Genomic DNA, 141,445 nt, shown 5'->3' with positions numbered 1-141,445 from the left:
ATAATACGTAGGACAGATATGTCAGTTGAAACCATAGTTTTAATCTATTATTCAAGTTTTTGTTATCTTCTCATCGAAAACTTTGTTCTACGGTGTGTTTATGTGATTATAGTTATTTTGATGATCAATTATCTTTAATAATATTCTGAAAACTTTTGTCCTGAAATTGTTATTGTACTGTATTGATCTTTAATTTTATTTTAAAAAATAAAGTCTCAGTATTCATACTGTTGGTCAGTGAATTATTCCGCTACAGCTAAACTGTGCTGAATATAAACATGATTCATAATATTATAATAATTATGTATTGAAAGAAGAATGATTCCTATAATATATAGTTTCTCTAGTATTAAAATTTATTGTTTTATTATTACAAGTCTCTGATATAGAATATTCTACACATAAAATGAGAATATTATGAAGAGCTATGCAAATGAATGCTCTTTCACAGTACCAGTACCATTCAAGTTCTGGCTCTTAGTTTTCAACTGTAGAGAAACTGAACACATAAATAATGTCATTCTTATCTCAATTCCGTTCAACTTGCTGGCAGGTTGTTATCACTTTTGGCAGGTTGTTATTCTTTTTGAATCAATGATGCCTTGAATCTTATCTCTGAATAACTTCTGAATCTTATTGATTATGATGATCCTTTGAATTATTATTCCTAATTTTGTTTTAGTGTTGTTCGTTTATTTTTTTTTTCTAGCAAATCGATCTCATTCTAATGAGAAATTAGCCTATAAGTTTTCCTATATTTTCTATGAGTCTACTCTATGAGTCTTTCAGTCTTATACGGTCGGGCAAGAATTATATATATTTTTTATCTTTAATTCTTATTTTTCTTCTCAGTACTTTTTCTTTTATTTTTCCCCCTTCTCCCTTTCTCTTATTGCAAATAATTATATGGATAGTGATTTTGAATGTATATATTTATCCTCAATTGAGGACTTTAATTCTCACTTTAAAAATAATGAGAGTATAACTTTTTTTCACATGAATATTAAAAGCATCAATAGAAATTTTGATGAATTTCTTTTATATCTGAATAATTTGGATACTAAACCGGATTTTATCATATTGTCTGAAGCATGGATCCAACCAGATGTGAATATTAATTTATATAGTATTGAAGGCTACACTACTTTATTCTCATGTAATGATAACAGATGTGGTGGTGTTGTCCTTTATCACAAGGAGGATTTTTTATGCTGCACAGTGACTAGTGAAATTAATGGAGCCGATTCCATTGTCATTGATTGCGTGTGTGGTGGTTCTTGTTTCACATTGGTAGGGATATATAGGTGGCATGGAGTTCCTGTCGATTGTTTCCTTACTGATTTCTGTGGTTTGTTGGAAGGCTTGCAGAGCTCTATTGTAGTATGTTTAGGTGATTTCAATATTAATGTCAATAAATCTGATCGAATTAGTGACCAATACTTTGAGATAATATCTTCATGTGGTTTTGAAAATGTAATTGATATTGACACACGTGTGACTGACACCACTTCAACATGTATTGATCACATACTGGTTAGAGGTCTAGCTCCATCTCTTGCACGCTCTGCTGTTGTCGAGGTCTCTATAACTGATCACAGAGCTGTATGTATATCTATGCATGCTGATAGGTCTCGATCTGAGGTGGTTTCGCAGGAATTTCAGGAAATTAATTATGAAGAACTTACTCGTTTACTCAGTGAAGAGGATTGGTCTACTGTGTACAGAGCTGGAAACGCTGATCAGGCTTACAATTGTTTTTGTAATATTTTGAATTTGTCCATTCAGTCAACTACATCCACTAAGCTTAGGCAAAATAACCATAGACAGAGATTGTTAAAACCTTGGATGAGCAGTGGACTTTGTGAAGCGATTGTATCAAGAGACAAGTTATACAAAAGATCTATGAATGAGCCTGACAATCGTAGGTTGAAGCTCGAATTTGTAACTTTGAGAAACAAAATAAAAAAGTGGATCAAGAAATCAAAAGAAAGATACTACTATGGTCGATTCCAGATGGTTAGAGGAAATTCCAAAAAACAGTGGAAATTGATTAATGAATTGATTGGAAGAGGTACAAAGAAAAACAAATTCAATTTGATTACTGAAAATGGGATTGTTAGTGAGGATTCAAAAGTGGCTGATATGTTTAATGAATATTTTGTTTCCGCACCCAAGTCAGCTGTTCCTCCTCCTTTCCCTTCAATAGCTTTACATGACTATCACAATTCTTTCAGAGAGCCACGTTGTGAGAGATCCTTTTTCCTGCATCCAATTTCTCCTTTTGAGATAGAGAAAGTGATTTCATCCTTGAAAAAATCCAAGGCCCCAGGAATTGATGGATATTCCTCTGTCCTAGTTAAATGGATTAGCTCTTTCATTAGTCCAGTGTTAGCTTTTATTTTCAACTTGAGCATTTCTGAGGGCGCTTTTCCTAGCAAACTCAAAATTGCAAAAGTGATTCCAATTCCCAAAAAAGGTAACCGAAAATTGGTGGAGAACTATAGATCAATTTCACTTCTTTCTGTGTTTTCAATTATTTTTGAGAAGCTGATTAAAATTCGTCTATTGAACTTTCTAAATTCATCCAATTTTTTCTCTAGTAGTCAATATGGCTTTAGGGAGGGCTTGGGAACTGAGTTGGCTCTGAGGAAATTTGTCTCAGAAATATGTTCAAATATCAATAATAAAGAGATTAGAAGAGTATCAGGTTTGTTTCTGGACATTCGAAAAGCCTTTGATACTGTGGACCATTCTACACTTGTCAGAAAGTTGGAGGCATCTGGAGTTCGTGGTCTGCCACTAGCTTGGTTCCGTTCATATCTTACTGGGCGTTCCCAGGCTGTAAGCATTGGCTTGAGTTCCAGCCCGCTTCTGATGATCGACTGTGGAGTTCCACAAGGCTCTGTGTTGGGACCAATTTTATTCTTGGTTTACATCAACGACCTGTATCTGGGCCCCTTCAGAGGAAGTTTTACAGTGTTTGCTGATGACACGGCACTTTCTTATGGTGCATGTTCTGATGAGGATTTGTACGATCAGATGTCAAATGACCTGCACTTGATTTCCATGTGGTTCGGGTTCAATAAATTAAGCCTGAATCTTGATAAAACCATTTATTTGAATTTTGGAATAGCCTCTTCTTTCTTGCTAACCCAACCTTTGAAGTTCCATCATGTGGGATGTACCAGTCGTGACTGTGACTGTGGTATCATCAATCAGTCAAAAAGTGTAAAGTATCTTGGCATTACTGTTGATGACAATTTGATGTGGAAAGGACAGATAGACGGTATGAAGAAGTACCTGCGTTGCTTACTGCATAGAATTTTCAGTTTGAAAAATATGTGTCCAACATTTGTTTTGAGAGATCTTTACTTTGCTCTTGCTCAATCTCGCCTTTCTTATGGGCTGGTCTGTTGGGGAAGTACTTATATAACTCACTTAAGGCCAGTAATGTCTCTGCAGAAGTCTCTAGTTAGAGCAATTGCTAATCAAGAGAATTTTGATTTTCTGTCGTCATGCCAGGTTATGAATATCATGCCTCTGAGGCACCTGTACGTCTTCAAGGTCCTGTCTGAATTCTATTGGTCTAGTGGAAATCAAGGGGCAACTTTGGGACATGAAACTGGAATAATGAGAACAAGGTTCACTGATAGGTTCCCAATCCCTAGACCCAATAGCACTTTCTTTCAAAAATCTTTTTGTTTTTTGCAAGGCAGGTTTTTCAATCATGTGCCACAGGATATAGTTTATGCTAATTATCCTCTTCCTGTTTTCAAGAGAAAAATAAAAAAGGTAATTTTTGCTCTCAATATCGATGTCATTGAAAGCTGGTATCATATTCAGAGATAAGATTATTCATTTATGTGAAAAACCCTTGATAAAATGTTTTAAAATTAGCATGTAAGTCGTATTGAGTTATCATGCCTTTTAGTATGTATTCAGTGAGGTTCCCTGCTAATGTTCTACTGTTGTAGAAATTCAATAGGTCTAATCATTTTGAATATCCTCAAATTTTTCAATTTTTAATTGCGTAGCTCCATCTCATTTTATACTTTTTTGTAGCCTATACAGTATATTTACAAAATGTTTCATCTTAGCCTAGTATAATTAGTTATGCTCTCGTTTCATATATTATTTGCTTCTATATTCTTTTTATTTTTGTCAATATTCTAATATTCATTATATTGTTGTTGATATGATACTCCTGTGCGCGGACGGAAAATTTATTTTCTTTGCGCTCAGTAAATTTGCCATAATTATTATGATTTAGTTTTAAACTTTTATTGTATTATTGTTTTATTTACAATCAATATTGTGTTTCCAAAAGTATGTCTGTATTTGTTTTTATGGCAAATAAAGTCTATTCTATTCTATTCTATTCTATTCACCAAGAAAGGAGAAAATCACTCACACAAGGGTCTTTCTTGTCAGCTCAAGCTTCCATTACAAGGCGGAGGTTTGAGGCTGGTTAAGGCTGTTCGGTAGCCTACCCTTTTTTTATTTAAATTGGATAATATCTTTCAATAGAATTGCTGAGATCATTATACGAATGAGAAAAAGTCGCACCTGAAATTTTTAAGTGGTCTAATAAACGAGTTATGGGTTGTTGAAGTGCTAACTCCGTTTTCTTTCCAGATCATAAACTGTTTCGAATTTTCCATTAGAGTTTTTTTTTTAATACATTCAGTATTACATTACATTACATATACATTCAGCCAAACATCATTGGCTTTGTTCTAATATGCGTTATTTTTGCGATTAATTCCAAAATAAACAAGTTATCGAATTTACAAAAAATGTTACTTTTTTATTTATGATCTATATGGGGAATAAAATGTTTTAGTTTGGAAATATACATTTTTTGAATTTTTAAGAGAAGTTCTGTTAATATAGTCGAAACCGTTTATGATCTGGAAAGAAAACGGAGTTAGCACTTCAACAACCCATAACTCGCTTATCAGACCACTTAAAAGTTTCAGTTGTTACTTTTTCTCACTCTTATAATGATCTTAACAATTATATTGAAAAAGATTATCCAATTTAAATAATGAAAAAAGTGTACCGAACAGCACAGCCTTAAGGATGATGACTAGAGAGGATTGTTAAAGAAGGCTTTTCAATATATCCGATATTTTGCGTCTCAATTAGAATAATATAGCCTATTTATTACTAGCTTACCTGGTGAACTTCGTACCGCCAAAAACTCAATGGGCCATATGAATAAAACCAAAGCATATGCTCATGAGCATGGAGCATAAGGTTTTGCTCATGAGCATTAGGTAGAAGCATAGGCATTTGCTCATTCTCATATGAATAAGCTTTACCTTATGCTCCTGAACTCCTGAGCAAATGCTCACGTATTTTTCATCAGCTGGTTCGTCTTTGTGGCCTTACTTTGTTTTTATAGCCTCAAATAAGCGCTAAATATGTAAGTAGGAGACACCGCTTGTGTTTGCGTCGTCTGCTCTGTTTTTTATTTATGAAATATGAATTGAGTTTTAGGTTAGTTGAGTTTAGAATTTTGAAATAATAGCGAGAAAAAAATTTCATCTCTATAATAATCTTCAGTTTGTTTTTATAGCCTCACATAAGCGCTAAATATGCAAGTAGGAGACACCGCTTGTGTTTGCGTCGTCTGCTCTGTTTTCTATTTATGAAATATGAATTGAGTTTTAGGTTAGTTGAGTTTAGAATTTTGAAATAATAGCGTGAAAAAAATATCATCTCTATAATAATCTTCAGCATAATTTTATAATATCAATAGCCTTCTTATAATCGTCTACACTGTCATCTTCTTAAATGCCTATTTCCTATTTTGTGATGGCTATCTTTATATCAGATAGCTATCTTTTGTATTTATTCTTTTGTAGGAATGATGGTGATTTATAATAGTTGAATCTAAAAAGAGTTTTATAGTTCTCAACTATTGGCTGTGATCGTATCTGATATAGTTTCCTCTTCCTCATACGAATTAGTTGAGCCATTTTACTATGAGCAAAAGGTGATAAACTGCTCTAGTCTAGACTTACCTTTTTTGAAGCATTTGCTTCAAAAGTTGAGCAAATGCTCTAGTTTATTCATACACTTTTGAGTATAAGCTTTTACTTTTGAGCAAATGCTCAAACTATTTTTTTGATGAGCATGAGCAAAAGGTTTTGCTCACGTTTATTCATAGAAAATGAAACAAATGCTCCATATTTTATAAGTATAAGCAAATGCTCAACTTTATTCATATGACCCATTGTATCTCATGTCACCCTTGACTTTATTTGGTGAATCATGTAATTTATCTGACAATCAATATTTTCATTTACATCTCAATACGGACTTCCTATGTGCTTAGTCATGCAGCATTTATTATTCCTAAAACATATTCTTCTCAATCGATTGGCAGTAATATCTATCAGTAAAGTGTTGAATTAAAAAAATAGATATGTTGAATCAGTGTTTCATAGTTGTTGATTGTCAATAGATGGTCTAGGAAATATGCGATGAACGATGAATTACACAGAATTTCATTTTAGGATGAATACAATCTAAGCTAAATTAAAAAAAAAAGTAAATTAGTCTGTCATTCTTCAGTAATTAATGAATGCAATATGAACAACTCTTTCTCATGAGGTGAATCATTTTTTTCCAACATTTTCCAGTTTCTCAATGATAGAAGAGTGATAATTATTTGTAATTTTGTATAGGTCTTCTAAGGAACTATTATGTACAGCTGGTACCAATCAACTACACTAACTTCAACTCCAAACTACCGTTTTAATACCAGTACACACTTTATCATAGGGTGACGTGTTTATTATACAGCTGGTAACTTTAGATGCTACACAAAGTAGGAGATTCTCTTCTCTGTGGATGCTAAATCATATTATCACAATCTGATGTTGAATCATGATCATCTTCCCGTTCTTCGGTAGCCGCTCGGTCGAAAATTTCAAAAACATAGGTCTGTAAAATGGATTAATAAATTATTATTATTAGCCCCCCTATTAAAATTTCTGGTCAGAAACCATCCCCAATATTCACACAACATATTCCCAAAGTTTCATGCCATTCTGTCAAGTAATTTTTGAGTCTATAGGGAACAAACATACAAACAAACACACAGATATTCATTTTTATATATGTATATAGATATAAATTGAAATGTAAATATGGTCCAATTAAAATATGGCCCTTTTATTCTGCATCAACCCGTGAATATTTCAAATTGTGATAGTTTAAAATAATCGCTGACCCTCAGAGTTGAGTAGAATAAGCATGAGGTTCTATCAACCTCTGATGAATTATTGCAGCTGGAAGAGTCGTGGGTTCGCATCTCACCAATGTTGTTTGCTCAATACTTCCTCTAATAAAAATGAAAATTCATTGTCATTTTTCTCAGAACGAAACAAATAATATTATTTACAAGCTTGCAGGCTCGCTTTGCTCTCATTATCCGTCTAGCACCCAAGGTGCTAGAGTGGTAGAACCCCACCGAAAATCTGGGTTCCTTTATATCCATAATCCTCCATATTCTACATCCTTACCCCTCACTAAGCCTTAATATCCTCTCACTTGTACCTTTCATTTTTTCCACTTCCCTGTGAATTCTGCCCATCCAATTAATTAGCCTACATTAGTTTCATCATTAGTATGAATTTCCACTAATATTTTTCACTATTAATAAAACAATATTGAAACTTGATTAGTTATTAACCGATTAATTTATTTCAACTTGAAAAAATGACCTATGGTTGTTACTAGTCATTGTAATATTTTAAATAATAAAGGGTACTTCACGTTTCAATATTGTTTTATTAATTTATAAAAGTAGCCCATTCAAGTAAAGTGTTTTTATTTTTCACTATATCTTGAATTTGAATTTAAAAGTGTTATTTTTAATTTTATAAGTGTTTTTCATAGGTCTTGTCAGACCTGGCAATGTAAGACTAATTAAATAAATATCTAGCTAGAGGTCTGCGCCCCCTGGACCCCCGGCTGTATCATCCAGAATTGAGAACAGCAGTCTAACTTCGCTCTCCAGCATTCTTCGTTTGAGCTTCCTCCTATCAAATAGTCAAATACAGTCTTTCCAGGCGTTTTTGAGTTGACTGAGACAATGCTGGAAATTGCCAATCGTTTGCTGGCGAACTTTGTTGTTATTGTAGCAACTTTGGGAACCCTGTTATTGCTCTCCTCCTCCTTCTCAAGGCCCAGGAAGCAAGCCACCCTACAGGATTCGGTCCAGAGGCTAGCAGCTGTCAAAAGGGTCGGCTTCGAGGGGCAGCTGAAAAGATACTCTGTGCTGCGGGGTCCACCGCCACAGTCGGGACATGAATCACGCACACAATCAGTGATTCTGATGGACATGTAACTCTTTAGAATCATAGAGTAGCCCGATCTCAGTTGAGCAAGGATGGTGCGGGTTCTTCTGGGCAGGCTTTTCTTGTCAGCATTCATTTGTTCGATGATGAACAATATATTCTTTATTGATGGATGGTCTTGGTTCTAGCCATCCAATCTCGCAGATCAGATAATTTTACTGATCTTCTTATATGTCTTGGGGGCGGTTCCTTACATAGTGGCAAGGATGATCCTGTCGTTGGCAGGCTAACAGGTACTGCTGGGATATCATGCTGTTATGGTACTTGATTTTTAGTATTTCAGTCTTGCGATGCAGATGGTCTTCATCTGACATGAGGACGCAGCCAGTTGATGTTCGTAGGGCTGCATTTTGGCATGATTGTACATTACGCCAATGTGTATCCGAGAGGGTACACGCCACCTTAGTCCTCCAACACACCCAGAACCTGACAGGAGTGAACAGTGACTATCTCATCCAGCGACAGGGAAAGACTTTAGAAAGAGTCTCAAATTGGCATGTGCATTATGCGCCAAACCCAGACACTTTAACATTCGTATGGAAACGACAAAGTCAGTCACATTGAATCTGACACTTCCAAAACAAGATGGTTAAGTTACACTTCTTGGACGGACTGTACTACGCAGAGCTGACTTTTTTTCAAACAATGGTCATTGTTTGATGAATCCCCATGTGTAGGCTATTCTTAACAAGACCATTGACAATTTATTTCTGAAACCTATCATTCTTTTCTATCTCTCTTCGTAGTAATATCAGGTGATGACTTATCTTGTAACTGTATAATTTGTTATATATCATTTCTATTTTGTGCAGTTGTCTCTCTTTTCTGCAGCTATTTGGAGCATAAATAATAGAGCTATTAGTAAATTTCTTGACACAAAACAAAAATAACTCCACTTAATAGTTCAGTTGTCAAGATTAGTGAGTACATTGAAACCTCTTGATAACTCTATAATTCGTAGTTTTGCCATTAAAAACACGATGTAATTAGTATTCTAATTGTGCTAGGATGGATGTGTCTGGCTTTAACGATTGTGTATACTGACATCGTCCCATTCCCTATTCCAGTCCAGTTCTTTAAAGCAAGTAATACTGTACAGTAGGCCTACTACTTTTATACAAAATTTTCATATTCACCCTTTCAATCTAGTGTAACTGAATACTGGTGGGGTGGACAGCAGAGAAACACCGAAAATTGAGTCAAATCTATTATAATCTATGCCCTTCCTGCAGGGCAATACTTCCTTAAATCTAAAACTTACTAACTAAACCACAAAGTAATGAATCACTTAAAATTAGATCAAGTAAACAAACCAATTGAAGATAAATAAAAATTTTAAAGTTTTCCAACAAAAAAAAAATGTTTTTATGTTGGTTCAATATAAGGTCAAAGAACTGCCAAGGTACAAGGAGACCTCTTTCCCTTTAGATGGGGACAGAATGAGCAGAATTACACTACCAGCTGGGTCCATCCCAGGACCCACAAAATTGAACTACTAATGAGTATTATCAAAGTTTCAGCAACAACAAAACAGAATAATACAAAAAAAATAATTTAGATTATTTCAGATTTAAATTGGCATAGGACAATAAATACAAAATAGGATGGAAACCAATAAGGTCCAGAACTGACACTATTATTCTACTGTGACCTTCAATAAATTTCCCAAGACTTTTGCTGGATATATTTGAATTTAGTATATTTTCCAAGAAGGAATAGCTGAATTGTTCCTCTTTTACACTGTGGAACTAATTAACTGCTTCCACAATAAATCAACTTCGGGAGTTCAAATTTAACTTCTCAACTTTAACAAAATAGTTAAAATAGTTACGATACTAAAACAGTTGAAATACATCTAATCATGAAATAGCACAGCAATTAAAACTGATACATTTGATCTAAAACGGTATAACATAAATTAGCATTTCAATAAAACTTTAGCAAAATAGTTAAAATAATTACAACACTATAACAGTTGAAATGCATCTAATCATGAAATAGCATGGCAATTTATAACCTATACTATTGATCTAAAACGGTATAACATACTTTAGCATTTCAATAAAACTTTAGCAAAATAGTTAAAATAATTACAATACGATAACAGTTGAAATGCATCTAATCATGAAATAGCACAACAATTATAACTGATACTATTGATCTAAAATGGTATAACATACATTAGCATTTCAATAAAACTTTAACAGCAAAACTTTCAGAAAATTACAAGAAAACCAAAAACTTAATTGTGTGAAATAAATATCTTGTCTCCTACTACTAGAGCAGAATTAGTGAGATTGCTCAATCAAATCAATCATTTGTTCTACAAATCATATTAGCAAATGTTGCCTTATTTCACCCTAACTTAATTCCTTATTTAACTATAATCTGACCTTAAATTTAGTTCTCAAATATAATTGAATACATTCTTTTGCTCAAATAACCTAACCAATTTACACAGGAGAAGAACGTGCCGGCTGTAACTCTGAGTGTCACAGGTTACAAAGTTTAAGTTAAAAATTTAAAATAAAAAATAGGTTGCTCAAATTTTGAATAATGTTCCTCCGAAGAAAACAGAAGTGAAAAATAGTTTTAAATTTCAGTCACTCACCCCACACAAACACAATCGCGACATCCATCTCCACTAAGGAACCTGTCCTTCTATCTCGAGAGCTGCCCACTGACTGACTAAGAGCTGACCGAAATTTTCCACAGGTTGTGGAAAACTCTTGGCAACCTGGTCTGTATGCTGGCGCTCTTAAACGATTCATCAGGGAATTATCAGTCGAAAATAAAATGAATAAGAACATTAATTTTCTTCCCGAGTGACAATTACACAGTGGAAATGTCGTGGACTGCAACCAGGAAGACAACATTGGCCACTGAGGCAGCAGTTCTGCTGCCTACATCGACTGATGCCGTTCAAAGTACAGCCAGCTATTGTTCTTCTTTACAATAATTAATACCTCTAATCTTATAACCAACTTGAAACTAAATTGTCTTCCACACTCTCACATAGCTCCCTCCTCCAGAGAAGAGCTGGTCCTCCAGCTCTGGTAAGTCGGTACCTGATGTGGTCACTCAGACGTGGTCATCCTGTAGCTGGGATTCCCTCAGCTGCCTCACAATTGCCTCCACTGAGGTGTTGGGTGCACCACAAGGCGGCGTGGCCGCAGCGATGTCGTCCTTGGCAGATCCCTCACTCCCAGTCTGGTTTTGACCTCCAAGGCATCGGTGTAGATGTCGTCTCACAAGGATGGCGGCCAGGAAGGTTGCCACCAGTACGCCTCCTCCAAGGATCAGCCCCCATGCTGTTCTGGAACCGTTGTTCTGTTCCTGGTCCCACCTCTCCAGTTGTTGTTGAAATTCCTCAAATGGCACCTCAGGCAGTCCGGCTGGCCCTTGCCAGTATGAACCTCTGTGCATCACTTGTTGCAGCAGGTGTTGCACCTCCTTGGTGCTTGGCTCGCCTTGAGTTGTCAGGATCAAAGCAGTAGGGGCAGTCTAGATGTTTATTCACTTGTCCAGGTGCACCTCGCCCACCTGCTGGGTAGCTGGCAGCAGTTTGTAATGATCGGTGGACATCATGCAACCAGCATATGCCTTTGCCTCCCTGAGCCCATGGATTATGGTGTGTGTGACTTCTGATTTGCCGCCATGGCAACAATGTGAGTTGAGCCGTCTCTCTCCTTGGATGCTGTAGACCCAGGTCTGTCGTGGGATGTCCCATACCCAGGTATCAGGTGGAGTGCCCAGGATAGCAGTTCTGGGGCAGAGTTGCAAGATGTCATCAGCCTCTCCTAGGTACAAGGCACTCAAACAGGATAGATGATGTCTCTTGAAGATGGTCAGTTCAGCTGGGCAGATGGTTGGTTCTCCTGAAGAACACCTGGCCAGGTATTCAGTGTCTGGTTCGGCATACTGCTGCTGGTCCTCACTCAGCAGTAACAACTCTCCATCCAGATGGAACCGGGTCGCCAAATTGGTCACAGGATCATGAACTGGTAGTGCATGTGTGCGAAACAAGGTAAAGCATCTACCCGCTGCTGTTAAAGGAAGATCTACAAACACTTCGATTGAACCTAAGATGGACATGGCTCGAGTCTGTGCAGCCTGGTAGTATGGGTAAGCCTCCTCTGCACCCGCAATCAGCCCCAGTTCCTGTGGTAAACTTGAGCGAACCCTTACAAGCAAAGCATTCATCTCTGATGGAGATATCAAGCCAACACTTAATTTACCCTGTGACACCTTTTCAAGAGCGGCTAACAAATTATTCAAGTCACTTAAACTTAACATAATGGCTAACTCTAAGTCCTGTAGTTTGGCTGTTACATTCACAAAAGTCTTAAGTATTACTTCACTATCACTAACCTTGTGATCTATATTATCAATCCATTTTGCAAAGATTTCTATACTCTCTTCCAGTTTCTCTGTCATTTGTTTGATGTTGGCAGAGTTCATCTCTGCTTGCCTTGTCAACTTCCTTGTCACTGTCAGCATTTCCTTCTGCAGGTGAATCACCTCCATTGTCCTCTGGTTGGTGTGTTCCAAGCTCAATCAAAGGTGGACAACATCATCCTCTTCAGCTGTCCCAAATATTACACGTAATAATTTCCCTCCAATGTTGAGGAGTCCCCTCCTTTCTCAGCCGGTTGGTAGAAGCTCCATCAAGGCCTGCCCGGCCTCCTCCAGCTGCTGCCCAGATTGAAGCAGCCTCCTCAGGAACCCTTCATGTACCCCAAAATCGGGAATACGTTCGGTTGCCTTCCACCAAGTCTGTTGAGTGTCTTCGATACGCAGGTGTAGATTTGTGATTCCCTGACAAATCTCCGTGATGTTGAGTGATACAATGATCCTCCAACGATCTCCCATCAGCAGGATCTCCCCCTGCTGCACAAAATGAATGCCTACCTCCTTAGACTCAGCTCCCATAATGTGCACCAAGCCTGTAATGGAGTGCTGCATTGTTAATCTTTTACATTCTCCTCAATATTCCTCCATTCCCAGATTCCATCACTATTCAATTTATTCCTCCATAACATTGCCACCCAGGCTAACCTTTTTACCTCTTTCTTACCTCCTTCAGCTGTTCTCTCTTGTTGATCTAACTTCTCCTACCTTACTTCCACTTCTCCAATCCTTTTCATTGCCTGCATTTATCCAACCTATCACCTCCCTTGTTACAAATTCTTAATTTCTTCCTTTTTCTTTGACTCTCACGGTCCTGTTTACTTCATCTGCAAGCACCCCCTACTCAGTTCAGAAGTAACTTACAGAATCTATAAACAGTTAGGTGAGGGTCTGGGCCCTATTCCTTAAGGGATAGGGTGAGCGGTGTGGCTCTTCAGCCTCTCTCATTCTTGGCTGGTAGGTTACATCTAGAGGGTCATCCACCTGTACGTTAGGGCTGGGCAAGTCAAAGACCTCATCTTCTTCTTCTGGACCTGCTACTTCCTCCACATCTTCTTGTAATCTTTCATCATCTTCCACCTTCTCTTCCTCCTCCGGTTTTCCCTCTTCTCCCTCTTCCTCACTGCTCTCTTCATCCCAGTCTGTATAGGGCCAATAGTCATCAATTTTGTCATCTGCATCTGTTGGTTGCTGTGATGACAGGGTTGTAGTTACCTCCTCCTGCCCCTCTGGTTCCTCTTCCTCTTCATTTTTGACAACTACTCAGGGTTTCAACCGGTTGATATGGACGATCACCTGCCATCCATCAGGTAAGAGCAACATGTAGTTCACATCTGATAATCTCTTCTTTACCTCAAATGGTCCTGTCCAAGGATGGTGAGATTTCTTGGCATTCCCGAGGGGTACCGCTGGGTTATGAAGATATACATGCTGCCCTTCCTTGAAGCTTTGTGGTGTGCCATTCTGGTTGGCAATCTGGATCCGCTTCTCTGCTGAGTTGATGGAATTTTGCAGGGCAACCTCATATGCTTTCTGGAGCCTTTCCTGTAGTTGTCGCAGATGACTTTCCAGGTCGTTCCCTTGCAGATCCTTTGGGATGCAAAAATCTCCAGGTAGAACCATAACCCGACCATGTTCAAGATAAAACGGAGAGTACCCCATTGCTGAGTGCACCACTGACCGATATGCCATCAGGGCATAGGGTATACACTGGTCCCAGTCAGACCTATCCCTTTGGACAAACTGGGAGATACTATCAGTCAAGGTGCGATGAACTCTCTCCAACCTTCCATTGGTTTGGGGGTGGTATGCTGTAGTACGAAGCTTACTGATGCCTAGGAGCCTGCACGTGTGGCTCATAAGTTCTGAGACGAAATTTCAGCCTTGGTCGGTCAGCAAGCATTCTGGGGGGGTCCCCATGGGGTATGCCTGGTGATGATTGACTGAACAAAAACCCTTGCAACAGTATCTGCTGTTTGATCAGTTATTGGAATCCCTTCCACATACCTAGTAAAATGATCTATGAAGCTTAGGAAGTACTTATTGCCATTGTTGCTAGTGGGTAAATGTCCAAACTTATCATCTCCATAGGTCGTGAGGGCTCATATGCCTTGGCTAGTGGCGCAGCTAGACAGTTGGGTGTTTTCCGTAGAGCGTAGGAATGGCACTCAGCCACATATTTCTTCACATCTCCAGTTAACCCCTTCCAGTGATAGCATTGGTTGATACAAGCAATGGTTCTTTCGGTTCCCGGGTGTCCAGCCCAGGGGGTATCATGACACAACTCCATGACCTGTCACTGTAGCTTCTCAGGAACAGCCAACTTCCAATTTGTTTATCCTGATTGCCCTGGGTATACCATACGATGTTGTCCTCCTTGCATCCTTGGCCGGTGGTAAGGAGCCCTTGACACCACTTGTCTTCCTCCTGTTCAGGTTGAATTACTTCCTCACTCAATTCTTCAACTGTTGTTACCTCCATAACTTGTCTACTGAGGGCATCGGCATTGGTATGGCATTTGCCTGGCTTGTGAATCACCGTATAGTCATATTCTGCAAGTCGCAAGGCCCACCTGGTCAGCTGGGATGATGGATCCTTCAGACTGAACACCCATCTCAAAGTGGCATGGTCAGTTATCAGGGTAAAAGTATGTCCCTTGGTAGCAACGGAATTGCTTGGTCACCCACACTACTCCCAGCAGTTCTTGTTCTGTAGTTGAGTAATTTTTTTCTGCTGCATTCAATTGTCGGCTGGCATAAGCCACAGGTTGCTCACCGGTCTCAGTCATCTGGGATAGAACGGCTCCAGGGGCAGTGCCTGATGCATCCGTCGCTAACAAGAAGGGTTGGCTGAAGTCAGGATAGATGAGCACTAGGCTGGAACACATGATGTCCTTTAGCTGGCAAAAAGCTTCCTCTTGTTCTCCCGCCCACTGGAACAGTTGATCCTTCTTGACTAAACTGGTTAGTGACTTTGCAAGGTCTGCAAAGTTGGCAATAAACCTTTGGTAATAGCCAGCCAATCCCAAAAATCCTCGTACTTCTCTCACACTCTTTGGTCTTGGATACTGTTTTACTGCTTCAATTTTTTCAGGGTCCGGCTTAACTTCATCTCCACTCACAATATGACCCAAGTATTTGACTTCCTTCTGGGCAAAGTGACACTTCTTCAAGTGTCACTTTTAAATTTGCCTGTTGCAATATTTGAAAGACATGGTCTAAGCGAATGGCATGTTCTTCAATATTTGCACTGAAGATGACCACATCATCTAAGTATACCAGACACTCTGTTCCCTTGATGCGGGCTAACAGCTGGTCCATCATCCTCTCGAAGGTGGCAGGTGCACCAGTCAGTCCAAAGGCCATCCTCTCATACTGGAAGTGTCCACCAATGGTGGTAAACCCAGTTTTCTCCCTATCCTCTTTGGCAATGGGAATTTGGTGGTAGCCACTATGAAGATCGATAGTAGTGAAGTAGCGGCTCCTACCAAGGTTTTCCAGAGTTTCGTGGATCAAAGGCAATGGATAGGCATCAGCTTTGGTGATTTCATTCAAAGCTCGGAAGTCTGTGCAGAATCACCATTTTGGAGTTCCATCTGTGGTCCTCTTCCTGACCAGTACTACTGGGGCAGACCATGGGCTGGTGGAAGGAGTGATTATCCCCTTGTTGAGCATGTCTGCTAGATGCTCCTCCACTACCGGATGCAGATGGAAAGGCACCCAGTACGGGCGCTTTGCAATGGGTGCAGAGTCAGACATGGGGATGTGATGCTCCACTTTGATGTTGCACCCCTCCTTACCTGGTTCCTCAAACAGTTCCCGGTACCTCATCAAAACCTCTTGGATCCTCAAGGAATCCTTAGAGGAAAGATGGCTCAAATGGTTGGTTATCTCCCTTTTTCTCTCTGCTGGAGTGATAGGGACTTCTACAAGGCCTACCTGTACCACTTCTTGCTCCACATCTTCCTTATTATCTACTAAACAGGCCATTCCCAGAAGCTGACATCTGTCCACTGTCACAGGAGTTGCTGTAAGATTTATTACTTTCACTGTTATCATCCCTCCATTGATGATGTTCAGGCTTCGTGCCACTTGCAGTCCAGCTCGTGGTTGGCTAGTTGGTTCCACCATAACTACTGACCCTTGTCTACCTTTAACAGAGGCCTTCAACACTGACTCACAATAGGGTGAGACAACCCTATTCTCTAATGCCACCACATCAGGGGTTGGATCATGCTTGTCCTCATCTCCTGGTTCTGTCCAAATAGTCAACGTTTGTCGGTTTTTCAGGTTGGCTGATGATTTGTTCGGGTTGACTGATTTCATAAGTGGAATTACCACCCCTCCACAGGTAACAGTTCCATTTTGACCATCCAGGACTAGTCCTAACTTCTGATAAAGGTCCCAGCCTATGAGTCCATCCCTCCCAGTATCAATTGTTGCAATAATGAAGGTATGCCTCACTTTCACATGTGCAATTTCCACATCTAGAGTCTGAGCACCTTGTACACCAAGCAGGGCTCCTGTTACTCCTTTTGCCACCACCTGGGCTGGCTGAAGGGGGACATGCAGAATAGGTTCCCGGAGAATGGGAATTTCAGCCCCAGAATCCACAAGCAGATACTTAGTGATGCCATCACCAAATTGGAACTGAATTGTTGGATTCCCACCACTCTGGTTCACACTAGGTATCCAAATCTCTTGTGGTCCCTCTCTCACTGGCTTGACGTTGGACCACTGGTCAAGCCTCTCCCATTTGGGGATGACTCCTTCTGTTGACAGGTTGTGGCTGGTTGACTTCCCATATTGACTTGATCAGATGGTGCCAATCTCCGCTGGGAGCAGTTGAAGGCTAGGTGGTTCCGATCTCCACACACAAAGCAAAATTGTCCTGAGCATTGGCCATCTCCACTGAGCTGCTGTTGACCACCTTGCTGCCTTGCATCTTGACTCCTGAATTGGCTGTTATTGGAGCTTCGGCATTCACGGGTGAAGTGACCAGGCTTCCCACATGCATAACAAGTTGGTCTTCTCTTAAACTGCTGGGCTGCTCCGACCTGCCCTACTGTCATCTCATATGAATCCACCCCTAGTCCATCATGATTGACTTGAAAGATCTTGGATAGGGGATTGCTAGATCCACTGATGTTCTCTATCCTTTCCACAATTTTAACAGCATCCTCCAAATCAGAGAGTGGGTACAGCTTCAGCATGGTGGCCACCTGGGCACGAAGTCCCCGGACAAATGAGGTGAGTACAGTCTGATCGATCTGTGAGCGGGACCACTCCATTTGTTCCCGACTGGCAGCTGTTGGTTGTGCCTTTTGTCCCAGTGTCCGGCATCAGTCTGCAAAGGCACATGCAGTCTCCCCAGGCTGTTGAGTGGTTCCCATGAGTTCCAGCATATAGTGCTGTGGGTCTTGGGATTGGCCAAACCACTGATGCAACACCTTCTCGAAGTCTCTGAATCTAGCTGCGGTCTCGAAGAGTTCAGGGTGTGAGTCCAAACAAGCTGCTGCCGGGCCAGTCACCTTCAGCTTGCAGATGAATTTCTGGGCAGCCTCATCCCAGTTGCCGGTTTCTGCCACTAGGTTGATGTTTTTCAGAAACTCCTCGACTGATGGGCCAGTGCCATCTCCGGTGAATGTTTTGATCAGCAACTGCAGCCCCAGATCCTTCTTCACCCTTGGTTGGCTGGTTGATTGACTCATACCCTGGGCCTGTTGTTCTCTGAGAGCAGCTAATTCTATGGCGGCTTGTTTCTGTTGTTCTGCTAATGTGACAGGATGATCCTGTCATTGGCAGGCTAACAGGTACTGCTGGGATATCATGCTGTTATGGCACTTGACTTTTAGTATTTCAGTCTCGTGATGCAGATGGTCCTCATCTGACATGAGGACGCAGCCAGTTGATGTTCGTAGGGCTGCATTTTGGCATGATTGTACATTACGCCAATGTGTATCCGAGAGGGTATGCGCCACCTTAGTTCTCCAACACACCCAGAACCTGACAGGAGTGAACAGTGACTATCTCATCCAGCGAAAGGGAAAGACTTTAGAAAGAGTCTCAAATTGGCATGTGTGTTATGCGCCAAACCTGGACACTTTGACATTCGTATAGAAATGACAAAGTCAGACACATCGAATCACTGACACTTTCAAAACAAGACGGTTAAGTTACACTTCTTGGATGGACTGTACTACGCAGATCTGACTTGTTTTCAAACAATGGTCATTGTTTGATGAATCCCCATGTGTAGGCTATTCTTAACAACACCATTGACAATTTATTCCTGAAACCTATCACTCTTCTCTATCTCTCTTCATAGTAATATCAGGCGATGACTTATCTTGTAACTGTATAATTCATTATAATTATATCATTTCTATTTTGTGCAGTTGTCTCTCTTTTCTGCAGCTATTTGGAGCATAAATAATAAAGCTATTAGTAAATTTCTTGACACAAAACAAAAATAACTTCACTTAATAGTTCAATTGTCAAGATTAGTGAGTACATTGAAACCTCTCGATAACTCTATAATTTGTAGTTTTGCCATTAAAAACACTACAAGCTTCTACGCCCTTCCTGTGGGGCAATACTTCCTTAAATCTAAAACTTACTAACTAAACCACAAAGTAATGAATCACTTAAAATTAGATCAAGTAAACAAACCAATTGAAGATAAATAAAAATTTTAAAGTTTTCCAACAAAAAAAAAATGTTTTTATGTTGGTTCAATATAAGGTCAAAGAACTGCCAAGGTACAAGGAGACCTCTTTCCCTTTAGATGGGGACAGAATGAGCAGAATTACACTACCAGCTGGGTCCATCCCAGGACCCACAAAATTGAACTACTAATGAGTATTATCAAAGTTTCAGCAACAACAAAACAGAATAATACAAAAAAAAATAATTTAGATTATTTCAGATTTAAATTGGCATAGGACAATAAATACAAAATAGGATGGAAACCAATAAGGTCCAGAACTGACACTATTATTCTACTGTGACCTTCAATAAATTTCCCAAGACTTTTGCTGGATATATTTGAATTTAGTATATTTTCCAAGAAGGAATAGCTGAATTGTTCCTCTTTTACACTGTGGAACTAATTAACTGCTTCCACAATAAATCAACTTCGGGAGTTCAAATTTAACTTCTCAACTTTAACAAAATAGTTAAAATAGTTACGATACTAAAACAGTTGAAATACATCTAATCATGAAATAGCACAGCAATTAAAACTGATACATTTGATCTAAAACGGTATAACATAAATTAGCATTTCAATAAAACTTTAGCCAAATAGTTAAAATAATTACAACACTATAACAGTTGAAATGCATCTGATCATGAAATAGCACGGCAATTTATAACCTATACTATTGATCTAAAACGGTATAACATACTTTAGCATTTCAATAAAACTTTAGCAAAATAGTTAAAATAATTACAATACGATAACAGTTGAAATGCATCTAATCATGAAATAGCACAACAATTATAACTGATACTATTGATCTAAAATGGTATAACATACATTAGCATTTCAATAAAACTTTAACAGCAAAACTTTCAGAAAATTACAAGAAAACCAAAAACTTAATTGTGTGAAATAAATATCTTGTCTCCTACTACTAGAGCAAAATTAGTGAGATTGCTCAATCAAATCAATCATTTGTTCTACAAATCATATTAGCAAATGTTGCCTTATTTCACCCTAACTTAATTCCTTATTTAACTATAATCTGACCTTAAATTTAGTTCTCAAATATAATTGAATACATTCTTTTGCTCAAATAACCTAACCAATTTACACAGGAGAAGAACGTGCCGGCTGTAACTCTGAGTGTCACAGGTTACAAAGTTTAAGTTAAAAATTTAAAATAAAAAATAGGTTGCTCAAATTTTGAATAATGTTCCTCCGAAGAAAACAGAAGTGAAAAATAGTTTTAAATTTCAGTCACTCACCCCACACAAACACAATCGCGACATCCATCTCCACTAAGGAACCTGTCCTTCTATCTCGAGAGCTGCCCACTGACTGACTAAGAGCTGACCGAAATTTTCCACAGGTTGTGGAAAACTCTTGGCAACCTGGTCTGTAAGCTGGCGCTCTCAAACGATTCATCAGGGAATTATCAGTCGAAAATAAAATGAATAAGAACATTAATTTTCTTCCCGAGTGACAATTACACAGTGGAAATGTCGTGGACTGCAACCAGGAAGACGACATTGGCCACTGAGGCAGCAGTTCTGCTGCCTACATCGACTGATGCCGTTCAAAGTACAGCCAGCTATTGTTCTTCTTTACAATAATTAATACCTCTAATCTTATAACTAACTTGAAACTAAATTGTCTTCCACACTCTCACACATTTCCCTTTCCCATAATAGTGTTCTTGGAAAATCTAGAAGAATGCATTGAAAACCTTTTGAAAAGGAACCCTCTAACCCACCGTCCTTAGCCAAACAAAACCTGTGTATCGAGTTTCGACTTTGAAGTTCAGTCGTTCCTGAAAACCCTTTGGCAGATTCTTGGAAGACCTCTCTACACAACCTCTCTAGACTCTAGCTGAACCTCTCTAAACGTTCTCTGTTGTTCTCTAAAAAGCTGGAAAATGCCATTTTTATTTTCAATTAGTTCTTGAAAAATCTTAGAAAACGCAAAAAAAACGTTAGGAAGACACTGTAAAACTGCCTACTTTGCGCGTAATTTTGAATTATTCTCAAAACAAATTCTAGACACTAGCTGAGAAACTTGAAAAAATGAACCCCTATAAAAAATGCTGGGGAACGCTTGGAAAACGCTGTAAAAGGAAAAGCGTAATTCTGAGTCCTCTTGAGAATAAATTTCTAGACCCTTGCTGAACTTTTTTACGAAATTTGAACATGATTTGTCAATTAGTTCTTGAGAAGAGCTAGAAAACGCAGGAGAAACCTCCGATCTCGGGCGGAACTTAGGCGTCTTAGCTTTAGGCGGAACTTAACTTCCAATACAACATTTTTGTACCTCAGCTGAACCTGTGTACCAAATTTGAACATTATTTGTCAATTAGTTCTTGAAAAATCTGAGGAAACGCAGAAAAACGCAGGTTTTGGGCGTATTTTGAAAAAAAATCAAATCCGTTCTTAATGCGCTTCTAGGTGGCCAACTGAACATACATGCCAAATTTGAACGTATTTGGTCATGTCGATTTTTAGTTCTCTTGATTATGAATGAGTAAGTGAATGAATGAGTCAGTGCTGCCATTTCGCATTTGTATAATATATAAACCACGTTTTAAATCTTTATTATAATATAAATGTAATGAGCCCTTCAAGAAAAGCATAGCTTGATTTGTGGGAGGGCATCTCATCTCATTACTCACGTATTATTTAAAGAAGCTTATTTGTGCAACATCCAGCAAAAAATGAATAAATAGAAAATAGAAGGAGTTTGATATCTTGACACTTGAACCCTTTGTTCTTCATTCCAATAATAAATTCTGCCTTTCATGAAAAAGGCTTTGTGCTTCATTCCATGAATAAATTCCGCCTTTCATGGAAAAGTCATTGAGTAAACAAACCTTGAGAGATGTGAATGTACCTGCTCTACCAAGTGGGGACTCGAATGTAAATTAAGCAAAAATAAATGAATGGTGATTTGCTTTCGCGATGAGAAACATTTCCCTATTATTATGTTCTTGGGACTTATTTGATAATGGACTTTGGTAATGTGCGTGTTTAGGGAAAACAAAACAAGAGCAGTAGTTGACGATTGATTGGCAAAGGGGTGTTTGTTGGGGTGGCAGCCGAACTGCCGGGAAAATAATGTTGGGTGAGTTGGCAACACGGTCCAACAGACCAATACTGCACTGCACCGAGTGCGCAGGTCTCTTATCACAGCGGTCTACCGAACAGGCATCAAGATTATTATTGACTTTTCCTACGAGTAGAATGTCTGCCGGGATAACCGTCAACGGCAACCGAACCATTGAACATTTCTGTCCTACTACGAGCGTGCTGAGTGCGTGGTGGTAAAATTTCGCAAATGTTCGCGTTTAAATATCTGCCGTCCATTGAGTCAGAATTTGTAGACTAGGTGTGTGCTTTCATCTTTCTGATGAAATGTGTGACGATGTTTCGGTGATGGGGTGCTGCTGGCTGGCGTTTGTCTTTTGATAATCGTGCGTCAGTTCTATCTCGCTAAAATGCAAAAGGAGAATAGCGGATCCAACGATCAACAGCAGTTTGTTGGTCCCTATCGACTGGAGAAAACTCTCGGCAAGGGACAGACAGGTAAGACTCACAAAAACATCATTCGCTACTTCGTCCTACTAACTCAATATGACTGATCGATCGATCCTGCTTTTCTTTGCTATCTATTTCAGTTTACTCTTATTCTTAGTCATTTTGCCTCCATTTCCACCCTTAATTCCTAGCTCTCTTCCAGGAACGAACCTAAATCTTTAAATTCAGGCTTCAACCTATTGTAACTTTGGTTTTCTCATTACTGGAATTCTCTCACTGGGTATCTTAATATTTAAACTCAGGTACATGTCCCAACCAATTGTAAAATGTATCCTGTCTTAAAATAGTTTGTTAAGAATAAAACTTAGATGTACACTATCCATTGTGTTCCATTCCACTACCACTTTTCATTGGTCGGGTATCACCTATAGTGCACAATACCACTTCAATATGAACGGTACCATACTCTACATCTATATGCACAATACAACATATTCTATACATTTTTTATTCACCTACAATCCATCTTCATCACTACTAAACAGAAAGTCTCGCACGTAACACTACAATATTATACATTAATAATAGGTGATTCTGTGTACGGTATATAGGACATATTATTTTATAAACAAATCACAAATATTCCTGTAAAAACATTATTCCCTGGCTTTATTCGAGGTTGAGCCTACATAGCCTATTTTAATTCATTTAATTCGTTGACAATAGCAAATCATATCATAAAATAATAGATTTGGGTAAGACAACAGGCATAGGCCAAAACTGTCTCTCCCAAATTTTTATGAATACCTAGGCCTAAAGTTCCAAAAAATGATGGTTTATGTTTTCACTTTCAAGTCCAATTTTCACTCCAAAACTAATGACTTAAATAGAAATTTTAAATTTCTATGTTTGTAAACTAATTAGAAAGCAAAAATATGTTATTCAAATCTCTACTAATTGGAAATTGTTGAGTAATTTTGCAGAATTTTGAGCCAGAAAATTCAGGTTTCAACCATTGTAACAAATGAGTAAACTACTCAAGTTTTTCCATTACGGGGTTTCTCCCCGGAAAAACCTAAATATTTCAACACCAGTACCACCATTTTTCAAGCTGTTCAAAAATGTATGAATGTCTTTAATCATTCCTGCTTCTTGTCATATGTAGAAAATAAATCCATGAATTCAGATAATATAGCTCTTCTTCTAGGTAGAAAACAAATTCCATAAATTCGTATTAACAAATTCTGGTGCGATCGAAGTAGGTGTCATAGAGACCATTTCCCAGTATTTTATTGATAAATTCAAGTTATTAAAACGTTTGAAGATGATCAATTGGAAATTTACAATTAAAAAAATTCATTTACTATTGTAAATGAATTATTTAATTGTTTGTGTAAAATAAGTATAAAAAATTATTACGCATTACGACGCCCCATGATTCTGAGAGAAGTGATATTCAAAAGAAAAACAAATTTCCGCGATGTTTCCAATTTTATCATAACAGTTAAATTTCCTTTTAATCCTTTAAACCTGGATCTTTTCTAGCACTACTAGGATATCTGGGATTTTCTACATCCAACACTGACGTTGAATTGGAAATTTGAGAAAGTCGCAATTTTACACGAATTGACAACCATGTAATTTCTTCGGATGGAGGGCCAAGTCTCAACTTATCTTACACAAACTATAGACTATTGTGATATAACTTATTAGGTCTACGAGATATCTCCCAATCAACTGATGTGACAGTTTTCATTCAATCTTTTGAATGGGATCACTATAAGCTTCTATAATGAAATCAAATAAAATATATACAATTTACAGATGGAATTAATTAGAGAATGCATTTATTCAAATGCTAATTAATATATAATTATTATTCAACGAAAATCCGAAATAAATGCTGTAAACCACCTCGAGGACTTCTGCTTCTGCAGACATTGACAACAGAGTTAACAGCTAGATGGAAATTCGATGAGAACTACTATCCAAAATAGATAATTCAATTGATTGAATGGAAAGTGATTGCGATAAATGTCGTCTTCAGTTGGATGAAAAATAAGATGAATGATTCTTTCTATCTTCCCATATCATAAGGGTCATTATCTTTTGGGCAGTATAGTAAGTCAGAGGGAAGTTGTAACTTTGACGTTTTTGTTATTCAATGATTGAATAATATCATTATCCGTCAGGGAAATTATAGATCAGGAAATTTGTATTCATCAGCTGATCTCTTCAATTGATCAAAGTTTTATTTCAAGTTGATCAAATTCTGTTACATTCTTTTAAAGAGCTTGAAAGAAGATTTCTTTAATTATAACATTCAATCCACAGATTACAGATTGATACTATATTATATTAATATTTTGAACTTGTAGAGTCGTTTAGCTCTTTTTTAAAGAAACACGATCACTCATTTTCAAATTAAAGACACAAGAATACAGATTTCTACCTCGTTGCATTCGAAAATATGATAATATGTAGTTCTCATTCCAGCTTCCTAACAGGTTCCTTCCTAAAAATATGACATGCATGGAAAAACCCAATTTCTTTCACTACTAATTCATTCAGAAATATTACAGTAAGGCTCAACTCACACTTACGCGACTCAAGTCGAGAAGAGACTTGCAACTCTAGTCTCTAAAGCCGCGTCCACACTATGTCGATCGACTCTGTCGACCCGGTCGATCGATAAAGTCGCTCGACACCTTCGACTGTGTCAACTCGACAAAATTGCATCAGTACATGTGGACGAGTCGACCGACAACCATCATAAATTTTCATACATAATCGAGTGTTTTATATTTAATCAAGTGCTTTATTTTAAATATAAATCGAGTTTTTATATAAAATGAGTGATGATGAAGATGCTGGAGCAGCGGCTTCTGCTGCAATTCTTATTGCCATCTTGGGAAGCCAAAAAGATCGTTGCCCGCGGAGATTTTGGGTACGGCCTAGCCTTGTTCGAGGCAGAAAAAAGTATAGTACGGAGGAATTTATGGGAGATTTATTGCTGGATGAGGTTGACGAATTAAATCTAGAATGTAGATGTGACGCGGGCTTTAAAAACTTTTTTAGAATGAAAAGTTCCGATTTTGAAAATTTTTTGAAAAATCTTTTGTTCTTATCTGCCAAGAACATCAAAGCTTTGTAGGCAAACCACTTGCTTGTATAGGCGTCATCAGCGCCAGTCTCGGTCTTCCTCGACTCGCTCTCTTTCTTTTTCTCCCTTGCAAATTGACTTTGCAAATTTCTAATTTTCTTTTCCACCTCCACTTTTTCAATGCCAAAATGACACCGCAATTTCCACCAAACCATCATGCCGTTTGTTTCTGTTTTTATAGTCAACATCACTTGAATCCCATAAGTAAGAACGATCACGGTACATTTCAATAAAATTCGACGTTTGGGTATCACTCCAATTCATTTTCAATAAAAATGTAAGCACTTGAACAACAGTATAGCACTATTCTATTTTTTAAAACGGCAGTGACAAGATCGACACGTCCACACTGGTGCCTTCGACTCGACTGTCTTTGATCCGGACCGACCTGATTCGGGTTGCGTTCGACTCGACTCGACAGCGCTCAACAATGTCTAGCGACACGTCCAGACTTGTTCGACATTGTCGATCGACTTTGTCTATCGGTGTCGATCGACATAGTGTGGACGTGGCTTTACCGACACGGCATGCGATTCCAAATGGTGACACTCAGACCAGTCGATTCTAGTCTCCGCGACGTCATCATTTGAAAACACATGCTGCGTCGAGAAGATACTAGAGTCGCAGTTTCTTCTCGACCTGAGTCGCGTAAGTGTGAGTTGAGCCTATCAATCTCTAGTCATGATTACTTTAAATTGTCAAGATTTTAGGCAAATCTATTTAAAATTGAATACTTGAATCAAGCTTCAAAAATGTATTATTTTAATCATTGTCAGTGGAAAATATTAAATAATCCAATAGTCTAAAATGCATCAATACGTGCGTGATTTAATATTTTATAATTGAAACATAATTATCTACAAGCAGAGAAGTTTGTAAATTGTTTATTTGTAATGAATGTATTCCTGTATATATGATAAATTACTTTACAACAGAATAGAATAAGTTTTATTCCGTTCAATGATACATTTTAGTAAGATTTTATTACAGATTGCACATGGATGAATAGCATTCACATAGTTTCTTATATTATATCGAGTTTCAATTCCTTTAATTTTATATCCTCATGAACTTTTCCCAGCCATTCATTTAGTATCATCAAACAAATATTTTAAAACATTATTAAACTCATATACCTTACAAAAATGACACTCCACCTTCCACCACACAAAGTTTAAAGTAAAAGTTTAAGGAATGCTTACAAGCAGTTTCACAGCAAACATAGGTCTTAGACAGGGAGACGTATGCTAATCGATGCTAAGACGAAGCTAATCATGTTAACATGTATATATATATATATATATATATATATATATATATATATATATATATATATATATATATATGTGTGTGTGTGTGTGTGTGTGTGTGTGTGTGTGTGTGTAATGTAGTATGATTCACTTAAAAATTACTTTAAATGTGAAACATATTGCGAAAATAATGAAATGTCAAAAAGGGCACTTTCAATTTTTATGTAAATACAAGTAGCCCTAAACAAGAAAGTGAATATGTAATGTAGCTATGCTAGAAGATTATGTTATAAAAAACTTAAAATGTAATTAATGATTCATCTATTCAACTACGGTAGTTAATCTATTTAACGGCATCAGTCAGATGGTGGTCTCTACAGGAACACGATTAGGATTTGTCACGCCATTATAATTTGCGAAACATCGACACAATTTTGTCAAAAGAAAGTTTCAGCTATCCTAACAGAGACAGACAATTTCAAATTCTGTTTTCATCCAATCCATGCATATTTATTCATAGCTTAGAATATTATTTATTGCATCAGTCACATACCAAGGCTTCATATTGATTATCTATTTTCATCTCTAACATTATTTTTTCTCCAAAATAGGCATTAATTAGGAAATATTCACATAAACAATACAATCCCATGCAAAATCACAAGTTGATGAAGTAATTATTAATTTAGAATTCAAAGTATTTCATCCCAAGTTTGAGATAAGATAAAATTGTTCAGTAAGAAGAATCATATCTTTTTCAGGATAGAAACTAGTTGAAATCATACGTTTCTCAAGTGAAATCATAATAAGCTGATGAAGTTCATTAATGCATTCATTTACTCAAATTCAATACAGTAGCACATACGCGCCCCTTTTCCTATGTTTAGGAATTCACATAAATTCAATGTAATTTGCATATTCCGCTGCAATGTTATATAAACAAAATTCAAATTTCTATTTCCAGATTAAGAAAAACACTTAACAGTGAAGATCCCTGTATGAATCAGTATGAATCATATAGTGTAGAGTAAAACTGCTTCAAGTTGTATAAAAAACTCCCATAAAAGTATCCATGCTGTATTTCTCACATTCCCTGTGATTTCTTGGAAATGATAATTCGTTCCTAATTTTTTGGGGGGAATTTTCATAATGCTCGAATAATATATTTAGACTGAGAGAATGATAGAAAAATAATCCATTCTCTAAAGAAAAATTTTGAAATCTTATAACAGTAAAGAAACCTATTATTCAATATCATCATGAAACAAATCTGAATCTAAATTGCTCAAGATTATGGAAACATCTCAATATTGTTGTTACAAGGATAATTTAACAATAGATTAGATTGGGGACTACTATTTGAATTGCAAAAAAAACTTTTCTTTCGTTGAACAGTATCTATGAGATTAGGTGGGAGAATTCCTTTCTCAACTTCGCAACGACGTATACGTATGTGTAGAGATTTTAAACGATTTCGTATTTTGAAGGTAATACACGAGGAGAATAAAAGTCTCTTACTATGATATAACTATTCACATTATTCATTTGCCTACGATAGGAAACATGAGATTACTCAGATTAGCTCATCAACTATATACTATACAGAGTTAATGAACATTATTATGGAAACAGCTCAATATTTCTGTTAACGGAGAATTTTACAGGGGATCCTATTTGAATTAAAAAAGAAAAAACTCTTCTTTGTGGCTTCAAGATTTTGGTTGGCCGTTTTGAATTCAACTCCATTTTTTAATGTGCTAATCTCATGTTTTCTATCGTAGGTAAATGATTAATGTTAATAGTTACATCACAGTAAGAGACATTAATTTAGTCTCCTCGTGTATTACCTTCAAAATACGAAACCGTGGAAAATCTCTTCACATATACGTCGTTGCGAAGCTGAGAAAGGAACTCTCCCACCTAATCTCATAGATATCGGTTGTCGCGTTCGGCCATAAATATGTGTTACAAGACAAAAGCAAATCTGGACGAGTTTAAACGCAAACCGTAAACCTCACACTTATTGCAATGGATAACCTCATTTAAACCTCACGTAAGCCTCACTTGCACCCTTATATAGAGGTAGATTGATGAAATAATTTTGTTTTCATGTTTTATAGAGAGATTCACTTTCAACTGTCAGCATTGTATGAATAGTTAAGAAAAAAGTGTTAATGTTAGTTATAAAGAATGCTGATCAAATGAAGTGAATTTCACTATATGTATGGTTTTTATGACCTCTGATAACTAAACTTAAATTTTCTATGTAGACTACTATAACCCTAAACCTTATTTTGTATTATAATCTATTGTATGAATTTTATTCATTTTTAATTTCATGTGGTCTGAATTAAATACAGTAGGATATGGGCTAGCGAATAAAATGGCCAATAAGAAACCTCCCCCACTGATTCGAATTTCCGTTTAGGTGTATCTTCTCTTCTTCATAAAGGAACGCGCGATGTCCAGGTGCATATGCCTGAACAGAATAAAACCGCCGGTAATAACTTCATTTCCATCAATTCAAACGCTGCCTGTCCGAAAAAACGAAGGCTATCAATCAATTTATGATGACAAATAATGAATCCGCTCGATGAATGCATTGATTGTGATCCATTTTAGCATCATTATGATTAATTTCATTTTTCCCTTCCCTTGAGGTTGCTGATGCGGTTAGGTTTAGGTATAGTTTTTCTTGTCATGAATGTATTATGGTTTAATTCGTAGACTACTTTCATTCAACCCGTAATAATTCATAGAAGATCTCGCCTGTAAATGTTTGTATGGCACAAGGTGGAGATCTTTGATTTTAATCGATCGAAAATTTAAATCCTGTATAACTACATTTAAATGGCATATGTTTATAAATTATTTGAAATGTTGTGAATTACATACTATCAAGAGGGCAGTGGCTCGATAAAATAATTTTTGATTATTTTTATCACTTATCATGTAAAATTATTATGAAAGAAATGTCTATATTCTATTGTAGACTTTAAACTATCTTATGCGACTGTAGTTTGAATGAAGGTTTCGTACTTCTTGGAAATTGATTTCCTGTAATTCTGCGATCCTAATCTACTTTCATTGGACATTACTCCTCAATATATCTGAAAATCCCTTAATAAGGCTACTTTTTCATGAGAGAATCAATTCAAGTTGTAGGTTAAGATATTCATATAAAATGAAACGACTTGAAATTGCTGAACGACTTTTATATTAAAAAATTGAGAAACTAGATTCAGTCAAAACACCAATGTTCAACTCCAATGAACTTAGAGATTAATAATGATAACGTTTTAGAGATTGATAATGGTGATTTTGATTGCTAATGGTAGTACTTTAAAAAATTGAACTTTTTTGTTGTATTTGCCGTTGATTTTATTTGTATTATAACTAGTGGTTCAGTATTTGCTGTTGTGTAAATTATTGTATTTCATGGCTGAAGTTCAAATTCTCCGTCCAATGTAGGAAATCATACAGCCAATCATACAGCTTCATTTTCAATTATTGATATTCTGTTGCTTGATTTAGAAGCCGTCTGTTTACTAGAGATTGATGAGTAATGGTATAGTAGCTTGAACAACTTTCTCAATTTCAAGAATATTATTCATTTATTTCGAAATAAATAAGTGATTATGACTAGTTCAAGTAGTTTTATTTAATTTGGGGCTAAGCCTGTTAAGTATAATTAGTTATTGTCGTAATAATTCGTGAATTTATCGGATGAATTGATTAATGGGAAATTATACAAGAATTGGTACTAAATATAGGAAAATTTAAGACATTCTTATTGAATATTGATTTTTATAAGTCAATAGCAATAATACTAGGAGCATAATCCGTATTTTCAATTAACTCGGTCTCTATGAAATTACAAAAAAAAAAACTATGAAATGGGGGATTTTGATTCTTTCGTAACTCAACACAATGTGACTTCCCCAATGTGAAATGCAATTTTCCATATACATATTCACAGTAGGGCTGTATTTATTCTGAAAGTGGACACTGTAGAGCTTCATACGCTATTGTATCAGAAATCCAAATCCGAGAAAAGTTTTGTTACGCTTGCCGTGTTACAGAGAACTAACTTCTCGAAACATCTATTGTCCGTTATTGTTTTCCATTCATGATCTTTGTCTATGTAAAGCGAAGCATTTTGATCACAGTTTCCACTCTCCTTTTCATTCATGATGGATAAAACCCCGGTTTCTGAAAGTGTAATTTGTTGAAAGTTAATATAGCGGTTTCGTGTTTCATTCTGAATCTGAATAAATGATTTCAAATCCCCTATTGAAATTATTTCAACTCAATGACTTCAAACACTCTAAGCTCCAAGATTCAATATTGTCTTCTACATTTGACAAAAAAAAAATCCTTCAACCAATAATGTTATTCGGATTGAACCAAACCATCCTATTAGTCAACAATCAGTAAACAACCTTTTAATATAGAATTGAAAGATGATTATATAGCGTATCGAAATGTATTAAATAATACAATTAAAAAGGCTAAATCAGATTATTTCAAGCTGAAACTGGAAAATAGTAAAAACAACTCTAGAAAGACATGGGATTGTATTAATGAAATGCTTGATATAGATAAAAAACACGTTCAGCCACATATAGATCCAGATATTTTGAATGATCATTTCACAAGAATTGGTGAAAAATATGCGAGTCAAATCCTGAATGATATCCATAATATTGAAATACCTGACTCATTATCCCCCAGTCCTAATAACAGCATTTTTTTCAACCCAACTAACAGCACTGAAATGCTTGATGTGATAAAATCTTTGAAAAACAATGCAGCAACAGGTGTTGATGGTATGTCAGGGGTGTTCTTGAAAAAAATTTCTCAGTTCATAGTTAAACCGTTGGAATATATAATAAATAAATGCTTTCTATCAGGCTATTTCCCAAAAAAGTTCAAAATTGCAAAAGTGATAGCTCTTCACAAAGCTGGTGATCAAACACAACCCGGAAATCATAGTCATATAAGTCTTTTAAGTAGATTTTCAAAAATATTTGAAAAATTGATCAAAATTAGATTAGTTTGTTTCCTAGATAAAATAAAATTCATTCATAGTAATCAATATGGGTTTCAATCTGGTAAGTCTAGCACTGATGCTGTACTTCACTTAACTAACATCATAAATAACAATTTCAAATCCAAGCATAAAACACTATCAGTTTTTTTAGACCTTGCAAAGGCGTTTGATTCCATACCACACAAAATACTATTGCAAAAATTACATAATTGTGGAGTTAGGGGCATAGCAAACGATCTGTTTGCGAGTTACCTAACAAATCGCTCTCAATATTTGACAATTAATGGTAAAATAAGTTTGAAAAATCTTTCTGTATTTGGTCTTCCTTAAGGCACAGTCCTTTCACCATTGCTGTTTTTGATTTATGTTAATGACCTTTTGAATCTGAAAATACCTAACTGCAGAGTAATTTCATTTGCTGATGACACAGCTCTTGTTTTTTCTGGTGTGTCATGGGGGGATGTATATCATCCTATATCATTATATGCATAATAATATTGTTTCCAAATGTAAACCTGTAAACTTATCTGCAATTGCATCTATCACAACTAAAAAATAATTTGAATGTTGCGTTTCGGAATTCTCACTAAACAATATCACATTTGTATTGGCATGCTTATATAGAACGCCTCAGCATTGTTATCTTGACCCGTTTCTAGAAAAGCTAGAGATCTTACTTGACATTTTATGTAAGAAATATGAATATGTTGTTTTAGCAGGAGACATAAATATTAATGTTTTAGAGAGAGATAATGTTTACAATAAGCTCATGAACGTTTTAAGAATTTTCAATATGAAATACAAGGTTGATTTTGCTACTAGAATTACTGCTACCTCCGAAACAGCGATTGATAACTTTATCACAAACATTAATGACGATAGTTTAACGATATCTGGTATAATTACCCATATATCAGATCACGACGCTCAACTTCTCGAAATCCTGAATGTGAATAGTTTTTTATATAAACCAATTAGGAAACTGCGTCGGAATCTTAGTGAATGTTATGTAGACATGTTCTACAAACAGCTGTTATTTTTGAACTGGATTGAAGTTTTTCAATCTCCAGGTACTGAAAAATTTAATACTTTCATGTCGCTTTTTTCTTATTACATTAAAACATCAACTTTCCAAAACTATTCAGAAATGAAAAAGAGTACAGTGGTAAAAAATTGTCTAGTACTGAGGCAGTTAATAAAATGAAGGAGCTGTTAGAGTTGGAGAACATATTTAGACAGTATAAATCAGAGGATGTGACATTTCAACTTAGATCCAAAAGGAAAGCTTTGAAACTCATTATGCAAAAAGATAAGCAAAAATATTTTGACAAAAAGTTTTTGATGCAAAGAATAAGAATCGAATAGCCTGGAAAATTATAAAAGCTTAGATAGGCAAACAACAAAATTGTAATCATTCAAATATAAGAATAATAAGTAATGAAACGCATACAACTGATCCTATTAGAGTAAGCAATATATTTAATCGAATGTATCAGGCATGTGCATATGAGGACAATGTAGCAATAATTGCAAGAAGGAAAGATGTCCTACAGGAAACGTATTTGTTGCTAGAAAGAGAGGCGAATAAGATTGGCTTGATAGTGAATGAAAGAAAAACGAGGTATATGAAAATATCAAGTAGTCAAGCAAGAAGAGTCCCACAAAACCTCCGAATTGGAAATAAAATTTTTCAAGGTGTAAGGAACTTCAGCTACTTGGGGGTTGAACTAAATAACGAGAACAAGATGGGTTACAGCATAAAGCAAAGAGTATTGGCTGGGAATAGAGCATACTTCAGTAACATGAAACTTTTGAAGAACAGGCTCATATGTAGAAACACGAAACTTAAAACATATTAGAGCCTAATTCGACCTGTTGTAAAAGTACGGCTGTGAATCTTGGACGTTAGAACGAAAGAAGACAAAAACCATTTAGGCGTTTTTGAAAGGAAAATCCTAAGAAAGATATATGGTCCAGTTGAAGAAGAAGAGGAGTGGAGGAGAAGAACTAATTCAGAGCTCGAGGCGTTGATAAAAGGCTGAAATATTGTAAAATTTATAAAGGCACAGCGGCTTAGATGGTTTGGACATATCTGTAGAATGAACGAAAACAGAATGCCTAAAATAATATTCAAGGATCCCTTTCTTTAATGACCAGTAAACAAATAATTTTTCGCAATAAAAATTGTAGAGAATTTAATTCTGAAAAGAATTATGTGAGCTGTGTGAACTAAATTTGAATAAAAGTTGAATAAAATGTATTCTTATGTAGTACATTACACCACAAAAATTTGCTGTTTTGTGAGGAGAGAACTAATAACTTATAAGTTGTAGCTGATTGCAAATAAAATATTCGGTTTTTTATGAAGTTTTTTTATATGAAAGTAGCATATCTAAATGACATTAAACTTATAACAAAAGACTAGTAGATTATGCCATTAAGCCTGGGAGGAAGCTCGAACAGAAGTAGATGATCTCCTATGATTCCTGCCAAAATGTTTGGCCATTTTGATGTTGAGGAAGATTAGGATTGATGGCATGAGGATTGTAAAGTGTGCCTCATTGGTAAATAAAACGGTTGTTAAAAAGTTTGGGTAAACAAGTTTTACTTAAATCCATTGGCAAATACCAGCACGGGGAATACAGTCTCGTGGCAATAGAGTATGAACTTTCTGGAGGTGGTATAGATGTAATTGTTGCTATTTTAGTATCCTCCAAATAATAGATTGATTGACATTAAACTGCACTGACAATTCTCTCGTGCTCTTCTCTGGATGTTCATAAATTTCATTAAGAACTTGTTCGTCCAACTCAACAGTCATAGTAGATCGGGGTCTGCCTGCATAAATGTGCTCTTGGGATATCAAAGAACATGTTTCAGACAGACGTAAATGAATAGTGGCAAAAAACCTTGAACTTGGACATACTCGGTTAGGAAAGTTCTCTTGATACAAACGTCTTGCTTCAGTACTATTACAGTGTCCCATTCCATACATTAAATGCATGTCAGCTAATTCGGAGTATGAATAATGTCTAAGATTACCTGCCATTTTTTAAAAAGTTAACACTTAACACAAAAGCAAAGTGGAATGGCTATAAATAACTGGTTAATAGATTAAACAAAAAACACAGCGCGGTTACAGTAAGCCTAACTTACAGTTTGTTTTTTTTCGTTCAACAGTGAGCTAAAATATTTCTGAAAATAATTTTCAGCTGATAATTTCTTTTAAATATTTCTTATTTAAAACATAATAAATCAGCTGTTTTGGAACAGCTGTTATTAAAATTCATGTTTTATTTGCAATCACCTATGAGCTATTAGTTCTCTCCTCACAAAACAGCAAATTTTTATGGTGTAATGTACTACATAAGAATACATTTTATTCAACTTTTATTTAAATTTAGTTCACACAGCTTACATAATTCTTTTCAGAATTAAATTCTCTACAATTTTTATTGCGAAAAATTATTTGTTTACTGGTCATTAAAGAAAGTTATTGGGCATCAAACGTAGAAGTCTGTGTTTTTCTACTTAGATTTTTTGCATATTTCAACTTTTTTCTCAAAAACTACTCACACTACAGCTTCCAGACTAGTTTTATTCAATTTTTCAGATATTTTTCCATATGAATCCAGCATAAGTTTTTCAAAAACTAGTCCCCAAACAATTCAGCATCGGTGTATTTCACCAGAGGAACTGAATTCCGGGCGAAATCTTTCACCCTGTATAGCTCGCTAATGAAGCGTTTATGGATATATGTTTATAAGAACTTTTTTTCTTATTTTTACCTCTACTATCACGTATTAAATTATTTTACCATAATTATGAATCACCCTGTATATGATGTCATAATGTTTTTTAGAAAGACTAATATAGAAATAAGAAACCAGACTCACAGCTACTTTACCCGTTACGCCAGAATTGTTGAAAGACATAGATTATACCTATTCGAGAGGAAAACCGTTTTTAGGGGAAGGTCATTTTTTCAAAATTGCCAAACGATTTGAAAATTTTAGAAGATATTAAAAGGTTTGGTATTGAGTTAAAGGAATATTTGGTAAGATTATCCCTGTACTCGTTACAGGAGTTTTTATAATATTTTATGTGTATGAAATTTGTTTGTAATTAGTATTTAGGCTATATTCCTTAGTATTCTGTGACACTTTTCATATGTATTTTTACATGTTTATGAATAAAGATTTTTTCAATCAAATTCAATCAATCAATATATAACAATGCAAATGAGGGCTTGAGAATTGTAAACTCATGGTTTGATAGACATGTACTCACCATGAAGAAGACTAAATTTATGACTTTTTCTCCTACTGAAATAGGTCAACCAGTACAAACCTTGTCTTTACAAATGCATTCTCACGCTTTGTTAAATGTTGGAATTTTTCTGGATCTAAGCAAAGCTTTCGATTGCGTTGACCATTCAATTTTGTTAAGGAAGCTGGAGTTGGTGGGTGTGAGAGATGTTGAACTGGAATGGTTCAGGTCCTATCTCCTGGATAGGTCTCAGTGTGTGGAAATAACAAGGGAAGAGAAAGGGAAGATAATTCATTACTTATCGGATAGAGTATCAGTGAAGGCTGGTGTACCACAGGGCTCTATACTTGGCCCTTTGTTGTTTTTTCTATATGTAAATGATGTGCCAAAAGTTATATCCCAGGGTATGCCGATGACACATCATACATTTGCAGCTCTCAGGATGCAAGTGTGTTAGAAATAGAATCTTTCTTGAACATTAATGCCATAGCCCAGTACCTCTCTCAACTCAAATTAGGAATTAATGAATCAAAATCCCATTTTTTACTATTTAAACATAGAAATAATTACAGGATAGATCAACTTATTAATGTACAGATAAATGAAAAAAATGTTAACCATCCTCATTTCGTGAAATTCCTAGGGGCTGCTCTGGATCAGCATCTCTCTTGGGATTTCTATACTGATCAGCTCTGTGGGAGGATTGCATCTGGAGTCTTTGCACTCCGACGAATAAGAAGATTGAATGATACCAAACTCACAATGGCAGTCTACCACTCACTCATAATGTCACACATCCGCTATGCCATTATTGTGTGGGGTGGGTCGTGCCAGAATTTGGAGAGGGTGTTCAAGCTCCAAAAAAAGCTGTTAGAGCGATCAAAGGTATTATGCCTTTAGAGTCCTGTAGGAACCACTTTAAAGAATTAGGCATACTAACCGTTCCCTCTATTTATATCTATGAGGTGATTATGCATGTTAGAAGACAGACAATGACTAGAAATGCTGATTCGCATGGATACAATACTAGAAATAGAGGAGACTATGCTTCACTGTATCACAGAACAGCTCTTTTTGAGAAAAAACCTACATATATGGGCCTTAAATTTATTAGAAAGCTTCCTACTCACTTGGAAAATTGTGAAGATGTCGATGTTTTTGAGAAGGAATTAAAAAGTTTTTTGATGATTGGAGTATTCTATACCACAGAAGAGTTTGTGTGTAGAGAGGGTTCCTTTGTGTGATTTTTTTCTTCTTTTTTTGTAATACTGTATGTATTATAAATTTTTGACAATTCCTATACTCTGATTAGAGTCTCTGGGAAGCTTTAAAAACAAACAAACAAACAAACGAATCATGTGTATTGTGATTGCCCTTGTATTGAAAAGGTGAAATCCTTGAAATATTTGTGTATAATGATGGATGATCATATAAAATGGGATACTCATATTGAATATATGTGCAGACGGCTTTAATATCTAATTTATAAGTTTCATAAACTAAATCAAATAGCTGATTTGGTAAAAATGAAAAAGATTTATTATGCTTATGCGCAATCACTTTTCCAATATGGAATTGAGATATGGGGGTCTGCTTATGATATCCATATGAAAAAAATAATTCACATTACAGAAACACCTTATCAGAGCAGCATTATGCAGACCAAGATTGTACCCTAGTAGACTTCTTTTTCAAGAATTCCAGGTGCTTACAGTGAGGCAAACATATGTTAAAAGAATCATATTATTCATTAATAAGAATAGTTATACATTCAACTTGAGGAATAATCCATATAATTTGCGTCCCTCCAATCCATTACAATTTGATATTGACTTTACCAGCTTAAGTGTATGTAGACGTCAGTTTGAATATCAGTGGTACTGTTTATAAATAAATTCCCTGAATTCATTATTAATAGAATTACAAAATCCATAATGAATCTCATACTGGATTGGATTAAGATAATGTTTATTTCAAATTATCTATATCCATTATGTAGTGTTTCATTCTTGTGTTATAAATTTAAAAAATATTATTTATCATTACTTCCTTGAATTGATCTTTTTGAGTTTGTCATTTGCTTGTGATTTTGTTACTTTGTCTTATCGTTTGTAAGTATTGAGATGTGACCTGGTTTCCATAATTTTATTTATTCTAGTGGTTTGAATAAGCTCTTTTTCTTTCTATTGACATGTTTGCTGTACCTAGTTGTTCGAACTCACTGCCGGCGCACAAGTTTTCTTTGCCGGCAGTGCCATTTTGTAAGTTAGAATATTTATTTTATCAATCTGTATTATTTATGGCAAATAAATGAATTTGAATTTGAGTCGAAGCTCTGATGGCTTCATATGAAATTTACTGAGCTAACTATTGTTTGATATTTCTAATTTCCAACCGGACAATTAAAAATGAATTCAGATGAACTCCATCACACACGCCAATTCAAATCAAACATTTATTAATTTGAATCAGCGTATTCCGTGAGATTCTTGAAAATTTCCAAAATTATTCTCTACGGTAGTTATAAGATTTCCTAAGATGTTGAGCATTTTCAATGTGTCCTACATTTTATGTGAGCAACTGGAAAAAATGTTATAATCCTGTTTGTAGGGAATAGGAAAGGTGTGCTAAAAAGTATCCAAAATTACCAAAAACCGAAAGTAGGAGAAAGTAGGAAATAAAAAATAACCTGATGTCCTGCGAACTGAGAAGTTGCACATCACCCATTAACTATAACTGAATCTATTGCCAGAATTTAAAAGTACGCTTCTATTAATTGTTGGCGAATTGGGGAAGAGTGGGCGGAGCTATAAAATGATGAATAATCAAGAGAAAGTAGTAAGCGTTCAAAGGAGTTTCGGCGCCAGTCTACGAACAGTCAGCGGTTCAACACCGGTGCGGTAACATGTAGTCTAGTATTTAATAGTATGTCAGCAACAGTAGAGTCGTTTACTATATTCAATTGAAAAATAGATTTGCTTTCGCTAGAAAAATAGAGCCGGCTGTGAGCAGTGAGTATATCATGTATACATTCTATACTTTCTACATTCATACTTATACTTAATAAATTCTTACATTCTATACTCACTGGCTGTGAGTGGAAGTAGTAAGCGTGTGCGCGCTCGCGTCCGTGCGTTCGCGTCGCCTGCCGCGGTCGGTCACCTCGCGAAAAACGAACCGGCAAAAAAGAACTGCCAAGCCGTCGTCATAATTATGATATAAACCAGAATGAATGAAAAGGAATGGAAACTAGATAAATCTTAGACTGTCTTGGTTTCAGAATTTGAAATGTTGAAGATAACTGCAATTCACTACCACCATCAATCCCCATGAATGGAGGAGATACATCTCCAGAAAAATTCATTCAACCAGACCAGTTTAAAAATCCGCAGAGCAAATACTGTATAATGCTTGAAAAGAAGCTGATAATAGGTTGCGAGTAGCAAAAAAAACAACATGTTTGAAAAGAAACTATAACTTCAAATGAAGCTGCCAGCTGTCAGTTGGAGAGCGCTTAATGTCAACTCGGTCCCTGCAGATTCCAACAATTTGAAAATTGTAGAGTGGTAATTCTGATCAACACCAATCAAGACCAATGGAGAAAATTCAACTAAAAAGTGATTCAGCTGAAAATACATCGCGTAGTACAGATTACTGCACAGATGAGGAGGAACTTGCCAAGGAGTAAGTGAGAGTGAAATTTGAGATCCAAGAAGAGGAAGCTGAATACGTGGCTTACGCCTCCATCAGAAGGAAAACAACCAGCTATAATAAGGGAGAGTCAGTACAGCAACACAAAGTCAAAAAGAGTTCCCCATCGCCATGATGCTCCATCTCGACGCTGAAATAAATACTCTAATGAGAATAGATCCCTCAATTGCTGAGTGGGGAACCCCAGGGGACATGACCCACCAGACCTTCTGAAGTATAAAAGCCTCAACAGCTTGTTCTGTACCCTTTCAATGACCCGAATGATCTAGTTTGAGTGAGGACTCCAAACCATGGATCCATACTTAGAAATGCTTCTTACCAGGGCATAGTAGACACTCAGTATTGCCTTGCTTACAACATTGCTGAAGTCAGCTGCATTTTTCATGATAAACCCCATAAATCTGTTAGCATTGGAAGACACAACGTCAATGTTAGAGGAGAATGTAAGTGAACTATCAAATATGATTCCCAGGTCCTTGCAAGTATCGACTCTGTCAAGAACAAAATCACCAATGCTGTAAGTGTAATCAGAAGGACGTCGTTTTCTAGAGTAGGTGATACATTTACATTTGGAAACATTAATTCTTAACTTTTAACGTTACACCATTCAACAAACGGCGATGGCAGTTTCCGCCACAGTGTGTAAGAGAGACCGCCCAGTGTGTAACCAGCGTTACTATATTGTATCTCCGCTGTGATGCGATCGCGCCATTCACACCACAGAGTCTCAGTAAACTCAAAAAAAAATGTTTAACAATATTTATTGACATTTAAACAAATATTTGACAAATATTTTGGACTCAAAATTGGACAAAAATCGTGAAATGTAGACATAAACTATTTTGGACAATTTTTATCTAAATTTGGGAAAGGAACAGTTTTGGGCTTCAAGCCTGTTGTTCCTTTCCCAATCATTCATAGTTGAGGATGATAGTGTATGTTTCAATGTATAAATAAATTAATAAATAAATAAATGTGGCAATATCCAACTGTAATTGACAGGTATCATCCTGTTGACCAATCTTTCGGAATATCTTCATGTGATCAGCAAAAATAAGACACTTAAACGATAACTGAAGTGGAAGTTCATTGATTAACAACAAGGAAAGGAGGGGTCCCGTCCCAAGTTACTTCCCTGAGGAACCACAGAGGTGCTGTAGTAGTGGATGAGACTCATCCCCTTGACTATATTTGGCCAGTAGAGTAAATATGATCTGAACAAATTGACCAAAGTATCACTGAACCCAACACTAGACAGGCGATACAGCAACACACTATGGCTTACTCGATCGAATGCCTCTGCAAGTCGGTCATAAACCTCACCACCTGAGTCCAACACATCAAATACATCAAAAGCCTCAAGCCGAGAGTAGCTCAGGGTCCTGATACTGATTCTGGAAAAATACCAGCTATCACTATTAAGTATTGCAGCGAGCTCTTGGTGGCCCCCCTCAAGAATCTGCTTGATCTGTCTCTTTGTAAGGGTGTTTTCCCCAGTAAGTAAAAGATCTCCAAGATTATCCCTATTTTCAAATCTGGGAGAGGATTATTGTCCGATCTGTTTACTTCCTGTCTTTTCTAAGATATTTGAAAAAATACTTTATAAGAAGATGTTTTGGCATGTGGTTCCTATGATTTCTGACTGTCAACATTGGTTTTTAAGGAGTAGGTCTGTGCTGACCAATCTCATCGAATTTACAATGTTCGTAGGGGGTGAAATTTTCATTGCTGCAACAAGTGTCAACTCAGCGGTTCCACACCTTCAACAGAGGGGATAAAGATGCGCATTTTTGCTATGTCCACCTACTAACTAGTCCAAATCAAGCTGCAAAGACAAAAATTATGTCACAGACACCCCATTCAAATGTCATTATCAAACGATCAATTGTTGCAGCAATGAAAATTTCACCCCCTACATTGAAGCTGCTATAACAATGAGAGGAAGACTTGGACTAGTGAAATAATACATTATTTTAAAGAGAATTCAATGCTTCACAAACCTACGATGAGTAATCATTTTTAAGATGCATTGTTGGAGAGTTATAAGCCCTGAAAGGGCAAAAAATTGCATAAAAACCTGTTATTTTAACAATTACACACCTTCAAGAGCGGATATCTCGGGAACTATTGGGAACATCACAAAGTTTCACTGAACAAAAAGTGTAGAGAATTTATAAAGCTTCATTTTTGAATTTTTGGTTATGTCGGTTGAACGCCTTGTTCTCAAGATATGAGCGTGGAAGCAAAACGCTGATAAATGAAACTTTTAAATCACCCTCATCCCCTTAGCACATGAGTTAGAAATGGGGACTTTTGATATGTTCTCCTCCTAACTAGTCTCAACAATGCTGCAAAGTCAAACATTTTGTTTAAAACATTCCCTCCAAGTTCCTTCATCAATTGGTCTATTGTTGCAATAATGGAGATTTCACACTCAACACTAAAGCTGCTGCAAAAGGTGTAGGGAAATTCGTAAAGTGTAAAATTATACATCAAATTGAAGAGAATTCAATACTCTAGAAGCTCATAATCAATATGGATATTTTCCATAGATTTTTAAAAAGTTATGAGAGCAAAAATAGAAAAAAATTGGTGGCAAACGTGTTTTTTCAAGAATGTCGCACCTTCAAGAGCAAATATCTCGAAAACTAGTGGAGATATAAAAAAAGTTGTAGAATGAATATTGTAGGAAATAATGTAAATAATTGACAGTCAAGTCCTTAAGATACATAGTTTTTGAGTTTTTTGCGAAAACCCCAAAAATGGTTCCTTTAAACCACCCCTACCCCCTTAGCACAGAGGTTAGAGGTGGGGACTTTTGATATGTTTACCTCCTCACTACCCTAAACAGAACTGCTGGGTCAAAAATTGTCTTCACAACTTTTCCCTCTATAACCTTTCCTTGACTGGACTAAAAGTGTTTACTCTCGAAGATATTCCTCATCTTCACTATTTAATGAAATTAGAGTACCCTGTGAAAATATACCTAATGGACTTACTCATTAATGCTTATAAACATTTTGTTTCAATTTCTACACCATCTCTACATTCTCATAACACAATATATGCAGCCACAGTTTGGATCAGAACTGACCCGCTGTCGAAATCCTTCTTGACAACAAATTGTTTTTTCTTCTTAGTCCATTTAAATTATCGTAATTACTAGAGATTATTTTCTCAAAATAGCATTCTCAGCTGTAATTCTTGCAATTTAAAAAAAAAAGAGTGAGGAGGAGGCTGTGGCTCTGGTGTTGGCGGGCGGCGGACTCACCTGACTGCAAATTAACTTCTACTGACCCTATGTCAATACAGACCGACCCTATACGATACGGACTGACGCTATACAATACAGAATGACTTTATAAGATAATAAAAATGACAATCATCTGAATGAAGTTATCCTCATAAATAGACTTCATTTTGGCTCTCTTTCTCCTTTCCCTTAATGAAAATGTACTATAGTCTGTACAAATTTACTTCAGACTTAATATGCAGTGCAGAGAAGTAGAGGGAGATCAGCCAATTACAGTGACTAATGGAGTCATAGGTAGAAGTACAGGTGCCAATTTGTCAGTCGTCTGACCACTTTCAGACAGGAAACTTCGCATGTGTAGCATGAGCACATGAACAGTCACTAGAAGTTGGAGAACGCTGGCCGCTTCAAAACGGCAACATCGCGCCTCTGTATCTCTCCCGCTGCATACTTTCTCTGCTGCAGATTTCCATCCCAAGTCTGAAGTAATTATGCACAGAGTATACCTTGAAATTCCCAACTCTAGTACACGCACTGGCCACATTTACGATTCAAGTAGTAATTTCAGTAAATTTAAATGAAATGAAGTACTTTATTATTTGTATTCTATGTTATATATAATTTATCATTGTATTTTTCGAATAAAGAATATTTTTATTTGATTTGAGTGGTTCCAATCGAAATCTCAAAGTATTGTTGTTTTTTGTTACTTCTACTTCCTGAAAGTGGATATGCTAAGATAAAAGAGGTCCCTGATGAGATTGGATGAATATGCATCAATAAAATGATACCGTTCATTGGATAATATGAGTAGATATAGTTATAAAATGTAATATAAAAATAAATAATGAGTATGATATAAAATATAAGTAATTGCATAATATGAGTTTGATTATATTTATATAACTAGCAGGTAACCCGAGCTCCGCAAGGGTCTATTTTCAAACTTGACAACTGAAAACTTTATGTAATGAAATCTTGAAGAATTGAAAATAGGCCTATAACAATCCTTGTTTAATTAATAATTTACATGCAAAATTTTCAGCAATAAAAAAAATCTCAAGTAAATCAGCCCAGTAGTTCAGACGTGATGATGCGTCGAACATAATTTTCCTATCCCGTACTTGTATAAACCAGTTCTTTCCTTTATTATAATATTTTGGTGTGTACCCTATACGTGCATAATAAAGAATGTGGAAAGAACATATTGAAATGATGCTTATAAAACCAGTTGTTAAAATTCATAATAAGAGTTTATTCATAATTATATTTGAAATATTCATAATATTTTCTTATTCCTCTATTAACAATTGTCTCATTTCTAGCTTTCCATGACCATTGAAGAATGAAAATAAATTTTCTCAATTCAGTTTTACTAAAATCGTATTGATTTCTAAATTCGGGACTTTCTCGTTAATAATCTCTTTGTGAGTACCTACTGTTCATGTTCTAAACTTCAATAACAAAACCTATAAATGCGCTAGAATTGAGCTGTGAATATTAGTAACTTACTGCAAGTGTAATATTGCTGATAACAAAATATCAGTTTATGAAAAGATAGTAGAAAAGTGGAATAATGACAATCTATGAGACAATACTAAAGATCTTTGGGAATATAAACTATTAATAATCATTTAACTTGGTTGCAAAATTTTACATTAAATAATTATTTGATGAAATCCAAGTTCAATCGTAATGAAAACAACTTCCTTCAAGAAATAATCTATTATAATACGTTTCAAGGAAAAAATTAAGAATGAAAAAATTGGAAGTATCCAGATTCGCTCCGAGTACTGTAGCCTAATATCCGCTCCAAAGCCGAGTGCTCTACCACTAACACTACTACGGCTCCGCTGAAAATTGAGTGTCTTGTAACAACGTTATAACCTACATCGATTATCCTTAATAGCTCTGATTTTGCTACTCTACGTATCTCTTTTCAGATAAGGATGAAAATAAAAATGGTATATTTCATTTCCAAAAAAATTCTGTCTAAGAAATATAAATAAATTGCAGAAAATGCAATTCAATTTAGGAATTTATATGCGAGACAGTATTGTATGTTGGCTAATGAGCTACGGTATGTTATTGTATTGATTTCATTTAAAATCAAAACTTTTAAATACTTTTATAACATAACTCACCGCTCGAGACAAGAATAGCTTTTCGAAATTTTGAAAGATTGAGAATCAATAGGTTGTTATTTAAAATTTAACACTTACAGTTATTATTATCACAATCACTATAATAGGCTGCCAGCATTTGTATCGAAACATGAGCTTCCTGTATCGAAATCCATATCGCTATAGCTACCAGCGTATCAATTTCTCTATGAGCTTCCTTTACACAAACACATTCTAGAACAATGTATGCCGTATGAATAATGAAATTTCATGTCCAATGAATGAAATTTGAACATTAATTCTGAAAAATCTAAAAGGAAAATTGAAATTTGGTCTTCGAGGTGCATGAGATCAATATTTTTAGAATCTATGTGCAAAATTTGGTGATCTGAATCATTCCCGTTTTTCGGTATGCAATCCAAAAGTTGGCATGTTTTGATGCGAACAAACACAACCCTACTCTCTCTTATTACAATATAAATTGATTTTATTCCGCCGTCTCTTTATAAATCATTGCTGCTCTTATTAGAACTTTTTTATTCTTTTATACTTTTCATACTTGCTCCATCATTGCTGCTTTTATTAGTACTTTTTTATTATTTTTATACTTTTCATACTTTTTTATTCTCTCCACTTGATATTCAAAAATCTTCAATTACTTTTTATTCATATTTATTGATATAAACTCAACTCAAGCTTACGTACAGGCAATGTTTTTCGATTGAAGCTTTCCCTATTTAATAGATACTTGAGTGTTCAATCCTTATACCTAGGACATTAACAATGATATTATAATTATATAAGTGCAAATTAAGTTATGAATAATGCATCATTTTGAATATTGATATTTTTTTGTATATTTATGGAAAAAATAATTATTTGATTTTTTCATTCTATTGGTATATTTTGGGCTTTCTTCATTTTGAAACCACTAAGTTCCTAAAGTGGTAGATAAGTTTGCCACTGTAAAATAACCCTTCAAGATTGCATCACTCTGTTCTAGGTCTTGTGAAGCTGGGAGTTCATTGTGTGTCAGCGAAAAAGGTGGCCATCAAGATCATTAATCGCGAAAAACTCAGTGAATCTGTACTCCTCAAGGTGAGTTGCTTCTCAACATTTACAAGTAATGTATTGTAATCTTTTTTATTCTCCATTTTAAGTGAATTAAGTAAATCTGAAATCCAAGCAAAAACTATAATCATGAATCACACACACACACACACACACACACACCACACACCACACACACACACACACCACACCACACACACACCACACACACACACACACACACACCACACACACACACCACACACACACACACACACACACACCCACACACACACACACACACACCACACACACACCACACACCACACACACACACACACACACACCACACCACACACACACAACACACACACACACCACACACACACACACCACACACACACACACACACACACACACCACACACACACACACACACACACACACACACACCACACACACACACCACAACACACACACACACACACACACCACACACACACACACACACACACACCACACACACACACACACACACACACACACACACACACACAACACACACACACACACACACAACACAACACACACACAACACACCACACACACACACACACACAACACACACACACACACACACACACCACACCACACACACACACACACACACACACACACACACAAACATACTCAATCGTAGGATTGTGGCAACGGAACACAATAGTTCGGCTTATAATAATTAACTTGTGATGTATAGTAAGTTATACAAGATGCAATGTAATGTGACTCATTTTTAAACATATAATATTCGTTTTATATGATAATTAGCTTATTTTTCTTAATCTTTGACCTTGACCTTGAAGGCTGAGCCTCAATTTTAAATGAATTTCTTCTCTGCTGGGCAGAGATAGAATATCATCAGTTATTATGGGATTGTTCACACATTCGCAGTCTGACAATGTGTCAAAACTCTTTTAAGAGCCAATGGTATTATCTTTCTGGACGGCGGGAAAGCAAGGATTTGGTATAAGAACTCTGAACATCTAAGCAAAAATAAAGGCAATAGGCTAATTGTATTCCATGATTCCGTCTTGTCTTTTCCATAATCACGGCAAACCTCAGCCCTCGATAGTTCCTTTCATGTCCCAGTCTTTATTTGAATACTTTCTAAAACAAAATACAGATGTGTTTTTTATAATTCAGTGAATGAATGAGAACCTTACAGATGACAATGTTTCAAATTAAGTCACATTCTCTTGAAACAGAAAGAGACTAGTTTTGGTTGTAAAAATATAACACTTTTAGTTGATCTGAAACTGAAGTTATCGCTATTATTATAGACTAGACCAGTTCTTTTTAATAAAATTTATTTCAAAAACTTAAAACCACAGACTTGTATCAGACCAATCATATCCGTAAATCATTTCAATAAATATATTTTTACTGCATGTACACTTTCCCTCTCCCGATTTTTATTAAATTTATATTCATGGAAATCATGTCATATTATTATTCTGCGAAAACTTATTCATAGTTTAGTCCTGCAAAAAAATTCTCTCATATTATTCTCTGTAGAAAATTTGTTGTTACAAATCTATCAAACTCAAAGAAACGTGTACCCATTACCCATTTTCATTATGGTTTTCAGGATGCATTAGGGAAGAATGCTATGGGATTACGACATCCCCCCATTTTTTACGTACGTTGATGTATCAGTATTATTGTTTCTCTAATTAACACGAGTTTGAGTTGAATTACTTTCCTCCTAAAAGTGCATAATTATCCACGTTTGTTGAAATTATTAATGGGCTTGATTAATAGCAGATATTGAGTTGTCACTTTATTGTGTGATTTTTATATTAAACATTTATCATTTCAAAACAATTCATCGTTCAACAGTTTTTTTCAGAAATAAATTGAAATTATCGCTTGATTGTGAAGCTTATGCTTCGCTGCATCAAGCGCGAATCTTGATGTGGGAGTGAATTGAAATTATCAGCTAATTCAAAGTAACTGATCCCAGTTGGTGCAGTCTGGCATGAGTGAACGTAGTTTGTGATGGGTAAAGAGTTCAGCATGATTTGTGAACCCATTTTTAGCTTTGTCAATAATTAAATGGTTGAGTAATAAAGTGTTTGAATGAACCTTTATGCAATAATTGAAAGGGTCCGGAAATGATACCACATTTATCTCAAAACACAATTACCTCAAAAATAAGAAAGAAACAGAAAACCTGCATTGATTGATGAATCATTCATTAAATCATGCATCTGTAATAACATCCGCCATTCTTGACACATTGGCGTATTTCCCGAAAGTTCTCTAAATTTTTTTGTTTTATTTTCCTAAAAAGCCCCCAAGGTTCATCATCTTGTAATTTTTCTTCAAAGACATTCAAGTAAAAACTCTTAGAGGCCATCATCTAGGAAGTGGCAGTCATTCCAATAGAAATTACTCCCAAAACTATGTAAACGTCCTGGAAGTACTACTTCAATGTTTCAAAAATGGAGGACGTCAACTATCATATTATATATTTAAAAAAACGTAATAATGCAGAATACTTTTGTATCAACAATATCAAATGTACAGGATGACCACGAGAAACATTTACATTTTAGAATTAAAAAAGAATATTAATTTTTGAAGATACTATTTATTCAACTTGAGTATAAATGCCATTCACTTTTCATAGAGAAAATTGAAGTCCTTCTTCCCTGAGGCAATTTTCTAATCTGTCCAGGAAGCTCTTCCACACTCGTTCCGGTGATCTACGTCAGCTCAGTAAGTATCGCCGCTTTCAAGTAATCTAAAGTGATTTTCATTTGTGGGAACATTTGAAAAAGCCATCAACATAAACTCTACATAAACACCATACTTTAGATGACTTGAAAGCGGCGATACGTACTGAGGTGGCGTTAATCACTGAGGATACACTGGAGAGCGAGTGTGGAAGAGCTTTCTGAACAGAATAGAAAATTGCCTCAGGTAAGAAGGACTTCACCTTCATCACATAAAATTCTCTACGTGAAGTACATGGCAAATAATTCACTCAAGTTGAATAAATAGCATAATTAAAAATTAATATTGTCTTTTCATTCCCAAAATGTAAATGTTTCTTTGGTCATTGTATTATCAGTATTAATAATAACGTTAAGTTTCCTGTAACCTTCTTATTTGAGTTGTAACTACCTGTTTAAAATTAGTTAGGCTTTATTGCCGTAATTTGTATATCTAACTAGAATGTTCTACTATCCATACTTGAATGGTGAATAACCCCTTAAAAAATGTGTTTTTAAAACAAAGTCTAATATTTTTCATTAGTGCATGGCCTTATGATTTGATATTTTAAGGGGCAAGGTAGGCAACTTGCCGTACAGTTACTGCCACATTTAACGTACTAATAATAACATGAATGCCGTGTTCAACATAATACTGACAGTGAAACTTGCTATAGTTCTAATTACTAGTGATAAAAATATTATAATTATTATACAGATTAGTACAGTATTAATACAGAAAATCGTTCAGGGAAGTCTCAATTAATCTTTAAAAGTTAATAATCAATGATATTGAAATTGAAAATTCAAATTAGTGAAGTTTATACGGTTATATAGATAAAATTATTATGGTTATATGATTTTTGTGAATTTTTTTCTTTTATTTTTGCTGAGGTTGATGCCCACATGAGCTCTAGGCTCGTGCGTGGGTAATGAGAGATGAGTGAACCTACAGTTTTGTAAGTGGGTTCCGAACAACCGGGAAACGATTTTCAACTCATGAATCATATTCAAAGGAGTTGAGTCAAGTGGTTACCCTTCCAACAGGATTAGCATTAACTTAACTTACCTAAGCGATAGGTAAATAAATTTTGCAACTGTAAACCACATTATAGATTTTGAAACTCTCCTGAAACCGTAACTCCTCTTATATCTCATCATTCTATTTCACGCACTCTTTTCCTGGTGCTTATAAGGACATCACTCATAGCAAAAAAAGTAAATCTCATCAAATTGTTCTACTATTCTAACTGTTCTAATTCCTATTTGTTCCACTGAAACATAGATAATAAATTATTCGCAACTAGATTTTTAATGCAGGGCGATAAAAAAGGATCCAAATTTGGTTTTTGCTTAAAATTTCATGATTTATTCATTTAGATTTGTGAAACTATTCGATCAACTTGGATATGGAGATTGACAAATGCAAATTATATTATTAATGGTATCTTTTCTTTCGAAATCTGGAAAAAGTACTCAAATTGTATAAAAATGACTTGACGACCTAAAAATGTTCACAACCACTAAATGTATTGAGATATTAGTTTCGGTTGATTCACCATCATCAATCTCCAGTAAACTGAAAGTTTAAACATTGAGCAGGTGTGAATGAAGCCATATGATTGGCCGAACACGGTCGAGCTATGTCATTGGCCGATACAAGACGCTTACAGTATTCAAAATTTAGTCGTGAGGTATCGTCACACAGGAATATATGTGTGAGAATGACACATACCACTTAATTCCAATCAGTAATAACTCAACTCCCATTGGCTTTTGTCAAGATGACGAAATTGCTATTCTCAGATTGGTTAGCTTGTAAGTGGTAAAGTTATCACACGATTTTTCACGTCCATTCCGACATGCAGTCACGTACTTAATAATGTAAGAAATACTGATTGTATGATGAATCTTTAGTGGAATAATAGTGAGTGTATAAATCGCAGTTCGGAATGGATCAAGAAAATTTATCATCTTGATTCTATCTCACTCATTACCATCGGCTGTAGTCACTATGTACGGCAAAGTCACTGATGCTCTTTCAATGTTTAACTAGCGATTTATTACATTCTGTCATACTTAATTACCAATTTTTATCATGAAAAATCGCCGCTCTCTCATTGGTTAGTTTGTAATTGTTGATAATTATTTTCTGTCACTCAACTCATTGGCTATGACATCGCTACTTTCTAAATGGTTGAATTGTGATTGTATACTCTTAAATTAAATTCAATTTATTCTCGTAATGTATCAATAAATTCAAAAATCGCATCCGTAACCTGAAACTGTAAATCTTGATCACTGAGCAATGATCTCGAGCTTTTTCCTTTTCTCTCAATACATCAAAATTATTGTATTTTTTCTTTGAGGCTACTCTTAATATAGATAGAAATACAAATCTCAGTACCCTTTTAAATTGATGGCGTTAATGTCCGAAACATGTTGTGATAGAATAATGGGTAGGCCTACTGAAATTTTTATTTCTATTTATATCAAAATTATTCTTCATAAGGGGAAAGCTATTCTTATAAAATCATGCATCTTATAGGTTAAACTCTTTATTATTAATAATTCATTATTGCTCTCTTTATACTATTAATTGAAAAATTCTATTCTCTTACAATTCTACTATCAGATATCATTACAACAATTTATTGTAAAATATTTTTCTAATTCTTGTTCTATATCACTTACTTGTAAGCTTAATGAACTTTTAAAGCAGAATTGATCGAAAATCACGTTAATTATCCGAGAATTGCTCATAAAAAACTATGACTGTATTCTCGAATTTTAAAATCAAGGTAATCGGTAATAACATAATTTATATCATTGTAACAACACCATTATAAAAATACATTGTTCAACGTCTTGGTTCTCAAGTTTGTATAAATAAAAGTATTCTATATTATTCTATCGAAAATTCTACTTGCATTTTTCAATGTTGTTGATTACGAGTTGATTATATTTTCGATGTTAAATTTGAGTTATGTAAGTTCTAAGATTTGCAAGTTCAAATCTATTCACGGATGTATATATTTCTATTGAACTTAACCGCGGCTGAATGGCATCATATAAAAAACAATGCCACGAGAAAATATGAGGCAATTAGACGTCATTCATTCGCGGTTAATTTTAACAACAGTACGTGAAGACAGGCGTCTTCTTAGTGTTATCGATCGCAATAATTTGTGAAATTCGGTTGCAATCGTGTTGTTTGGTTAGCTAGGCTGAGACATTGCTCGGCTGCCAAGGAAGGATTCCTGGCAAGACTTCAAGCCAGTAGTAAGGTTTTATCAGTTGCAATTGAATTGGGATTCGAAGCCAACTAGCCTAATGTGTCGGCACTGATCTAGGTCAAATACACCGATGCAATGCTTTTCTCAGCCCTTGTTATGTAGGCCTTGTCTCACTTCAATCGTCATTCCTTTTATTACTGTTGTGCGAAACTCCTGTCTCGATTATTCACCACAGAGATCTCTGAAAGAAAAATCGCTTTTGTACTTGGTTGTTTAATGATGCAATTTTCAACTTTATAACTGAGATAATATGATGTATAATTGACTTCTGATTATAAAATACTATTTCTCATGAACCCTTCTATACTACACTTGTATACTCGTACACCCCAAGACTCGTTCTAAAGTATTGCAGCACACCAAATGTAGAAAATGTTTGGATTAGAATTACTTTTCGCAATGAATGATTTCAATATCTTTACAATATTTTTATATTTTTTCACCTTTCATTTCATTAAACTGAAATATTCTTTTAGTTACGTATGAAATTAATAATACACACATTCCCTGGTTACTTTTGGGAAGTTTCTGTTACGAAATATATATTATTCATCCTATCTTTATTCACTCATAGACTATATTGGTCATTTTTATCCATTTACTTATAAAAATAAGAGAAATATCAACAAACGGGTTTCTATACTCGTATTTTTTACCAATTTGCTGTAGATATTCTTCCTTGCTCCTGCAAAATATTTATAGCATTTGAACATTTCAATAACTCTTTATTTCTGAAATTAATCTGTAGAAAACTATGGATAACGGCGGTTTTTACCTCAATTGAAACATTGATATATCTGGAAATGTTACCCTTGAATTGCAGTCTTTCTCTCCATGATCTAATTTGGTGAATAATTAATTCTGATCGTTCAATAACTGAATTCGTGATCTGATAATAATAATTGATCACCTTTACACTATTCATCTCAGCTACGAAACTGCTTCATGATCTTTGTAACTTGCTATCTAAACAGTTTCTGAATAAAACCTCCCGAATTTTAAATAATAGTAACAAAAAATAACGTTTTAGAAATTCAGAACTCTTATTGATGAACACTCAATACTATTCCATTTTACTTTATTTCCATTGGAAGATGTGTTTTCCTCATGACGAATAATATTTAAGGATTATGATTCGCCTTCTTAAAATCACATTCTGATTTGCTTGGGTTACATTTGAATACTATACAAACATGGTTTCACATATCTGCAAAGACTTGAGGAGGCCTTCACCCAGAAAGTGGCAGACATTCCAAAAAAGATTACTTTCGTGAAGATTAAGAAAAACGTCCAGGGAAACAACGCTGAACGTCATTTAACAGTGATATAATTTTTCATAATTTTAATTATCAAGTGTTCATCGATAAAGTATGTTCTCTGTATCGTTTGTTTTTTGTAACCATATTTTAAAATAAGGAAAGTTTTATTGCCGGTCTATATTTCAATCCCATGGTAGTTTTACTATTGACTTATCATGTTATAATCTTGGGTGACGGAAGCAATTGTGAAAGGAGAAAAAATGAAGTATTAATATTTTTTATTTTTCAGGTGGAGAGAGAAATTGCAATAATGAAGCTAATCGATCATCCCCATGTTCTTGGATTGTCAGACGTTTATGAAAATAAAAAATATCTGTGAGTATACTTTTCCTGTATTGTAATTCTATTACTGTATTTTGATTATAATTGAATTTTCAAATACGGTAATTCTATTTTGTATTTTCAATTTCAGTTATTCTATAATTATTATTCAATACATCTATAAAATGTATCTTGATAACGATATAAACTCATATAATTTGTTTGATACAGGAGCATCTTGAATCGAGGAATATTGCAATCGAAAAAATCATTGATTTTCTTTGAAAATTTTTAGAAAATACACTTCATTTTACAGCGGTGACTTTTTTTCAGATACCTTGTACTGGAACATGTCTCTGGAGGTGAACTTTTTGATTATCTTGTAAAGAAAGGTAGATTAACACCAAAAGAAGCTCGACGGTTTTTTAGACAAATTATATCAGCCTTGGATTTTTGCCATAGCCATTCTATATGGTGAGTTCAACCTCGATATAATTGTTGATGGATTATTTTTTCAATTAGTTATTTCTTGTAAATTAAGCTCAAACTGTTTCACGTTTCATGATTAAAGGATGCTTGTATTGTTAATTAAAAAAAAAAAACATTCTCCAGTGAAATTTCTTATCTATCAACTGTTTTGCTTGCATTGTATTATTGAAGTATGTTTTCAACTTGGGAAGTAAAGTAGAGAAAATTAAAGTTAAGTAAAGTAAAGTAAAGATTTTTATCAAATGTAGGTATATGTAGCGAATTTCAGTTACATATCAATGATTACTGAATATTAATTTACTGTAATTTTCTCCATTAGAAGGAATTATCTTGTCACTGCTTGACTTTGATTTATAAATAATCACTATTTTTACTTAAATATCAATAATATTAATTAATTATGTTTCTGGCAATTTATTATTGGAGTAATAATCATGAGCAGATACATAATAACTGGCGGTCAGATCAACCAATAATACTGGTTTGCGTTATAAACCAATTGAGGCATATGTTACATTTTTGTTAAAAAATTTAATTTATTTTCATATGAAATGATAATTGTTGAGTCACATACCTAACTTTCAGTTCATTTATTGAAACTTATCTAGTTGATTGAAATAGTCGTACATTTATTGAAACTTCAATACAATTGATTAATCGTACCTATATATTGAAATATTTTAGTTATCATCTCACATCATTTAAAATTCTTCAAATTATTTTATCATCCTTGGAATGCTCACCGCATTAATTATTTACTATTCATCTGTGTATTCTCTAATTGACAATAAATACAAGGTTTATAATAAATAGAACATAGAAATTTGACGTTTTGTCCCTTCATGCAGATGTGAACAGAATTTCCAATGAACTTGATTATTTCAATTCATCTACATCAAAATTTGTTACTAATAGCATTTCCAATTTTTATTTTTGAATCAAAGGGACGTTTTAGAATTCCCTGCTTTGAAAACTTATACGGATCATTATTGAATGGATCATGATGTATTGATTGTTGATAGTTGAACATTTGAAACTATAATTACTTCCAATATTTTTCCAGTCACAGAGACTTGAAGCCGGAAAACCTTCTACTTGATGAGAAGAACAACATAAAAATAGCTGATTTCGGTATGGCTTCCTTACAACCTGGAGGCAGTATGTTAGAGACAAGCTGTGGGTCCCCTCACTATGCATGTCCAGAAGTTATTAGGGTAAGTTACTCACTATAGGATGCCGTTAGTTACTTCCTTATTTCTCTATTACCTATCTACTCCACTAATACAATTTTCATAAAGAAATAGTGAAATCTTCAAGATAATGGAATCATCAATGCTATCTACAAATCGCTTTTGGAACTAAATCGTACGCTTTGGAAGAAATCGTAATGTATTATTGTTTAAAACATTTTTATTTTATTTAAATACTTTATTCCTGCTGTAGCATCTCAAATCGAAAGAGAATTACTATTTGCCATGTGCTGATTCCGGGTCAGTTGATTCCGGAAGCTTATTGATGTTTCTTGGTGCAACCTAGCATAATTGTTCCAGCAGAACTACTTATTTAAATTACAATAAACGCTCTTTCTAATATTCTATATTTTAATGTCAGCTGAACACAAATCCAATTGCATTGAACCACACTGAAATAACGTCATCACATTGCATGTCAGATTCAATCATTGGTTCCGTTAGATTATACAATTTTAAGACAGTTAGATTTTATTGTATTCTCATGCAGTTAGACATATTTATTGAATCGAAGTTTGTTTTTTTATTGAAAAATGAACAAGGCCTATCATTGTTTTTTTCAATTCCCATGAATATTACAGTGAATAGTGATTATTTATCACGTGTATCATTAAAGCTTAATGTCCTTAGGAAAAGAATATTGTTATATTGTTATTTATACTCTTATTAAACTTTTCTGATTGCTAGAAGTTGGCATTATTCAATCTGGAACTCTTTTATATTACATCATCCGCACAGAATGGATTTCTATAGTAAATACTATACTATTAACATAAATGAATAAATAAATATAATTTTATTGCCGTTCAACATTACAATAGTAATTTAAAGGATAACGTAAGAAATTATAGTTTAGTAAACATAGTCAATCTATATAACATGAAGGGTTAAAGTAGAAAACACCAGTCAAAATAAAATACAAGTAAAATATTACATAGATAAGTAAGCCTGAATACTAGAAAAAACTCATCTTAAAGAATAATATGTTGAAATTCGAAAAATTCTTTGACAGTATAAAATTGATTTTTAATTAACCCGCTGTGTAGCCTTTTTCTAAATTATTGAAATGAAGCTTCTATCCTCTCATAAATGTGACATTATATAATAGGTAGTATTCCTAGTCATGGAAAAGCCTTTAACTTCTCAACAACAAGGAAGTTAATAGACCAAATCGTTTGCTCCCTCAGGAAAATTTTTGTCTACAGTTATGAATGTTCCTTTTAAAATTGCACTCTAATAACGAAATACATAAAATAACAATTGACATCATTATAACAATTACATAGATAACACATGAATCGAAAGGTTTTCTACAAAATATTCAATTCAATCAAATCCCTTTATTCCAATATAAAACACTGTACAAAATAAAATAGAATAGTCGTGGAATAATTATTTCCCCACATGGACTGCTGATCCGTGCGCGGGGAAAGAGCACCTAATCTATACAGGTAACACTAGTGTAAAAACTACAATCAATAACTTATATTAATTCAAGTTTAGCCTATAAAAAAATATGTTAAATCCTGTATGAATGTATAAATACAAACTGTATCAACGACGATTCACACAGCACAAGTACCCGACTCAGAATACTTCATCTTCTGGTGAGCTATCTGAACTAACGATTTAACAACATTAAATAGGAAGTAGAATATAAAAGCAGAATATAAATAATAATAATTATAATAAATAAAAGAAACTCAGGTGAGGCATGAAGGGCTTGAAACATAAAATCACAATCTAGTGAGGTTTGTGGATTAATATGTGTCAATTGCTTTGTGTCACCTATATGGCGATTCCAGCAACGCCGCGGCGGCCACCCGGCCGATTGAGCGGAGCCAAAAACCTACTCTCTTTTTCTAGGCAGCAGCACAAAGTTCTTCTGCATCTATGATTGTTTGTGGGAGGTTTCGATAAATCAATTGGGCAAGTAGAAAGGGGTTACTGTTCAGTGACGTCAAGGTTGATCTGGGAAAGTTATATCCGTAATTTATTCGGTGTCTGGTTTGATAATCATGTTGTAAGTTTGTAAAGATATTAGTTTTATTTGTTTTTTCAAATGTGAGGATGGATTTCAAGTAAAGCTGGCGGATATCCAGGACCTGGAAATCGGTAAAGAGCTGGTCTGACGAATATCTGACTGGTTTCTTTAGAATAATTTTTATAAGCGCTCTTTGCGTGACAGCCAGAGGCTCAAGTACAGCGGCCGAGGCACCGCCTCACGCCACTACACCATATTGAAGCAGCGACTGAACATACGCAAAATACACACTCCTGCACTGATCCGCAGCCAGCAACCATGCAAGCTGTGAGAAGGCATACAATAATTTTCTCAATTTCCGTTTAACATTGACAATGTGTGGGGGCCAACTCATTTTGTGATAAATTGTTATTCCCAAGTAGCAATACTGCTCCACACGCTCAACCTCGTCACAGCCGCAGGCGACCGACCGCAGATCACCACAGGAGTGTATTGCAAGCCTTCTCAGCCCAGAATCGTCATCTTGTCTAAAGTATATAGGCAGAGACTTGGTTTTTCCGACATTCAAGGATAGGTTGTTCTGGTCAAACCACCTCATAGACTTCGTCCCAAGAACTTCCAGACGACACTAAAACATTGTCATCGGCGAATAACAATAGTTTCCCTTTAATATTTACTTTAGTTATGTTATTGATATAGATAGAGAATAGTAGGGGGCCTAGGGTACTACCCTGAACCACACCATACTCGATGCTTTTTGGATCACTCTGTGTACCGTTGATGGACACAAACTGCGACCTGTTTTCCAAGTAACTAATGAACCAGTCCAGGGATTCAATGCCGGCGTGCTGGAGTTTCACTATCAATTTATGTTCATCAATAGAATCGAATGCTTTTGCCAGTTCGAGGAATGTGACAATCACCCGCGTTTTTTGTTGCCCATTTCTCCACTTATGTATCTTATTAATTCGAAAAGCACGTGGGAAGTACCCCTGTTTTGTCTTAAGCCAAATTAAGAATTGGAAATTATTTTCTCATGCTCAAGGTAATTTGTGAGTTGTATTTTTTTTCAATTATTTTTGATACCGTGCAAAGTATAGGAATTGGCCTAAAGTTTGAGGTAACATTTTTTGTCCAGACTTAAATATTATAGGAACAACTTTGGCAATTTTAAAAACATTCGGAAATCTACCTGTTGTAAAACTAAGATTAATTATGTGTAGCAGAGGTAATTGTAGTGTTTTAATGCTTTTTTTAATTAACTTGGTCGGTATTCCATCCCATCCCGGAGCCGAGCCGCCTCTCATACTGACCACTACCGCGATAAGCTCGTTGTGGGTGACGGGACAAAGAGCAAAGACAGCGTCCGTCGCATGGTCGGCGTCGTCCACCTCGAGTGGACCAGTCGGCTGCAGTGCCCCGGCCAACCGCCAGCCAACCGAGACAAAGTATTCTTTGAAGGCATTACCTATTTGTTTAATTTCAGCGGGAGAGGCCTCGCCGCCGTGCTCACAGTACGCCTGCAGCGTAAATTTTGGCTTGCCCGTGGATCGATCAGAAACCTCATTAATAACATTCCAGAATTTCCTAGAGTCTCCCCCAGCTTCACTTAATTTATTCTTATAATAGTTGTATTTAGAACGCTTAATAGCTGCCTTAAGTGTATTTCGGAATCGAATAAATTTTTGTCTGAGTTGATTATTGTATGGATTTCTCCTGACCTCTTTACTCAACTTGTCACGACGACGCATCGATTGCAGGAGTCCAGAGGTTATCCATGGTTTATTTTTTTTCGTTTTAGTACAAAATCTTTCGGATGTTATGAACTGCTCCAAATTTTTCTGTAGGATCTCATTGAAACTCTCAGCAGCCTCATCAACATCAGCCGCCTCGACCACCCGTCTCCAACTCTCCACTTTCAAGGCTTCATCAATTCCGGACCAGTTAATAATCTTGGAATATTGGATGTCACTATTTCTACTCGGTTCTATTAACAAATTATTCTCTACTTCTAACCCAATTACGAAATGATCAGCTATGCTCGTTTGAAGAATAAAAGAACATGCATTGAAATGGAACGGCAATTTGATAGCCGTTCAGTGTTGAGTTATCTCTTGAACCGGTCGGATGCTCTTACTATCGCTCTAGCAAACGTGCCGACTCCGGTTTCTCAAAGCGTCGAGTTGTTCTAACCTAAACGTTTATTTACTTCATTTCTAAAACGAGTTTGTAAGTCTATTTTAATCAACCATGGATAGTGAGTGTTTCAAATGCAAAATCCATTTCACCATCATCAAAGAAATCATTGAGTGCTCGGAGTGTAAGAACGTCTACCATCCAACTTGTTCAAAACTACGCACCATTGATAACTTCAAAAAACTTGGAGCACGTAAGGCAACATGGAGGTGTGATTTATGTAAGTGTGAGTCTCAAAGCGAAAAAAACTCTGAGTGTGATCAACGAGACAATTTAGACTCTTTAAAAGAGTTTTTTACTGAATTTATTAATTGTAAATTTGAGGAACTGAATAATACTATTTCCAACTTAAATAGTATTACTGTTGAATTGAAAACACGCTTAAGAAAGTCTGTGATGAAAATACCGCTTTGAAAACTAGTTATGATAAACTGGCTATTGAAAATTCAAAACTGCAACGAGTTATTAAAGACCTAAAACAGCATTCTTATTCCGATAATTTAGAAATTGTGGGAGTCCCGGAAACCAGAAATGAAGATATTTATTCTGTGCTACAATCTACAGCCCTGGCAGTAGGAGTCCCATTCAAAAGAGAGGATATTTCCATCGCCCACAGGGTCCCTTCAGCTAAGAAAAAAACTAAACCAATCATCGTTCGTTTCGTTTCGCGGACTACAAAACTACAATGGAGAGATGCTGCAAAGAAAAAGAAAAACCTGTGTTCCACCGATATTCATCCTAATCTTTCACCTCAGAATATTTACATCAACGATCATTTAACCGCGCTCAATAAGATCCTTCTTGGGAAAGCTAAAAACATGGCCAGAAATGGCGAGTTAGCCTATGTATGGGTAAAGGAGGGAAAGATTATGGTTAGGCAGAGGGAGGGTTCACCAGCAAAAAGAATTTCAGATGAGGAGGATCTTTCGAAATTCATGAAAACTCAATAACTTTAGTATTTGTTACAATAAAAACTAAAAATCAGGATAACCAAGAATGAACTTAGAAATAAAATAATAGCAGAAAAAAGCAAATAGACTCTCTTATTATTTCTCTTTGAATTCTATTTATTTCCAGTTTATCATTTAAATTTAGTAGATTTGTTCATACGACTAATTTGATAATAAGGTTGATTGATTTATAATATTATATTGTTTTAATATTTTGTTATATTGTTGTATAATAATTTATAGGCGTCTTGAGGAACCAAGGAGTCGGTTTCAATGATATCTTATCTTCAATTTTAATCTTAATTTATTTCATTTTGAACTTTTTTAGTCTCTTCGTTTTATAATCTTTTATTTTTCCTCTTTTATGGTTCTAGAAACAGATTTTGATGAGCAGATTTCCCTTGAATGTTACAATACGATCGAAATAGAGAATATTTTCCAGTGCAAGACAGAGTTGTTTGGTGATAGATTATGCAATTCCTTTCTTAATATAATTTACCTAAATATTAGAAGCTTGAATAATAACTTTGACGATTTTTCCTTTATAATTAGTAATTGCTCAGTTGATTTCCATATAATTATTCTGACTGAAACATGGGTGGTTGATGATGATAATTTCAATTTCAGCTTGAACGGATATTCAGTAATAAATAAGTTAGGTAAAATTAACAAATGTGACGGAGTCTGTATATTTTTCAAAAATAGCTTAATCGTAGACAAGTTAACTTGTGAGATTACTGAAGCAAGCTCTGTCTGCTTGGATGTACAAGTGCCAGGAGTAAAAGATAAGATTACAATTATCGCTGTTTATAGATCGCCTGCATCGAATGCAGATACGTTTCTGAACAGCTTAGATGAATGTTTGCTATCTCTCAGAAATAGAGCTAATATAATCTTTGCAGGTGACATCAATATTCACTTAAATGATAATAATACCATTTCCAGCGATTATTTTAGCACACTATCCTTAAATGGTTTGAAGTCTTATATTAATAAGCCTACCAGAGTTCATGGCAGCACAGAATCATGCATTGATCATATTTTTTTTAAAAACTCTACTTTTAATCCTGATAATGTAATTAGCTCAATTATCAAAATAAGCATTACTGACCATTTTTGTATCAGTATTCATGTTGATCTTTCAATTGATTTTCTTAAAGCCGCTAAACCTGTCCATTCTTATAAGAAAATTGACTATAATAAATTACTGTTATCTATTGGGGAGGAGAATTGGGAAGTTGTGCGTAACCCAAACTTTCATGTAAACGAACAAATGCTTTTATTCACCAAAAAGATAACTAGTTACATTGAACAAGCAACTGTTGAAGTGCATATTCCGCATAAATTTCAATCATTGAAACCCTGGATCACCAGGGGTCTCGTTCTGTCAATTGCTAAACGTGATAAATTATTTAAAAGCCTCTCAAAGCAACCTTTTAATGTTATTTTAAAAAATGAATTTATCGCTTACAGGAATATGCTGAATAAATTATTGAAACAGAGTAAATGTGATTATTATAAAAATAAAATTAGCCAAAATAAAAATAATGTAAAGAAAGTCTGGGACACGTTAAATGAGATGTTGGGAAGAAAACGAAAATCAACTCCTCCCAAAATTGATGCTGATATTTTAAATATCCACTTCGCCGAAGTAGGTAAGAACTATGCTGAAAAATTGAAAAGCGAAAATCCCATCTCATCTGCGGGAAATAAGTTTAGGGATTCATCTATAAGAGATCATGTCTCTTTTTTCCTAACACCTACCACTGAAATTGAAATATCTACTGTGTTAAGTTCTCTAAATGATAACTCTGCTCCGGGAATTGATAGAATAAGCAATAAATGTTTGAAAATTATCCTGCCTCACATTGTAAAACCCTTATCAGAAATAATTAACCGTTGTTTTTTGGAAGGCTGCTTTCCTGATAGTTTGAAGTTGGCAAATATTATACCGCTACATACGTCTGGTGATCATAAAGACCCAACAAACTACCGTCCAATCAGTCTGCTGAGTGGTATCGCTAAACTAATTGAAAAATTGATCAAGTCCCGGCTAGTTTGTTACCTACTTAAACATGATGTCATTCATAAAAACCAATATGGATTTCCGGCGAACAAAAGTACAATTGATTCTATAACCCTCTTAACCCAAACAATTTCAAATAACTTCACTGAAAATAAAAAAACAATAGCTACCTTCCTGGACCTAGCCAAAGCTTTTGATACAATCCCACATTCCAAATTACTAAAAAAGATAGAAAAGATTGGCATACGCGGTATACCCCTCAAATTATTTGGCAGTTATTTAACAAATAGATACCAAATCCTTACTATAGGAAATAAAACTAGTTTTAAACAGTTGAATGATTACGGTCTTCCTCAAGGAACTGTTTTATCTCCGATTCTCTTTCTTCTGTATATTAATGATTTAATCAAACTTGAATTGAAAAACTGTGTGACACTCGCTTTTGCGGATGATACCGCTTTAGTGTTTACCGGACCGTCTTGGGAGGAGGTGAAGAAAACTGCAGAGTCGGGATTGAAGACTGTTAAGACCTGGTTAGATGAGCACATTCTCACTCTTAATTCGAATAAAAGCGTCTTCATGACCTTCTCTCCCAATATGGTTGGCCAACCACTTGATCTAGACCACATTCATATTCATGATTTAAACTGTACTCTTTCAATCTCGAACGATAGCTGTGGCTGCTCAAAATTGAAAAGAGAAAATTATTTTAAATATCTAGGCGTTATAGTTGATCAGCATTTGCGATGGGATATGCACATAGATAAGCTTTGTAATAAACTCAAGCACTGGATAAACAGATTTTATAATATCAGCAGGTTGGGTAACATAGCCGTTTCAAAATTAGTTTATTTTGCCTACATTCAATCTCATCTTCAGTATGGTATAAAAATTTGGGGTGCATCTTATTCGAATCACTTCAATAAGATATTCACCATCCAAAAAGCATTATTAAAGGCAATTTTGGGCAAACCTAAACGATTTCCAAGTGACAGTATTTTTATTGAATTGAATGTATTGACGGTTGAGCAGCTGTATATAAAGAATTTGATTATTTACATTAATAAACATAGAGAACTTTTCAACCTCCATATATCGCCTTACAATCTCCGTCCCTCAACCATTACCTTTGAACCACACAATGCAGTTCTATCCATTTGTAGAAGACAGTTTGATTATATTGTTCATAAGCTTATAAATGTGATACCTACTTTTTTATAACAGATAATTTGAATGGAAGACTTCTGAGAGAGATAGATTTATGGATTGCTTCTTCACATCCTAGGATAAGTGATTTCTTGTAATATTGTAACTAGGATAAGTTCACAATCATTCAAGAATGTCTGCTTTTTTATTTTATTATCTCGTATTTTCTTACTTTTTTACTTTCCTTCTTTGTATTTTTTCAAATTTAGATGTTAATAGGAATCCACCAATTTTATTTATCTTAGAAATAATTTTATTTTAGTAATAACACTCGGCCCCTGTGCTCAGGTTTTTAACCTTTTCAGGGACTTTCCGTATTTAATAATAATACTATTTTACTTTTACTTATATTGTTAATTGTCAATTGTAGTTAAGTAATTATACATTCATGTATGCATTGTATGAAGGAAAAATAAACTATTGATTGATTGATTGATTGATTGATTGATTGATTGATTGATTGATTGATAAAGAAATGGTCTATGCATGTATTGCTATTGGTGCGCGTTATCCGGTCTATGCATGATATATACATTCATATAGCATATCCAGATAGCGTTCCTCTTGCGAGTTTATATTTGGGTGAAGGATATCGCAATTTATATCGCCAGCTATGAATTTTAGATATGAAGGGTTAGTGTCGGTATGGAGCAAATTCGTTAAACTATCAATAAAGTATGGAAGAGATTAAGACGGGCTACGATAGATACAGAGAAGTTGACAAGGTGTATTAGCCCAGGTGAAATTCAAGGTCAAGCTTGTTGCTAGCCCACCAATTGAGAACTGATTACAGGTGACGGAAGATAAGCAATCATCCAAGCACACAACTATGCCATCACATTGATTCAATCCATTGTGACTTCGAAACAGTTGATACCCGTCAAGGCTCATGAGCTCACTATCCTCGTCCAACCAGGCCTCGGTCTAAATTATAACATAAAAATAGTTTTAATACCCTGCCACAATACGAGAAATTCATCAGAGTTTTTATTATGGTTACGAATATTGAGATGAAGTAATCTGAGTCTAACACAATTAATTGTTACATCTATGTTACGCTGAAAACTATTATTTAAATCGTCATTGTCAGCAAATTCGGAACATTGTATCACGACTTCATCTTGATTGTTATTATTCATGGTGAAGAACAGTAAATCACAAAATAATTATCTAAAAAGAGTGGCTAATAGTTTTAAGGAACAATACTGTATACTTCAACTAAAACAACAAATATTGATAAAAGCAATGATGATTATCTTTCAAAAAAATGAAAGAATACGGAGAAACTAAAGAAATTTTTAATTTTTCAATAAAAATTACTTGACAAGTAACGATGTTACTTGTTTTAGGGACACTGTAAATCTGTAAGGACACTGGACACGAAAATAATTTATTATTTTGGCAGGGTGAGAAATATGATGGTAGAAGAGCCGATGTTTGGAGCTGTGGAGTGATACTCTATGCACTTCTGGTCGGAGCTCTACCATTTGATGATGATAACCTACGCCAATTGTTGGAAAAAGTAAAAAGAGGAATATTCCATATACCACATTTTGTTCCACCGGATTGCCAAAATCTGCTTAGAGGAATGATTGAAGTCAATCCAGAAAAGAGATTAACAGTGAGTAATATTGGCTTATTATTCTTATTTTAATAATTATTATCAAACGAGAACCCAAATTAAATGCTGTAAATCAACCTGAAGACTTCTGCTACTGCAAATATTGACGACAGGTTTAACAGCTAGATGAAAATTCGATGAGAGCTACTATCCAAAAAAATATCATCTTTATTATTATTTTCCATTTGTATTCTTATTCTATTACAGATTACGATGTTGACTTGTATTTCATAGTAAATTTTTGAAATTACTCACTTTTTGTCATGGCAAAGAAAGCCTGCCTCCCCTGATGAGTAACTTGAGCTTTGTTCTTGTTCTTATAGCAATCGTATTCGTTTATTTGAATCTATGATTTTTATCACTTCATCCAATTACTGTTAACTGTTCGACGGCTCTTTGAAATTATCATTTAGAAGAATTGATTGATGCATACAAACTGACTTAGAAACCGAATAATAAACTTGAATATCCGCTTCTGTATATTATTTCGCGAAAATATAGCTATACTAACAGCCATATGCAAAATGAATCATTTCGAAACGATTGCATTTTATTCGTCTGAGGAATCCATTATATTCTTAGAGTATTGACAATCCTATTCTTGTCTTTATAATATAGGATATTGATATCCTATTATTGGGATATCCTGCTTGTCTTGGGTTTCAGAATATCCTCATGTCCCAACATTTTGGGAAACTCTTCTATGAAAGTAAGCATGTCCTTCGACCTTCGACCTTCTTTGCAAGTATTGTACAGCCAAAATAATAATTGCGTCAATACATTGTACCTCAACAATGATTTAATCAATAATAGGGCTACTAACATCGAGTATTAATTTTCATTCACCTTCTTTACTTGTATGTACTTTATAAATGAAGTCGTAAGGACTCAATTATAAAAAAATAAAAATAGGCGCCTACATACAATCGGTTATTGCTTAAATTATCGCCTACATAAGTTGCAAAGTGACGTGTAATGTGTAATTTATTAAATCATAAAATCATTGTGTTTTCACAATGACCAGAAAAATAAAACCTGATGTCATTATTTGAATAATCACCACTCCACACCATTCCTCCCACAGTTCATATTTTTACATTACCACAATACATGTATAAATATCGTTCTATTATCTGTAACATTACCCACACACAACTGGAGCTTTTGTAGGCATCACTCATACCAAAAATGAATATTTTCTATCTAAAACGTTTTGACGTGCACTAAAATTTGATTTTCACCTAGAAACATAACAACAAACCCAAGCACAAGTGAAAGTTTATGTGAGCATCATCCACCAAAAGTATTCTTATGCTGTACATCCACCTCATGGATGAACATAATAATTGAAAGAGTTTTCAATTCATTCTCTCCTCTGAAATTGACGTTTATTTCATTCTTATTCTTAGCACTTATCTATTCGTATTCGTATTCTATGCCTTTCATTCAAAATTGTATTCTACTAAAATACATAAAGATTCTTGTACGTAAAGATTCAACTGCTGGTGGAAAATCTGATGCAGTATTTCACCATCAGACAGGATTTTTATAAAATTTGAGCTCTATGCCTATATATCGACATAGTAGTACAAGTTTCAAATAAATAATTAGTAAATATTAAAAACTGGAGTGATGTGTACGGTAACCTTCGCAAGCGCTCCACCATGTGAGTAGTCGTTTTGAACATTTTTTGTTCTCAAAAGTAAACTGCTATGTCGTTTAATAGGAGTTTATTCAATAAATGTTTTAACTACCAGTACAGATCTAGTGGAGAATGAAATTGAAATACTTCTGTATTCTGATAAATATGTTTGAGTTTTGTACAAAAATTCAGAAAACATGTTTCCTAGTTGTTGTGTATAATTAGCCTAATGGAGTTTAATGAAATGAACACTCCTATGAGATTCTGTACTATTGTAGATTCTGTGGAATTGTTCTATAAAAACAAAATGGGTTGTCTTTAATGCTTTATTCAAACAAAAAATAATTTTAGTGACTTCTTTATGACGAGATGTTATAACAGATTTTGTAGAATTGCTGTGTAATGAAATAGAAACCTTGTCTATACGTTGTCTAAGGTTCTATAATGAAGTAAAATTACAATAATATGTTGTCTACCTTATTTTATTCACACAACATAATTTTTAGTAAAAATTTCACTATTTTATTTTTTGACCATTTCCAGCTGACTGACATAAACAGACACCCTTGGGTGACCGCGGGGGGAAAGGGTGAGATGGAGTTAGAACTGCCCATGATGGAAGTGGTGCAAACACATGTTATTCCGTCCACAGAAGATATCGATTCTGATGTTCTCCAAGCCATAACATGTTTAGGATGCTTCAAGGAGAAGGAAAAACTCATCCAAGAGCTGCTCAACCCCAAGTAAGTGATTCCAAAAATTTATCTAATCAATATGCAGATTATCATGTAAATAACATTATTTTCATAGAAAAACATTTCGAAATTGAGGACATGAATGACTTCAATAATGAACCAGAAATTATTATTTATTTTTATCTATACGTTATGTCTAATAATAATATTAAAAATAAGTTTGTATAACTTGTTATTTCACAGAGATGATTCAAAATTATTTACTTTGACATATTTTAATAGGATTACTACTTGATTTAATAGGTTTTCGATTTATTCAACTAGTACACTTTTTCTGTTTGTTTCTGAGAACGTTCTTTCATATTGGATCAATATTTAAATCCAATGATAATATTTATCTGATTAGAATATCGGTTTACTCCCCATGAGAAAATCATTAAAACCCTTGAGAATGGAATATTATTATTTAAAACTAGTCGTGGCTTATAAAAAAATAACAGAAATAAGGGCGCTCACTATTTTATTCAATCAAATAATATTTTATCTATAATATCGTAACATTATGATTGGATACCTGTTTCTGTAAATTGAAAATTTTGAAAGCAAATGCAACTGTTATTGTTTGGGGGTTTGTCAAACCTTCTGGTTTATGACAATATGTGAATAATTCACCTATGAATACTCAGACTTCAATTGGATTTAAGCTAAATTAAAATCAGTTAATAGATTGTAGAAGTGTTTTAAAAAATTTGTTTTATAATGTGGTTTTTCTCATTTGTTCCAGCCATAATACTGAAAAGGTTATTTATTTCCTACTCTTGGAACGGAAAAGAAGAAGACCAGCTTTGGAGGATGAAACAGAACAAGTAAAATTTCTTACACTTTTTCCACATTAGAATAATATACAACTATTAGCCATAAAAAGTTATTCATGCATTTTGTTTAGTCAAAGTTAGCGTTAATATCAGTTTTTTTATGATGGTCGTTCGTTGTTACACAGAAGAATAAATAATAAAATGATAATTCTATTGGAACTCACTTATTCAGTAAGCATCACTACGTACATAGAAAAATAGTCTTGAAATTATTCATCCTCAGCGAAAACAAACATACTATAGAGATGGAAGTTTGTTGAAGGGTTTATGAACAATTATTGAAGGGTAAAGGTGACCTTTGTGAGGTATGGAGAGAAATGTTCAAATATTCATTCTCACGTAATATCATATTATTCTAGTCTATTAATTATTGATTTACAGCATTTAATTTGGATTTTTGTTTAATAATCATTATTAATTATTAATAGAAGATTCAATTTATGCTTCTGTGAGTACAGTAGGTGAGGCAAAAACACCGGCAAAAGGAAGATTCCTTGTGCGCCAGTGTGACTCGTAAAATCAGCTTAATCAGAGTAACTTATAAACTTGAATTTGGCGTATGTAGTATTCAAACATTAAATTTATAATATGTAATTGACTATTATATAAAAGTCAACGATTGGAAATAATTCAAGTTCAGCCATGCCTCTATGGCTATTTTTCTGTGTATTTATTACTTCGGAAATTCACTTTGTAGTATATTAATGGAGCTTATGTAGTAAAGTTGCATTCTAAGTAGAGTTGAGATGATATTATTCTATATATTCCATATTTTCTTATTGTATTAGGTCTAGGATTTATGTCATCGGATGGAGGTAAATTATGCTCGTATTTGAAACTGTAATTTGTTATGAATTAAGATATAACTGTCGTATAGTTTTAACATCAAATTCACTGAAAAAATCTTACTATCATACGTTCTAGGTTTCTTTAAAAACCTTTACTTAAACCTTTAAACCTTGTTATTGGTTGCGAGCAGTTGCGTGTTCTATTTTTTACAATAGTCAGTTAGTTTGATGATAAATATAAATTTATTATTTTTAGAACAATAAATGTGTGCTTCAATATGAATTACATTCGATTAATCTCAATTACGAACTATTTCTACCATTGAAACATACTGAACCACACACACACACTTTAGATCGACTCAAGTTACACTTCTCTCTTGATTTTTCAACATTTTTGTTCATCTCATTTTTTTCCAACTGTGTTATTATGGTTGATAGATAATTTTTGTACTGAAAAAAGGTTGTGTGATTGAAATGATGATGTTTGTTGCAATGAAGGTTGTATCTCGAGTGAGGGCAGAGTCAAGTGATCCTCCCAGGAAGAGAGTGGACACGTGTGTGATAAATGGATCAAACGCCAAGCAGTTTGGTCAAATCAGCGAAGGTTCACCAGTCACACCGAGGCGTCAACCTTTCCAGTGAGTTTTATTTCCCATTCCATTATAAAAAATTTCAATTTCTATGCCAAAATGTGTATGATCGATATCTGCGAATTAAATATTTTTTCTACATTCTTCTCTAAATTTTTCTCCTACTGTTCTCTGGCTGTTTTATTCTATACCGTATGTAAAATTATTATTCTCCTTGGGATATTATGTTATGCATTACCTTGATCATATAAAATACCGCAAATTCCTTTTGATGCTACTGAGTAAATTTTACATGCGTCCCACTGCGAAAAATATTTCGACGTGAAGACACATTATTGTGCTTATGGTAGATTTGTGCTTCGAGGAGTAGAAAAAAGCTTGAAATACGATTTTACATTGAATATGGATAATTTATTTGTAATTTACATACAGCTATGTATATGCAATGGCTGAAACTCAAATAACACTAGAAGTAACTACATGAGTAAAATTTACTCATGCTGTTACTTCTAGTGTTATAAATATAATTATATAAAATATAAACGTATATGGCGTTTCTAATAAGGAAAAAACAAGCCAAAATCTTAAGGATAGAACATGTGGTCAAATGAATTTTATTTGAAATTCGTTTAAATTCCATTAATCATAATAGATCAAATGTAATAAGACATTTATACCTTGAACTACTTAATATGTCCTTCAGAGCTTACAATAGCTGTCAACCACCACATCATGTTAATAATGTCACTCCTATGAAAACAGTAGGCCTAAGCAGTTCCTATAAAAAAATTCAATAACATTCTATGTAGAAGAGTTTTCAAACCCAGTATCTACCTAACAAGAGCCCTCTCAAATTATCCTTGAAGCGAAAATAAGGCATCATTTCAAAATAAAACTCTCAATTTATGTGTGGTTTCATAGATTTCTAATTTGTAACCAGAATAATGAATAATACACTTTCATATGGCATGTAATCAAATAGGGAGGTATTATTAAATTCATTTCAGAATAAGAATAAGAATAAGAATTTTATTTGCCATTAAACATATAAACATCAATGCAATAGGCTTCGTCAACAAAATATAAATTTGAAATACATATTACAATATAATAAATAACATGAAAACTAATTATAGCTCACAGTCTAGCAATACTACTAATATCACAGTCTAGAAATTCTCTTAAGTTATAAAATGGATTCTTTTTCAGCCAATTCTTTACCACTAATTTAAAGCTTTTTTCTTGCAAATTTCTTATTGCTATGGGGAGTTTATTAAACATTACATGCCTCTGATACATATGACTCCTATGAGTTCTAGACAATCTTACATAGGGTGTGAGAAGGTCACCGTAATTATGGTTTGGTATTGTAATTATGGTTATCACTATTTTGAAGATAATTTCCCAAATTGTTTCTCACCTGGATTAGATTGTAGTAAATATACAATGAAATCACAGTCATTATACCAAATTTAATAAAACTCTCTCTACAGGAATCTCTTTGCTGCAGGTTAGCAATAATTCTGATGACTTTTTTCTGTAGTATTAACACCCTTCCTGCATTGCTGCTGTTCCCCCACAGCATAACTCCATAACTGATGAGTGAGTGGAACAGGCCAAAATAGGTCATCATTAGTGTTTGAGTACCTACGCAATATTTTAACTTCCTTATAAGATAGACTACTCTTGAAATTTTCCTGCATACAAACTCCACTTGCTCTTTCTATGTTAACTTTTCATCTAAATATAAACCTAACAATTTGACTGATCTATTCTCACAAACATTATTCGCCAATGAAAAATATATATTCTCAGTCTTATCATTATTAATTGCTAATCTATTAGATTCAAACCAGGCCGTAGACAATTGGATACTCTCTATCAACCTTGCTGTAACGTCTTCCTGTCTTTTTTGAGAGCACATCAATGATGTGTCGTCTGCATACAGTATTGGTAGACAATTATTAGATGATACACTACAATGAAAGTCATTCATGAATATTAGAAATAGGAATGGGCCCAATATCGACCCTTGAGGTACTCCAGCTATCACCTTTACAACTTCTGACTTCTTACTGTTTATAATTACAACTTGTCTCCTATTTTGCAGATAAGACATGATTACATTTAGCTCACTGCCCAAGATACCATAGTGGCGTAATTTATTCTCTAGAATAGTGTGTGATATGCAGTCGAATGCTTTTTGTAAATCTATTAGACACACACCTGCAATTAACTTACTCTCAAATGCTTCTAATATCCTATTAACAACAGTCTCAACGGCTGTTATGGTAGAATGTTTCGGTCGGTAACCATATTGATGTTCATAGAGTAAGTCATTGGAATTAAAATAGTCGTTCAATTGAACAAACATACAGGCTTCAATAATCTTACCTATTATAGAAACTAAAGCTATTGGTCTGTAACTATTAGGCTGTGTTTTATCACCTTTCTTGTAAACCGGAGTTACCTTACTGAGCTTTAAGCAATCTGGAAATTTTTCACCCATAAGAACTGAATTAATCAGAAATGTAAGAGGTGTCATTATACTTTCTATGAAACCTTTGACAACGACATTGCTCAGGCCATAAATATCACCTGCTGATGAAGTGCTTAGATTTTTTACAATGTCAAGAACCAGCTTTGGTTCCACTTTTTTCCATTTGAAATTATTATTTTCTAAGTTCAAAGGCATTTTAAATTTATTTTACAAAATTGAATGATTCTCAGAAGGTACGTTACTAGCATTAATAGCACATGATACATTTACAAAATAATTTTTTAAAACATCTGCTGATATAGGTGGCTCTTGCTGTTTATATCCAGAAGTTGCTGACTCAGTTTTTATAATATTCCATGCCGCTTTACACATATTTTTTGCTCTAGTAATACAGTCATCATTGGTCTTAATTTTAGAGTTTGCAATGGCTTTCCTATAATCTCTTTTAAATTTCAAGAAGTTTTGCCTATCTTCAATGTCATGACTATACTTCCATCTATTATACAAAATAATCAGCCAATTTCTCATATTTGCTATTTGAGGTGTGTACCACTTGTTACAAGATTTTTTCTTAGCACTTTCAACATAAGTAATTACAGGACAACATATATTAAAATGATTCAATATTACATTCATAAAATTTTCAAAAGCTACATTCAAATTTTCATTGTAACAGTTCTGAGACCAGTTAACATTCAAAAATCTATTCTTAAGTTCTAATAATCTCTCATCAGTTATTAATCGTTTGGTTACAGTCTTGTTTCGTACATTCCCAGTCTTAGAATCTTCTACAGAAATCTCCAGCCACACCCCTGCATGATCTGACAATCTTCCTTCACCCAGCAATGATACTTTACATAAATCAGGTTGAATATCAGTGACAATATTATCTAGGCAAGCTTGCCCCCTAGTGGGCAACTTATTCGTACAATAAACATTAAAAGATCTAAGAAGATTTAAAAAATCATTACAAGCCAAACTGTTAACATCCAAGATATTTACATTAAAATCTCCTGTCAATATAATAGATTTACAACTTTTTGTGAGAATATATTCCAACAGATTTTCAAGATACACAAAGAAAGTCTTTACATCAGAGTTCGGAGTCCTGTATACATTTATTACAATAATAGAATTCTCAATAAGCTTGATGGCTGAAGCCTCACATAGAAAATCAGTGCAAAGATTGGCTACGTCGATAACTTCAAAAATGTTATCTTTCTTAACATATATGGACGATCCCCCGTGTGACTGTTGTGGCTCTCTACAATAGAAACTAGCAAGCACGTAATTAGATGGCACATAACAATCTATTTCATCTCTCACACACCAGTGTTCACACATACATAAAACATCCACTGGTTTGTTTACAAGTTCAGCTTCTATCATACTTAATTTATTTCTGATGGATTGTATATTAATATGAAGAATAGATAATTTCAATTTATTAATAGAAATATTTCTATCAGCACCACCTTTGAGATTGTTACGGTTATAAACTGGAATCTTATATGAATCACTTGTCGAAATGGCAACATCAGTCACAGTTTGTGTGCATACAGGCGTAGTAATCGAATCAGACCTTCGCTCCTCTACTCTTCTAAAAAAGAACCATGTTGGGGAGTAATAGGAGGAAATGAACTCAAATATGTGAAATGATCATTCACATATTCTACAATCCTATCACTCACGTATTTTTTTCCAAGTATATTCAAATGCATACCATGGTCTGTGAAGAATCTTCGTCTTAAATCACTTATGTCTATAAACTTCACATGTGAAAACCGCTGACATATTTTCAACATTGCCTTATTAGTTTCTATTATTGCCAAATTGACGCAAGACCAGCCTGGCAGGTCGTACCGAAGAGGAATCGAAAAAACAAGTACATTTGTTTTATACATTGCCGCCAAACTCCGCCTTAGTGCTATAAGAACATCTTTAGCCTCATTCTTACTAACGTCATTTGAGCCTGCTTGAAATACTACAAAGTCCTTCGCACCAAAATCATCAAAATTATTGGGTAAGACGTCCCGGAATTTTGCACCCGGCTTTACGAAAGAGGTAAAATTGTAGCTGTTATTCTTCTCAAACTCTCTTCGCACTTTTCTCCCTTGGCTATCAGCGTAATGATGTACTTTAGCCTCACAAGTGGTAGACCTACCAGAATCAGATTCCTTAGATCGATTTTTGGACTTTCGATTTGATAACCTTCTATTACAATTTTTAGAGTTTCCTTTTTCCGACTGAATTTCTCTATGCTTTCCTGACTTAACATACAAATCATCATGCAGTGTCCTCCATTTATTTGTCTCTTTCCGTTCCACATCTCCTTCATTTCTCAAAACTAAGTTATCCGCCTCTAATGCTTCAATAGACGTAGACATTGACTGCACTCTTTCCAATAAAGATTTATTTTCGTTCTTCAGTGTCGTGATTATTTGATTTGAACTTTCACACTCACGCTGAATTTCAGATTTCAATTGTTCTATTTCTAATTTTAAATCTCTTACCACATTTATAAGGTCGTCTCTTTGTTGTAAGAGTTCTAAATCACGTATACTGCAAGTGTCGTCATCCCTAACAGTTCTAATGTTAGGTGTATTAACACCCATCTCTCGCGATTTTGGTGTCTCGTCATCGCTAACAGTTATGGCGTTAGGTTTATTAACTCCCATCTCTCGCGATTTTGGAGTCGATAACAATTCAAGTTTCTTACTCGTCGATTTTGAGGGAGTAGTCTCTATGCTTGCAACTCGTGACTCTGAGTTGACATCCACAATTGAATGATTATGAGTTCCCGAATTTCCCATAACTTTGTTCATACTACTGTTTGTTTTCATGGAAGCAGAACATCCAAACGTTAGACATCGCCATGAAACTTGTCCATTTGCTAAATCCCGATCCCTTCTATAACTGTAACCGTCTACCTTGATTGCTTTATTACCTGTTTTTGTTTCAAAATTTTGAATCGACATGGTTATATTGAAAAGTTAACAAGTAAGCAAGAAACAAAAGAAGCGTTTATTTGAAAAACCGGAGGATTCGCGGGTTATCTGTTGATTGGCTCAATGTTGTTTATCTAGAAGACCGTTCAAAGCAATAATTTTATCTGCGCTACAACGACACTGCTATCTAATTTTGATAAGGCAATCCTACTCGGGGATGGGCTGCTGACCTAATCGGGTAGAATTAGGCTAGAGATGCCAGCACCCAATTACGCCGCTCTCTCCCGAGAGTCGAGCAGTTACAACCTGAGCTAGGAAAGCCGTCGTCAAGGAAACGAAACGTAAACAACAATACAGATGATAATAACACGATATCGGAACAAAGTCACTAACGGCTGACGTCAGTTTGAATACACGCAATAATTATCGAAACTCAAGACTGTGCCGGCATACAATGATGAAGCTAAAAGTGCGGTTAGAAAACAAGTTAATGTTATCAAATGTGCTTCTACTCAGTACTCACGATTCATTTGAGTTGGATATTTTTAAAGCTAGCTTAATTCTCACTGAATCACTTTAACACTTACTTAAGAGAAAATATGACACTGGAAATCAGTAAATAAGTAAAATTCTAGAGCTCTAATTACAAGTAAACTTTCATGGTAGCCCAGTGCTACCAACTCCAACTACCAACTACATTTTAACAGGATAATGGATATTTCCAAAGCAGTTGTACATAGTTAAGCAGTTCTCCTTCTCAAGAAATTTCAGATCTCAAAAGTAATAGAAGAAAAATATCGTCATTTTGGTTCATGGGTCATTAGGTTAGTACGTAATATGTTCAGCATGTTGGACCTGATTTTAAAGTGAGCCTGGTGGTATCCAAAATTAATTGAAAATAATCTTGAAGACTCGTAACGTTCCTGTTTACAATATAGATAATTGATTGATGTATGTGATGAAAGAGTGATGAGACTGATTTCATACTAACCAAGTTTTTTTCAAGCAATTATAATATCCTTATCAAAGTAGATCCTTTGAGCAGCTATACACTTATCATTTTCTGTTGATAAATGATAGTATCTTTTGAAGCTATCATTATTTTCCCAGTCTTGCATCGTTTGAAGTGTTGATAATATAATTGTTGTATGCACGAATCGCATTGTCCTGCAAGTAGAAAACGAATTTCATATAATAATCTCCATTAAATAAATAAATTAATATACATTTAACGGTACAACGTATCATATAGCTGGATACCTTTTTTAATGAGTGGATTATCACTATGGCACCTTTTCCAGGTGATTTGGTGGCTCACGAGTGAGCTAGCTTGCACGCAAACGTTGTGTGCTCACACTAGATGCAAGCAAGTGCAAGTTGCTTTCCAAAAGTGAATAAGAAAAGTACATTTAAGTATATTCATTAACATACTGTATTCAAATTTCAGTGTTAAATCAAATTCATATTGTTTAGTAGCTATTTATAGCTAAATCCGATTGATAATTTGCACATTTTGTAGTATCATATTAAAAATGGAAATTAATATATACTGAAGAATAAAATGAAATGATACAAGAATCATATTTTATTTTTTGTAAAAACACTACAAAATCAAGCAATGCTTGATGTAGTATTTGACACGTTATAACAGACTTATTTTACTTATCAAAAAATATAAAGGTTTTGAAAGTAATAGTGTTAAAATTCTTAAAAATACCTTATGCGCTTGTTCTAAATTAATATCAAAATGATAAAATGATAATCTCTCAATTAAGTCTAAAACCAACTGTGATCATCCACGCCTTGCATGCCGAGAAGCAAATATTTTTGTTTGGAAGCGTGCACTTGCTAGTAGCGATGAGTGTGAGCCGCGACAGACAAATCTTTACGTATTTCTATAACTCTTTCCAGATCTTGTTTCTATCTGCACGCGAGCGCCACCAGATTACTTGCGCAAGCGTGTATTTAATGTGATTATAGACTTATGCACTTGATTATATCCTATTACTTTTCTATTATTCATTGTTTAATTTATTCATTCATCAATAATAGTTCTCTTATCATTAAAATGGCTGTAAGAGAAAAAATTCTAATTTTTAGCGATTTATTTCTCGAAATTCAATGTTTCGTAATATTGATCAATCAAGTTTGGTTTTGTATCATCCAAACTTCTTTCTCAATTTTTCAAATAAAATATTACACTATAGTCGATATTTTTTCTCTTCTATGATGTTAATTATAAGAATGTTTCCTACTTCTGTAGGTTTATTGGATATCAACTATTCTCTCAATAGAATATTCAATAGTTTATCATCTTCCTTTCTGCCACTGTTGATTATAATAGTTTAGTTATTTTTGTTCTTTTTAATTTTTGAATTTATATCATCGATAGTTTTTTTGAAGGCTCATTAGTTATGCAAAAAATTGTAAGTATTACTCGTTTACTAAAAACCGTTAATTTTCTAGGGCTAGGCACCATAACAGACGTGGCAGTCATTCGAACCATCTTAATGCTCCTCTTCATTCATCATCAAACTTTTTAAACAATACACCAGCATCGCCTCTGCCTCAAAGGTAAGTGAATGAACTTTTTATGAACTTAAAAGTTCAAGTCCGTTAAGTCCTTCTATTTCTAAATAGAAAATACCACCTATTTAACATTTTATACCACCTAGGTAGATAAATGAGGGAATGAGTATGTGTTATGGATTGTGGTAATCCCGTCCTGTCCCCAAACCTATGGATTGGGGTACAGTTAAGATTTAATTCACGAAAACGTCGACAACCCCAAAAGTAAGTCTTTAATTTGCACTAACCTTGGAACTGGCGAGGAAGTGGACTGTATCTCGTGTGTAGAAGTTACTGCTGACGATATCCTGTCTTTATGCGTAGGCCTATATGATATTGCACATATATCACGAAACGAAACGAGGTAATTGCGTTCAGCTCGAATGCCACGGAACGAAACGAAAAAGGATGTTGACTTCTCGACAACGCTTCTTGAAGTGACGGGTTGGAAGATAAACAGGGAGTATGAAGGAGGGGTGAGGGAGAGAGGTTATCTTGCCTCTTTGGGAGAGGGGGAAGGGGAGGAAAGCACAAACCAAATCAACCTGCAATCAAGGCTGCCGATCCTCCGTGAATCCACTATCTCCGCCCGCCTTGGAATGCCCCATTTCCAAGAACATAAACTAAAAAAAAAACTAAAATTTAAAAGTAAAAGAAAAACAAAACAACAAGCACTGAACGGTAGAAAAGGAAAACGAAGGGAAAAAGAAATAGGAAAGGAAAACGGAAAACTTGGTGTGTGGGTTAAACTAATAGGGAAGTATGGGGGCAAGTTTCCTAACTGGCCTAACATACTCACCAGAGTTAGTTTTCACGTGAGCTGAGCGCACAACACCCTTAGCATAACTTATGATTTGGGTGACTCTACCTAACGGGTATGATAAGGGTGATGAATTGTCCTCTTTAATCCATACTAACTGCCCTACCTGAAGGTTTGTGTCACTCTCAAACCACTTATTCTTCTGTTGAAGAGTGTGGAGGTATTCACTCTCCCACCTCTTCCACAATCTCTGAGTGAAGCGATTAACCTTTTCCCAACGAGACAGTCTGTGCTCGTTGACACCACTCACGTCAATTTCAGGAACCGCCAACAGAGGGCGATGAACAAGGAAATGTCCGGTAGTCAGCGCCTCGTAGTCATCAGGAGATGAAGAGAGCGCATACAACGGTCTCGAATTGAGTATCGCCTCAATTTTCACCAACAGAGTGGAAAGCTCAACAATAGTTAGGACCGAATTTCCCACTTCACGACACAAATGGAATTTCACATTTTTAATATTAGACTCACAGATTCCAGATTGAATAAACGGCAACGAGTACAATTGAAAATCACATTTCTGATGAAAATGTGTGCTCCAACAATCCAAAAATAACGCTGAATAAGAGCATGCACTATTCTTGGTCCAGCATGAAGATGAGAAATATGATAATACTCAATGAGGAGTTTAGTAAAATGACTATCTTTATGTATCAAACAAGGATGCTTGGCTTCATATCCTAAAGCACTATTTACCAATCTACCACCAACACGAATCACACCATCACAATCAAAGAATACAGACAATTTTTGGAAACTCTTATCACAAGGTTTACCCTCTTTCAATAGGTCGAGTTCACGATTGAAATGACACTTTTGAACAATTTTAACACAATAAATTTGTGCACATTTCAACTCTTGAACACTAAGTGCGCCTGATTTACGACAAACACCACTAATTGATGCTTTACTGTTATTCACGAAACGTAAAACATAAGCACAGGAACGTAACAATCTCATGTATGAGGAGAAACGTGTTATCTGAATAACAGCAGTCTCTTCAGTGATATTCAAAACAACACCTTTATTTTGTTTCACATCAGGCAGAATTTCAGTAGCAGGGTAAGTCATAGATGACAACGGCCAACATGATAACGAATTAGAACACCACGTTGGAGCATTGAACCAATCTTTGCACAAGTTTTGGGGAGAAATGCCTCTTGATCCAACGTCGGCAATATTGAAATCAGTAGCAATGTGATTCCAATCAGAAATATTAGTCAACTCTAATATTCTCACAACACGATTTGCAACAAACGTTTGCAACTTGTAAGGAGGTAAATGCAACCAAGATAAAACAATAGTTGAATCACTGAACAGAAACGTAGATTGAAGATTGATTTTTTCCAGTGAAGGAAGGACTGAAACATACAATCGCGAAAGCAACAACGCAGCTTGAAGCTCTAATCGAGGAATAGACAGAGTTTTCAACGACGCAACTTAAGTTTTAGCTTTCAACAAGAAGCATTTCACCGTAGATTCTGACGACACAACTCTCAAGAAGATACAAGCACAGATTCCTTTCTGCGATGCGTCGGAAAACCCTAGTATTTGACAAGAAAAGGCATCGCCATAAACGCATCGAGGAATTGAAATTGAACTTAGAGCAGGAAGCTCTCTCATCAGCTCGTTCCAGCATTCGTTGTAGTCAACAGGAATCGGCGTATCCCAATCGATGTCCAACTTCCACAGCTCTTGTAAAAAACATTTCATTTTGAATATTACTGGAGCTATAAAACCGAGAGGGTCATACAGACGCGCGATAACGGACAGAACAGTGCGCTTAGAGTTTTTCTTTTGAAACTCTGGAACGGAGACTTTAATATGAAAACAATCAGTAGTTGGGTTCCACATTACGCCAAGAACTTTCACATTTGAATTAGGCTCATCACTGATATGAAGTGGTACTTGAGTGTTTTCAGAACGAATCAAATCCAAGAACTCAGGAGAATTACTGCTCCATTTATTCAACTTGATATGAGCACAGTTTATGAGATTACAAAGTTGTGATTTTATTTCACAGATTTCTTCCAACGAATTAGCACCTGTGAGAAAATCGTCGTGATATATATCATCACGAATAGCTGCTGCTGCCAACGGAAATTTATCTCCTTCATCTTTCGCCAATTGAATGAGAGCACGTTGAGCAAGAAAACCAGACGGTTTCAAACCATATGTGATTGTTTTGAGCTCATAAACGACAATATCATTGGAAGGATCTTTACGAAACAATATGTGAAGGAAAGAACGATCTTCTTCATCAACGAGGATAGCACGATACATTTTCGTAACATCACACGTGAATACGAATGAGTGAAGTCTGAATCTAGTTAACACATCACATATGTCATTAAACAATTTTGGACCTGAATGTAGTTGATTTTAAACTTGAACTTGATTCAACGAAATGTGACTCTTTTTTGCAGACCCATCAAATACAACACGAACCTTTGTTGTAGGTGATGACGGATTGAATACACAAAAATAAGGAATAAAATATTTACCTGGTTTTTTAGCAACTTCCATATGATCCAAAAGAAGATACTCTTCCATAAATGATACGCAATCAGATTTCAAACGAGCATCACGCAGCATACGACGCTCCAACGACAGAAAACGATTTAAAGCAACATCATGAGATTCATGAAACTTGAGTTGATCAGTGTCAACTTTGAAAGGGAGACTCAGCGTCTCCCTCTAATAACATTATCACGCGTGTGAGTTTCAGCAAAATGTTTCTCACAAAACTCATCATCGGGACTAGGAAATTTATGATTAGGAATTTCTTCATTTTCCCAAAACTTATGAACCAAATTAATCAACGAGTTCTCAGAGGTGGGACACGTCATTAATGCAGTCAATGACTGATTAAGAAGACCGGAATGATTTTGAAATTCACCCAAAATAATGTCACCAAACACGGTAGGAATCACGAAAAACGAACACTCTTCAATAGATGAGACTTGACTATGATGACGTAATATTTTGTTGAATAACTGGCATCCCAATAGAAGATCAACGGAACGTTGTTCATAGAACACAGGATCAGCAAGGTTGAATTTTTTCAACTCATTTTGCACTTTCGAACTGAGATAAATAGGGGGCGATGAACCAACTATTTTATCAATCACGTAAGCCTCAGCTTCTAGACGAGGGTGATTTGAGCCCTTAGGTTTCAACGAACATTTCACAACACCAGAAGAATTCCCTACACTCGAGGAATTCAAACCAGAGAAATTTTGTTGACAATCATGAACAGATAAACCAAGTTTCATAACAAGACCAGAATCAATCATTAAACGAACACCAATAAACGAACCAGATGAATTTTTAATAACTGCTTGAGCAGTACCTAGAACAACACTCGTTTTAGGAATTAAACTAACAATTGATGACTTATCAATAACATTATCAGTGATACCACAATGCTTAGAAGAATTTGAATTCTCAACAACATTCATAGTGCTGTCAGTTTGAGTGATCGAATCAACGGGTTTCGATTTCAAAGCAACTTTAGAGATGTTATCAGTAGACTTCTGATAACGAACAGGAGAATTCGAACGGCTATTATCACTACTACGAGGATAATGAAGTAATTTATTATGCATACGACCACAATAACACAACGATTTAGACTTGCATTGGTTTACAGCGTGAAATTTGGAGAAACAATTGAAACAGACTCTCAATGATTTAATAAATTCATTCCTAGCTTTTGGATCTCTTTTCAAGAAAGCAGGACATTTGAATAACGAATGATTCATTGAGTTGCAAAATGAGCATTTTGTTTCGGCACTATCATTTAATTCAGAAGTAACTGAGCTGCTTTTATTTCGAACGCTGTTATCAGCCTGAGTAGATAAGACAACCTTTTTCTGAAAAGACTTATTTTTCGACTTTTCAATAGATTTTTGTTCATTAACAGACGGCACATCAGATGCAGATAATTGATAAGATCTAACTCTCTTATTCACGAAATCAATCAACTGTTGACAAGAAGGAAAGCTCTTATCAGCTACCTCGAGCTCAAACGATTCACGTGATATTTTGTCTAATTGACGAATAGCTAATGAGTACAAGATATAATCAGCCAAATCAGGAACTTTCAACGATTTCAGAGTGGTAATACTATCACCTACTTTAACAAGAAAATCTTGAAGCGATTGTAACGAAGGTTTAAATGGGATAGAACTAGTTTTCAAAATCTCATTTACATAGTAGTTAGCTAGCACCCTATCACTTTCATAACGCTTGCATAGAGTTTTCCATGCCAAATCAAAATCACTACTTATCTGAAAAGATTTCACTACTCTGGCTGCTTCGCCTTTCAACAAATTATGTAAAATATGAGATTTATGAACAGGAGAATAATATTTATCATCCACAATCAATGATGAAAAGATATTTTTGAATCTAGGCCAGTCTGAAATATCAGAGCCATCAAACGGTTTTATTCCAGTTGGAGGTAATATCATGTTCAAACGGGGAGAATGAGAGGTTGAAGGTGAAGGTTCACTTTTCTCCTTCGGCTTCTCATTTTTCATTTGATTCAATTTATCACGAGCATTTATTATTGCACAGGATAAATTATCAATAACGGTAAGTGATTGATATTCAGGTTCTTTAGTAGGTTCAACTTGAATAGATAATTCATTGATTTCATCTAAGAGTGCAGAATATTCTTTCACAGTATTTTCAATAGATATGCTTCTTATCAAAAATTGAGATTGAATTTTAGGATTATTGATGTCCTTCAACAAGTATAAGCTTGTTGAACATGGCTAAACAAAGTTTCTTTCTTCTTCACTCGAATAGTGAGCAAGGCTTGTGGGCTTGCCATTGTAACTAAGTAACTGATTAGATAAACAAGGAGATTTGGAAATGAACTTTGTAACTGGATTTAGCATGGATATCAGTGCATGTATCAACAAGTAACTCTACTATTAACGAATTGAAATTTAAATTGAAAAATAAATCTCTTGGAAATAGAACATATCCCAGGCCTGGTGGACCATGTGGTAATCCCGTCCTGTCCCCAAACCTATGGATTGGGGTACAGTTAAGATTTAATTCACGAAAACGTCGACAACCCCAAAAGTAAGTCTTTAATTTGCACTAACCTTGGAACTGGTGAGGAAGTGGACTGTATCTCGTGTGTAGAAGTTACTGCTGACGATATCCTGTCTTTATGCGTAGGCCTATATGATATTGCACGTATATCACGAAACGAAACGAGGTAATTGCGTTCAGCTCGAATGCCACGTAACGAAACGAAAAAGGATGTTGACTTCTCGACAACGCTTCTTGAAGTGACGGGTTGGAAGATAAACAGGGAGTATGAAGGAGGGGTGAGGGAGAGAGGTTATCTTGCCTCTTTGGGGTAGGGGGAAGGGGAGGAAAGCACAAACCAAATCAACCTGCAATCAAGGCTGCCGATCCTTCGTGAATCCACCAGATTGATAACTTTCATTAATCTTTGAACACTTTACAAATCATTTCTGATGAATTATAGTCACATAGTAACCAACCACGAAATATATCAAATAACTACAATATGTAAAATAATTGATATTAGTATAGCTTGCACACTTGAATTTTTGTCCTAGACCATAAGGCCCTATTCAGTCATCCATTGAATTGTCTGTAAGCTGAAAAATTGTCCAAGCTGTTCATTAGATATAACAGCCAATTGCTGGAAACTAAAAGTAAAATGTAATTTTTGCGATACTGTTTTTCAGCACATCAGATCAAATCATATCACTTTTTATTCTCCGAAATGCACTTTACAATCAATTTTAATAGTATTAAATCACAAGAATACCCCTAAAAAAAGACTATACGTCTGTGTGTAGGGGTGAGTTCTGGGTACGATTACCAATTGGATCTAAATCTACTGGGTTCAATCAATTTATAGGCTGCAATGGTCTTCATAATTTTCTAGTCCAGAAGTAACTACATTTTACTTGTTGAATAATTAAAACAAATCAATAACATATCATCATACCAAAACTTATGGTACTGTGAATTATAGCTATGAATTCATAAAAAGAATATCAAGGAAAAAAGTAACTTAATAATAACAAATAAAACATATTGAAGATTCCGTATACAAGGGTAGTGATAGCACCATATTATTCTACCAGTACTCATGGAAATGTAAATTATACTTACCAGTATTGTTGATTATTTTTGGAATCCATTATATGTATAAATACAGTATTCACTGTATTTATGTTTACAAATTCAATGCTGACCTTTTCACATGAATATTCAGAGGGTGCAAAAAATGTATACACTCTTCGACAGTGAATATATTGGTATCGCACTGGCAGCTATTACCGTATAGTTTGTATGCGGGCTACTCATGCCTTGCTACTTGTTGAAGAGATATCAAACTAAATTACCAAGAACATCGGTCAGAGACATGGCGCGTGCATGGCACGCAATGCACATGCACACCAGACGGCCGATTCAGTGACATCTCAATTCCATTCTACACCATGCGACAGGCATTTTAGTCCGTTCTCATTTCAAACAAGTGGCGAGAAAGTGGCGTATCTGTTCTTGTACACCAAGAGAAAATGCGAGAAAGTAACTGCCCGCGCCATGTCTATTCTGTGAACATTGGACCATTTATATATAGGAGAGACATGGAAGGGACAAACGTCCGCGTCACGTCTCTGCCCGACTCTGTGAATTGGGCCTAAGATTCATAGCTGTAATTTTTATGCTCTCGTGTTGTAATAGTATATTTTGCACCTAGGGCCGAAAATGAGATATTTCCGGCTCGAAATTGGTTTTTAAGTCCGAGGCCGTAGGCCGAGGACTAGAAAAGATTGAGAGCCGGAAATACATTTTTGCCCATGGTGCGAACGCTATTTTTTGCCACACCAAAAAAAAAATTCCCAATAGCCTATATAAGAAATTAAAAAATAAATAAAATTCAAACAGCCTATTTTGATAGTTTGAATCTTAGTTATGACAACTTTCACTGTCAATTAATTTCAATATTACTAATTAATAATTTACAATAGTGACAATATTTTTATACTATTAATATTTTGAATAATTGTTTGAATTGTTATAGTTTACGCTTTGCGCCTGGTGCAATATCTCATGGATAGATGGATGAATAGAATTTTCATTACTATTTTGAAATAATGTGATTAAAAAATTAATATAATTGCATATTTCACAGTTTTGTCTCAAAATATATCTAAAAAATTGATTGAAATTTAAATTATGGTAACTAATAAAAAAAATAGCTAATAAAAGTCAAAATTCATCGACAAAAAAAAATGTCACTGACCGAGGTTCGAACCTAGATCATGTTTGTAATTCACTGAGCTTTGAGTTCTGATGTATTACGCCTTTACGCTCTCGGCCAGTGCATATTTTTGATCGAAGAGGCCTGTAAGTCAGGTAACGTATGTAGGCTACTATAATATAGTGTATAGCGGCAAACTTGAAGCTGGTTTGCCAGCATTTTCACAACAAAATATTGCTCTGAAAATAGTTAAATCATAGAGAAAACATTCAAAGATTCAATCTTGAGTGGGCCTAATGTTTTCTCTATATGGTTTGATATTGAAGAAAAATTATCTAAAAGTTTTAATAATGAATTATGGAAAAATTACTAGGAATTTTTCAGTCAAGGCTGAGTTTCACCAGTAGGCTTACCTTAAACTTTAGATCTCTGCTGTATTTTCCTATTATCATTGTTGATTGTATTGCATTAAGAAGTGGAATTCGATAATAAAAAAGAAACAATTATTACTCTACCTCACTTTTAAATATTGATACAATTATTGTACTTTGATTTCAAATTTGATTCTTCACTTTTAAATACTTGCAATATGTACCTTTCTGACAATGGACAATGCAGCCAACATTATATTGTTGAGGCTATGGAGATATCATCGTATTCTATTGTTTGATATCAAAAACACAATAATAAATATTAAATTATGAAACAGTAATTCATAAAATATATCATAGACATGATACCACAATTCACGATACATAATTATATAGATTATTACAGTTGTTATGAGATTATCTCTATGATTTTTGTGAGATCGGACACAATCAGCTGTTATTCAAGGTCATTTTACAGCCCTAGGGCCGTAAAGTTTTACCGGCCTGGTCGGAAAACAATCACTTTCGGCCTCCATATGACGCACATAAACCAGCTCATTACATCCAAGTGTGGCGAAAAAATATGAATTGATTTAGGCTACTCATAAACTACAATCATCAAAGAAGTAACAGTATTAGTGAGTATTCTCATGGCTATAAACATGAAACTACAAATTATCAAAATTATTGGAAAATGTTAAATTTAATAATTGCTATTCTAACTGGTAGTTTGACTTACAGGGCAACATCCCCACAGACCCAACAATTGATACCACAACAACAAACATCGGTTGCTATGCAACAACAAACATCTGTTGCTTTGCAACAACAACAGCAGCAACAACAACAGCAGCAACAACAACGTCAGAAGAATCAACAGATGAGCAGTCAACAGCCGCTATCACCTCAGTTGGGACGCATCACAATTGGTCAGCAAATCAACTCAATCACACCTTCCTCGCTCTCTCAGTCACAACCAACTAACACCACTCATTCCAACGATCATACCAGCGTTATACCAAGTGAGTCATCTTCCATACTGAATATGACTTGTGAGTTAACTTTGTAAAAACGTAATTAACATGCTAATAATTATCTATAATTCGACATGGTCTGATCACATAGAGCGTCTGGACCGGCATATGCATTTCCACAATAAATGCTATACTCTGTCCAGACTGCGATGAGCCCTGAAAGATTAAGCCGGCCCTCCTACAACTCACACATACAAGCGCAGTCTCCTCTTGTGTGTATGAGTAAAGGGACGGTCTGTCTACCTGTATACTAAGTGGTATACATAGTATATCAATGGCGCAGGTTGGCCGGGCGTGTGTGCCTGCACGTGGAGGAGCGAGGGTCAGCTTAATCTTCCAGCAGGGTCAGCTTAATCTTCCAGCGCTCATCGCAGTCTGGACAGAGTATAAGATCACTTGAAAGCCTATTTAGGCGACTAAGGAAACTTGAAGCTTGGCTTGTAAATCTTTCCCCTGACTACATAGAGAGTTTGTTCCATATTATTATACTGTATAGAAATCAAATAGGTGTTTGAAATAAAAAGTTTTCCCTGTATCCAACTGAATTATCTATTCGCCCCATATTGGCCATATACAACTCTGTCACCTTTACATATTATTACAGTATCTGTTTTTATTTTTCAATAAGCTTGATAATATTTTAATCCTATTATTTTCTATACATCCCCTGTAGTATTTGCTAACTCACCTATTTTCCTTATTTTGCGTGCGACTCCCACCAGCGGACCACAGGGGAATCTTGCATGCTGGATGGTTTTTCCTCGTGATTTCGTGGTTGTTATAGATGATAATTATTATCATATGATTTCAATACACTAGTTACCAGGACGTTAATAACAGTTTAGTCTTGAATGTATTAAAATAAAGATGGTTGGTTGATATGAAGAGTATTATTTATTCAATATCTAACAATGTTAATGATAAACTGTTTTTTTTGTGAAATATTGTGTTTTTATTGATTATTTTGTGGGTTATGTGATGTAGGTTTTTTAAATTATTTTTCCTACAGATAACTTGAAAAGTGACCATTTCTCCACTGATTGCAGGCCGCAAAGAATCACTTTTCTGCTCTAGTGCACAAAGTATTACTTTGCGTACTCCAGATTTGCAGCATGACAGCAAAATAGTTAGTAGGTTATATGGAGCACGAGTGCAGGAAAATCAAAATTAAGTTGGTAACACTGACTGTGGTATAGTGAGGTGCATGTTATAATATGGCAGTGGAGACCGGCGTTGCCTATTTATTATGTGCCTTGATTAATTCAATCATTATTATTCAATTTAAAATAAATTAAGGTTTTTATTAATAATAAGATTACACAGAAAAACATTTGATGGATTTCAGGGAATTTTACCCATAATTACCCACTTTATGTATCCAATGGTAACTGTAGGAAAAATTTAATGTGAAATACATGCGCAAAGTTTGTTTGCTGCACTCAAGAAACCATTATTCCGCACTCGCCTACGGCTCGTGCATAAACGTTTCTTTCGGTGCAGCAAACTGTCACTTTGCGCACTAGTTGCACAAATAACTATATTTTAAAGTGTTTCTTGAAGAGAATAGAATTTAATTTGAATTTATTGGATCAATCTCAAAACTAGACAGGTTTTAAAATGTCTTATACCCTGTTTCAAGAACTGTTGTATGGACCATCTAAGACCATTCATGGTGGACCATTAAAGTTGAAGCTCTATCAAATCTCTAACGTAAACGAATCTCTATCAAGTTAACGTAATTTTTACCTGCGCATTACCAGCTAGTATGTAATAAATTTTGAATGTTCAAATATTAATAAGATATTACAACTATTTAAAAGCGAGTTTTACAATTTGAGGTTATGTCCGTTTACTAACTATAGATTTAATATACATATTGAAGTTAATGTCCATCATTTGATAACATGTAATTCAATAATATATTGAAAATAAGTATGGTGATTGAAATTACGTCTGTATTATAATGCTTCAGAAATATGATGTAACTTCAACTTTAATGATCCATAAAATCGATGGTCCATTAAAAGATTTGATAATAAGAGTTTTAGAAACTGAGCATTGGACTACTCTAAGGTGCCAACTCCTCAGATAGTATTTTACTGCTAGAATAAATGTATTCCTTTCTACTGCACATATTAAGCAGTAGAATAACTATGTGTGAAGCCATCATCAAGCAGCTTATTATCACCAGTGAAACTTGAAATTGTCCCGCTGCAGTCGTCATAAAATGTGGTTCGACACGAAACTATGGTCCTGTCATTCAAAGAGTTTGATATTGTAAAATTGGCAAAAAATGAATCAATCTCTTTTGATCTGTCAAAGCTTCCAAAGCATATTGATTTCACCCATCAATTCAAATTTAATCATTCCAACAGGTCATGTAATGGTGTCTACATCGCCACATACTTCCAATCACTGGAGATCTCGTCTCACTACTATCAAGAACAGTTTCCTAGGTTCGCCCAGGTTTCATCGACGGAAATTGCAAGGTTTGTCCAATTGGAAATGTTACAAGTTTCATCTATATTACTATTTATTTTTCAATGAATTTTTATGTACTAGTGTTTGAAACTGCTGTAGCCTACCATTTGAGGAAGAAAATATTTCATCATTGAGATGAATTCAAATCTCAATTGAATTTTGATTTCATTCCACGAATGAAGTTTTCCATCTTGACATTGATTTGAGGGTTTCAGGATAAGTTCTGACAAGGTTTTCTGTACATTTAAGCTGATACATAAATGTGATCACAATAAAGTTGATAAATTTGTCTCCTTCACCACAGTTTTTGAAGATTTAAGTTGATGAGACCCGGCATCGGAAATAGTTTATTTTCAAATCTTGTTCTTATCATTAACTAGATTGATGGCCGTCATTTTTTGTGATATTCTTGTAGGTATATTTTGATTAATACAACTTGGAATTGCTACAACGTTCTATTTATTTAAAATTGAAAAAAAAACTACTTTCGGGTCACCAGAAGCATTTTACTAGAGATTGAAAATAGTGTAACAGCGAAACTTTTCTCACTTTTTCATTGAATAAGAGACAATCACAAATGGTTTTTTCAATATAAGACTGTAAAAAATATAGGAAGCATTAACTTTGTTTTATCCTCTCACTTCCCTGCAATTTCCCATACCAAGAAGCCATTTTATAATCAGTACAATTTCCCATACCAAGAAGCCATTTTATAATCAGTACAATTTCCCATACCAAAAAGCCATTTTATAATGAGTCGATAATGTAGGTGCAAGTAGTGTTTAGTTGAGGTAGGGATAACTATCATTGTTCTCATTCTGCTTCATCCTATCTAACAATAATCACGGTACGATACCGTTCATGTGAACAATCATTCATATCCCTCACAAATTAATGAAAAACTACCCACTTGCAATAAAGAAACATGGGTACTTTCAGTCGCGGACGCGTTTACGCTATGTACATCAACTGCACTTTAGGCTGTAATTCCTTATAATGTTTTCTAACTCTTTCTGTAGATCTTACCGTATAGTAGATTCCAAATTTTTGCAAAGCTCCTCACCTTGACTCGTGAGTAGAAAACTTTGAAGCCTCTGAGACTAGAATTTCTCATATAATACCGTCTAACCTTGGGGCTTGAAATGATACTGTTTGGTCCTTCATAGAGCATAAAATGAGTTTGTATATGAATGAAAAATAATCTTCTGATTAACTGTGAACAGTATATATTGAACTGACATTTATTAGTCCTTAAATCAAGATTAATTTCTAAAAAACTGAATTAATTATCTTGAAAATTATACGAAAAAATGAGTCATCTTTTCTCTGTCATATATAAGTAACATTGATGTTTATTATGAATTTGGAACCGAATTGATGGTTTTTTACAGAAGACTGTAGAGTACTGGAGACACTTTTCATCAAATTTTCTGAAAATTTTCACAACTTTGGCCAGGGGTGGAATGAAAGATCAGATCCACCAGGCAAGTGAAGATTATCTCGATTCTTGTCATATTGCCCTTCAAGCATGCATCACCGATCCATTATTCATTTTTGTTCCCTTTTATCTGTCGATGCGCTTCCTTCCTTCACTAGATTTCATATTTCTTGAATTGAATTGCGAAATGTATGTACTTTCGAAATTATTTGGAAATCACCTAGCAGAATTATTTATATTCACCGAACATGAATGAAAAGTAAAATAAGGTGCCAGGTGCCTAATTCGACGAAAAGACAAATAAGTGCTATATCAAATACCCTGAATACCACGCACAGCTAGTATTAGCTAAACATCCACATAATTATAATAAATAAACCTCCTGATATTTACGGAAATAATCATTTTGGCAACTAGATTTTCATTCACCGCGTCAAGATGATTGAATGAGAGATTTGATTGACAAGTTCGTCACAGGTTTTTGGTTGATTTTGATTTGTTCGTCTCTTGTTTGATTCCTGGTAACCATCCGGCATCATCCACATAATGACCTAAACTCAAATCAACCTCTAAGCAACTCCTATGAAGCTTGAATTTCAAACTCTTAACGACATCGGAAGTCATTTAGTCAAGCCTTAGCTTTCACATTCTGTTGGAAATCTGAAAGTATTTGCTCGCTCACCCAGCGAAAAATATTTAATTAAGACCCTCAACCCGTCCTACCACAGTCTATAGTGAGGTCCACGTTATAATAACAGTGGAGAAAGATAGGAAACAGCGGATAGTGGAGAAACAGCGTTGCCGATTCTCTGCCTTCTATATAGAATATAGCTGATACTATATATCTGATGAAATATTAACAGTTCATTCTTGCTGAACATGATAAATTATATTTCACTCGCCAAGAAAGTTTTCAGTCATTTTAAATATGTTTACAACTATTCTTATGAATGGTTTGGAAGAAAAATAATTCCTTCATTTTTCCTGCTCAGGAGAGTGAAATGAAAACAATAGATGTGGCTACTGTTTTAGAATTATTATAATAATTCCATTCATGAGTCGGTATAGTTATAATTAATGGAATGAAATTATTTGGAAAAGAAAGAATACTCGATAATTACGAGTAGTAAGTTGAGTCACATCTCACTGAATAATAGATACTGTACTGAAATTCTTGGACTGTCAAGCCTGTTATACTAATGTTTTTTTTAGTACATTTACCTTCTTAATACAGTATTATATAAATTTGGAGCTTGAATAATTCTAAAGAATTTCCTACACGATTGATCAACTTTCATTGTCTTTCTTCATACAAATCAGTGCACATAAACCTCTCATTTTTCTTTTTAGTTGGATAAATGTTCCTTATTTTCAGGCTTGAAATGTGTATACTTCGTATACGAAAGTGTAAAATATTGACCTACATCTCAAGCCTAGGCAACAATCCAGTAAAAAACCTCAGTTAGTAAAGTTGAATATCCTTACAGAAGGCTATAATATTGTAATTTAAAAAAACACGATCAATGTGTGGGCCTAGCAGTCTTCTACTCTCGAATCGCACGAATGCTATTGGTTGATGAAAATTTAGACGTCAGACGAGATATCTACTTCGTCGACCAATCACGTGTGGATAAACTCCAGATGCTCACAACTCGCTCTCATTAGCTGCTGATTGTATAGAATGCATTTTGTTGAACAATACCAATAGAGTCAATGTAATTTTATCATTGCAATCTCAATCGGTGAATAGATGGGAAGTATAATGTAGTCTTAAGGCTGTGCAAAGGCTAAAAATAAACTTCTTACTCGTGATATTTCTCAAAGTTTTTTGATTTGTATATCATCAAGCTATGAAAATGAAAAAGTTTTCTCAGGAAATTTTTTTTCTGATAATTACTTTTTAAGATATGAGCGCCTAGAGTTCAAATTTCTGGGACAGAACATTTCAAATTCGGTAAGAGATAAATCCATGAGATTCAGAGGATAGATTCTTCATGGTATTGTTGATCTAGTAAAACAAAAATTTTCTGAAAATATCATTTTTTAAGATAGTAATTCGATCTACTAGAAATAACCAACGATGAAAATAACTACGATAAGCATTAGTTTTAATGATGCATTGTTGGAGAGTTATAAGCCCTGAAAGAGCAAAACATTGGATAAGAGCCTGTTATTTTAACAAGTACACACCTTCAAGAGGAAAGTGTTGGGAATATCACAAAATTTTACGAAACAAAAAGTGTAGAGCATTATTCAAGCTTCATTTATGAATAGTTAATTATGTCGGTTGAATGCATTGTTCTCAAGATATGATCGTGAAAGCAAAACGCTGAAAAATGCAACTTTTAAACCACCCTCATCCCCTTAGAACATGTGTTAGGAATGGGGACTTTTATATGCTCTCCTCCTAACTAGTCTCAACAAAGCTGCAAAGTCAAAAATTATGTTTAAAACATTCCCTCAAAATTCCTTTGCCTATTGGTCTATTGTTGCAAAAAAAACGATTTCACACTCAACACTAAAGCTGCTGCAGAAGGTGTAGGGGAATTCGTAAAAGGGTGATATTATTCATCAAATTAGAGAGAATTTAATGCTCTATAAGCTCATAATAAACATGGATTTTCCCCATCGATTTAAAAAAAGTTATATGAGCATAAATAGAAAAAAATTGATGGCAAACGTGTTTATAAAAAATTTCACACCTTCAAGAGCGAATATCTCGAAAACTAGAGGATATATAGAAAAAGTTTTAAAATGAATATTGTAGGAAATTATGTAAGCTTAAATTTATTATTTGACAGTAAAGTCCTTAGGGTATAAAGTTTTTGAGTTTTATGCGAAAACCCAAAAAATTGTACCTTTAAACCACCCCCACCCCCTTAGCATAGTGGGTAGGGCTGGGGACTTTTGATATGCTTACGCCCTCACTACCCTAAACAGAACTGCGGGGTCAAAAATTGTCTTCCCAACTTTTCCCTCTATACCCTTTTTCAAGCATTTATTGCCTGGACTATATTTCTATCCAGCTTATGAATTTTAGGAATTTCGTGACAAGAGATTTTTTTAAAGAAGAATGCCAATTTGACTAATTTTGAGGAAGAATATATAGCTTATAGAAATTTTCTCAATAAACTACTAAAACAAAGTAAATGTGTTTACTATAAAAGCAAAATTAATCAAAATAAAAATAATACTAAAAAAATTTGGGAAACTCTGAACGAAATGTTAGGAAAAAAAGAAGTACTAAATCTCCAAAACTTGATGCCGATGTACTTAATCAACATTTTGCACAGGTCGGAAAAATCTATGCTGAAAATTTGAAAAAAAATATGGGATCTCAACTGCAGGTAACAAATTCAAAGATTCATTTTTGCAGAATTCCCATGAATCGTTTTTCCTAACACCTACAAATGAAGAGGGAGTCTCCACCACTTTGAAATCTTTGAAAACTAACGCAGCTCCAGGTGTGGACAGAATTAATAATAAATGCTTGATAATTATTTGGCCATTTATTGTCAGACCTTTGACAATAATAATAAATCGTTGTTTTTTGGAGGGTCATTTTCCAGATAGTTTGAAATTAGCAAATATTATACCCTTACATAAATCGGGTGACCCTTCAAATCCATCAAATTACCGTCCTATCAGTATGTTGGGCAGTTTTTCTAAAATATTTGAAAGATTAATTAAAACCCGTCTAGTTACCTATTTACAAAAACATAATATCATTCATAAACATCAATTTGGTTTTCAATCAAATAAAAGTACAATAGATGCAATTTCTCTTCTAACCCAGACGATTTCTAATAATTTTAATAATAATATGAAAACCATAGCCATATTTTTAGACCTTGCCAAAGCTTTTGACACTGTCCCTCATTCTAAACGTCTAACAAAAATAGAAAAGCTAGGCATTCGTGGAGTACCCCTCAAACTTTTCACCAGATATCTAAACAATAGACATCAATTCCTTAAAATTGACAACAAAACTAGTTGCAAAGAACTCTCTGAATACGGCCTACCGCAGGGTACAGTACTATCACCAATTCGTTTTCTTGTATACATCAACGATCTTATCAAACTAGAAATAGAGAATTGTGTGACAATCTCCTTTGCGGATGACACGTCATTGTTATTCACTGGAACTACATGGGAGGAGGCCAATAAAAAAATTAAAATATCTTAAAATTATAAAATCCTGGCTTGATAATCATATCTTAACCTTGAATATAAATAAAAGTAACTTTATGACATTTTCACCAACTGCTGCTGGTCAGCCACATGCTCTTGACAACATCATTATACATAATTTAAATTGTCCAGACACTAAATGTTCTTGCTCTAAGTTGAAAAAACAGAAACATGTTAAATATCTGGCATAATTGTTGACCAACATTTACGATGGGATGTTCACATAAACACCACTTGTAATAAACTTAAACATTGGATAAGTAAATTTCGCAATATCAGCCAAGTTAGTGACAAAGAGGTTTCACAGCTTATATATTTTGCTTATATACAATCTTACCTGGGATATGGGATAAGAATATGGGGTGGATCTTATTCTAATCATATAGATAAAATTTTTGTTATTCAAAAAACCCTAATCAAAGCCATACTAGGAAAACCTAGACGCTATCCAAGTGAAAATCTTTTTCTTGAATTCAAGGTTCTAACAGTAAGACAGCTATATATCAAAATTTTCATAACTTATATAAATAAACATAAAGATCTATTCAATTTGCGTGAATCTACTTATAATCTTCGTCCCTCATCCACAACTTTTCAGGTTGCTGACACTAATTTGTCCATTTGCAGAAAACAATTTTCATACATTGCATCTAAACTCATTAATAAAATCCCTCATCATTTCATCACCAATAAATTGAGTAAAAAGCTGGTAAGAGATATAAATGAATGGTTATCTTCGAATGACATTAGTTTTTAAATATCTGCTACTAAAACTAAGCCAATTTTATCCATTTTTTTCTCTTGAGAAATAGATTAATTTAATTCTATTAGGTATCCCTCTTCTTCCTTTCCTGTCCTTTCTGTTCTCTCTTTTCCTTCTTCCTTTTCCTCTCTTTTTTCTTTTTAAGTTAAGTAACTTTTCTGCTAAGTTTAAGAAGTTTAATATTTTTCTATCAGTTATTATTTTTCCTTTCACTGTAATTAGTTCAATATTTTTTATTAATTAGTTTATCGTTTATCCTGAAATTTAAAATATCTAGATTTTTAACACTCGGCCCCTGCGCACAGGTTCTTTAACCTTGCGGGGACCTTCCTTATATTCATTGTATAATTTAATTTTATACTGTAATACATCATTCTAATGTAATTCTATTTCTATGTTTCTGATTTTCTGTTGATGTTATTATTATTAAGGATAAATAAACTATTTTGATTTTTTGATTTGACTATTTTATTCATTCTATCTTATAGTGGTATTTATTTTTTTCCACAGCATCTTCGGATGAAGTCAGTTTGACACCAGAATCGAGTCCAGAATTGACGAAAAAATCCTGGTTTGGGAGCTTGATGACATCGGAGAAAGATGAAACGTTCACTATACTAGTTTCTGGAAAACCTCTAGCTTCAGTCAAAGCCGATCTGATACACGCATTTCTATCTGTAAGTAATCCATCAACTAATTTATTACATTCACATTAATACTAATTTGAATATCTTGAATATTTCACAAAAATATGTTCACTTTTTAATACTTAGTTTACGACATTGAAAAAAAAATTATTCCAATTGAAAAAAATACTTTCTGTCGATTCATAACTTTCGTTCGCCATCTTGGATCCGTCGTAAGGATCCAACTTCATTTCGAATCATTTTGAATCCAACTCCATTTTTTCAAATGGGAAGGTGGTCATGTGATACAAGATTTCGATACAGAATCTCAAAGGAAAATTAATGGCGAAGCCCGCACATCGATATCTCAAACCGTTTCAATGATCTCAAAATTTGAACATACTAATAAATGATACAAAAATGAAATAAATGAGTTATCGATAATCAAGTGTTAGTGAACACTAATAGTAGCTTCTACTCACAAATTTAACACTTCGAACAAAAAAAAATTGTCATAGCAATTGCTATCACAAGTAGTATTATGAATTACATGTATATCACAGACAGGCAGACAGACATTAACGGAAGCGAGTTAATATAGAACTTATAAATTAATGCTGTGTATTATTCAGCTAAAATCATGTGTCGGTGCATAAAGTCTGTCTGACAGTCTGAGTGATGTCTACCAAACAGCATCAGCTTTTTTAAATTAATGGGAAAATTAAAGAAGTAATTTCAATTAATTCAATTAATTCCAGCTGACTAAATAATAAAATCAAGACAAAAATTTTTCTTATGCCCTTTCAATGTTATTTTCATATCCTGAAAAAGGACGAGAAGGAATGAGTCAATTTTGTTTTCCAACGAGCTTGAGCTGTAAAAAGGTTCAAAATTTGAAACTGATTGATCAATTCTATTTGAAGTTCTTGTCGAACATACAATCAGACAGAAAACGACTTTGGCCTTCAGTAACTCAAAAGTGAAAACTTTGCTTACGCTTGTTCAATAATAACTCAGGTACTATTAAGAAAATAATTACCAACTACCAATGCAATTAATGGATTGGTTAAGATCACCTTTCATAGATGCAGTTGTGGATAAAAATAATTATTTATAACAGAAATAATACTTTATTATTCGATGATTAATTATTGTTTTTGCATTTGAACAGATTTCGGAGTTGAGTCACAGTGTGTCGAGTGCAATGTCATTCAGGGTCGAATACAGGAGAGCGACTCCGGGAGCAGCCATGTTCCAGCGCCAGGTTCGATTTCAAGTCGACATCTCCTGCGTGTCGAAACCCACTCCTCCCAAGGAATATCTGTATGCCATCACATTTACACTGCTTTCAGGTGAGTGACTGCATCTGGGTTGACACCTATAAGTACACAATTGCAGCTTCAGAATAAAAAATTGATCTATGTACCAAATAATAGATTCGAGCTTAGGGCATGGGCATATCAGAACCGCAAAAAAGTAGGTGAAGAATGGAACACAAGCGCTCCTTCATCCACCTGCGATTGTTATATTTTGTTAGGTGGGTGAATTACAAGATCTACAACAACATACACGTAAAAACAATCTTACGATAACAGGTATCCCAGTAACTCCCAAAGAGAATTTGTACTCTATACTTGACAAGATCTCTAGACTACTGGACGTTCATTATGATATGTATGATATCTCGGCAGTCCATAGGCTACAGCAAAAACGTGGCGAAAACCGTCCGCCCATTATTATAGTCTCATTCGTTTCACGTGCTACTAAGAATGCATGGATTGTGGCCCGTAAAGTGAGGAGAAATCTATACGCCAAAGAAGTCAACACCTCATGGCCGGATTCGCAAGTATATCTGAACGAGCAGCTGACGCCGCACACCCGACTCATCTTTAACGCGGCCAGGGCGATGGTCAAAGCCAGGAAATTAACAGCGGCCTGGACCAGAGACTATCGAGTGATGACCAAGAAAAATGAAGCAGGCAACCCACTTCGAATCATTCACCTTGATCAGCTGGAGGAGTTCAATACCAGCTCCGTGGGAGGCGAACCGGTGGCAATACAACCACAATCATCGGACTCCAAGAATCGAGTACATCGTCATGAACGAGACAAGAAAGACAAAAATTGAGTAATGTACTGAACTTTATATATTTTTAGCTCAAAGACTGAGTGCAGAAGTTATTATTTGAAAAGTATATTATTATTTCAATTCACTTCTATTTTATTTATTTTATAACCAGTCATGTTGAACTGAACAGTAATGGTGAGATTATAGACACTAGGGAATAGAATGATTTATCTCAAAGGTGTTAAAAAGGTCAAGATCGTGTTGATAGAGAGGCATTATTGAGTGCCATTGTTAGAATTTTTTATCCTATTTTTTATTTTTTTTCATGAATTCATCTTTATTTTATTCCAGACTTGTTTGTATCCCAAGACTCATAATTATATTGCAAAGAGGGAGAGGAAGATATCAATGTTGATGATAAGTAATTATTTCACAAACGCTGTTTCCATATTATTGTATCATTCCGTACAATAAAAAACAATTAGATTGTATTAACGAAAGTAATCATTGAATCGGAGAGTAGCCTACGTTGTTTGTTAAACTCCTGAAATAACGATAACATACTTGCAAATAAAATAAATAAATAAATTCAATTTTATTGTCAGCCAGCCAAAAAATCACAAGACAAAGTCACACAAATAGAACATGAAAAAGACAGTCACACATTAAGAGACACATTGTTACTATTACATTGCTATTTAGATTTCATTTCCAAATATTAAAAATAACAGAGACAATATTACAAAATTAAGCAGCTAGCTCATACGTGCTAACAATAAGAATTAAAGTATGCTGATTCTGCTCTCGTAAAATTCACTTAATTTATAAAAAGGATTTTTTGCTAGCCAATCGTGCACCTTTAATTTGAACAGTTTAAGGGGTGTTTGTTGGAGGTGTAGCGGTAACTATATGTAGCGGTACTTTTGCCCAACTGCTTCAAAACTGTTTAAAAATTTAGAGAATCTTTGGTATTGAATCTGTCTATTGTTTCTGGTATTAACAGAGTGAACAGTATTTCTTAATTGATAACGATGCAGATTCTCCTTAGTGTATAACAAAACAGAATATATGTACTGATTTATTACTGTCAGAATTTTATTATTTATCAATAACGGCCTACAGTGTTCTAAATAAGGTGATTCCGTGATTATTCGCACGGCTTTTTTTTGTAGCAGGAGAATATCGTTAATGTGCGCTGAATTTCCCCATAGAAGAACACCATAAGACATGAGACTGTGAAAGAAAGAAAAGTATGCTGTCCGTACTAACTGCTAACGTATACGTTAGTACTGTATATTGCAGTACTAACTACTGACGTTGCAGCATTCTAATCGGACATGATAAGAATAATAATGATAATAACTGTGAACAGAATTTCCGTATTTTCAGATGAAATCAACCACTAATAAAACTATTTTTACTCAAATTCATCATCATTGCAGCATTCATGTCTCTCCTCCCTTGTAGGCTACTCAGTTAGCATGAATGGTTTTAACTGGTACGGTATTGAATAGAATCATTATCTATTAATAGAAGGGTGATGAATAGAGTTTCAGTATTAGATTCTAAGCAGTAATTTTTTACTCCCTGTACTCTTATTTCCAGGTCGGCCTATTCACTGATTGCAATTTCTATCGCAATCTCGTAATTACACAATCATTATACTCGTTAATATGAATAAAAGTTGCGCATTTTTTCCATCGAAAATTCGAAATTAATTGTACAATGTTGTCAATTAATCAGTATACTGACGCTGATTTCTTATTACTTTATGTATAGTAGAGGGCTTTCCTTTTCTCTCAATGGTCTTATCTAATCTTCCTCATTACTTCCACCTTGTTAAATGTTAATTTTTTATAGATCCATTTTTTAATACCTTGTCAAATTATGTAGTCTGATAAGACTTCTGCTTTATTAATTTTTGACCTACTGCATATAATGATTATAAGAGACATTATTCAAATGAACCTCACAAGCGACATCTTTGAATAAGTTTATGAAAGAACGTTTTTGTGATGGCGTGGCGTACTTTTGTTTCATATGTATGTATGTATTTCATATGTTATTATTTGTATTCAACAGATCTCAACCTGTGTAATTACTATATTATAACTGATCCATCAATAACCCCTTTTCTAGTCTACCCTGAATTCATTCTATTAAGAAGGCATTATTAATGATCAATTAATCTCAGTAATATTTAACTTATTTTATAATGAAGCTCACCCTACTGAGATTAAACAAAGCAACACAATAAATAACAGCTTTGAAGATTATGTACATAAAATTCAATCATGTCAATCGATACACTATATTATCAACTCTAGTTGAACAAAATATTGATTCAGCTATTACTAATTGAATACTCAATAGATTAACTTGAAAGACAATTTCCTTTGAAATCCTGTACTTGGTATAATTATTGTTGGTGGCACGCTAGGTGGCTATTAAAACTTTGAGATGTTTCACACTTCATTTGGCGAAGATTACGAAACACTTGTTGAGTGCAGGAAATGTAGTGATATCTATGATTATAAAAATTTACTCTCGAACCTTAATCCAAACAAAAATGAATCATTTAGTTTCATCCAGCAGAACATTCGGAGCTACAGAAGAAATATTTATGAGTTTTTAGTAACCCTAGAGGGACTAAATGTTTAATTTTGATTTCATTCTCCTAACAGAAGCTTGACTTGGTAATAGAGACAGCAACCTTTTGAGCAATGACGGTTTTAATATTTTCAGAACTCATCACAATTTAAATAGCAGTGATGGTTTAGTTGTCTATGCCAACAGTTCGTTGTCAGTTGATTGTAGGCGATTGTCCATTGGCGGGGTAGCCACTGCCTTGTCCTTGAACTTCGGCTGGAGGGGGACTCCCTGTGAGATACTCGTCATATATTATCGTAGCCCAAATTCTAATTTGGACCTTTTTATTCAGGGTTTGAGTGACTACTATAACAACGCCACTCAAATAGTAGCTAAACTTAGAATCCTTGCAGGAGATGTAAATTGTGACATTTTGAATACGCTTCCAAACTCACCCCATGAACGCTATCTAGATATCCTGTATGAAGCCGGATTCATTTCCTGCGTTGACAAAACCACAAGACCCACTAGTAATACATGCTTAGATCACTATTTTTTGAAATCTCCCATGAACTATGACGCTAAATCAATCATATTAGAAAATGCTATAACAAATCAATTAACAACTTGTTTAAACGTTTTCCATTCCGGATATAGATACTCCATTCCTGATAACGTAAGAATTACCTATAAGAAAAACTGGACAAACATCAATAACACATTATCCAAACAAAACTGGAATCATGTCACAGAAACACATGACATAAATATATCAGTAGTTGATAACTTCATTAGTACTATTAACGGAATAATACAGCGTAATACATCCCAAACTACAGTTAATGCAAGAACAACTAAAATCAAGCCCTGGATAACATCAGGCCTGGTAAAATCAATTAGAAATAGGGATAAACTTAAAAAACAACTGAGTAGACAACCTTTCAATGACAACCTTCGAAATAGATTTATACATTATAGGAACAAATTGCAATACTTACTGAAACATGTTAAAAATAACTACTACAAACAAAAAGTTACCGAGGCGCATGGAAATCCTAGAAAATTCTGGTCAGTAGTCAGCGAGATAGCGGGACGACCCTCAAGCAGGGAGGCCTTCCCGGTCGAGAGCTTCTGTGGTGGCGGTGCTGGTGCCCTCACAGATAACAATCAAATTCACAACATTGCCCAAAACTTCAATAATTACTTTGCCTCTGTGGGGCGACAACTAGCTGAGGCGATTGATCCAGTTGATGTTGTGGATGAGGTAGCTGACCTTCCAAGACAATCCGAATTTGTCCTCAGACCCGTCACTCAGCAAGGACTAATTAGTATAATAATGAGCATAAGAGGGGCGTCTGCTCCGGGCTGTGACTCTATCCCTGCACGATTGATTAAAGACCACATAATTACACTTATAATTCCTTTATTACATATTATCAACTTGAGTATACGCAGTGGTGAATTTCCAAATACTCTGAAGGTGGCCAGGGTTATTCCTATTCATAAATCCGACTCCAAATCATCTATGGCAAACTATAGACCAATTTCTCTCCTTACAGTCTTAGCAAAAATTTTAGATGAATGTGTTAAAGTCCAACTATCAAATTACCTGGAGCTTAACCATATCATTGACAGTATACAGTATGGTTTCTGATCCAACAGGAATACATCAGATGCCCTCTGTTTTTTTTTAAACATCTTTATTGCCCATAAAAACAAAATACAAAATAAAAACTTACAAAAGAAATATTCTAGATTATAATATTATGCTATTTTACAAATAAATTAAAATTACATGGCACCACCCAGCAAGGGCAAAACCCTGACCGCTGAGTGAGAGTATCAGCTGTTTAGACAATATAAAAATTTATTTACTAATAATCAAAGCTACAAAAAATCGAAGTTAACAATAAATTACTAGTAATTATAATATTTGACTGATGTCGAAGAAAAATTTTTGTATTACCCACTCATTTATCTGTTCCATCCTCTGTCTACCCCTATTAGAAAGAGATTCTGACAATGCATTTGGCATGATATTTATTATTTTTGAGCTAAGATACCCCAATTGTCTTCGCACTATTGTCAAATCTGAATAGTTAATATTATAAATGTTATGAGATGTAACTCTCAGGTTATACATAGAAACGTTATTATTCACTGTAAATTCATCCTTCCTCATCCATGCATAGTAGAGAAGTTTCTTTATATAAATTTGACGTACTGTCATCACTTTAAATTCGGCAAATGTTTCACTACTAGAAAAAGCCATTGGCTTATTAAGAATTGCTTTTATTATCATTTTTTGAAATGTAAAAATTTTATTCATGAAAACATCATACGCTCCTCCCCATACCACTAACCCATATTGCAGCACCGATTGAACATAGGCAAAGTAAAGGACCCTAAGTAATTTAATGTCTAATATTTTACGGACTTTATAAAAGATAAAGGAAATAAATTTTAAGCGTTTACAAATATATTCTATATGAGGCACCCACTTAAGGTTACAATCAACCATGATGCCCAGATACTTTATAGATTTTTCATTTTTTAGTTGAGGGCATGCACAATCCTTCCATTTCTCAAAATCACAATTTGTATGTATTTTTAAATTCATAGCATCATTTGGTTGACCAACTATTGTAGGAGAAAATGTAATATATTTAGTTTTTGATGTATTTATACTCAATGTATTAATATCAAGCCATTGTTTAACAATGGATATTACTCTTTCTGCTCTCGAGTACGTCTCTAACCATGAGCGGTCCACGCTCATGTTTAATGTTTCGTGTTTCATGTCACGAAATTTGTAACTCAGCAAGTAGGATTGAAGAACGTGTCCTTTTGTCATTCCTTGATCTTGCCAAAGCCTTCGATTCGGTTGACAGGAATAAATTAATTGATAAGCTGGAAGCAATTGGAGTTCTGAACAGGTCCCTGGATTGGTTCAAGAGCTATTTCACTAATAGACAACAGAAAATATCCATTAATGGTATTGAAAGCAATTCAATAAATGTGGATTATGGAGTAGTGCAGGGTAGTAACCTTGGTCCCCTTCTCTTCATAATCTACATAAATGATGTATCAAAGTTGAAATTGGAAGGTAAACTTTATCTCTTTGCTGATGACATGGCCTTCGTCACCTATGGGAGTTCCTGGGAGGAAGTATACAATAAGGCATCTACCGACCTATTAAAAATCAAAAAGTGGTTAGACATGAATATTCTTACCCTAAATATTAATAAGACAAAATGTCTGCCTATTTTCACCCGAAGGGAGGCCGAACCAGGGGGGCATGAACTGCGATTGCATGTGTGTGGTGAGCCGCGGTCGACTACCTGTAACTGCCGTATTGACGTATTGTTGAACGTGTGGAGGAATTCAGATATTTGGGGGTTATCTTGAATTATAAATTAAATTGGGTACCTCATATCCAGCAAGTCAAAATTAAAATAAGAAGATTACTGTACGCATTCGGTCAAATTAGTCGGGTGTTGACTGTGGCTCAGTGCAGGACCGTATATTATGCGTATGTTCAGTCCCTCCTGGAATATGGCATCCTAGCATGGGGTAGTTCATCTTCAGCGGTTTTGAAACCTCTTTCTGTCTCACAGAAGGCTATTATGAAAAAAATCCTCAAGAAGAGTGCAAGATATCCCACAAACTTACTGTTTCAAGATTTCCCCGTTCTTGGTATAAGGCAGCTCTACATAAAAAGTCTTGCAGTTTATATTTCAAAAAACAGGAATATTTTCACAAACATTGAACATAACTATCCGACTAGAAATAGATTACATAGGTATCCAGATTCCCAGACTCATCCATCACCTAGATTCATCCAATTCTTTTTACCTGGCTCATTGCCTTTACCGTAACCTTCCCTGGAATATGTTGCACTCCGAGGGGGCCAGCATTGCTGTCTTTAAGCGCGGGTTGGGGAGGTGGCTGCTCAGCATTGGACATGATGCCAGCGAACAATTAATTAGGTCACCATATTATATTTAGTGTCAATCTCTGTTTTTCCTTTACTTTAATCTGAAATTTTCAAATCTCGCCTCTTACTTTCTTCTCCTGTACTGTTGGATAACATATATGATAGGTTCTAAAAGAATTTTTTTTTGTCTGCACACAACATAATTCATTAACAAATAAGTTTTTACATAACTTTATGTATATAAATCTATAGTGTGATTATAGCCGATTATTGTTTAAGTAATTATAATTCATAAACAGACATTTTCTCAAGTGTTAAGTGCTACGCAAATTGACTTATACTGTATTGCACACGACCCTCCTCACACACAGACTCGTTCTAGGTGAGGAGTATTATTCTTTCAAATTATTGTGAATTTAGCATTTCAAATGTTTGTAACATTTTGCTTTTTGTGAATAAAAACGTTTTTCATTCATTCATTCATTCATTCAGTTGAGACTGGCGGATGATGCCCCAACACGAAATTCTTAAAATATTAAATTTAAATTTGAGATGTTTGTATTTATTATAATGCTATCACATCCTACTTTCCTTACTGGATCTCAAGAATTTTTTTCTCCTTCAACTTAATTCAAGCTTCAATACCCGATACGCTCAGAGTGATAAAGTCTAATTAATTAAAATCCACTGATTCCTCAGCTTAATTTTTCATTTTAACGAAATTCAGCTTTATCAGGCTGCTATATAACAATATCTTTTCTGAATCAAAGCTTGGGATGAAAGATAAGGCAAAATAATAAGAGCCAGTATTCTTCTCTATTCTCTGTATATCCATTTTTTCTTCATTTTAATTGCGGATGATGCCCACATAAGCCTTTTGCTCATGTGTAGATAATTGAGATTGTAACTTAGATATATAGCTCTAGCTTCCATTTAAAAGGCTGTGCGCACCTGAAGATAAATATCGTCGGCGTATATTTTCAATTTGATTTACAATATTCATGAATGATAATAACCATGACAATTCAGTCAATAGTTATGAATATTATTCGAAGATCATCATATTCTGTGCTCTTCATTTTTCATTTTCACAAATAACAAATTAGAAATATATCTGAGTTTTAAGTTTTTGTATTACTGTTTTGGTGCAAAATAGAATCATTCATCCTGAGTTGGAATTCATCCTGATAGATGGAATGATCTATAGTGAGGTCCACGTTATAATGGCAGTGTGTGATTTGCAATGGTGTTGCTATCCTTGTCTATCGTTCAACAAAGCAGATGGCGCTATCTCATTCACGCATTGCGATGTTGCCACATTGTTTATCAACAATGTAGAAATTCAAATAATTTGCAAAATATTTAATCTCAATCATGAAAATTTATCATAACATCTTTAAATAGTATATTTCGCACCTAGGGACGAAAATGAGACTTTTCCGGCTCGAAATCGGTTTTCAGAAAAGATTGAGAGCCGGAAAAACATTTTTGCCCATGGTGCGAATGCTACTTTTCGCCACGCAGAAAATTAAACAATATGTATATATGAGAATAATTGTTCATAAGGCACTTCCGAAAGCAAAAGTGGAAGGTCATAGCTCTAGCAAATCTGAGGTACAGTAATCTGAATATCAGGGAATTGTCCAATTATTTTTATTTTTTATTCTGATTTGTCTAAATAACCTAAAAAATTATGTTAAATTATGTGGGAGGTTGAGTTTATACTTTTTTATTCTTTCAAATGACAATAATATGATATTATTATAAAAATGTTTTAATTATGGAATAATGAACACAAATAATGAAAAGTTTTTTGATCAGCTGTTTTAGCACACTTGAAATTTGGCCAATTTGAATGTCAACGTCAACAATTCTTGTTGTCATTGACCTATAGTGAGGTCCACGTTATAATGGCAGTGGATAAAGATAGAAGAATAGCGATACCGATTCTCTGCATTAATTAATTATATTTCTACACTGTCAAAAACATAATTGGCATCGTTGTGTACCTAGAAAAGGATAGTACCACCGGCTTTGTTGAATGATAAACTAGGATAGCAAAACCAAAGTTGATCAAATACTGTCATTATAACGTGGACCGCACTATAGGAAGTTTAGGTTAGAAGTTCTATCCTACTCTGAAAATCGAATTTGAATAGTTTATAATATATATCTTATCTGTATTTCAATCATCCAAATAAAATGATAGTATATTATTGCAAAATACTTTATTCAATTCTAGAAGCATAAACTGGTTCCGTTTCATAAACTATTTGTAAAAACGTTCAGCACCATGGATATTGCCCAAGAAGTTCCAAAATTATCCACCAGGTTTTGTGATAAATGAAGTACTGCTGTATGAGGTTAGATTCTATTATACTCTGAAAATTGAATTTTAATGGTTTATAATATCTTATTTGTATTTCATTCATCCATCCAAATAAAATGATAGTATCTTATCTTATTTCAAAATACTTTATTCAATTCTAGAAGCATAAACTGATTCCGTTTCATTAACTATTTTGTAAACACGTTCACATCAAATCAGAATCAGCTGACTTCAAGGTTATTTTTCGCCCCACTTGGATGTAAAGGGCACGCCACACCAAGCTCGCTACCGCGGCGGTAGCGAAGTTTTAAAAATCGCTAGCCATGTATTCAGGTTGATCGCGCCACACCGAGTTCGCTACCGCGGCGGTAGTACGGCGCACTACCACCTACGACCGCCTGCTAGGCGATTCAACAAAACTTCGCTGAGAGGTAGTACGGCGGACAAAGCGAGCTCAGTGTGGCGCGCTCAACCTGAATACATGGCAGGCGATTCGAAGAGGTAGCGCATGCGCACAGAGTGCGCATGCGCTACTAGACTCACTACTCTGAGACTACCGCTAGCGGATGTTTTTCGGTGTGGCGTGCTCAGCCGAGAAAACTACCACCAGCGGTACTACCTCGGCGGTACTGGCGAGCTTGGTGTGGCGAGGCCTTAATGAGCTGGTTTTCGTGCGTCATATGGAGGCCGAAAATGATTGTTTTCTGGCCAGGCCGGTAAAAGTTTTACGGCCCTAGGGCTGTAAAATAACCTTGAAGTCAGCTGATTCTGATTTGATGTGAACGTGTTTACAAAATGGTTTATGAAACGGAATCAGTGTATGCTTCTAGAATTGAATAAGTATTCTGGAATAAGATACTATCATTTTATTTGGATGAATAAAATACAGATAAGATATATATTTTAAACTATTCAAATTCGATTTTCAGAGTAGGATAGAACTTCTAACCTAAACTTCTGAAGTCAACGACAACAAGCATTGTTGACGTTGACATTCAGATTGGCCAAATTTCAAGTGTGCTAAAACAGCTGATCAAAAAACTTTTTATTATTTGTGTTTATTATTCAAGAATCAAAACTTTTATAATAATATCATCTTATTGTCATTTGGAAGAATAAAAAAGTATAAACTCAACCTCCCATATAATTGAACATAATCTTTTAGGTTATTTAGACAAATCAGAATAAAAATACTTGGACAATTTCCTGATATTCAGATTACCTCAGATTTGCTAGACCTATGATCTTCCTGTTTTTCTCTCGGAAGTGCATAATAAACATATATGAGAATAATTATTATTCTCATATATATATTGTTTATTTTTCTGTGTGGCGAAAAAAAACGTTCTCACCATGGGCAAAAATGTTTTTCCGGCTCTCAATCTTTTCTAGTCCTCGGCCTACGGCCTCGGACTTGAAAACCGATTTCGAGCCGGAAAAGTCTCATTTTCGACCCTAGGTGCGAAATATACTATTACAGCCCTAGGGCCGTAAGAATTTTACCGGCCTGGTCAGGAAACAATCACTTTCGGCCCCCATATGACGCATGTAAACCAGCACATTACATCCAAGTGGGGCGAAAAAATATATTTCCTTGACAAATAAAATATGATTAACTATTTTCAACAATAATGAACAGTTAAATTCATCAGATATACCAGTATCAGCTGTTTGGGTGGCAAGGCTGAGATCTGGCAACCCTTTTCTCCTATGTTCCTACACTGCCATTATTACGTGTACCTCACTATAGGTGGATTAAATGATCATAAGTGAGGAGTGAGCCACTGGACCCACTTTTAATTTCCTGAGTCAGTTTTCTTTAAAAAAAATATAGTAATAATTTTCAAGTTGATTTTTTTCTAGGAAATATCCGGCGATTCAGAAGGGTATGCGAGCACATTCAGTCACAAGTCTGCAGTAGAAGACCTCCGTCTTCACCACGCGCTTCTAGAAAATTAACTTCTGATCTTTCAGAGAGCAGTAGCTGTGGCTCAGATACATCAGATAGATTGTCCCCTTACTCCAATACTCGTCAGGTAATTCGAAAAGTATTACATTTCCAAGTAGTAAAATTAGGTATTGTCACCAGTTTGGTAATTTTCTCCATGTTTTCTATTGCTCTCACCAGCAATTGTTTCCTTTCAAACCACGATCCATACATGATTATTGTTTGTAAATAGCCGAAAATATTGTAACCTCATAAGTTTAGTTCCTGTAAAAAAATTAGCATAGTTTGAAGCATTTTCTTGTAGCTAGTTGATGAGTTGTGATCCTTCCGCATGTGTATGCAAAAGTATGCATATATGCATATAGCTGTGTTCTACTCAGTATAGTTAGCTGCCTTCGGTTTGCAATGTAAAATAGTACCTAATAATATAAATTATTTTGATCTGCATCTGAATAACCCATTTAAATATTTTACAATTATTTGAATACTTATCAAAACAGATATAGAAACATTTGTGTTGTTTATATTTGGTCTGTAATATGCTATTAGTCAAGTAATTAATTTATTGATAATATTTTTCCCAATAATGTGCATCTACAATTTAATTCCCATTAGCATAAATAGTTGAAATTTCTGATATTTCTATCTGTGACCTTATTTATGCTTCTTTATAATAAACTGGATTTGAATCTTTTGAGCTCCATTTCGGTAACCGGACAGTTGCGACTACGACACTTGCGCCCAACTCTGTGGTTCCTACCATTAACAAACAATAGCCTTTTTGACACGTTGCCAGCCCTCTGTCAGTCGTGACGCAACACAATGCTTCATACGATCAGAAAAAGGCATAAGACCGACTGCAAGTAAATTCATCATAGGAAAAATATATATTAATTCAATTATGAATTTATTCATGCACTCTCGCAATCCACCAGTCCAGTACTAACATACTAATAACAGGATTTCTTTCGAATTGATATTATGGTTTTCTAAATTGTCTACTAGAACGGCACAGTATGATTGGAATTCTATTTCTTTTCCTATAAATAGCATATCAATGATTCAAACTCAAATTCAAATTTTATTTATTCAAACTCACAATATTTACAATCAGAATCAATAAGAAAAACAAAAACACACAGCTCAGTAAGATAAAAAATGATAAATAAATACTGGTATGTTTTATTAGAAAGAAATTCGTGAATTGGAATAAAAAATACTACTTGCCGGAAGTATACAACACTTCACGTTTGCAAGTAGGAATGAATATCACTCCAATTAATTTTTAAATTTATGAATGAATGGAGAAAGAAAAGACTAGCAACCATTCACTCTCACATTCACTCACCTTGCACACTTTCCAATAACAGTTCATTTTACTAATGCTTATTGCAAGCTACCAAAATTACATTTAAACTAAGAAATAACATTGAATAAGGATTCTAAATAGTCAGGCATAAGACCTCTGAGCCGCTTCTAAGAATTCTTTTTTGAAAACAAGTTGATTGTGAATCCTCTTGATTTCAATTGGGATGTTATTAAAAAACTTGGGGCCAAGAAATACAAACGATTTCTGGAAACAAGTTGTATATGATTTGGGAAGTCTCAGTAGATGTGTAGATCAGCTGTCACTCTCCTAGTTTGATTGCTGGGGACATCCCTTAGCAACGCATGACCACCGTTCCCAGACATTACATAGAACATGTACATATATCTAAGAGGCAAACATCCAAGACACTGAAATAGAGGAAAAGAATGTTCATATCAACCCATTCTTTTTATAGCACGGACTATCGATTTCTGCACCGTTATCAATGGCTTCAAGTGACAAATATAGGTGGAGCCCCAACAGTTAATACCATAACTTATTTTTGGATCAACAAATGCAAAATATAACTGCCTAAGAACATTCAAAGGAAGAAATTTATTTAAGAAGTAGAATTTCCGCAGGACAAGTAACAGATAGTTTTCTATGATAAATACATGCTGAGACCAGTTAAGCTTTTCATCAACAATCACACCTAAATATTCTATTGCATCGGTCTAACCAACGACCTCACAGTCACAGTCATTCCGATCACAGGCACCATGAAACTTCAGTGCAGAAGGCAGTGTCCATGGTGTTGTTAATGTGAACAATATATATTTTGTTTTTGTGAGATTAAGCTGTATTCTATTGTGCCTGAACCAGAGCAATAGCTTGTCCAAATCATCCTGCATCATTCTCTCCAAGTTGGGGCCATCCAGTCCAATGTTCCAAGGCAGTGTCATTTGCAAAGATCCAGAACAACGCCTCTGATACCAGCCTTAGATAATTTATTTAACAAAATTAAATGGTTGAACGTGTCGAATAGTGATGTGGATCGGGAATATTCCCAGTGGGAAGGAACTTATGATTTGGCAATATTTCCGGGAATATATCCGAGGCAAAGAAATTTTGGGAATTTAAGGGAACTTGAGGGAATTTATGAAATTGTTCTAAAAGTAATTGAAATTATTGATCAATCTCACTCATATTTTACATCACTATAATCAATAAATCATCATTCTATTTGATATTGATCAAGCTCAGCCACATTTTACATTGATATAATCAATAAATCATCATTCTTTGAGCCTGTTTTTGCTCACTCACTCACTGTCTTTTAAATACTCGTATAGTCCAGTCAATGAAAGATTATAGAGGGAAAGTTTTGGAACACAATTTTTGACCCCATAGCCCTTTTAAGGGTAGTAAGGGGTAAACATATCAAAAGTCCTCACTCCTACCCCCTGTGCTAAGGTGGTGGGAGTGGTACACCTTTCAAAATTTTTTGTCGAACACAGTCATAATATTAAAGCTCATAAATTATCCTACAAGTTTCATTTCCAACATTTTTTCATATCTCTCATAGTTTTCTAAGTATGAGCTCTCTAAGGTATCACATTTTGAAGAAAACCCCTTCCGGCTCCGATTTTTTCATCTTTTTGGCCTTATAACTTTTTAACGATTCATTGAAATAATCCGTGCTAATTATGAGCTCATAGAGCATCATATTCTCTTCAATTTCATCTATGGTCTCATTATTTTACGCATCTCCCAACGATTGTTGCAGCCGTTATAGTGTTGAGTGTGAAATCTTCAGTTTAACAACAATAGATCAATTGTCAGGGAAATTGGGAGGGAATGTTTGGAACACAATATTTGACTTCGCAACTTTGTTTGAACTAGTTAGAAGGTGAACATATTATTAGAAGTCCTCATCCCTACTCCTTGAGGTCACGCATGTACAGTTTAAAAGTTGCATTTTTTTCAATTCTGGCTGACACGCATGTAACTGCGAAACAATGTATTTCAGCGACATGGCTAACTGAGTAAAAATGAAGCTAGGTAAATTTCCTACAAGTTTGGTACAGTACAGTTTTGTGATATCTTCTTTAGTTTTTGAGATATTCCCTTTTAAAAGTGTAAAATCTTTGAAAAGACAGTTATTCTTCCAACTTTTTGCACTTTCAGGGCTCATTACTCAACAATAATGCATCGAAAAAATTTATTTTTTTTACACAGGGGGTAGGAGTGAGGACTTTTAATAGGTATGATTACTCCCTTACTATCCTTAAAAGAAGAGCTACGGGGTCAAAAATTGTTTTCCAAAATTTTCCCTCTATAATCTTTCATTGACTGGACTATAGGAGTATTCAAAAGACAGTGAGTTGTAGAGCATTCAATACTCTTCAATTTAATGTAGCCTATTATTTCATCATTTTATGCTTTCCATCAATTTTTATAGCAGTTTTAGTGTTGAGTGTGGACTTTTTATATGCTTACCCCCTCACTATCCTTAAAAGGACTGCGAGGTCAAAAATTGGGTTCCAAACTTTCCCTCTACATCTTTTTGAGCATTCGTTGCCTGGACTAGTATCTCATTACAAGTTAAGTGAGCCTCAATGACTCTTGAAGGTTGTGAGCTATGGAATTATTTTCTTTTCAATATTGAATTGAACTGGAGTATGCTCCTTGTTTTAGTTTAGCCTATTTTGCTGTATTTTATAATTTCTAATTTTTGGATTAATATTCTACTCTAATCTTTATTTAGGGGCTCAATTATTTTTGTGCGGAGAAATTGAATAAAATCATGCAATAAAAGTTAAATTATACTCAATACTTTGTTGTCTTTGTTTATCTGATTTACAGGCATTTATTAGTAAGTAAAAAATCTTATTCAACCTGTAAGACATGAAAGTAGCATAATAATAGTGGTGCAATTGAATGATTTATTGAGTGTTCATTTCTCCTTTCAGTCTATGATCAGTCTATGAGCTTCAAATTACTGTATTCTTTGAACTTACTACAATTTATAAGTTATTCGTTATTCATCCTTATATTTCTTACATGAATCTGTTGTATAACAGGTGATTGAGACCATGTGTAACAAAAAACGTCTTTTTCGGTCATTTTTTATGAAAGAAATCATAAATTTCCTTAAGTTCCCATAAATTCCCGGGAATTTATGATTTTTGGGAATATTTCCTCGATCTTAAATTCCCGGGAATTTTACATCACTAGTGTCAAATGCCTATCTGATGTCAAGAAACAGTCCTGCAACACAGCGCGCTGGCCTGAAGTTGAAGCCACAGAAAACAACTGACATGAATTTCTAAAGCAATTTCTGTATTCATGCGTTCACGAAAGCCAAACTGTTTATTACAGAAAAAATTAAATGAGATGAGGAAATTGAGAAGTCTTTTTTCACCATATTTTCCAATATCTTTGAGAAAACAGACAGCAGAGATATTGGTCTATACGGTAATTGTTTAACTTAAATCTAGAACCGGATTTGTAGATTGGCACCACTCTTGCTAGCTTCATCCCAGAAGGAAATATTCCTGTAGAGAGACTGTAATTGAAAATATCAACTAGAATGGGAACAATGGCCAGAGCAACATCCTTCAAAATTCTAGAAGATATAAAGTCATCTGCAGAAGAAGTACCACTTTTTAATTGTTTTATGTAAATTAACAGTTCGTCATAAGTAACAGCTTTTTTGTGTAGTTGAGAAGTTGATATTGTGGTTGGTAATTATTCATATCGAATGAAAAAGACAAGGAAATTGTCAAAAACCACAGATTTATTGATACTTAAAAATACCGGTTTTGGTTATTACACCATTGTCAATCTCTGATTGATTGATTGAGTACTTATTTATGTAGATTACAATATATAGTGGCTTATACACTTATATACAAAAGCTTACAATACAGCAAAATTATAGATGAATTTACAAAATATAAATTGAGAAAATAATTATTGAGCTGTATATGATATGAAAAAAGCAACTTGTAATAACTATAGATAAAATAGATAATATTGTTATGAATCTACATAAATTGGCTTTGGAGCTTTGGACATATCAATGTCCATTCTTCGGAAATAATATTCGAAGTATTCTTCCCACTAACTCTCTACCATAACGTTAATTTCATTAATTCAACTAAGGATTTATTTAAAATGAAAATATTGTAAAAGTTTCAATTAATATGAAGATTTAAGAGAAAAAAAGTAATAAAGTAATAAGATTAATAAAGTAAAATAATAATATAAGTAGGATCAAATCATTAATTATTAAAATGGAGTAGGCTGAAAGAAGATCAGGGTAATCAACTTTCAGTAATATACAGTGGATAATTGGAATAACATGAGTTTATATTATATATATATATATATATATATTATATATATATATATATATATATATATTATATATATATATAATTCATTCTATAACAGGTTTATAGGTTTTTAGGTTTATTGGTTTATGTTTATGGGATGGGTAGGGGATGGTTGTCATGTGATCATTATTCTAGGGCTGGACAGTTTCAGTCATTTGCTCCAAAAGATATTTTCTTAAAGTCAGGATGAAGCTTACTCGGCTCTCGATGGACCTGATAGTAACGGGAAGTACATTCCATGCTCGACAGGCACTAACTAGAAAGGATTTTGTGAAAATAGTAGTTCGATGATTGGGTATCCTTAAAGTAGGTACTTTCTCTGGTTCTAGTATGTGAAGCATCTATCCTCCTACCTTCAGAGACAAATTTGAAATCATCTTTAAAATAGTTCGGATTACGCTATTCCAAGATATCTCTAACAAGCTTGACTATTCGAAAAAGCCTTTGATCAGGAAGCTTTAATGTTGAACTAGCAATGTGGGCTGGTGTGATATGATCATGGTGTTGGAGAGAGTAGACGAAACGTAGACAATAATTTTGGCTATGCTGTAGTTTATCATTCAGAGTGACTTGCATATCGTTAAGAACAGAATTACAATACATTGAATGTGGGAATATGAGAGATTGAACCAATAATAATTTAATGTTACTAGGGAGGATATCGTGCATTTTCTTCAATGCATGCAAGGCTGAGAGTACCTTTTTACAAGTTTTGTTCACTTGTTCTGACCAGTCAAGAGTAGCCTATTATTCATAACAATGCCTAAATTTTCAACTGAGCTACATTAAGGAATGTCATTACCGTCTACACTAATTTTGTGCATGAACGAATTCAAGTACCTAATCTTTGAGTTCCATAATTCCTGTTTAACTCTATTTCTAAGGCTCCTATACTCTATCAGACTGTCCAAGTCAAATGTCTTTTTGAATTCCCTATGTGCTTTGTCTCTACGTCCCATCATCTTAAGTATGTCTTCAGTCATCCACGGTACTCGTCGTTTTCTATTAATCCTCCTTGTCACATAAGGTGCATGTTTGTCATACAAAGTCAAAGTCTAATTCTCGAGAGTCTTGACCATGTCATCAACTGAGGGTAACGCTTCAATTTGATGCCATGGAGTCTGAGCCACATCAGTCAGGAAGGTGGCTTCATCAAAGTTTTTGAAGTCTCTATAAGTGATAATTTTCTGTTCTGGCTTGGGTATCTTATGGGAAAGTACACAGTAGATCAAATCATGTCCAGAGATAGCTGGGACTGGGATTTGACCTGTTTGAACAATCTCGTTAGGATCACTAACAATGAGAAGGTCGATGAGTGTGTCTGATTCATTAGTATGAAGAGTTGGATCGAGAGGTAAAATAGTAATGTTTAGGCATTAGAAAATTGTAGTCGGTTGAAAGTAGTCAAAGTTACGATTTGTCATGTTCAAGTCGGTGTTCATATATCCCCCATAACTAGTATACGGTTATAACAAGGCATAAGAGAAAGCAAGGCATTTTCGAAATCTGTAAAATGACCTATTTTTGGTGGGCGATAACAGATACCAAGGAGTAATTTATCAGTACTAGATAAGGATAATTCAAGTAGCATAACCTCTGGTCTGAAACAATACTCTTGTTTAGATGTGATTAAAACTCTTGTTTTGATACCATCTTTCACATAAATTGCTACACTCCCACAAGCTTTATTTAATCTATCATTCTGGAAGAGATTATATCCAGGTAATGCAAAAAAATTTGATGGAATACTAGGCTTCAAAAATGATTCGGAAATTCCAATTATATTGAAGTCCTGAATTGTCAGGTCTGAATTGACAAGTCTGATCAGAGATTGTCAGAGATTGGCAATGGTGTAATAATCGATACCTGTCTTTCTAAGTATCAATAAATCGGTGGTTTTTGACAATTTCTTAGTCTTTTTCATTCAATAAGTAACAGCTTCAAAAAACATAGACGTTTGATGGTTTCTTTCTTGAAGGTGTTATGATAGTCATTATCATTATCAGCTCCACCATAAGAAGTAGTTAAGACTTCTCTGCCAATGTTAACAAGAAAATCATTAAATAGATTTGATATTGTTTTTGGATCCGTTACAATTTCATTCCTGTCTTCTATTTTCAATTCAGCATGAGATCTAGTTTTTCTCGGATTTCCACATAAATTTTTTTTAGAACTAGCCATTTTTTCCGAGGAGGCATTCGATCTAATGTAGAATAATACTTTTGTCTTACAATTTTAATCCAATCTTTATTTTTCTAGAATAAATTTTGAAATTATTTTTTATCCTTAGGTTTTCAGGGTTTGCTTTAATTTTTTTTGAATAATTTATCACGCGAGTGGATCGCTGCACATAGACCATCAGTTATCCATGGTTTAAGCTTCTTTAAATTTGTTGAATTTATTCGAGATTCGACTCTCACTTTTGAACACACAATGTAATTTTCAAAGACTTCAAGAAATTTATCAAATTTATAGTTAACATTATAACTGAATAAAACATCACCCCAATCATGAGACAGTAAGAAATCTATCGCATTCAAAGCCATGCCATCGATAAAGCACAATGAGATTGAATTTGTAGTTTGATAAGGTGCAATGAAAATAAAGAATATCCGCACCCTCCACCCTACATTCCATCAGACTGCAGTTAAAACCAACTAATTCAGTGGAATAATAAACAACCAAGCCAGTGGCTCTCGTGAAAGAAGAAACACTTGAACATGATTCATAGCCATCAATAAAATACTGGGACACCTGCTCATCTGTATCCAACCATACCTCAGTCAGTGCTATTATCGCTGGCCTCACTTTCCAGAAGTTAATATATGTAACAAACTTATCAAAATTGCTGCTAATCCCTTGAATGTTTTGATGAAAGATCGTAAAATTATGACTTGATGAAATATATGAATCATTAACTTCATCAACAGAGCTCAATAGAACACAAATATTTTCATCCTCCATCATAACTGATAGGAAATAATAATTATACAAAATTCTATATTAATGATTAGGTGGCAAATCAGGAATTCAAAATGAGTATAGATTTCGCATGGCTTCATTGGAACTTCATACACACAATTTAAAAAAGAGATAGAAAATAGCATATATGGGAAGAAAGCGAAAATGAATGATATAAAAGAAACCAAGAAATAGAAAAGAAATTTTGATTCTCCTCAACCAGTGTGTAGGAACCCACAATAAAATGTAGGTATAGCAACATATCATTCATAGATTTGCATAGTATTTCAACTCACTATAATTAATCACATGATTAAGAATAAAAATTCAAATTGATAAATAATACACTATAATATGTAGTACTGAACAAAACTACTAGAATGGACCTAAAATGACTAATTCGCATGGAAAAACATCATATAAAAACACGAGACTGCTTCGATAACGTTAAGAACAACAATAATAAAATTCTAAATTAAGTTACACCATCTATCTAGTGATATCTTAATCCATTTGACTATTTGAGTATAAGAAATTTATTTATAAGACAATTATTTATAAAACCTATTTGCCTATCTATGATATAGTAAGATTCACCATTGAATTGACGTAAAAGTTTTCTGTCTCCTTTCACTTGTAATCAGCACACAGGCTGAGGTGTTGTATTAAATTTATTATTCAAATAAAACTCAGTTGAAAAGTATTTTTGTCAATATACGATTGAAATAAGAGAATGACCATAAGATGCAATGTATCCATTTCATCATTTTGAAAAAAATCAAGAGGTGATAAGCATATCTAATATCAAAATCAATAATACCTAAAATAAAACTCATGTTTATGAATAAAATTCTTAGAACAGCAACAACCTAAATTAGAGTTGAAGAAACAGATATACGAAGACCAATAAAAAAAATTCCTTATAATTTCAATGAAAAAATAATGATAACAGAAACACTTATTCCACTGTATAAGAGAGGTACTAAATCTGATTGTAGTAACTATCGACCAGTGTCAATCATACCAATTATTGCTAAGGTTTTTGAAATATTGCTGAATACTCGATTAGTTAAATATTTTGAGGGTGAACAGCTTTTTTCAGATAAACAATATGGTTTCAGATCCAAAAGAGGAACCAATACTGCAATTCGTAATTTTGTGAAAGCTTGTGTGGATGCTTTAGATAGTAGAGAAAAGGTCATGGGGAGCTGGTATGATATGAGTAGAGCATTCGACACAATATCCCATGATATATTGTTATATAAATTGAAATACTATGGCTTTGATCGGTTTGCATTACAACTTTTCAAAGAATATTTGTCAGGGAGGTACCAATCGGTTTATTTTAATGGGTCCTTTTCAGCATATCTGCCTCTCAAATCAGGGGTACATCAGGGATCCATATTAGGACCCACATTGTTTATAATATATGTTAATGACTTACCATTAGCGATAGGAGACGATAGAGTGAACACATACATGTATGCTGATGACTTGGCAATTCAGGTAAATAATAAATGTTTAAATTCAGTTGAACATTTTATAAATGATGCGAATACTGTTATAAAAGACTGGACAGCAGCCAACTCACTTAGTCTGAACAGCAACAAAACCCAAACGATGAATTTTTCCTTGGCTAATTATTCAGAAAATGGGGAGGTGAAGTTTTTGGGTGTGACGTTGGAGTCAAACATGAAATGGGGCATACACATTGAAAATATAAGTAAAAAAGTTGCTAGGGGTGTATTTCTCATCAGGAAATTTAGACCTTTTGTCAATGTTGATGTATTGCTGTCAATTTACTATGCACACATTCAAAGTCATTTGTCATATGGCATAGTGGTTTGGGGACACTCGTCTGAAATGAAAAAGCTCATGATTTTACAAAAAAGAGCTGTGAGAGCTATTTTTAATGTCCACTGTAGAACTCATTATAAACCTTTGATCAGAGAGCTAAGAATACTAACGGTTCCATCTCTTTTTATTCTTGAGTGTCTGTTGTATGTAAAAAGTTACATGCATGAAATGCAGACAAATAATTACATTCACAATTATGGAACACGCCAGAAGACATTGTTGCATAGAAGTCAATGTAACTTACAACTAACTCTGAACAGTTTTAATGAATTTGGTAAGAAAATTTATAACTTGTTGCCAACGGAAGTCAGAGAATTAAATATGAGCAGTTTTAAAAAATGCGTGAAAGATATGTTGTGTGAGCTTTGTGTCTATAGTGTTAATGAGTTTATAGAATGTTTGACACTTGATAACACATCTATAGACATATAGAATATTATTGTTGTTGTCCTGTTTTTATATTGTTGATTTGTTATTACTATTATTATTGTTAGTGTTACAAAATGTTACCATACTTATTCATGTATTGATGAATGAAGAATGTTATGAATTGTAAATGTACCTGACCTTGTTATACAATTTGTTTTGTAATGACAATAAACAATTTTGATTTTGATTTTTTGATACACCTCTTCCTCGAGGACTCAAAGCAATTATAGTTCAGACTACCGATTAACAAATAAATTAACCAACAAAGATCTAAGATCTATTTGCACAATAACTTATATGAAAAGAGTATCATAGTCTTGTTGAAGGAAAAATAAATATCATTCAAGAAATGTTCTTATACTCACAGTCTAAGATCATCATTTTCAGTACACTCAAACCACTTTATCCGCGACTAAGCTTTTTCAAAGAGGCCTCCCGCACTATTTGCTTAGCTGGGGACGCAGCATCCCTCCTAACGAAAATATTTTTCCACTCCTGATCCAAACAAATTCCAGTTTTCCCCTTCTCTTCAACTCTTTAGCCTTTCCAAGAAGCTGTTTGTTGTAAGGAGACAGATGATCGTTGATGTACACAGAAGATCCAGGAAGCCCCAAACCAAGATCGATTGCATTAACGACTTTTTTTCTTCAAGCCACGAAATCTTCACTCTTCTTGCAACAAATTTAACGATGATATTACTACCACCCCTAGCGTTTGGCACCCTATGAGCTATAGCAATGTCCTCCTGTTTAAATGAGACCCCGATCAACTTAGCAACAGCCACCAATATTTCATAAATGTTTTCCTTTTCAGTTCGTGGTGTCTAAGTTTTCAATCCTCGACCTCTGCTGTAGAAAATTAACCTCCTCTCATAGCTGGGAATTGTTTTTTTCAAGCTCTGCAATGGCCGTTTCCAACTTGATATACTTCTCATCGTGATCTGTAGAGAGTTTTTCAAATTTTAATTTGGTTTCTTCACTGGACTTTTTCAAAGAATCGACGTCGGTTTTAAGGGCAACAATCTTAGGCTCAAACAAATTGATAAGCTCAGTACGCAGTTTGGTAATAGAGTCCAATATTTTATTCAACTTGGCGTCTATACTATAGTATTATCAGTACCGTAAATACACTCATCACACTTCCAGGCTGACCTTGCTTGAGAATTCATCTTTTTAAACTAATCAATTGTTCCAAGTCTTGTCTTCACTCGCGTGAAACAGACCCGCACATTTATTACACGACTTGATGCCTTCTCCAGCATTTCCAAAACTTGAATTACATTCACAGCAGTCAGCCATATTAACAGTTAATATAAGGGAGCACGCACTCTACAAGAACGAAAAACAATTTAATATTGTTATCAATCAATCAATCAATCATTTATTTCTTTCCAAAACATACATGAAAATGTCAAAAACTAAAAACTAACTTAAAGCTAAAGAGAAATTAGTGACTGTATAAAATTCATTTTTTTACAGTAAACTCGTTTATACTGTAGCATGCTAAATCCCTCAAATATGCTCTCAGCAATTCCTTAAATTTTGATCTATCAGGTTCATGCCTTATGCAACCTGGGAGACAACCAATAAATTTTATTCCCATGTACGTTGGACTTTGTTTATATTTTTCCTTATTGTGTTTCTTTATTGTAGAATTATTTTTATTTCTTGTGTTGTAATTATGTATATCTACTTGCCGTGGGAATCTAGATTCGTTAGTTTTTATATATAATATTGTCCTATAAATGTACAGGCTGTACACCGTCATGAACTTTAACTTACTGAAGAATGACTTGCATGATCGCTCTCTATCAAGATTTAGAATTATTCTTATTGCTTCTTTTTGTAATAGGAGTATTTTATTTAAGTTTGAGATGCTTGTTCCTCCATATATTTCAACTCCATATGAAATGTGGGAGCGGATCATTGCAAAGTACACTGCTTTTAACGTTTCTAAGTTCGAAATTTTTGCTAGTCGTCTCAGCGTGAAAATTCCTGAGCTTAATTTTTTACATATTTTTTGAATGTGAACGGACCAACTAAGTGTGTTTTCAAGATATAGACCTAAAAATTTGATTTCTTCCTTATTATTTACGGAATTAAGTTGTTTTACCTCTGAATTTCTACAAGTAAAATGGAGGAACTTTGTTTTGTTATTATTAAGTAGCAGATGTCTATGATTTAGGTACTTTTTAGTCAATGATATAGAATTGTTACATTTAATTTCTGTTGTGTTCCAGTCCTTATCAGCAATGCACATACTTATATCGTCAGCATATAAGCATAATTTACTATTTTCAACTAAATCGCACATATATTTAGGCAACCCCCCTAAGTAGCACAGAAACAAAAATGGACCTAACACCGATCCTTGTGGTACAGAATAGTTATTACATTTTAAGTTTGATCCAATATTGTACTGATTTTTATTGCTTGTATACTTTATATTTACATACTGTTGCCGTCCTTCTAGATATGACTTGATCCAGCTAAGCTCTTTACCTCTAATTCCGTAATTTTGAAGTTTATTTAATAATAATTTATGATTCACACTGTCAAATGCTTTGGTTAAATCCAGGAATGCTCCTACAGTAATTAATCACTCATCTAAGTTTTCTAAAATGTTTTCTATGAACTCTATCAAAGCAGTAATAGTTGACCTGTTTTTTCTATAGCCATGTTGTTCTTTGTCAAGTATACCATTAGTTTCAAAATAATCAATTAACTGAACTAGTACACACTTTACAAATATTTTAGATAGGGCAGGTTGGATGGCCAAAGGTCTGTAGTTGAGAGGATCAGATGGATCTCCTTTCTTATATGCTGGTATTACTTTTGATATTTTTAATTCGTTTGGGTACACTCCAGTTATAATTGAGGCATTGATTACGTGCAAAAGAGGTTTGATGAGTGATGACTAAGCATCCTTGATTATTTTTATTGGTATGTCATCATAGCCGGCTGACCACTTTGGTTTTATCGAATCTATTATTTTCCTTAAGTCCTTCTCTTCAATTGTATTACATCTAAATGATAATTTTGTAACTTTTTCATTTTTCTCATCTGTTACGTCACTTTTGGTTAGATAAGGGATGACATGAGTGTCAACCATCCCTACAAAATCATTGTTTAGCATGTTTGAAATTTTATACGGATCATCTATGTCTATACCATTCTCTTTAAGTACAATATTTTTAATAACTTTCTTGTCCTTTTTGTTTGTTGTTTCATTGTTAACTATTTGCCATATTGTTCTGTTTACATTTGTTGATTTTTTTATTTTTGAGTCAATATAATTCTTTTTTTTTTTTGTAGAGGATAATTCTTTTTAGATGCTTTTTATGTGCTTTTATAGTTTTCTTTAAGTTTATATTACTTTGGTCTTTCCTGTATTGCTGATGCATTTCAATTAGCCTTTTATGATCGTCGACAATCTCATTATCAATCCACTTATTACTAAATTGTTTCGCTCTGACTATTCTACCAAACAGAAAGTGAAGATCAAAATAATATTTGAGCAAATTGTAAAAGTATGAAAATTTGTTTTCTACAGGACTCTGATAAAGTTCAGTCCAATCCAATTTATCTAGATCATTTTTAATTCCTGCAATGTGATTATCAGGGAGTCTATTCTTGACTCCAAGTTCTGGATGTTTTGATGGAAGATTATTACATTATTGTTTATAGAGTTCGGTTGAGCATGAAATTACCTCTAAAAAACTACTCTCTTTTCTGTGCCGGGAAAGTATTTGTGATTGAGGAAATGAATTTTGTAAAATGGGAGAAAAACATGTGGGATGTTGAACGTTGTTATTTTCTACATTAACTAAGGAAAAACTGTTATTACTTCATTTTTTTCAATGGTGAAGTATGATATTGTCTGTTGTTGAATTGTGAGGTATCATGCGGATTGTCATCAGGATTTATAGCATCCAGGGCAATTCCATTCTCGTCCAGTTGGTGAAGTGTCTCGTCTGCGTTTGTGAGATGTCGCACGTTTGAAGCTGCTCCTCCGTGCCAAGTCGTATGAGACTGACCAATCAACGGCGCCGATGATGAAGTCAATGAATAGTCATCAATGATTATCGCATCAACATCATCATTAATCTCCATTCGTTTGGAAGGAACGTATTTTTCAGCAGTCGTTCTTCTGGTCATGCAATTAGCAATAATTCCACTATCACTAGTCACAAGGTCACATAAAATGTTTCCCATGAAACGCTTACCATTCTTCGAGTAATGTAAGCCCTTTTTTGTGAAATGGTGTCTCTGCATGTCCCTATTGACCTCTGTATAAATCACTTTTGATGCCCCGCAGTAAGACGATATTCTACCCGAGATACATATGTTTGCAAAATGTATGTCATCGTTGAATTGAGGTCTATCGTATCTGCTGGGTATCACACTGACAATTATGTTAGTGTTGAAGCTCGAGGACAAAATCTTATCCATTGCTTGATGGATAGTTAGATGACCTGGCTCATTGTTTCCAAAATCATTGGATCCAGCCATCACCAACACATAATCAGATTTAGTCAAATCCTTTATAAACTGAGTTCCATTTGCAATGACATGTTTGAGTTTTGCTCCCGGCAAAGTATAGACAAAAACGTTGAAGTAGTCAGACAGGCAACCAAGGTATTCAAACACATCTCTACCTTGACTATCAGCCAGTATCACGATCTTATTCTTTGCTGAATCAGTAGATGATGAAGATGCTGATTTAGTGACACACCTACTTGATTTCCTTTTGTCAGCAGGTGTATTGCTCGCTCTTCTATGCACCTGGGCTCTTACTTTGATTGTATGCTTATGTCTCCCTGCCATTTGCAAAGGAAGTGACTCAGTCTCCTCAGCATCAAGGGCCGAAAAACCATTCGACGTCTCTATCGCACCACTGCCAGAAAAATGAGGAGGTTTACAGGTCAACCTTGGGGTTGTAAAATCCACTAGGGAAGCTCTGCATTTCTTCAATAATTTAATTTCGGTTTCCAATTTTAGAATGTTATCCGCTGTCTGCTGTGCATCATTTTGTAAAAGATTAATAATTGCATTCCTTGAACTGAGCTCAATCCTTAATTCATTAGCAGAGGTCTTCAATTCTTTGAGCTTTACTCTCAACTGCTCTATCTCCGCATCAGCCTTCTCCTCATTACACATCAAATTGTTCAACTCATTCAATCTGCCCCTCTTCTCTTGTGCAAGTAATTTTCCTAGAGAATCATTTTCAGCTGCAATGCTCACCAAACCAGCTTTCAAATCTTCATTTACCTTGATTGTGGCATCATATTTATTCAGCAGTGAGATAACTTCTGGGATCATATCTATTACAGCTTCTTTTGAAAATCTATTAGCGATTGATTCCAATACTGCATGTATATTCACAGCAATCTCAATCACTCCACTATCAATCAACCCCTCTCTAAGGTCCATTGAATTGCGCTCCATCTGTGATCTCCTGGTATTACGCACAAGTCGTGTTATCATTTCACCACAACAGAAAGAGCAGTCTGTATTGAATAATTTTTTCAATCTGTATAATATGGCATGGGAACTAAAGTGAAGGAAATTTGACGCTTAGAGAGCCAACAAAGCAGGAAAAAAGCGGAAACTCCTGAAAAGAAAGTATCAAAGAATATGGAAGAAAATAAATTAGAGGTTTAATATAGTTACAGTTCTTAGGCACGACTCCGTAAATCATAAAAATGCATCGGATTTGTTCATGACAATGCTTTTGTTTATTTGATAATGAATTGATTCTCAGAAGCCACTTGATAACGACTGAAGATAACACACTTCGGTGTTTAGTTCGATTGAATTTGCAGAGATGGTTAAGCTCAGTTGATACACAAGATAGAGATGTGAAATGTTGCCGAAAGACCCGTGTCTCATCAATCTTCTCTGTATCATAAGCTAGCAATGACTCACAAGATGAAGCAACAAAACGAAACTAACCTTAGCAACTCGGGTAGCAACACTAGAAGAGCTTCCTATACTTTTGTTCAGGTTCTTCTGAATGAAGTGTTGAGGGATGATATCTTCAGGAAATTTTCAATTGTCAAGTTCAGAACAAGGTGGTCAAAGTTCAAATATGACGTATTTGCCGTGAATACAGCATTATTTCTTCTTATTGCTTCTAGGTTAGTAATTGTTCGAAAACTTAAATACTATGGCACACTCATAAACAAACCTTCAATCTTCCACTACGATTTTGTCAATCTACTCACGTAAATAATAAAGTGGGTCCAACACACAAGTAGAAGAAAATCAGTATTTATGCATGGTTACGCGAACAAACAGCATTGAAATAGAAACGAAGTAAGAAAGTAACATCCACTTTATCTACGAACAGATAACGGAGCTACGAAAAGCACGATCACTCTCCTTCGCTTCTCGATAAACACTGAATTAAAATATTTCCTCTCATATATTGTCTGTCGAAGTGAAGTTCACATTTTTATGCTACTGATCTGCAACTATCCTATCCAGTCTGAATATTTTATATAAGATCTTAACAGTATTTGTAATGTGAGAACAAACCTTCAAGAAACCTTCCTCCAATGGAGAAACCCGAGTTCTATTTTGTTTGATAGACTGATACATCTGGTAACCCGAGATAGTTTTGGACTATGATAATCCAAAATATCTAATTTCATTCTAAGATCGAAATAGTATATATTTGTCACATGGGACAATAATGAGAGAAATAGTTTGGAAAATTTTGTTCTCTTACTCAATCAGAAAACCCCAGGCTCATTTCCTATAGGCTATCTGAACTATATCACAAACTAGAAATAGTGTTATCTATCATCTTGCATCAGAAAAACTCGGACTTATTTACTGTAGGTACTGTAGCGCCAACTAATTATAGATTCTCTGAATTGTTCTCTTCGAGCAATGGAGCAATGGGTCTTCCATCGGTAAACCTTAGCAGCACTATCAAGTATCAACCACAATGTCCACAATTAATAACACCTGAAATGTAAATCAATTAGCCAGAGCAAAACCTATAACAAGTGTGATGAAAATCAATAATCATTATGAAGAAGATTACATTATTGTAAAACGTTACACATAAAAAATGATATTACGGTATGTATTTGAATAAATAGTTTTATACACTATTCCTATTTCCTAGTTCCTAACAGGATCTTTGAGATAAAAATTATATTAAATGAGCCTATTTATCTTTCAAAATTCTGAAAAGACAATGTTATTTTTTAGGTTATTCTTAAAAATGAGTTAATCAAAATATGAAAAACGAAATATGGTGAAAGTCGACTGATATACTGAGTGTTTTGAATTTACTTCCGGTTCGTCCTGCTACCTGAATCAGGTAGACGAGACCCTCTCTTCACCCTTCAATAGAAGTTGTGCACATTTGTCACAAAATTACAGTTGTGCTCATTTGTCATGTGATCCTGTCAGTGTATAAAAGTTATCGATTAACTCAACCCTTCAATATTTCCAGGCTTATGAAATCCAAGATAATTGTATATATTATTGTTGAATAAAAACCTAGATCAGAAGGCCATGTTTGGCTTTTTCTGAATCATATTTTTGTTTTAAGAATGTATTTGTGATGTTGGTCCGTACAAAAGCTTGCTTTTGAATTCGAACTCTTTTTCATAATATCAACAAAAATATATCATAATATTTTAGCTCATTTTTATTTCCATATTTTGATTCCACAACTACAACCTCATTACATTGATGACATCTTATTACATGGATGAAGTAGTATATTATTTTTTTCAAGGACGTCTGTCCTCTCTTGAAACTTCAGTTTACTGGCACCGCCTGGTTCGTGGTGGGTTCGGATCCCGATGGAGGCATGGATGTTTCCATCATCTCACTAAAACACACACGCACAGGCTGAAGGCTTATGTGGGCTTCACCTGCAATGAAAATATGATAAGCAATCACCAATTTTATTAAATTTCAATTTTTGAAGCTTTTTTACTGTATCCAACCTTCAAATTGAAGGGGGAGGTATTTTGATGCCTTTAGTGCACTTTACCACTACTTATCTTATCCTTTAGTAAGCTCCTGTCTTAGTCTCACCTGTCTAATTCTCTAGTCTTACTATAACTGAATAGTTGACTAATGTTTTGAAATGAGAATGTGTGGAATTGTGAAGATTTCATTTTGTTGTGTTTAATATTATGCAACAGAACATGATTTAACAACTGCTAAGTTCTCTTCTTCATAATTTCTTTCTTTTTCGTGAACGTCATTTCTATTACTGTTATCACCTTCAATAGTCTACTCTTTCACAGTATTGTTGGGTTTGTGGACATTTATATGGTGGACTTCAGTAAGAACCCATTATAATTGACCTCCTTCAATTATGTTACTGTTATTTGTCTGATTATGTGTATTATCTTTAACTATCTTTTACGTGTATACTATTGTATCTGTATAGATGTCATGTTTTCTGCTACTGTTCCTTTTCTAATAGTTTGAAGAGTAATAGAAAATCTGAATCTCACGTAAACAATTTCAAACAAGAAGTTTTCCATTAAATACGTAAGAGACAAAAAACAGACAGTCGAGTTTAAAACGTGTAGACCTTTTGGTGTACATGGAATATACGCCAGTTTTTGACTTCGGAGATTGAACCAAAGCATCAAATTGTTCTTTTTTACGACATAGTGGATAAGCATGCGTTTATTTCCCATTTTTGGACGGTTTGAAAAGTTTTAATGAAGTGTAGAATAGTGCCGTGCTACCAAATTTATCCAATTGGTTTGATAGCTTCCACCCATCACCTAAGGAAAGTTATCGGTTCCAAATATGCTAATATCTTGACAAATCATGAATGGATCTAATGCCTATGAATAAGAAATCCAGTTCAGAGCAAATCAAATTATAATTTTCAAAATGATTCAAAAATTTTAGTTTACACCAGAACAAATAATCATACATGGATCGAACATAGATTGAACATGATTGAGGCTACAAATATGTTTGATACGTTCATCAAAATAGATTCAAAAGCTTTCACAAAAACTCAGGAATTATTGTTTCAAATCAAGATCAAAATACACAACTTATAAATTAATTGTACTTATATCCTTAGTTTACAGGTTTCAAGGCAGGCTAAAGGCTTTCAACATTAAACAAAAATTTTAACACAAAATGAAAAGGAAAATTGAAATCTACATTCCACATATGTTCAATAACATCAATAAACTTTATAACAAAATTTAGATCACAAATAAAACATCTTAGATATCAATTATTTAGAAAAAAATTCAACAGCAGACAAACACTCCTAACATTAGCCAGCCTTTAACCATTTTGATAGAGACGCCTGAGCGAAGTACCTGAAGTAAATGCCTAGAGCTTCAAAGCAAGACACGTCATCAATTGCCAACTAATAAAGAATACAAGTTTACAAACATTATATCTATTGTTTTCAATAAAACGTTATTTTTAACGTTCAAATGTTGTTCAACATTTGAGTAGCTGATCAATTTCCAGTGAAAAGTTAAGTCTGCATATTGATTACACCGATATTTGCTATCAAGTTTAATATTTTGAATATCGGATCGAAGATTCGATTTTAATCGAGAAAATGTAATATTACAAATACCCTCCTCACGACATAAAAAATTCTACTGTTTGAGAATTAAAAAAATTAACATTACATTGTAATAGCCTCAATGAAATTCAAGTTTTTTAAGATTTGAGAACAGGAACGATTTTTTTACAAAACATTACATGTCATCTTATAATTGAAAATTATTATAAAAATTCATCAATAGCATTTGCTATACATTCCCAAACAATATTTCAAAGTATAGAATATCAAAATTACTTTTGATTTAGCTTTATGATTCAAGGAAATTATCTCAACAGAAAGTTTAGTTTTTCACAAGTATGTAATCAGTATAAAATGAAATTTATTGTTTACATCTTATTATACAGTCAGCAACTTATACATTTTGAAGTTTACTCAAACTCAATAGAGACATCAATTATTACAAAAATTTTCATAAAGTAATAATTACATTTCCATTTATTCACTGACCAAATAACAAAATTTAATCCATTCTTAAAAATTTAGAACATAATCAAATACATGTTACATAAATGTTATAACACCCTGTATCATTATCAAAATTGCAAAAAACATCAGATCATCACAACAAAAAATAATTTCAATACATACTTCAACATATTCAGACAATATTGGTCTTCCACTAAAAATCATTTCATAATACAATACATCTGCATTTCATTATCATTCAATATAACATTTCAAATATAGTATTTCACATTTATGATTTTTATCATCCAATATAACATTTCAAATTTGATTTATGTTTCATTTAGGATTCAAAATTTATTTATGTAGACAGACTTATAAAATTTTCATTTTAATTTTGTTCAAATAATTTATAAAAAGCAAATTATTCAATATTATTAATCATCATTTGTTGGATAATATAGTTTATTTCGACTTTTCAATGTTCTAACAACAAACTACATTTCATGACAAAACTTTACTACTAATCAATCATTAAACAAGAAATCATTCAAAGCATCAATAATATTTCGCTTCAATGGCAATCAATATTCATAAATAATTATTTGCATCTATGGCACCCAACACAATCAATCATCATTTGCACCTATGGCAATCAACATAAGTAATCAACAAAAAAAATATTATCTCATTACTGCCTCTCTAAGTCATAACCTTGTTATTCCTTCTTTAGGCAATAATGGTTTTTCATCTCAAAAAACAATCATATACCAGCAAAATTCTAATCATCAATCCCAACTAAAAATTCTACATACACTCCAGCATCCATTTCAAACGATAATTTATTAATCATATCAAAGTATAAAAAAACAGTTTTTAAAATTTAGAAAAAAGACATCAATTTAATATTCAAATTTAGAAGAAATTCAAACTTCAACTCATTTCAATTAATAATTTGACAAAACTCCTTTATTCAATGAAAACATTATTACTCAAGTTAACTTTTTATTTATCTTTCACATTTATATATATGACAACACAATTCATTAATACTTTCAAATTTTGAAGTTTTTATTATTATAACAAAAGAATTTATACATCATATTAAATTCCAATATTTTCTAAATTGAACCATTCATTTTTCAAATAATTTCTGAATTTGAAGACTGTATAATAATTACAAACCATTTCAACAATACAAAGAAAATCAAGATAGATAATGGGTAAATAAGTTCCCTAAAAAAGATACAAATAAGAGAAAAGGAAAATTGGGTAAATAAATTCTGTAAATAATACAAAGAAGAGAAAGATTAATAATGGGTAATAAGTTTCCTAAAACAACTCACACAAAATTGATACACTTCACATAAGTGATACATGATGAAAAATCACAAGCACACAATTATTTACACTATAGATAGATTCTATAAAATTTAAGTTTTATCAACAATTTAAAGATTAGGAAAAATAAGCTACAATTTCAACTTCTAATATTATTTCAGAAGAATACTTAAAAGTCACAAATTTAAATTACTATGGACAAGATTGGTTAAGATATGCATCATAGAAGAAAATTACTGAATACTACTCAAAGACAGGAAAGAATCAAAATTTGAAAAGATTTAGGGCCAAGAAAATAGGCTACAGGAGAGAAAAAAGATACAATTATGGACTTCTACTATATGTAGTATTGACGGTCATTGATATTCTGAATCCCGGCATGACACAGGATTCCTAATCATATCATAGTTCCGGGGAATACCCTTTCATCGTGTGATTCACTGTCATCATCTTGTAAGTAAGCAACTTGAAACAACCTTTGAATACCAACACATCAATGGTGACTTTGTGCTTTGATTTTTTCAAAATCATGATTTTGTTCATGGGTTCATTTGTTTCAACAAAGCCATTTTTCTCACAATAGTCAGTCAAGCTCACTAGAGATTGCATTGCATACACTTTTTCAATTTTCAATTGAAAGTTGAAGTCATCAACTTGACTCAAAGCAGCATTCATTTTGTTTACATTGTTCCTAACCTCTACAGAAACCTGTCTCATGTTAACATTCACTTTGTTTACTGTTTTCCTAACCTTCAATTTGGCAATACTACTTTCTTTACTGTTGACTTTCAATGAAGACAACTCCCTACCTACTACTTTACTCAATTCTACTATCTCACTAGGATTGACCTCTTCAACAATATTAACTAGGCCTACATTATCTGAAACTTGAATGAATTGATCTTGTACCTCAACACTACTATTATCATGCTTCAATTTGCTTTCATCTTTATGATTTTTAATCAATGTTTCATATGTGTATCTTTCAATAAAAAATTTATACTAACCTGCTCTTGTCTTATGTTAGAAAATTCTTGCTCCATATCATCAAACCTAACATTTTGATCTTGTTTCAGATTGTCAATCTTAGCATCTTGTCTGTCAAACTTAGCATTTTGTTCATCAAACCTAGCATTTTGTTCCTCAAACTTTTGTGTTAAAAACCCTATAAGATTCAGATCATTTTTAATGTTTGCCATTTTGTTAATATGCACAAATATCCATTCATTAGGATTTGATTGCTCTTGAACTGACCCCACACTCAGTCTGCATTTCACCATTCATAACCCATCAAGATATCAGCCTACACATAATTTCTATAACCAGGAATTTCATGGTGTACCATTTGGGACATATTTATCTTGTTACTTGGTCCTTGGAACAAATGTGGTGATTCAGTCCCACACCAGGGCATACGATTTGCCGTGCTACCAGTTTTATCCAATTGGTTTGATAGCTTTCACCCATCACCTAAGGAAAGTTATCGGTTCCAAATATGCTAATATGTTGATAAATCATGAATGGATCTAATGCCTATGAATAAGAAATCCAGTTCAGAGCAAATCAAATTATAATTTTCAAAATGATTAAAAAATTACAGTTTACACCAGAACAAATAATCATACATGGATCAGACATAGATCAAACATGATTGAGGTTACAAATATGTTCGATACGTTCATCAAAATAGATTCAAAAGCTTTCACAAAAACTCAGAAATTATTGTTTCAAATCAAGATCAAAATACACAACTTATAAATTAATTGTACTTATATCCTTAGTTTACAGGTTTCAAGGCAGGCTAAAGGCTTTCAACATTAAACGAAAATTTTAACACAAAATGAAAAGAAAAATTGAAATCTACATTTCACATAATATGTTCAATATCATCAATAAACTCTATAAAAACATTTAGATCACAAATAAAAACATCTTAAATTTAAATTATTTAGAAAAACTTTCAACAGCAGACAAGCACTCCTAACATTAGCCAGCCTTTAACAATTTTGATAGAGACGCCTGAGCGAAGTACCTGAAGTAAATGCCTAGAGCTTCAAAGCAAGACACGTCATCAATTGCCAACTAATAAAGAATACAAGTTTACAAACATTATATTTATTGTTTTCAATAAAACGTTATTTTTAAAGTTATTTTAAATTTATTTAACCTTTATGCTGTTTAGAATTATCTGTTAATTCAGAAATAGAACTTTGTCAAAGTGAGTTGTTCAAAATTTGAATAGCTGATCAATTTCCAGTGAAAAGTTAAGTCCGCATATCGATTACATCGATATTTGCTATCAAGTTTTATTAATATTTTTAATATCGAATTGAAGATTCGATTTTAATCAAGAAAATGTAATATTACAATAGGTACTATTAATTTATGAGCATTATTTATTCTAGTGGCGATTATATAGAAGGAGTAGCCATATTTAGAAATCTTAAACCGTACAAAATGTTTTCCGTGGTGGATAATGTTCCTTATTTCTTGACATACTGTTTCAATTCCTCTATTTTCCTAAATTATTTTGAAAGTAGTTTCTCAACACGAAAGCTCACCCACCGCTGTTCCATAAAAATAACAATAACTGTTACATTACTGGACTGATAGTGGTAACAGATACAAGTGTCGTAAGTTTGTAAGAAAGTCCACGGTTGAACTCTGCTTCGTGGTAAAGTCCACCATATTAAAGTTCAAGTCACCGTCTCCTTCACATTTCCTATATTTCTCTCCACTCCTGAAAAAGATTGACTCTTAAGACACTTGAATATAAATTATAATATTTGTACTCGTAAAATCGTACTCAACTTGAAGGAGCTTTGTAAAAATTTTTAATATTATTTTTCACTTCAACCATTTTCTAAAAAAAATGTATCAGAGAAGATTAATTTGATATTATTTGCCAGAAAAAAATATGATATAACTGAAATCTGTTTCATAGAATTTGTGAGGATCTGTGTTATAGAAGACGAGGAGTATTGAATGAAAGAGAAACAAAAGAGGGATGTTGTCCAAGTCCTCAACAGAAGACAGTTGGTGACTGAAAAATTGGCCTATTTTTGTGAGCTACAATTTATTCCATTCAAAATTGAATCAATTCTTATTCAATTAATGTATTCAATTCTAGATTTCCCACGGTCCCCTGAGTTTCAAATTAATGATGAGGTATCACTGTATTTGTCCTGAATAGCACCCATTAAAATCTGTGTGGTGGAAGAGTTTGTAATGCACAAGATCAAATTAATCTATAGTAATGCTTGTTTCACAGGTTGAATCAGATATAGAATCAGAAAGCAGCGTGTTCGATGTGAAGTCTCCGCACAACGATTGTCTATCTCTGTCCAACATGAGTTCAGGCGGCAGAAGAAGAAGCAGCAGTGTGGTCAACAATAACAATAACAATAATAACAGTCGGGGTGGCAATGGTGGGGGGGACTTGACTTCCCTGGAAGCTGCTCCCCCTCTTCCCATCAGGTCGACTAGTGAGAGGAACAATGCAACCAGCAACCTATCTTGAGTAGAATAGACTTGTTGCCACTGGTACATCTACGCTACGAACTGTGTTCTCATAGTTACATTGTTAAAATAATATAAAAACTCATTAATTATTGCTGCAGTTAAATAATGGACAAATTGACTCATGTTTGGTGTGAATTTGGCACATTCAGACAGTGCTAAATTGTTGTACAAATAATGAATCCTAGTGAAAGTGAATGAAATTTAATAATTATTGCTATAATGTTAGTAAATGATTCATATTAAACCTACTAAGTATATTATATTTTATCTAGTTTGCAATCATAAAATCTATACGTTCAGAATGTTTCTTCCACTTCTTGCCATCATGAAATATTCCCATTTAATGTTTTGGAGAAATTTTATTTTTCGAAATAATCATCAATCTTTCTATGTTTTATACTACAGAATTTATCATAGTTTTATGAAGATCTCATCCTATCAATAATTCAATTTCACTTGTCAACCAGGGCTACTTTACTCGAATTCTTGATAGTTTGAAGAGTATGGAATTTTTCCAAAACTTATCCTGTACATTTATGAGTGGTCAATATTATCCAATGTAGAATAAAATTTCCACATTCAGAACAGATCTTACATGTTTTGTGAATTATGGTGTTCCAAGACTAGTTTCTTGTAACATCTTGTAACATCTAACATCTCCCCCATAAATATTCAAAAAGTAACTAAAATAAGTGCAATGCTCTGTTGATATTGTTTTAGCACTTTCATTGATTCATGGTATCATTTTAGGCACCACTTAAAAAGAACTCATTACTTGAGGCACCACTTGAATGGAGGAACGAATACCTAATTTTTTACTAATTCAAGTGAATGGATTGGAGTGAATTTAACTTTATAATAATATAGAGTGATTTAAAATGAATGTCCCCATTTCAAACAATTATATTTATGAAATAACTATACATCAAACCAATTAATTTCATATAAAATTACTCACAGAATCAACAAGTTCATGGTGGTGGATTATGATTGTTCTATTTGCCTTCCTTTTGAGAATCGGACGACATCTACAAAAAAGTAGTGTCCATATCCATCTAGGATCACCATGGTTTGTAAAAATGCACAAAAAACGTTCACTTGGGCGAATCTCATTCTTAGCTATGGGGCAACGTTTCATGTAAGAGGTTAGTCATTCGACATGATGTTTGTATATGGGGAGCCGGAAACCCACATCAGACAGCGGAGCGTGATCGAGACTCTCCCAAGTGAACGTTTTCTGTGCATTTTTCACAATCCATGGTATATGGACCATACATTTTGCTTACATTTTCTGTGTCTGAGCCTCAAAAGGCTCACATGGAACACTTACAATACACCATTATCAACTTTATGATTCTGTGAGTAATTTGATGGGAAATTGGTTTGTGTGCATCGTTCTTTAGAATAAATATATAATTGTTTGAAAATGGGTCTAGAAAATAATACATTAGCATTGCAAACTTTGTTTGCGAACAAACATCAAATTTGCAAAAAATAATTTAAAGAAACTGTAAACAGTCCATAACTATGAGATAAATTTAATCTACATCGAAATAATTTTTTTGGAACTTAATAACCGATTATGAGGTAAAGTAGCTTCTGTTGACAGAGCCCACTCAATATTTTTCAAGACAAATATATTTTTATATAAGTTACAATCACCCCACACCCTGTCCATACTAATAGCCAAACTATAAATTAATATTCATAAAGTTCATTCAGAATATGTCCCAATACTACAGTTAGGGACTCTAAAAGCTGTAGATTGCTCGTTATAGTAGGAAATGTATTTCAGCTTCGCACTGTTATGCTTCTATAACTTAATCTGAAACATCAGGCATTCGAAATTTAATTTGTAATATTGGTTTTATATTCATATCAATGAGTGTCATATCTGAAACTAAGAAATAAAAATATATCATTCGTAATAAAGTGAATAGGATGCTTGATGGCAACATCTAATAATTCCTCATATCAATCAATGCTAATAATAATATTGCTTTTTTGCTTTTAAAATAAATAACTAAACATTTATAGAATCACTCACTTATGAGAAAATTGTTTATGGGTTTTAAAAGGGATTCATTAGTTAAGTAAATTTTCAAAATATTATTTTTTAGAAACTGGCTCAGTATTTTATTTGTATTTCTTACTTTATAATTTTTCTGTCAGTCATACTGTATTTCTATCCAATTTTGATACCACTTATTCACAGGTTGAAGGCTTTAGATTTATCATCAAGTAATATCATTGTTCATGTCTATCCTAGTGATAACAAAATAAACTAGATATTGAATATCATCTGAATATCATATGAAATGTTCCTATATTTTTGTTGAGAATAACGGTTCCATATTTTTATGAACTTTAGAACAAAAGAAGATAATTCTCTTCAATTAAAACCTCTCCTTCCTTGTTCAGAAATGCATTCAAAATTGTATATTGAATGTAACGTTTTCCTTTATTATCTTATTCAGTGACTATCTCAAAAACTTGATACAACTGGAAATTTGTTTGCAAACAAGACTAGAATCAATTCACATGTTGATGAAAATTAAAATCGTTGATTCCAAAATCACACTTATTGTTTATAGTTAATACATTGACCTTAGTTAAGCACTTATCCTAGTCAATATTTCTGAGAAATATTCCACACTTACACAATATGTTGGATGGTGAAATAGAATAAGTGCAATATTGTTATTGAATGACAGAAGACATTGTCTAATATTATATTATAAAATAATTTTCAAAATTTCACCAATTGAAAAGTATTGAAGAGATGCGAAAATTGAACAGTGTTGGCAGATGATCTGAAGAACTTACTTTGTAACTGCATGAATTCAATATAGTAATGCTGCATTTTGTTCGTAATTTTTGCTCACCTTCTCTAGAAAATATTATTCTATCACACATAACAATATCTTTATTAGATTTTTTTTATAAATCATTGAAGAACTCCAAGCGACCAGGTCGTACAAAAGACTGATTATACAAAAAAGATAGACTTGTTTTCGCAAACACTCATCGCATTCTCTTTTATTTTTGAATTTTGAGATTTTTATTGAATATTGAGTGTTTCTTCAGTCAATGGACAAGAGAGGATATTGGAAATAGGATGATAGGGCACCTTTTTGAAAATATTTTGATGCGAAATAGGCTTTTATTCTAGACAAAAAAATGTCTTATTTGTGACAATATTGTATATTGAAAATAATGCATTGCTTTCGATTAATGTAGTTTATTTAGACATCACACATTATGCATCTTCTTATAATCCAAAGAAGGGCCTAATTGTGCAAAGCACCAAATATTGTATAGGAATTGAGAAACATGTTAGTGTCCAAAATTCAAGTGTTAACTATCATTTCCCACGTTTAATTCTTTTAGTACCGTATATGAATTTAACTGTTACCCATCATTTTTCATGTTTTTATTGTTTTAATATATGAATGTAGTACCATGTATTTATTTTATTATTTATAGAAGCATTCCTGAAATATCAATTCATGTTTTGAGTGAGTCCTTAGATCACTCTCAAATTTATTGTTGAATGGTAATAAAAATATTAATGCAAGTGTTACCTATAATTTCCGATGTTTTTATCGTTTCAATATATACGAGTACATGCCGAAACATGCAGTTATTTTGTTATTTAAATAATCATACCTACAAATATAATCAATTTATGTTTACTACATCCCTACATCATACAGAAATTGTTAAATGGTAATGGTTACCAGTGTTATATCGTTATCATATAATAATTAGGTCTTGTTATGATACAAATAGAGGTATCACTATGATCAATTTACAGACTTTCGACATAGTGAGCGTGCAATTTTATTTATATTATTTCAAAGTAATTATATTGATACCAATCATGCAGTATTGCTTTATTGTTCCGTTGTTGTGTGATCCTTTTACATAATAGTTACCAATATTGTAACATAACTATATTGAACCTTAGACCATATACTATATTTATGAGAGCCGTCACTTCTTATAAGTTTATGCTAACAAGCAAAAAAGTTGAATATTTCTGTTTGATTTATATCAAATTGAAAATTCAATTTTTATTTACAATTTATATTCACAATTACAAGCTAACAAGTTGTAGATAACACTATATTACAATAACCACAACAGGTACTAGTAAAGCTAATTAAAATCAAGGTAAGCTATTATAGTGAATCATTGCTAATCACATGTATGAAAGCAGTAATTGCGATTGATAAATATAAATTTGGCGAAAATTCACTATATTTGGTCCATCATGAGCCCTGGCTGAGAAATGAACAGAGAAATGATTAGAGATATATTACCAAAAATGCTTACAATAATACCTACTCTTTTAAACATATCGATAAGCCTACTATATTATTGGTCATAATGAAAAGAATATTACTATTCCGCTATAACATTTTCAAACTTGCGCATTTGTAGGAACTGTTTTTCACCTGACACCTCTGACAATCCAGGAACATTTTTGTAATGAGCTACATTTAGAAAGACTCTTTCATGAATTTCTTCACTATCACCAAACGTAGCCCATGGGGTACAAATATCTATCTAGATCTAGTGGATAGACTCTCACCGTCAATAATCAACTCGCTTACCACTTGCAAAAAAAAATTACTTCTCACACATTGTGAAACACAACCATCTTTGTTACTATAGTTTCTTTTTCGCAAATTTAGAAGCAACGGTTAAATCATTTTTGCTATCAAAAAGAACGACTAGCAGTCAAATTTTTACAATAAATGAATTTATTCACTCACTGGACAACGAGATCTTTCGGCAGGTCCGCCATCTTCCTGGTTGTCAAATATCGCATATATTTGCAAAGGCTAATTTGGTTGTTTAAAAATACTTGGAGCTGTCATAGCCACAAGCTTATTAGA

General features: G+C 34.2%; 1 protein-coding gene across 4 annotated transcripts; it reads left to right on the top strand.

The window, feature by feature from the left end:
* Positions 1 to 22,670: 22,670 nt before the first annotated feature.
* Positions 22,671 to 140,425, top strand: LOC111049062 (serine/threonine-protein kinase BRSK2). 4 transcript variants are annotated; one of them, XM_039441595.1, is made up of 18 exons: positions 22,671 to 23,062; positions 46,840 to 46,934; positions 48,535 to 48,585; positions 54,508 to 54,593; positions 54,873 to 55,013; positions 56,092 to 56,242; positions 66,046 to 66,261; positions 68,447 to 68,646; positions 69,383 to 69,464; positions 70,763 to 70,902; positions 78,769 to 78,876; positions 88,067 to 88,347; positions 90,735 to 90,848; positions 92,232 to 92,324; positions 97,743 to 97,909; positions 99,030 to 99,210; positions 110,645 to 110,817; positions 136,291 to 140,425. In XM_039441595.1, the coding sequence occupies exons 1-18, from the start codon at positions 22,975 to 22,977 to the stop codon at positions 136,537 to 136,539; spliced, it is 2,616 nt and encodes an 871-aa protein (XP_039297529.1). In that variant the 5' UTR covers positions 22,671 to 22,974; the 3' UTR covers positions 136,540 to 140,425. The 4 variants fall into 4 exon arrangements, with proteins under 4 accessions (XP_039297529.1, XP_039297530.1, XP_039297531.1 ...); XM_039441596.1 differs by lacking the exon at positions 48,535 to 48,585; XM_039441597.1 differs by lacking the exon at positions 92,232 to 92,324 and having other exon boundaries at positions 22,672 to 23,062.
* The last annotated feature ends 1,020 nt before the right edge of the window (positions 140,426 to 141,445 follow it).

Source organism: Nilaparvata lugens, chromosome X, assembly GCF_014356525.2.
Source record: "Nilaparvata lugens isolate BPH chromosome X, ASM1435652v1, whole genome shotgun sequence".
Classification (NCBI taxonomy): domain Eukaryota; kingdom Metazoa; phylum Arthropoda; class Insecta; order Hemiptera; family Delphacidae; genus Nilaparvata; species Nilaparvata lugens.
The sequence above is the reverse complement of the archived record's forward strand: the minus strand, read 5'-3'. Positions and strand labels throughout refer to the sequence as shown.

Bases quoted from the DNA above. Each gene is read 5' to 3' on its own strand.
- LOC111049062 (XM_039441595.1), top strand. From the start codon at position 22,975: ATGCAAAAGGAGAATAGCGGATCCAACGATCAACAGCAGTTTGTTGGT. The intron at 23,063-46,839 runs GTAAGACTCACA...ACTCTGTTCTAG, and splicing joins TCTCGGCAAGGGACAGACAG to GTCTTGTGAAGCTGGGAGTT. The intron at 54,594-54,872 runs GTGAGTATACTT...ACTTTTTTTCAG, and splicing joins TATGAAAATAAAAAATATCT to ATACCTTGTACTGGAACATG.